This window comes from Bufo bufo, chromosome 5 (genome assembly GCF_905171765.1).
Source record: "Bufo bufo chromosome 5, aBufBuf1.1, whole genome shotgun sequence".
Classification (NCBI taxonomy): domain Eukaryota; kingdom Metazoa; phylum Chordata; class Amphibia; order Anura; family Bufonidae; genus Bufo; species Bufo bufo.
In genome coordinates this window covers 202,235,588-202,379,766 of record NC_053393.1, presented here as the reverse complement: position 1 = coordinate 202,379,766, position 144,179 = coordinate 202,235,588, and the positions used below count along the sequence as shown (strand labels likewise).

The window sequence follows — 144,179 nt, the reverse complement described above, 5'->3', positions numbered from 1 at the left end:
TCGCCGGAATCACAATCTGCATGCAACCGGACAGCATTTGTAGATGGATCCGGATGCGGATCCGTCTCACAAATGCATTGCAAGAACGGATCCGTCTGTCCATTTGTCATACGGACAAACGGATCCATTTCTATTTTTTTCCCACATTTTTACTGGTCTGCGCATTCGCACACCGGAAGGACGGATCCGGCATTCAGGAAGTGTTCAGTTTTCTGGCCGGAGATAAAACGGTAGCATGCTGCGGTATTATCTTCGTCCTGATCAGTCAAAAAGACTGAACTGAAGACATCCTGATGCATCCTGAACGGATTTCTCTCCATTCAGAATGCATGGGGATGAAACTGATCAGTTCTTTTCCGGTATAGAGCCCCTAGGACGGAACTCAGCGCCGGAAAAGAATAACGCTAGTGTGAAAGTACCCTTATGCTGCCCTCAGTGAGTTCAGCATAAAGTTGATGACAGGTTCCCTTTAAAATCTAAAGTTACACCGTCCGGTTGTACAAATAGTAGCTAAGTGATTGTTTCTCCAGCGGATTACAGTATGTGTGAGAAGCTCCATGTATCATTTACTTACAGTTTTTCTTCCTCTTTTGCCTTCTTGTCTAACACGAGATAAACTGTGCCAAAACTTCCTCTGCCGAGCTGCTGCTGTATCAAATATCTCTTTGCAATTAAGGTGTCTGTGCAGGCGGAGAAGGGTCGAGCTTCATTTCTCCCCTGAGATTCCTTGTAGTTTGGCATTACAGCAAGTTTCATCCAATCTTTTTAGAAAATTCTAAGTGTGCAGTCCATAATTTCCAAGGTTTTCAGGAGACTGGAGAAGCACAAAGAAAATATATAAAAAAAATGTACATAATGGCATGTGACCATATAGGGATCATATTAGAAATGTTTACAGAATGGCATGTGACAATAGTAGGCACCAGATAGGGCTCATCTTAAAAAAGTTTACAGAATGGCATGTGACCATAGTAGTCACCTGATAGCAGGCGTAACTACCATAGCGGCAGACCATGTGACTGCTAGGGGGCCCATGGTAAGAGAGGGCCCAGTTTTATTATCTCCTCTTATATTGGGGGTGAAAACTTGGTCAGGACTCCACCCTCTAAAGGAACAACTTTTAGCAAACGAGGCAGTGGACAAAATGGCCCAAGGGTCATTAAAAGGGGTTTAGGCGGAAACCCTTCCGTCCTGTGTGGGGGGCCTGGTTTGATCCTTGCTATGGGACCCTTACTTCTCTATGTATGCCACTGAATGATAGGGATCATATAAAAATAAAAAATAAAGTTTACAGAATGGCATGTGGAGATAGTAGACACCAGATATGGATCATATTATAAAAGTTTACAGAATGGCATGTGGAGGCAGAAGACACCAGGTAGGGATCATTTTAGGAAAGTTTACAGAATGGCATGTGGACATAGTAGGCACAAGATAGGAATCATATTAAGAAAGTTTACAGAATGGCATGTGGACATAGTAGGCACAAGATAGGGATCATATTATAAAAGTTTACAGAATGGCATGTGGAGGCAGAAGACACCAGGTAGGGATCATTTTAGGAAAGTTTACAGAATGGCATGTGGACATAGTAGGCACAAGATAGGAATCATATTAAGAAAGTTTACAGAATGGCATGTGGACATAGTAGGCACAAGATAGGGATCATATTATAAAAGTTTACAGAATGGCATGTGGAGGCAGAAGACACCAGGTAGGGATCATTTTAGGAAAGTTTACAGAATGGCATGTGGACATAGTAGGCACAAGATAGGAATCATATTAAGAAAGTTTACAGAATGGCATGTGGACATAGTAGGCACAAGATAGGGATCATATTAAGAAAGCTTACAGAATGGCATGTGGAGATAGTAGGCACAAGATAGGGATCATATTATAAAAGCTTACAGAATGGCATGTGGAGATAGTAGGCACCAGATAGGGATCATATTATAAAAGCTTACAGAATGGCATGTGGCCATAGTAGGCACCAGATAGGGATCATATTATAAAAGTTTACAGAATGGCATGTGGACATAGTAGGCACAAGATAGGGATCATATTAGGAAGTTTACAGAATGGCATGTGGACATAGTAGGCACAAGATAGGGATCATATTATAAAAGCTTACAGAATGGCATGTGGAGATAGTAGGCACAAGATAGGGATCATATTATAAAAGCTTACAGAATGGCATGTGGAGATAGAAGACACCAGGTAGGGATCATATTATAAAAGCTTACAGAATGGCATGTGGAGATAGTAGGCACAAGATAGGGATCATATTATAAAAGCTTACAGAATGGCATGTGGAGATAGTAGGCACAAGATAGGGATCATATTATAAAAGCTTACAGAATGGCATGTGGAGATAGTAGGCACAAGATAGGGATCACATTATAAAAGCTTACAGAACGGCATGTGGAGATAGTAGGCACAAGATAGGGATCATATTATAAAAGCTTACAGAATGGCATGTGGAGATAGTAGGCACAAGATAGGGATCATATTATAAAAGTTTACAGAATGGCATGTGGACATAGTAGGCACAAGATAGGGATCATATTAGGAAGTTTACAGAATGGCATGTGGACATAGTAGGCACAAGATAGGGATCATATTATAAAAGCTTACAGAATGGCATGTGGAGATAGTAGGCACAAGATAGGGATCATATTATAAAAGCTTACAGAATGGCATGTGGAGATAGAAGACACCAGGTAGGGATCATATTATAAAAGCTTACAGAATGGCATGTGGAGATAGTAGGCACAAGATAGGGATCATATTATAAAAGCTTACAGAATGGCATGTGGAGATAGTAGGCACAAGATAGGGATCATATTATAAAAGCTTACAGAATGGCATGTGGAGATAGTAGGCACAAGATAGGGATCATATTATAAAAGCTTACAGAATGGCATGTGGAGATAGTAGGCACAAGATAGGGATCATATTAAGAAAGCTTACAGAATGGCATGTGGCCATAGTAGGCACCAGATAGGGATCATATTATAAAAGCTTACAGAATGGCATGTGGAGATAGTAGGCACAAGATAGGGATCATATTATAAAAGCTTACAGAATGGCATGTGGAGATAGTAGGCACCAGATAGGGATCATATTATAAAAGCTTACAGAATGGCATGTGGCCATAGTAGGCACCAGATAGGGATCATATTATAAAAGTTTACAGAATGGCATGTGGACATAGTAGGCACAAGATAGGGATCATATTAGGAAGTTTACAGAATGGCATGTGGACATAGTAGGCACAAGATAGGGATCATATTATAAAAGCTTACAGAATGGCATGTGGACATAGTAGGCACAAGATAGGGATCATATTATAAAAGCTTACAGAATGGCATGTGGAGATAGAAGACACCAGGTAGGGATCATATTATAAAAGCTTACAGAATGGCATGTGGACATAGTAGGCACAAGATAGGGATCATATTAGGAAGTTTACAGAATGGCATGTGGACATAGTAGGCACAAGATAGGGATCATATTATAAAAGCTTACAGAATGGCATGTGGACATAGTAGGCACAAGATAGGGATCATATTATAAAAGCTTACAGAATGGCATGTGGAGATAGAAGACACCAGGTAGGGATCATATTATAAAAGCTTACAGAATGGCATGTGGCCATAGTAGGCACCAGATAGGGATCATATTATAAAAGTTTACAGAATGGCATGTGGACATAGTAGGCACAAGATAGGGATCATATTAGGAAGTTTACAGAATGGCATGTGGACATAGTAGGCACAAGATAGGGATCATATTATAAAAGCTTACAGAATGGCATGTGGACATAGTAGGCACAAGATAGGGATCATATTATAAAAGCTTACAGAATGGCATGTGGAGATAGAAGACACCAGGTAGGGATCATATTATAAAAGCTTACAGAATGGCATGTGGACATAGTAGGCACAAGATAGGGATCATATTAGGAAGTTTACAGAATGGCATGTGGACATAGTAGGCACAAGATAGGGATCATATTATAAAAGCTTACAGAATGGCATGTGGACATAGTAGGCACAAGATAGGGATCATATTATAAAAGCTTACAGAATGGCATGTGGAGATAGAAGACACCAGGTAGGGATCATATTATAAAAGCTTACAGAATGGCATGTGGACATAGTAGGCACAAGATAGGGATCATTGGACAAATTACAGCAGCGTAAGGTCCGACTCACAGCAAACAGCTCCCAGTTCCCTCCAGTGTCACTAACCACACATACAATGGGAGGAGAGAGGAGGCTTACGCTGGCTGGCTGATATGTTGCAGGCCTCACAGGTGTACCTAAATGCTGCCTTTGGATGGTAATCAAGGCGCATTTAGATTGGAGTTTATACACCTCCACATATAAATATACAATTTAAATGACAAAAATACGTGGTCTCAAAAGGCAGGAAGTGCTCAACCCCAAATGCAGTTGTGTATTTATACTCGGGGGAGCAGATGCTGCGCTTGTGGTCTGTTGCTAAGCGCGATCCCCAGCTAAAAATGCATACAGTGGAGGATGCCCACAACAGACCACAAGTGCCACAGAGTAGCGTTAGGTCCCGTGCCACTTGAGAAACCTTGGCTTGGTGCACAGGCTCAGGTATGTTCTTAATATAAGGATATACTGGCTAAAGTCTCATTTTTAACATCAGTGTGGGGGTTTAGTCCGATGTTACTGTTTGCATCCACCACAGTAGTGCACCTATTCTTGTAATTATTTATTCTATATATCATTCCACATCCACACATTTTGTATGATGTCTCTGTGGCACTTGTGGTCTGTTGTGGGCATCCTCCTCTGCATGCATTTTTTGCTGTGGATCGCCCTTAGCAACAGACCACAAGTGCAGTATCTGCTCCCCCGAGTATAAATGCACAACTGCATTTGGGGGTGAGCATGTCCTGCCTTTTGAGACCACGCATTTTTGTCATTTATTTTGTATATTTATATGAGGTGGTGTATAAACTCCAATCTAAATGTGCTTTGATTACCATCCATAGGCAACATTTAGGTGCACCAGTGAGGCCTGCAACATATCAGCCAGCCATGGGTGGGACTCTAAGCCTCCTCCCATTGTATGTGTGGTTAGTCACACTGGAGGGAACTGGGAGCTGTTTGCTGTCAGTCAGACCATACGCTGCGGTAATTTGCCCACTGGCTCCTGGTACTACCCATACGGTACAGGTAGGTTTAGCGTTAGGTCCCATGCCACTTGAGAAACCTTGGCGTGGTGCGCGGCTCAGGTGTGTCCTTAATTTAAGGATATACTGGCTAAAGTCTCATTTTTAACATCAGTGTGAGGGCTTAGTCAGATGTTACTGTTTGCATCCACCACAGTAGTGCACCTATTCTTGTAATTATTTATTGTAATTATAGCATTACCTTACACCTTGTAATAAAGAAGCATGAAGACAACTGTATACAGAGGCAACATCTGTGAGAGGGGAGAGGAATCATGGGAACTGGAGTCATTTACATTGGTAATCCGACTGACAGCAATCCCTGACAACATCAAAACCACTGTGCTAACAAAGGTAATCAAAACAAAAACTTCTTAAGAGCTATTGTGGCATCATCTGGTGAGAACTAATGAGCTGAAGAAAAAAAACATTTAATATAAACTTAAAGGGTGTGTATTAGAAGACAATTTTTCCTCAGCATCGGTATCATTCTTGCCCTTTGGCTGTGTGTGCTATTACATCTACATCCCATTCATGCTATTTTTTTTTCCAATCTCATACAACCTTCACTAGAATTGAAGCAGAATTTACCACCAGTGTTTCCTTCTGCAATATCTCCCTGAACTCAGCTCCATAGTGGGTGGAACTAAATGCTATGATGTCTCCCATACACAGCACACAGAGATAAGGAAATCATGCTCCCTATCTCTCTATAGTATGTAATAAGCAGCATAAGGGAAGTGTTATTGTGAATTCAGCGAGACGGTAAAACATTTACTAGATGCAGCAGCTTCTCTGTGTATGTCTCTACCGCTGAAGCTGCTTTCTAACCCCCTCTCCACTATTAATAGACTTCTATGGGCAGCAACGGTAACCTGAACCCTAAAAATCTGTCTTCATCTTCATCGTTTAGCAGTGAACTGATGGTGAATGCTTGTTAAGGAGTCAGGACGAGTAGATTAAGGGCTAATAAGTGGAGAAAGAGGCATTTTTCTTTAATAAGATATACTACAAAGTTTCTTATATTCACTTGTTTTGCTATCAATTTATGCAAAGTTGGTTTAAACAAGAGTGACCCTTTAAGCAACAGCAGTTCCTCTGGACATCATTAAGTTAAGTGAAGGGTGTTTACTATGAAAATGGGATTTATCCTACTGCAGCTGAACACAAATACAAGCGGAGATTATCCGGCTAATAAGCACCTCTCATTGTGTTTAGATTTATTCAGTCACAGGCTAATGGCATGCTATTACAAAGTCATTAACAGGAACTTACTCTGCGGAGGGACTGGATGCAGCAAAGAAACCAGTTATTACTCTCTGACAAAGGAACTTCAGGCTTCAACACAGTTTTACAAACTATTTTCACTATTTTTTTCTAATATGTTAATAGCGGCTATGACGCATTGGAATTTACATAGATAAATCATTGCAATGTGTAATTGAACAGAAAAAAAAGGGTAAGATTTGTAAATTCTAGATGTAATGAAGTGGCATTAATTACACTGTACATTATAAATATTCCGAGCCTACTCTCTAGCAGAGGCCCAATGTTTAATTGGCAAATTCAGACATTTTACAAGAGGTGAAGGAAAGACGCGAGGTCTGTAATTAGATCCTGTGGTTACAATGGTTGCTGTAACGTGAGTAATCAATAGATATGAGCACAATGGATTATTTAATTATACAGTAGACATTATTTTGCTGCCAAAATGTTAGCAAGTTACAGTCGGCAGGATCAGCCATATCATGTGCCAGTCGGCAATATGACAAAAAGTGCCCTTTATGTTCTGAGTGCATGAAATCTGCCCTTTAACACGGGCAATTGGCTGGGAGAATTATCGGGGACAAATGTTTGCATCAACATTCATTCGGGATGATTGTCCCATATAAGAATGCCGCCAATCACCTGACGAACGAGCAAGCGCTCGTTCGTCGGGTGATCGCATCTTTCATGTAGAACCTAAAAAGTGCCCTTTATGTTGTGAGTGCATGAGATCTTCCTTTTAACATGGGCAATAGGCTGGGAGAATTATCGAGGACAAATGTTCATATGAACATTCATTCAGGATGATTGTCCCATATAATGATGCCGCCAATCACCTGTGAAAGAGCAAGCCTTCATTCGTTAGGTGATCGCATCTTTCATGTAGAACCTTAAATCATCATTGGTCAGCAGCACATCGACCTGGACGTTCTGCCAACAAAGAATGAATCTGTAGGGGAATGAATGATCGTAGTAGAGATCGTTCATCACAATACAGAGGGAATGATTGCTGCTAGGAAATACAGCTTAACAAGAGGGAAATGATCTGGAACAAACAGATGGTTCCAGGTCACTGCCCTGTACATCAATCTATGTAACCTGGACCTAAGGCTACATACCTCCCCTCCATAGACGTCTATGATCTTCTAGATAGCAACATTGCCTGGCCAATGGTCAATCCTCCCATGACTAGAGCCATAGACCATTATAACACTCTATTAAAAACAACATAAAACAATGAATCTTTCAGTCCATACCCTAGGTATTTTGAAATATATAAAACCAGCTATAATACCCAGATAATACCAAAGTGCCAACAGAATGCCACATATAACACCTATATACTGTAATATCATATGTAGCAACCCAGTAGATCACTGCAAAAGGGTTGATGTGATATGGATTACTGCAAATGGAATAAAATCATCTAAGATTACTGCACAGTTGATCCTAAAAAAATTATGTTGAGATTTTATTGTTACATTACTTATCTCTGTATGTACTGTGTAATCCCTAATGGTTAGGTATAGGCAGTAAATAGTTACAGTCAGGTCAATAAATATTGGGACATTGACACAATTCTAACATTTTTGGCTCTATACACCACCACAATGGATTTGAAATTAAATGAACAAGATGTGCTTTAACTGCAGACTGTCAGCTTTAATTTGAGGGTATTTACATCCTAATCAGGTGAACGGTGTAGGAATTACAACAGTTTGAATCATTTCAAGGCAAAACTGGAAAGACAGTAAGGGTACTTTCACACTAGCGTTTTTCTTTTCCGGCGCTGAGTTCCGTCCTAGGGGCTCAAATCCGGAAAAGAACTGATCAGTTCTAAAATGGAGAGTCCGTCCTTCAGGATGCATCAGGATGTCTTCAGTTCAGTCTTTTTGACTGATCAGGCTTTTCAGAAAAATGTAGCATGCTGTATTTTTACCTCCGGCCAAAAATCCTGAACACTTTGACTGCACGCCGGATCAGGTCTTTTTCCCATTGACTTGCATTAACGCCGGATCCGGCGCTTTGTGTTCAGTCAAACCGGATCCGGCTTTTGCATGTTAACCACCTCAGCTCCCCTAGCTTAAACACCCTGAAAGACCAGGCCACTTTTTACACTTCTGACCTACACTACTTTCACCATTTATTGCTCGGTCATGCAACTTACCACCCAAATGAATTTTACCTCCTTTTCTTCTCACTAATAGAGCTTTCATTTGGTGGTATTTCATTGCTGCTGACATTTTTACTTTTTTTGTTATTAATCGAAATGTAACGATTTTTTTGCAAAAAAATGACATTTTTCACTTTCAGTTGTAAAATTTTGCAAAAAAAAACGACATCCATATATAAATTTTGCTCTAAATTTATTGTTCTACATGTCTTTGATAAAAAAAAAATGTTTGGGTAAAAAAAAAAAATGGTTTGGGTAAAAGTTATAGCGTTTACAAACTATGGTACAAAAATGTGAATTTCCGCTTTTTGAAGCAGCTCTGACTTTCTGAGCACCTGTCATGTTTCCTGAGGTTCTACAATGCCCAGACAGTACAAACACCCCACAAATGACCCCATTTCGGAAAGTACACACCCTAAGGTATTCGCTGATGGGCATAGTGAGTTCATAGAACTTTTTATTTTTTGTCACAAGTTAGCGGAAAATGATGATTTTTTTTATTTTTATTTTTTTCTTACAAAGTCTCATATTCCACTATGTTGTGACAAAAAATAAAAACTTCTATGAACTCACTATGCCCATCACGAAATACCTTGGGGTCTCTTCTTTCCAAAATGGGGTCACTTGTGGGGTGGTTATACTGCCCTGGCATTCTAGGGGCCCAAATGTGTGGTAAGGAGTTTGAAATCAAATTCTGTAAAAAATGACCTGTGAAATCCGAAAGGTGCTCTTTGGAATATGGGCCCCTTTGCCCACCTAGGCTGCAAAAAAGTGTCATACATCTGGTATCTCCGTACTCAGAAGAAGGTGGGAAATGTGTTTTGGGGTGTCATTTTATATATACCCATGCTGGGTGAGAGAAATATCTTGGTCAAATGCCAACTTTGTATAAAAAAATGGGAAAAGTTGTCTTTTGCCAAGATATTTCTCTCACCCAGCATGGGTATATGTAAAATGACACCCCAAAACACATTCCCCAACTTCTCCTGAGTACGGAGATACCAGATGTGTGACACTTTTTTGCAGCCTAGGTGGGCAAAGGGGCCCATATTCCAAAGAGCACCTTTCGGATTTCACAGGTCATTTTTTACAAAATTTGATTTCAAACTCCTTACCACACATTTGGGCCCCTAGAATGCCAGGGCAGTATAACTACCCCACAAGTGACCCCATTTTGGAAAGAAGACACCCCAAGGTATTCCGTGAGGGGCATGGCAAGTTCCTAGAATTTTTTATTTTTTGTCACAAGTTAGTGGAAAATGATGATTTATTTTTTTTTTTTTTTTTTCATACAAAGTCTCATATTCCACTAACTTGTGACAAAAAATAAAAACTTCCATGAACTCACTATGCCCATCAGCGAATACCTTGGGGTCTCTTCTTTCCAAAATGGGGTCACTTGTGGGGTAGTTATACTGCCCTGGCATTCTAGGGGCCCAAATGTGTGGTAAGGAGTTTGAAATCAAATTCTGTAAAAAATGACCTGTGAAATCCAAAAGGTGCTCTTTGGAATATGGGCCCCTTTGCCCACCTAGGCTGCAAAAAAGTGTCACACATCTGGTATCTCTGTATTCAGGAGAAGTTGAGGAATGTGTTTTGGGGTGTCTTTTTACATATACCCATGCTGGGTGAGAGAAATATCTTGGTCAAATGCCAACTTTGTATAAAAGAATGGGAAAAGTTGTCTTTTGCCGAGATATTTCTCTCACCCAGCATGGGTATATGTAAAATGACACCCCAAAACACATTCCCCAACTTCTCCTGAGTACGGAGATACCAGATGTGTGACACTTTTTTGCAGCCTAGGTGGGCAAAGGGGCCCATATTCCAAAGAGCACCTCTTGGATTTCACAGGTCATTTTTTACAGAATTTGATTTCAAACTCCTTACCACACATTTGGGCCCCTAGAATGCCAGGGCAGTATAACTACCCCACAAGTGACCCCATTTTGGAAAGAAGAGACCCCAAGGTATTCGCTGATGGGCATAGTGAGTTCATGGAAGTTTTTATTTTTTGTCACAAGTTAGTGGAACATGAGACTTTGTATGAAAAAAAGAAAAAAATAAATAAATCAGCATTTTCCACTAACTTGTGACAAAAAATAAAAAATTCTAGGAACTCGCCATGCCCCTCACGGAATACCTTGAGGTGTCTTCTTTCCAAAATGGGGTCACTTGTGGGGTAGTTATACTGCCCTGGCATTTTCCAGGGGCCCTAATGTGTGGTAAGTAGGTAAATGACCTGTGAAATCCTAAAGGTGCTCTTTGGAATATGGGCCCCTTTGCCCACCTAGGCTGCAAAAAAGTGTCACACATGTGGTATCGCCGTATTCAAGAGAAGTTGGGGAATGTGTTTTGGGGTGTCATTTTACATATACCCTTGCTGGGTGAGAGAAATATCTTGACAAAAGACTACTTTTCCCATTTTTTTTTACAAAGTTGGCATTTGACCAAGATATTTCTCTCACCCAGCATGGGTATATGTAAAATGACACCCCAAAACACATTCCTCAACTTCTCCTGAGTACGGAGATACCAGATGTGTGACACTTTTTTGCAGCCTAGATGCGCAAAGGTCCCCAAATTCCTTTTAGGAGGGCATTTTTAGACATTTGGATACCAGACTTCTTCTCACGCTTTGGGGCCCCTAGAATGCCAGGGCAGTATAAATACCCCACATGTGACCCCATTTTGGAAAGAAGACACCCCAAGGTATTCAATGAGGGGCATGGCGAGTTCATAGAAATTTTTTTTTTTTGGCACAAGTTAGCGGAAATTGATATTTTTAATTTTTTTCTCACAAAGTCTCCCGTTCCGCTAACTTGGGACAAAAATTTCAATCTTTCATGGACTCAATATGCCCCTCACGGAATACCTGGGGGTGTCTTCTTTCCGAAATGGGGTCACATGTGGGGTATTTATACTGCCCTGGCATTCTAGGGGCCCTAAAGTGTGAGAAGAAGTCTGGAATATAAATGTCTAAAAAATTTTACGCATTTGGATTCCGTGAGGGGTAGGGTGAGTTCATGTGAGATTTTATTTTTTGACACAAGTTAGTGGAATATGAGACTTTGTAAGAAAAAAAAAAAAAAAATTCCGCTAACTTGGGCCAAAAAAATGTCTGGAGCCTTACAGAGGGGTGATCAATGACAGGGGGGGTGATCAATGACAGGGGGGGTGATCAATGACAGGGGGGTGATCAGAGAGTCTATATGGGGTGATCACCACAGTCATTGATCACGCCCGTGTAAGGCTTCATTCAGACGTCCGGATGCGTTTTGCGGATCCGATCCATCTATCAGTGCATCCGTAAAAATCATGCGGACGTCTGAATGGAGCTTTACAGGGGGGTAATCAATGACAGGGGGTGATCAGGGAGTCTATATGGGGTGATCACCACAGTCATTGATCACGCCCCTGTAAGGCTTCATTCAGACGTCCGGATGCGTTTTGCGGATCCGATCCATCTATCAGTGCATCCGTAAAAATCATGCAGACATCTGAATGGAGCTTTACAGGGGGGTGATCAATGACAGGGGTGTAATCAATGACAGGGGGGTGATCAGGGAGTCTATATGGGGTGATCACCACAGTCATTGATCATGCCCCTGTAAGGCTTCATTCAGACGTCCGTATGCGTTTTGCGGATCCGATCCATCTATCAGTGGATCCGTAAAAATCATGCGGACGTCTGAATGGAGCTTTACAGGGGGGTAATCAATGACAGGGGGGGTAATCAATGACAGGGGGGTGATCAGGGAGTCTATATGGGGTGATCACCACAGTCATTGATCACGCCCCTGTAAGGCTTCATTCAGACGTCCGGATGCGTTTTGCGGATCCGATCCATCTATCAGTGCATCCGTAAAAATCATGCAGACATCTGAATGGAGCTTTACAGGGGGGTAATCAATGACAGGGGGGTGATCAGGGAGTCTATATGGGGTGATCACCACAGTCATTGATCATGCCCCTGTAAGGCTTCATTCAGACGTCCGTATGCGTTTTGCGGATCCGATCCATCTATCAGTGGATCCGTAAAAATCATGCGGACGTTTGAATGGAGCTTTACAGGGGGGTAATCAATGACAGGGGGGGTAATCAATGACAGGGGGGTGATCAGGGAGTCTATATGGGGTGATCACCACAGTCATTGATCACGCCCCTGTAAGGCTTCATTCAGACGTCCGGATGCGTTTTGCGGATCCGATCCATCTATCAGTGCATCCGTAAAAATCATGCGGACATCTGAATGGAGCTTTACAGGGGGGTGATCAGGGAGTCTATATGGGGTGATCACCACAGTCATTGATCATGCCCCTGTAAGGCTTCATTCAGACGTCCGGATGCGTTTTGCGGATCCGATCCATCTATCAGTGGATCCGTAAAAATCATGCGGACGTCTGAATGGAGCTTTACAGGGGGTTGATCAATGACAGGGGGGTAATCAATGACAGGGGGGTGATCAGGGAGTCTATATGGGGTGATCACCACAGTCATTGATCACGCCCCTGTAAGGCTTCATTCAGACGTCCGGATGCGTTTTGCGGATCCGATCCATCTATCAGTGGATCCGTAAAAATCATGCGGACGTCTGAATGGAGCTTTACAGGGGGGTGATCAATGACAGGGGGGTGATCAATGACAGGGGGGAAATCAATGACAGGGGGGTGATCAGGGAGTCTATATGGGGTGATCAGGGGTGATCAGGGGCTAATAAGGGGTTAATAAGTGACGGGGGGGGGGGGGTGTAGTGTAGTGTAGTGGTGCTTGGTGCTACTTTACTGACCTACCTGTGTCCTCTGGTGGTCGATCCAAACAAAGGGGACCACCAGAGGACCAGGTAGCAGGTATATTAGACGCTGTTATCAAAACAGCGTCTAATATACCTGTTAGGGGTTAAAAAAAACACATCTCCAGCCTGCCAGCGAACGATCGCCGCTGGCAGGCTGGAGATCAACTCTCTTACCTTCCGTTCCTGTGAGCGCGCGCGCCTGTGTGCACGCGTTCACAGGAAATCTCGCGTCTCGCGAGATGACGCGTATATGCGTCCAGGCGGAATGAATCAACCACCTCCAGGACGCGTCTGTGCGTACAGCGGTCCGGAGGTGGTTAAACCCAAAAAATGTAAAAAAAAAAGTTAAAGTCCATAAATGGCGGATCCGTTTTTTCCAATGCATTTTTTCATTGTGATAAAAATCCTGATCAGGATTCAAATGTAATCCGTTTTCACATGTTTTTCTGGATCCGGCGGGCAGTTCCGGTGTCGGAATTGAACGCCCGATTAAATCAACGCTAGTGTGAAAGTAGCCTAAGATATTCACTTGTTTATGGAAAAATACTTTATTGCTTTTGGAGAGGGTATATTGCTTCGGTACCCATCATACTCTGATCTAACATCTGCACCCCGCAGACTGGGGCAGTGCAGAAAGGGTTAATGAGAATGGAATTGAACATTGGTGGTTATTTGAGAAGATTGCAAAATGTACTTCGAGTGAGACTCAGGGAGGACTACTACCATAATTGCTGCTGCCTACACACAGCTATTGGGAAAAGCCTACTCTTGGAAGTGTGTCTATTGCTTCTCTATGTCCTGCAACTCCCATCATCTATTCAGCAAAGAGAGACATTATTTATTACTACCAAACAGGCCTGGTCACCGATTCCACCTTCTATCCACCTATATCTTCCCACATCTGCACATATACCAGTTACACCACCAGCCGCAGTAACATTAATATATTTACTGCTCCATAAAAACATTGTGCGCTCTAAACTCCCACACTACTGTAATACACAGCTGTGGGGACTCCATGTGCATTAGGACCTAGTATCAGCTCATTAAGATGTATAAGAATGTCTCATCTGGAGGATTCATGGTGATCCTCATAAATTACTGGAACAAAGGGTCTATGTTCTAAACCATGATGGGATGACCTAGTGTCCCTACTCATGTCTAAGCAGCTGTTGTGACGCCCAGAGGCTCAAGAGGTCTACTCAGGTGCAGGAAGGTCTCTCTTTTTTGAGGGTATCTCACACATTACATGAGTTCTATATTGTGCATGAGACCTTTTACATGACATTGCTATCATATTATGGACATTACTATCATTATGGTCTCAGGAAGACCATGTGGCTGGACAAAAACCCAAACACAATCCGAACTGCGTTCTATCTGCTAAAAAGATCTGATTTGTCTTAATACTAAAATGACACTACATCTGCCCCATCGATTACAGCACCTACCATTTCATCCTTCTAAATGTACTATCTACTTGTAGGGCAATGCAGAGGGGTTCATGGGTTATCTATACCAGGGGTGCACAATCTGCCACATCGGGGCCACATGTGACCCGTGATGCCATTCTGTGTGGCCCCCAGCCATGTGGACACAGCAGTGCTCATCTATGTGTGGTTGCTCACACGTAGTTTCCATGTCAGACAGATAAGGATCGGCACACGCTCAGGAACAGGGATGAGCAAATACTAATGGTCCACTATTTAGCTATCTCTGGTCCCCCCATATGTCAGGAGAATGGGATCACTGTTCCATGTTCCTGTTTCTAGAAAAGGAGAATATGAGTTAGAGGTGGTCATCTATGGATGTGGTTCTCTCCACTGTAGTTTATGGGAGTTGTGAAATGCAAGACTGCAGCCACAACGGCCATAATCTATAATGAAAAGGGCCACATGAATGCAAGGTTTTCTCCTCTCTGGAATGGTCATTAGGGAAGAAGAGAACCCCCATTCTGAGGACTGGTGGTAGTCCTGGAGGAGGAAGCTGTGCCTTTCAGACCTTTATAGCACATATAAATGGCTCAGAAGATGATGTCCCTTTAAGTTTATTGTGGTCGTCAGGACATGTGTGTAACACCCCAGAGTTGTGTTACTACACTCCTCTACCCCGTTACTATCTCCTAAGATCCTTTATACTGTCATCAGATATAATTTACATTATGTCCTCCACAAAAGTGCAGAAACCATGTTAAAAGCAATTGTTTATGTAATTAGCCTGGTTACCAGTAGGTGGCAGCAACCCATTGGCAAGTACCAGTTACAGTTTAGTGTATCTGAGTTGGAATGGATTATTCCAGCTTAGCTCCCCCTCTGTGGAGAGGTGGGCTGGACCCACATCCTGCAGTATGGGTGGAGAAGGAAGTTAGAGAGAGTGTAGCCCAACCCCTGCTAGGAGTTGTGAGTGTGTGTGTGTGTGTGTGTGGAGTTCCCCTGCATAGGGAAGACACCAAGGATCTAGTCTGAGCACCCTCAGCTCTGCTGGATGAAGACGCAGAAACTACAGACAAACTCAAGAGTTCCAGGAAGAAAGCATCCCCTGAGAATCCATCTGTGAGATAAGTCCAGTGCCTAGGAGAAGCCTATTCCTCCTCAGCTAGTCTGTCACCACACAGCAGAAGTCACATTTAAAGCAGAAGTACTCATTCCTGCCAATCATTGCCAAAACCTGCTGGGACCAAGAGACCAAAGCTGTACACTGCTTGGATGCAAGTTATTTCAAGTAAAGCAACGTTTGAACTTCATCTAAAGGTATGGACATCATTTATTCTGCCGAGTTCCTCTATTACTCCTACTATCACTACACTCAAATTTATTGCAAGTGAGCCAGGAGCCATGAGTCCGGCCGTACCTAGGTAGGAGACACCGTGACACAACTACCACAAAACTATAGAGACCTTATAGGCCATTACACCACTCTGGCATTCCTAATCTGGGACGTGCGTTATAACACCTTGGAAGGGCCCTGGGATAGTACACTGCGCACGCTGCAATTGGCGTCACGACAAATACAGAATATTATCCACCTGTACCTGGCCACTGCATTATAGTGGCATCACAAACAGGATCAAACTGTGTGTCTAACACTATTACAAGGCCTAAGAACTGTGTCAAGACCCTAAAATTGACTTTATTGCTTTTATTGCGGTGCAAGAAAAAGCTAAACAGAGCGCGCCAGCAAGCCAAGGGTTAATTCGCCATATTTCTGTAATGGCGCAGCTTCTTCATGACCCTCAGAAGTGGGAAAAGACAGGAACGTCCTCTCAGGAGAGCGAGAATGCTGACTACGCCCCCCTAGAAGAGGGAAACCTAAATCCTGCCCACCAAGAACTTTGCAATGATAGCCAAGGGAGTGAAGACCCCTCCTCTCAGCCTCCACCTTCACTTCCTGCATCCAGCAAGACCGAAGAGCAAAGGAAGATGGTGCTCCCCAAGACAAAGTGGGACCAGATGACTATTGCAGGCGAATCAGTGTATGAAAATTACCCACCGGAGGTCCGGGTCTCCCAACTGGTGAAAAGGAGCGGCCCCTCAGTGCTTGCCAGGATTCCGGAGGCTGTGGATTCCTCCTCGGACAGCGAGACAGCCGCCACTCCCGAGACCAAGATGGCCACCGCACTCAAGCCCGCTCCCATGGAAGCAGCCGTCAGACAAGCGGTCCAGATCCCGGAGGCGCCTACGTCACGGATGGCATAATCAACCCCCGCGACCGACGTCTCGGCCCAGAAGCAAGCCGCGACCCCCGCAGAGTCCACTGCAGCTTCAGAGACTGCCGCGATCATGTCGCCCATCTCAGAGGTCCCCGCGCACCGGCAGGAGCGCAACAACAGGTCGTAGTCCCCTCGCTCCCTGAGGCCCCGATCCAACCCATAGCTGCCCATGCACCGTGCTTGGTGGCACCCAATAACTCTGCTAGGCCCAAGGAGGCCCCGCTCCGCACGCTGGCTGGCGCGGCGGAGGTGGCTGGAGTTTCCACTCCGCTGCCAAGAAAGACCGAACCCAGGTCGAGTCACCTCATTCCTGAGGTCCCCCTCGAAATTACCTGTCATGCCCAGAGCCAATGGGCATACAAAACGGCAGTGGAAGAGTGGGTTAAGCAGGTCCTGGATGACCCCCAGCCAAGTGACCCCGAACTTATAAGACGTACGGGAACTGTACTGTGGTTCTCAGTTGAGAGGAGTTGGATTTTTGCAAGACAACTATAGCGAAGAAGAATTGTTTGTGGGCCGCCGCTCTGTTAAACGGAACTACCTGCCGGAGGCCCGCCGTAACCTATATGTTGGAGACCAGGTTGAGTACACCCCGATGTGGTCTGTGCAAGGCTTATTTGTGGCTGGAGTAACCCTTCTGGCCAAGCCGCTGTCCCCTGCCATAAGCCCTAAAGTTTGGCAGGAAGAACCAGGTGCTGCGGGTAGAGTCCCATGCCTGCAAGCATGCCCTGATGTCCAGCTCCAGCAGTGAGGAGGACCTGCAAGTCCTTCTCTATTTCCTCCTTCACTGCAATACAAAAACTTATGGGAGCCACAACATGGACTGCACTTGATGGGTGAAGATCTGTTGGACATTTGTTCTGTGTGTGTTGCCCTTGTTTGTTCTTCACCAGGATGGACATGGTTTGTTAGGACTCCTCCCACTTCAGCAACTGTCTACATCCCAGTTTGCGCCAAAAATTGTGCATCGTTTTTCCTTTATCCCCTTTTCTCAGGTTATTTGAGAGCCTCTTGGGACTATGGTTCTCACTTTTGCTGCTATTTCATATGTGTTTTTATATAACATTTCATACCAGCCCTTGGATTACAAATATACCTCCTATTGGATTACAAATCATCACATATGGATTACAATAAGGGTCCATTCACACGTCCCTAAGTGTTTTGCGGATCCGCAAATTGCGGATCCGCAAAACACGGACACTGTCAATGTGCATTCTGCAATTTGCGGACCGCACATTGCCGGCACTATAATAGAAAACGCCTAATCTTGTCCGCAATTGCGTTCAAGAATAGGACATGTTCTATTTTTTTGTGGAAACGGAAGCACTGATGCGGAAGTGCGGATCCGCAAATGCGGATGCGGACAGCACATTCCGGCCCCATTGAAAATAAATGTGTCTGCACCCGTTCCGCAAAATTGCGGAACGGATGCGGACCCATTTTGCGGACGTGTGAATGGATCCTTAACTCTATTGCTTCCCGTGGGTTACAAGTGACTTTTGTTTATTTCCAGAGAATTCCAAATTTAAAGCACTTCAAGAAAAAGGACTCAAGTCATGTTTGAGCATACAATTGCAAGAAAAAGTATGTGAACCCTTTGGAATGATATGGATTTCTGCACAAATTGGTCATAAAATGTGATCTGATCTTCATCTAAGTCACAACAATAGACAATCACAGTCTGCTTAAACTAATAACACACAAAGAATTAAATGTTACCATGTTTTTATTGAACACACAATGTAAACATTCACAGTGCAGGTGGAAAAAGTATGTGAACCCCTAGACTAATGACATCTCCAAGAGCTAATTGAAGTGAGGTGTCAGCCAACTGGAGTCCAATCAATGAGATGAGATTGGAGGTGTTGGTTACAGGTGCCCTGCCCTATAAAAAACACACACCAGTTCTGGGTTTGCTTTTCACAAGAAGCATTGCCTGATGTGAATGATGCCTCACACAAAAGAGCTCTCAGAAGACCTACGATTAAGAATTGTTGACTTGCATAAAGCTGGAAAGGGTTATAAAAGTATCTCCAAAAGCCTTGCTGTTCATCAGTCCATGGTAAGACAAATTGTCTATAAATGGAGAAAGTTCAGCACTGCTGCTACTCTCCCTAGGAGTGACCTTCCTGTAAAGATTACTTCAAGAGCACAGTGCAGACTGCTCAATGAGGTGAAGAAGAATCCTAGAGTGTCAGCTAAAGACTTACAAAAGTCTCTGACATATACTAACATCCCCTGTTAGCGAATCTACGATACGTAAAACACTAAACAAGAATGGATTTCATGGGAGGATACCACAGAGGAAGCCACTGCTGTCCAAAAAAACATTGCTGCACGTTTACAGTTTGCACAAGAGCACCTGGATGTTCCACAGCAGTACTGGCAAAATATTCTGTGGACAGATGAAACCAAAGTGGAGTTGTTTGGAAGAAACACACAACACTATGTGTGGAGAAAAAGAGGCACAGCACACCAACATCAAAACCTCATCCCAACTGTGAAGCATGGTGGTGGGGGCATCTTGGTTTGGGGCTGCTTTGCTGCGTCAGGGCCTGGACGGATTGCTATCATCGCAGGAAAAATGAATTCCCAAGTTTATCAAGACATTTTGCAGGAGAACTTAAAGCCATTTGTCCACCAGCTGAAGCTCAACAGAAGATGGGTGTTGCAACAGGACAACGACCCAAAGCATAGAAGTAAATAAACAACAGAATGGCTTAAACAGAAGAAAATACGCCTTCTGGAGTGGCCCAGTCAGAGTCCTGACCTCAACACGATTGAGATGCTGTGGCATGACCTCAAGAAAGCGATTCACACCAGACATCCCAAGAATATTGCTGAACTGAAACTGTTCTGTAAAGAGGAATGGTCAAGAATTACTCCTGACCGTTGTGCACGTCTAATCTGCAACTACAGGAAACTTTTGGTTGAAGTTATTGCTGCCAAAGGAGGTTCAACCAGTTATTAAATCCAAGGGTTCAAATACTTTTTCCACCTGCACTGTGAATGTTTAACATTAGGTGTGTTCAATAAAAACATGGTAACATTTAATTCTTTGTGTGTTATTAGTTTAAGCAGACTGTGATTGTCTATTGTTGTGACTTAGATGAAGATCAGATCATATTTTATGACCGATTTGTGCAGAAATCCATATCATTCCAAAAGGTTCACATACTTTTTCTTGCAACTGTATAATGGTGATATTGATTGCACTGATATTTGCATAATGTTTTTGCACTACTTTTACTTCCATGTTTACAGGTTAAGCAACGTTCAAGCACTTATGCCCATTGTGTGTATTCTTCTCCAGGCTCTGGAATGTAAATTTATGCACTTTTTTGTAAAATTGCACTTAACTTTTGCACTTAGCCAGATCAGTAGCACCTTTCTTTTCTGTCACTTTGCTTTACAGCTCTGTGCTCTTTATACTGACTGCCTCTGCTGACGCCAATACTAATGGCCTACACCTGACGTCATAACTTATATACCTGGGTTGGACCAAGAGGTAAGTCTCATGCAGGTCCAGCAACTACAAGGGTAACCCAGATGCTTCGGAAACGGCTAGGGGAGCCATATACCCCTACTTCCTGTTTGTTATATGTGCCAGGATTGGCAATGAGACTACTAAACCCCCATCCTGGTATGTCTTCCAGGAGTTTAATGGGATTATTATACCCTCCTCCTGTGACATTGCCAGAAGCGTTTGGAGAAGCAGATACCTCCCCCTTCTGTGCCTTTGCCTAAGGTAGGCGCCTCCACCTTAGAGCCATTTAGCTACCCATAGTCTCCATAGTGATCTTGCTATAAGCCTTAATTTTCGACTTTGGTGCAGAGAAGGGAATACAGGATAAAGCCACCCTTCCATTTGCGGGCATTTCATTACACAATGGTTGGATTACAGAGTAAAGACACCCCATGCTTTCTTTGGTGTTCATAGCTCAGAACACTTCAAAGTCAGTCAGTAATGATTGCTTAGTGCAGACCGCTGGTTCACTGGTTATACCGAGAGGGCAACCGTTAATAAGACACCCTACTCATGCGGGCAGGAACCTTAGGGCAGCCGTTATATGTTTGTCTTTGTATGTCTTTATATGTACTACATGCAGCACTTTGTATTTAATTGGGTACCCCAGAGCTTAATCCTTTTATCCTAAGCACAAGCCGAGGACGGATTGACTCAAAGTAAGGGGGAATGTAACACCCCAGAGTTGTGTTACTACACACCTCTACCCCGCTACTATCTCCTAAGAGCCTTTATACTGTCATCAGATATAATTTACATTATGTCCTCCACAAATGTGCATACAAAACCATGTTAAAAGCAATTGTTCATGTAATTAGCCTGGTTACCAGTAGGTGGCAGCAACCCATTGGCAGGTACTAGTTACAGTTTAGTGTATCTGAATTGGAATGGATTATTCTAGCTTAGCTCCCCCTATCTGGAGAGGTGGGCTGGACCCACATCCTGCAGTATGGGTGTAGAAGGAAGTTAGAGAGAGTGTAGCCCAACCCCTGCTAGGGGTAGGGTGTGTGTGTGTGTGTGTGGAGTTCCCCTGCATAGGGAAGACACCAAGGATCTAGTCTCGGCTGAGACTTGGCCATATACCCAGTCTGAGCACTCTCACCTCTGCTGGATGAAGACGCAGAAACTACAGACAAACTCCAAAGTTCCAGGAAGAAAGCATCCCCTAAGAATCCATCTGTGAGATAAGTCCAGTGCCTAGGAGAAGACAATTCCTCCTCAGCTAGTCTGTCACCACACAGCAAAAGTCACATTTAAAGCAGAAGTACTCATTCCTGCCAATCATTGCCAAAACCTGCTGGGACCAAGAGACCAAAGCTGTATACTGCTTGGATGCAAGTTATTTCAAGTAAAGCAACGTTTGAACTTCATCTAAAGGTCTGGACATCATTTATTCTGCCGAGTTCCTCAATTACTCCTACTACCACTACACTCAAATTTATTGCAAGTGAGCCAGGAGTCCGGCCGTACCCAGGTAGGAGACACCGTGACACAACTACCACAAAACTATAGAGACATTATAGGCCATTACACCACTCTGGCATTCCTAATCTGGGACGTGCGTTATAACACCTTGGAAGGGCCCTGGGATAGTACCCTGCACACGCTGCAATTGGCGTCACGACACATACAGAATATTATCCACCTGTACCTGGCCACTGCATGTGGCCCTTAGATCAGAATGGTTGTGCCCCCCTGATCTCCAGCACCCCTGTCTGCACTGTCCTGTGCTGTTTTGTATTATCTCGGTAATTTTAATATTGCATTGATAACAATTCATATGTTTGGATTTTGCTATATGACATATCACGACATAAGAAATATCACGACTGTCATAAGACATATCACTACTGCCATAAGACATATCAGGACTGTTCCTGTACAAAGCACATACTTCCCAACTTTTTGGACGGCCAAAGAGGGACACTTATGGCTCATTGTGTGAAAGATCCATTTTTCTTGCATATCTGTACATTCAATAGTTTGCTTTTACAAAATAGCACAAAAATTATCTGACTACACAAATTTCTAAAATCCCAACTGCATCAAATAATGAAATAATCTACAAGATGGGCTCAAATATACAGAGAGGAACCAGACAAACACTTTCTGGGTCAATATTGTGAATGTAATAATGCAAATCTATAACTGAGGGACTTGGGTCAAAAAGGGGGACTGTCCCCCCAAAAGTCTGATATAGGTAGATAAGAACTAGTTCTGCCCCATGTCTCCATTCATCTCACTTATCTCCAGTCCTGGAACCCCAGCTCTTTACAAATCCCACTTACTAAAATCCAAGGACATTTTCATTCGCCCACTACTAGTCTATTGCGATACTATCGCGATATAACAATTTACAAAGCTGCTTTACCTATAAATCCTCCGGGTCACGTCCGACTTGCCAATTTTCAGCACGAGAATCCAGTGTTGTCTTCGCTGTCACTGATCTTTGTTTACGCTTCAGTACCCATGGAAACCTGACGTCAGCACCAAGCTTTTACAGGCCACTATAGAGCCCTTTTGTAATGACGTCATCAGGCCGCGCGCTGGCGCCTGTTTCCTATGGAGGCTGATCTCGCTCAGTCGCTTGGGGCCCTGGGTATTTCTGGAATCTGAACGCTGACCTAAGGACTACACGATTGTCCGTCCTGATCGTGATGTCGCACGGCTTGTGACAGGTCACGTGAGGCTTCGTTCTGTTTGGTGACTGATCACACGTCCCCTGCCCGGGTTGGTGGGTGTTGGCGCTGCCTGCCTCCTATACCAGATACTGTGACCCGTCCCGTCCTGGTCTTCTTGATCTGACAGTGCATCATGTCGCCTTAAGTTCGCCGATCTCTAACACAGTACATGGTAAGCACCACTGATGCAGGGAGGTTTTTTTTTGGGCAGAATTTAACCCCTTCCACCAGCCTCTAGCTGTGTTGTTTATAGTGGAAAGGGTTAAACTCAGTGGCTGAGAAGAGTTGGTGATGTGAAGAGACATGGCTGTACCCAGAATCTTCCCTCCCTCCTGAAGACCGAATAGGCAAGGGGAGGCGAAGATCTTGTGTGCAGCTGGGACTTGTAGTCCCACACATCCAGATTACAGGCAGGGCTCAGGGAGTTCCTGCGAGGCTAGTGACCGATGCCATACAGTTCCAGAGGATCCTCTGATGGTCTGAAACGGATCTCTCATAAGCTATTATGGCCTCAGTTAAACGGATCCGTTTTTTTTGTTACAGGCTGGAATAATACAGTCTACTGCACTATTCCATACTGATTTTCGCCGTACACGGATGTATTCCTGCAAGACAGAAGCCAAAAGGATACGTTTTTAAAACCCTGATGTGAATAGACCCTTAATGAGGTTGTCCGAGGTTTCTGACGTGGTTGTTCACTTTACATGCCGCTAAGCTAAAAGCGGACAGCTGCTGTGGCTTCAAGTGCCGGTTGTCCGCACACTGCGCCAGTGGGGAACACTGTGCTTGGTATGCTGCAAATAGGTGGCGCATTTACTGGAGCACCACAGCTGATCAGTGGGGGTCCCTGTGTCTGACCCTCACTGATCAGATACCGATGGCCTACGTTCAGGGTAGGTCATCAGTATTAAACATCAGAAAACCTCTTTAAATGGTTAAATATCTGCCCCATTTTTGTGACACCAAGAGAGACTAACGTTTCCTACACAGCAGTGATTGGAAACAGAAGAATACTGTAGGGCCTAGAAACCATCCATACGGTTAAGATAACCGTAGTGGCCAAGCCTTAGGTCATCAGTGTGTGTGATCAAAGACCTCCAGAATAAAAACGGCAACACCCTTTTACTACAGACACGGCATTACTAGTGCAACAGTATATGGCAATACTGCTCATCCAATGTAAGTACTGTAATCGAGGCCGAGTAGCAGTGCCAGTCAGTAGGGGTCACAGGGAATCACACACTGGTAGTCTACCTTAAAGATCTGCCATTAAAGAAGTTTTCCAAGTGTTTTATACTGATGACCTATCCTCAGGATAGTATCTGATTGGTGGGGTCCAACGCCCGACATGCCCACCGATCAGCTGCTTGAAGAGCCCTGCAGCCCCTTCCTAGGCCAGTGATGTCACGTTCATGGCCTAGGTGCAGCTCAGTCCCAAGTCCAGCCGCTATACAATGAACAGCAGTGTGCTTGGTAAGCATGGAGAAGGCCACGGTGCTCACCGGAGTGGCGCTGCCTCCTGAAACAGCTGATCTGGTTGTCTGACTGCCACCGATCAGATACTGATCACCTATCCTGAGGATAGGTCATCAGGAAAAAACACTGAGGAAACCACCTTAATATCATATCCCATGAAGCCCTTTAAAATATGTAAAAGAAAAGGAGTTGCCCATAGCAACCAGTCAAAATTCCACACTTATTGTTCTAATCTTCTCAGTGTCCTGATGAGCCATTCCCCTAAACCCCCTCTACTTACTGAACATGCAGGAAACATGTGTGTGTGTGAGTTACATGTTAGTTATAAGCAGTATTATCTGTGACCATGGAAGTAACACATCTTCTTCTGATTTCAGACCTCCTCCTCAACATGGGAATCCAAGGATTTATGAGCTTTGTGTGTTCTCATAGTAATTTTTTCCTCGAATTGAAGCTGAAAAACACTAAATTAATTATAGACGGTAACAATTTGTACCATAAATTATACTTTGATTCCGGCTTGGATCTTGTTCACGGTGGAGACTATGACAGATTCACAGATGTTCTTACTAAATTCTTTGAAAGCTTGTCCGTATGCAACATCCAAGCCTATGTTGTGTTTGATGGCGGCTGTGACATCTCCGATAAGAAACTGGAAACACAAAAGCAGCGCTTTAAGGACAAGATTAAAATGGCGCAAAACCTTTCACAAGGTAGAGGTGGCTGTGTGCTTCCTCTGCTGAGTAGGAAAGTGTGCATTCAGGTCTTAAGAGACCTCCAAGTGCCCTTTGTCCAGTCTTTCTCCGAAGCCGATAGAGAAATAGTTGCGTTGGCCAACCTGTGGAACTGTCCTGTACTTTCTTTTGACAGTGACTTTTGTATCTTTGATTTAAAGGCTGGATATTGTACCCTGAATTCCTTCCAATGGAAGAACATTGTCTCTGTGAAGGAAACTCGTGAGTGCTACATTCCAGTCCGATGCTTCTCAGCTCAGAAATTGTGCCATCTTTATAATGACATGAATATAGTTTTGTTGCCTCTCTTTGCTGTTATTACTGGGAATGACTATATTAGCTTGTCAGCCTTAGAAACGTTCTTCAGTAAGGTCCATTTACCAGTAGGCAATTCCAGCCATAGTGGACGAAGACACGTACGAATACATGGTCTACTGAACTGGTTATCTAGATTCACGGATGTCGAAGAAGCCATGGAAAATGTGCTAAATTATCTTAGGGTGAAGGATCGTGACACAATCAGGCAGCTCTTGTTTTCTGCTATGGAAGAATATAGCCTTCAGGAGACTGTAAACCTTGAACAGTATTTTCTAAGAGGTTTGTATAGCTCGCCAACTGCCGTGAAGCTCAACTTGCCAGACTGGGTTCAGAATGCTTTAGCAAGAGGTGAACTGTCTCCATTGCTTAGTGATGCATTGGTGTTGAGAAGAGTGTTTCTTCATGCTCAGGTTGAGGACATGAGAAAGCCTTCTGCTCATTTCATTACAAAGCCTGTTCGCAAATTGATCTATGCCCTATTGCTAAAAGAATCCCATGGTTCACAACATGAGGCTCAAAGAAGTAAGGAACTCCATGTTGATGAGTTTGACAGACTGGAGGCCAACTTAAGAAGATCCACAGTTGAGATAAGTAATGCCTATGCTGATATCAGTGAAGACCTTTCACTTTCTAAACTTCCACAGGTAAGACAGTGATTATTACATCTGTGAAAAGTGATGATATCATTTGGTGCAGAACTTACCAAACATTGTAATATCTATTGTTAAAGTAACACTTTCATCAGAAAGGGACTTTTTCTATTTTTAAACTCAATATTCACGTTTAAAAAATGTTTTGCCCATTTCTTCAACTTTGTTAGTTCTCTTCCATTGATGCAAAATAATGTTCCTCTGTAGCAGTAATCTCAAAAGACAAAAGTTCACAATTGGAAAACAAAGTAATCTCCATTTATGTGGAGAGCTGGAATGACTGATAAAATGACCGTAAGGGACACTAAACCCAGAATAAAATTTTTAAAAAAATAAGTAAATCTCCTTATTTGTCGGTTTGTTCTTATTTCATCAGATATGAAAAATACAATAGAAAAGTAGTGCTTTATTCTCTCGGGCTGCAACCGTGTCTTCTCCCCCTTCCCCCTCCTCCCTCCTTTGATGCAGGTGCACATGAGCTAGGATTCTCCCCTATATGGATATAGGTGGTCATTTATGAAACTGGTGTAAAGTAGAACTGGCTTAGTTGCCCATAGCAACCAATCAGATTCCACCTTTTCATTTTAGATAGCTCCTTTGGAAAAAGAAAGGTGGAATCTTATTGGTTGCTATTAGGGATGAGCGAACTGACTTCGCATAAAACTTTGTTAGAATACTGTACAGAGCGAGCGCTCCATACAGTATTAGAATGTATTGGCTCAGATGAGCCAAAGTTATTACTTTGAGAAGTGTTGCGAGACTTAGGGTAATAACTTCAGAAATTAATTTCTACTGTTAAAAACCTTTTACTAAACTTGGTTTCGGTTCCAAGCTATAATTTTAACCACTTTTGTATGGGTACAAAGCTCTGGCTTTTTCATGTAATATATTAATGCACACTACATCTGGGTTTTTCCCTACTGAGTTTTATTCCTTAATGTCTATTTGTCTATCCGTATCCAATACATCTGTGTGGGTGGTATGATTTTTACTTTTTGTTTTTTTGGGGTTATTGATCTGAGTTTTATTGAAGACTTGTTTCCAGTAAAAGCCCCTATACCGTGATCTTCCATTAGGAACTAGTGATTTGGCACTTTATAGTGGATTAGAACAGGTTTTTACCCAGCGGGTTAATCCCAGAGCCCGCTGCGTCTAACCAATTTGTTCTTTCCTTTTTCCAGTATTTACCTTGGAAGCGAACCAGACTTCAGTAAAAGTTTTTTTACAGTAGAAATCAATTTCTGAAGTTATTACCGGAAGTTTTGTGAGACTTCGCAAAGTAATAACTTCGGCTCATCTGAGCCAATACATTCTAATGCTGTGCAGAGTGCCTATGCTTCATCCGAAGTCGATTTGCTCATCCCTAGTTGCTATGGACAACTAAGCCAGTTCTACTTTACACCAGTTTGATAAATGACCCCCATAGTGTATACAGACTGTGTGTACCAAGTGTGGCCTCCATTATCTCTCTGCAGAGGCTGTTACCAAGCTTTCCCAGACTGCTCAATTTCAAATTTGCCTAGTTATGGCGGGGTAAATCCTGTATGGTAGAGGACCTAGCTGAATTTGCTAGCTAGGTCCTGTATGGTAGAGGACCTAGCTGAATTTGCTAGCTAGGTCCTGTATGGTAGAGGACCTAGCTGAATTTGCTAGCTAGGTCCTGTATGGTAGGGGACCTAGCTGAATTTGCTAGCTAGGTCCTGTATGGTAGAGGACCTAGCTGAATTTGCTAGCTAGGTCCTGTATGGTAGGGGACCTAGCTGAATTTGCTAGCTAGGTCCTGTATGGTAGAGGACCTAGCTGAATTTGCTAGCTAGGTCCTGTATGGTAGGGGACCTAGCTGAATTTGCTAGCTAGGTCCTGTATGGTAGAGGACCTAGCTGAATTTGCTAGCTAGGTCCTGTATGGTAGGGGACCTAGCTGAATTTGCTAGCTAGGTCCTGTATGGTAGGGGACCTAGCTGAATTTGCTAGCTAGGTCCTGTATGGTAGGGGACCTAGCTGAATTTGCTAGCTAGGTCCTGTATGGTAGAGGACCTAGCTGAATTTGCTAGCTAGTAAAGTAAGAATCCCAGTGACAATTCTACATAATAATGTAGCATACACAGATTTTCATTCAGGGACCTGGGAAAGCTGGCTTACAACAATGTGGAGCTGTCATATAAGGGAAATCCTCCTTCTCACTCCTAAATAGTGTCATAGCTAGGCAGATTTGCCTTCAGGGTCCTAGGAAAACTAGGTTACCAGCATGTGGAACTGTAATAGACTGCATAATGCTACATCTCCCAAGATAAAGTCCCCTCCTCACTCCTAAATAGTGCCACAGATTTGGCTTTCAGGGTCCTGGCAAAGGTGGGTTACTTACAGAATGTAAGGGTAACATAGCATGGTGAGTGTGTACAGCTCCACAAGACTTGTAATCTAGGTCTCCAAAGTGAATGTCAAATTTGCCTAGACAGACAGGTAAGAAACCCTTCCTGGTTATATAGAAAAACTTGACATTAGAGCTGGGTAGCTCTTTCTGTAGTGTCAGTGGTGTGGTAGTGTCTTCGCACACATACATGGGGAAGATTTGTAGGAAGCTGCAGAAGTTTTGCATCTTCCACCTCATTCACAGTGCTCTGAATGTCAAAGTGAATACAGTGTTAAAGGGGTTGTCCAGGTCCAGACGGAGGCTTACTCCTAGGAGTGAGCCTGGTGACGTCAACAGCACTGATGGGCGGGCTTTAGCACTGCCCTAGCCTGTAAAATGGCTAGGGAAGCGCTAAAGCCCGCCCATCAGAGCCGGTGACATCTCCGAACACACTGCTGGGCAGAAGCTTCCGCCCGGCCGTGTGTTTTAGTAAATAAGAGTCTTTGCCCTGTGCAGGGCAACGGAGAGCATCGGAGCAGGAACTGCTCCGATGCTAGTCAGGGGGGGGGCTACCTGGATATGTCCGGGGTCAGCTCTAATCCCGGACAACCCCTTTCAGCCCCACCACTTCCTGTCTGTGCAGAGAGTCGATCTCCAGCCAAAGATGGAGAGGCAGGGAGCAAGGAGACACTTCTCTCACTGCAGAATATCTCTGCTTTCTGCAGCAGCTTGCCGATGCCCATTGAGTAAGAACTAAAAACGATTTTTACTTGGCAGGTCATGCTTCTTTTTTCTAGTTTCTCAGGCTTTAGTGTGCATTTAAGTCAGAGTCTCTGCTGTGCTAAAACTTCAGATAGAGGGGAAGTTAAATACTCTGGACGAACATACATGGACTGACTTCAAATCATTATATCCAGAAAACCACCACCCCATTTTTTTTGTATATATGTGTATATGTGTATATATATATATAATATTCATATATAGGTTATTAACGTGATAAAAAAAAAATGTAATTGTCCATTTAAACTCACATGGTCTTCCTACTCTATCACCTACTAACATGGAAGAACACTGCTACCATCTGTCCTGGTCATGTAATGGACACACAAGAGCACTGCTCATAAGGGTATGGCTGCGCACATCGCGCAACAAAAAGGGTACAACTACATTGCGACATTCATGTCGCACCAAAGTTGCACAACATTTTTTGCAATGATATTTAATGGTGTCACACTGCGACATGGGTGGAGTTTTTGAGACTGCCATGTCGCAGACACCATTGACTATCATTATAAAAAAAAAAAAGTGTGATGTTTCTGTGACACAACTCTAGTATCCTGACAGTTGATTTAGCATGGCCCCTGTGAAAGATGTAGCCATATAACACCTATGCAAACATTTTCATATGATTTAATTTAATTAAAAAGATATCTTTTAATTACACCTTTTAGCTTCCATTGGAAACACGTTTGAATCTACTGCTACGGGGCCTTGACTTGAGAGCGAAGGACCTGCAGTTTGTGCTGCCTTCCTATAAACTCCTAGTGGGTATAGTTTCTTACTGGATCAGACAAGCAGAACCAAAAGTAAAACTGTATCACTTAAAAGCCCTCATCATGGGAATTGTTTGTGGAGAAGCATTCAACATTGATAATAAACCAGGTAAATCTTAAAGTAGGAAGATATTTCTTGGGTCTATAAATAACCAGCTATCACTGAGAAAAGTCCTATTTGAAGTGTAACCATCGTTCAACTTCTGAAAACATGTGCAGGGTCAGTCACGTTAATAACTTATGTAATATAATTCATTAGGGAAATGTGTAATTTTATTAAAATCTGACTCTAAACTGTCCCAGAGGGTTGTTAAGGAGAATCCATCTACAGCATTCTGTTAAACATGGAACACTGTAAGATGCAGAAGCTTCTCAGCCTGTCTCTGCTCTCTCTGCCTCCATAGGTGTAACTAACCTATTTTAATAAAGAATTTACTATAGTTTAATTGCTAAGTTTCCCTGCCGATATCATCTACTATCAGCACTCCCTATGTTCCCAGTGCTAACCAGAAAATTCACTGGGAAGATAGAGAGAAGCGGCATCAGCTGTGACTTTATGTACTGTATGCATTTGTTTAGCACTTACTGTTCTCCATTCTCCCAGTGCAGGAGATCATCTACTACTAATTTTAGCGTGCACTAATGTGAAAAAAGTAGCAAAAAGTGGTAGTCATGCCAATGGATGTCGCCATAACTTCAGACTACTAGATTTCCCATATGAAGTGGGTACCAGAAGATGGGGGACGTCATTCTTTAGTTATAACTGCAGCATGGGGTGAAGAGCACCAGGTCATAGACACCTGATGCTTTGCTAAGTATATACTTTAACTAGGCATTTGTGTTTGAAATGTGAGTCTAATGGCGGGGACCTGGGGATATTAATGGTATTTTGTTGTTTTTTGGTCAGTTTGTGCTTCCTCAGATGAACATGAAGAATCCATCACATTAATGTGTGAGCAGATCAGGAGATTGCGGATCGAAGGTGCCCAGCATAGAAGACTGAATCTGGAAGATTTACATATATTGTGCCAATGGCAGTGCTGTCTGCAGATGTTCATGCACTTCAATCAGCTTCTCTCTACACCGCTTGCAGAGCCTGATATCACCAGGTCTGAGAGGACTGCAGTCTATTGTATTTACCAAGCTCAATTTGTGATGAACTAAGGGCATGGGCAGATGTTGTTGCCCACGGGCATATGATCTTGCGCCCTACATATTTTGTTGCAAACAGATGCTGCAAGGTGTGCTGATACACTAAGAATGTGATACAAGTTGGATTTAGTGATGATTGTGCTTATTAGCCTGATGCCTCAGATTCCACACAAGTGCATGTATAGACTCATATGGCAGCCATGAGCCAGGGAACCATATTCAATGTGATGGATTAGACCCTTGTCCATTTTGCAGACACAAAACCTGGACCATATTGCGTCTGTGGTTGATCCGTTTTTGTTGCTTATGCAAAAATAGCAACTTTTTTCTTTACAAAATTATCATTTTTCTAAGGAAAGTGAAAAACGGACCATGCATGGATGCCAAATGTGTTCTGGCTGTGGTTTTCACTGACCCACTAAATTGAATATGTGCATTCTGTCTGCAAAATCGACCAAAAGTAGTGCATGCTTCCATCTCATCTGCTGACCAACTTTCAGCAGAAAAAAAAAAAAGGCAGATGACTCAATACACAAGGAATTCAAGGACTCTGTGAACCACTGAAGTGTGAATAAGTCCTAAGCCAAATACACTAGTGTTTTCAAAAAGCATTTGCATAATGGCTGTGCTTCTTGTGCAATCATAACTGAAGGCATAGTTAGGTCTTTTTCGACCCAGTTATTCCTCTCTTCAGCTGCACAACTAGATGCATTTCTTTCACAAGTAGGGGTTGCATCCCTTCTGGGAAATCTTCAGTTTTTTAAGGAGTTAAATACTGAAGGCCTAGCCTCAGCATAGGTCATCCATCTAGTCTGACTCCTGGCACCCCCTACCAATCAGCTGTTGGAAGGGGCTGCAATGCATGGGCCATCACTGCTGTGAGAGTCAAAGGAGGAAGCCAGCACTCCCCATATTACCTCTCGTGCAAGGACCCGGTCCAGTCCGTGGTTAATCCATCACTGCTGCCTGTTCCTAGTGTTCAGTAATTCACATTCCCCAAGTGAATTGCACGGAGCTGCAGTAGAAGTCATAACTGCTATACAATGTATGGTGTTGTGCTTAGTGCTATTAGCTCTATATTGTCTCTAATATTTACTTCCCCTTCACAGACTTTACAGCGGTTCTTTTGTGTATCATATGACTCAGAAGCTAAAGACTTCATCCTCTTCAGAAGACTTGTTTAAATCATGTCCATCAATGGAGAAGCTGTATCAAGACCGCATACATGAGGTCATGTCTACCATCCCTAAGGATCACTTCAAGAGTAGGACTAAATCGTCATCAGCCAAATCGAAGAAAAAAGGCAAAAAAGGCTTAAATCTCAAAGCGGGCAGCAAGTTGGAAAATCGGCCCCAGTGTGATCTCAACAACAGATTTGCTACCCTATTAATGGAAGACTGACAACAGTTTCTTCAATGGCATGGGAAGACTTGTGGACTTACTGTGCATATGGCCAAAAGAACAGTCTTATTTTAGAAGCAGACATTTTTAAACTAAATTGACCGATTGCCTGATAACTAGATTCCAGCAGCCCCAGTGTGTACTAGGCCAAGTCCCTATCAGACAACCCTTATGTACACTAGGCACAACACAGTGTATCAGTGTAATGTCTGTGGTGTACACCTCCATAGGGTAGAAACCCCTGACTGCAAAGAGAAAGGTCCATAGTAAGGGGACAGTAAACCTTTCATCAGCAGAGAATGTGGCAGCAAATACATAATGTCTATGGCCACCTTCACCATAATTATATGTATTTATAATATCAGCTTTCATCTCTTCTCAAATGATTTTATATAACTAATTTTCATACATTTGCACTGCTTTCTCGTGTGAAAGGGGTTGTCCAATTTCACAATATTGATGCGCTATCCTCAGAAGAGGCAATCAATATCAGATCGGTGGGAGTCCGACTCCAGGCCCCCCATGACGAGCAGCTGTTTGAAGTGGTCATGGCCCTCAAATCCGCCGCCGATCTGATGACCTATCCTTAGGATAGCACATCAGTATCATGATATCGGACAACCTCTTTCACGTGAGAACTCTGCTGGTGATAATTGGCAGAGATGTAACTGATAAAACTATAGCCAAGTGTGTTCTTTAGCTGGATGCCAGGCACAGTATTCAGACCACTACAAATTCTGGAATCTTCAGAGTGAGTGGGGCCTCTTAGACCCCATCAATTCAGTGCTTATTAAAGCTTTAAAATACCTCATGAGGGAGTCATTTTAAGGGTGCCTACACACTGTAGTGTATGTATTGCAGATTTGCTACCTTTCCACACATTTGTGGCAAAATCCACATATTTTAACTGTGTAATTTGTTGCTGATTTTCCCCACTGCGGATTTTATATGCATACTTCATATTTGCCCTAAAGCCAAGTTCACATTTGCGGTGTAGGTTTCACACCACAAATCTGCTGCAAAAGTACAATACAAAGTCTGAGATTTTCCAATCCCTTCTACAAGCTCCTGTTTTTGTTTTTTTTATGTATATTACATTTTTCAGACTATTAGATACTTTTTCGCCTCGATCTTGTACTGCCATCGTGTGGTGCATCTAACGCTGGAATTTAGTCTAGAGAGAGTATCGAGCTTCGGAAGTCTAATTTGGTATAAAAAACTAAAAAAAAAACTAAAAACTTTGGATTTTAACGGTGTCTCCGTACAACGTTAAAATGAATTGGCTCCGTGGAGCCAAACTTCATTTCACCTGAAGTTGCGTGAGAATTTGGTGAATGAATTCGGTATTCATTTCCGCATCTTTAAACATTTAAAATTAGGAATCCAAAGTCAGGTTTGTTACCGCCTGGTACCTCGGTACCGAACCCAACTTCGGATTCCTAATTTTAAAGATGCAGAAATGAATATCGAATTAATTCACCAAATTCTCGTGCGACTTCAGGTGAAACTAAGTTTGGCTCCAAGGAGCCAATACATTTTAATACCAAACGGAGACAGCATTAAAAGGGAATCTGTCACCTGCTTTTACCATTTTAAGCTGTCACCATCGCTGTGTTCACTAAAGTACCTTCTTTCCAGCAGTCTTCTTTTTACTTTATTTAGTTTTGTCCTTTTGCTATAAAAGCCCTTTTCATGATATGCTAATGAGGCTCCAAGGTGCCCAGAGGGGAGTTTTTTCCCCTCTCCGGTGCCCAGTGACGCCCCCCTGCAGTGCCCAAGAACGCCTCCTGATCCTCAAATAACCTCCCACAGCCCCGGCAAACGGTTCTGCCCCCTCCCCATGTCAGTCTACCTTCTAGAAATGCCCCGTCCTTCCTGTCGGCGGCCAGAAAACTCGCGCAGGCACAGTACAGCCTGCGGCCTGCGCGATCATCAACCTCCTGAGGGCAACAGCCTCAAAAGTCTCACTGGGCATGCGCCAAGCCCAGTGATGTAACCGGAGCGCTGTTACCGTGAGGAGGTTGATGATCGCGCAGGCGGTACTGGTCCTGCAGGAGTTTTCTGGCCGCCGACAGGAAGAAGGACGGGGCATTTCTACAAGGTAGACTATGACGTGGGGAGGGGGCGGTACCGTTTGCCAGGGCTGTGGGAGGTTATTTGAGGATCAGGAGGCGTTCTTGGGCACTGCAGGGGGGCGTCACTGGGCACCGGAGAGGGGGAAAAAAAACGCCCCTCTGGGCAACTTGGAGCCTTATTAGCATATCATAAAAAGGGCTTTTATATCAAAAGGACAAAACGAAATAAAGTAAAAAGAAGACTGCTGGAAAGAAGGTACTTTAGTGAACCCATAAAGCCCGACCTGCCTGGATAAACCCCCATCTCTCCCGCCTGCACCACTGAGCGGGACGAAAGAGGGCCATTTCCTCCTCTTGGGGACCGGCAGCGAAATAAGTATCGTGGTCTTATTATCTGGTCGCAAAGCTAAGCACCACAATTCATTTTACCCCCTGATGAACCTAATAAGTATTAGGCGAAACGCGTCGGGGATTGCTGGTGACCATTTTAGTGTTGGGAACCAATAGTGACCAACAGATGTGGTTCTATAGAGAGTAACGGTGACATACATCCATATAGAGCACCTGTTATTCTTTATCTTGTCTATCCTGGAGTATTTATAATTTTTGTAGGGATTTCCAGGGACCGGTTAGCACTAGGTACGGGGACAGGGCACCTCCACCATTAGGGGGCCACCCTGGGCACAGCAGACCTCTAGGGACTCTAGGGGTAGTTGGTTTGTGTTCCTAGCCCTGTACACATCAGGCCAGAAATAATTATTTTATTATTTTTCCCGTACCTATCCATCTCAGTGGTTACCGTGTCATTATGTATGTTTTCTTGTTCAAGGGGCTACTACTCCCCTACTGAGTATTCTCAGCCAACGTAGTTCTTTCACAGTTGGTATATATATACCTATACCCACTCTAATATTTATTAAAGGTATTTTTAACAAGTCACTTTCTTTTTCCACATATGCTCTTTACTTAAAAAACTATTGTGACAATTTATCCTATTATACAGTCTCTAATACTGATAGCAACATGGACATAATCTGTATTTTTTGTGGATCTGCAAAATACATACGGTCGTGTGAATGCACCTTAACTGCAATGGAGAATAAAAACTGATAAATGTGTTGCAGATTTCATCCACAATGTGTGAACTTGTGCCAAGATATCTTGTTCACTGTGTGAAGTAGGGATGACATGTTTTCTGCTCATTTTCAACTACACAACAATATAGCTTGCCTCAGGTAAGCAATATTTCTGTTTTGCCATCTATTTCTTGCACTACCAGCATTTATAACAATGTAGAGGACCCTGTCTTAAATCAAAAACATGCAGCCATTTTTTTTTTTTAAGAAAGTTCAAAATTTATGGACATCAGCCAGGTGAGGTACATTATGATTAAAGAAATAGAGCTGAAGAACAGTAACCAAGATATAGTACAATTAGCTGTACAAACATCGGAAAATAAAATAATGACAAAACCATACAGTCTTTCAGAACAAAATTACAGTATTATATTAGTAAAACCTGAAGCGCATCACTACAGTAGTCCTGAAGAATCACTTCCTGTTGCACGAATGCCCATCAACAATAACGGTCCCCTCGATTCATTTCTCCCTCCACCTCTGAGTTGCAGTTATCCAACCGAGATAAAGTTAAGATCCAAAAATACAGAGGAACCAAGCTTGTAAGCTGTGCAAATCTCTAGTCTTGAAATGCAACATCAAATATTTCAAACTGGATCAATGGTATAATATGGAAAATAAATATGATCATGGGAAGCATGGCACGTGCTGTGCCTTTCACTTCAACAGGGTTCTAAACATTAGAAAAAACAGTTTTGTAATAAAAACCCACCATGAATAGAATTATATAACTATATACATATTTATATAAAAAAGAATATTCAACTACATAAGTAAGCAATTAAACTTTACAAAACCCTCATACCTACGTTTTGGTAGAGTGAGAAAAGGCAGAAACCAAACACAGAATGATTGTTTTTTTTTTTTTTTTTTTTGTCGTTCCTTTTATAAGTCACTTTTTGAAAACCTTTAATCTGGTCAATACTTAAATAGTTCCAAAACATAAGTTGTTGGAAGCCTCCTGTTCAGTGTGTGACACCCTGAGGGATACACCAAATCCCACCACTTTTGGTCAGTCTTAGAAATCCTTAGAGTTGAAGCCATACTTCTCCATGTGCAGTTTAAAACAATGCAATATGCATCATACATCAAGAAACAAAGAAGATGGTGGTCCTTGGAGCTTCTGAAGACCCTCTTGGCTGCGCTCCACTTTCTTAATGATTTCAGACACAAAACATACAGACGATGTAAGTCCTATCAAGAACAGGAGGTCTGAAGCATAAAAGAAAGACCAACAATGGTAAAAATTTTGTAGCATAAGACACAGTTTTTACTGTAATTTTCTTAAATACAAAAGACTGGATGAATAGAAGCCAGAGTCCCAAATACAATGTGTTTCAAGGTACAGAGCCCAGTCACTAGGTACGGTGATGAAGGGGCTCTGCCTTGAAATGCACTGTTTTGAGACAAATGCATTGACTTTTGTCTTCTGTCACTTCAAAAAAAGGTAGTGCCAGTCCTGAATTTTTTTTATCGTTCAAAGATTGAGGGCCACCCAAATCCACCAATAATGTGTAACTGTATTACATGTACGACTGGTTGTATCCAGCACATAACCAAGAGGTGAGCAGGTTTCCACCAAATGTTCTTCCTTCCCTACAAGTAACCTTGGGCTAGATTTAGGCTACTTGCACTAAAGCAATCCAGCCTTTCACCAGCAGAGCCTATTGACTATAAAGGAAAATCGGTGGGGAGTGGCTGGATTCCAGTCGGATCCCATTATAGTCTATCAGGTCCAGCTATGCTAGATCTCGAGAACTCTGCGGAGCAGAGCCTTTTGACCCCCGTAGACTATAACAGGGTCCGTTAGGTTTCCGTTCTGATGAAGATTTTTGAAGCTGGGAACAAAAGTCGTGCATGCATCCATTTTCCAGTTTGAGATGATTACTTACCTTGAATACTGAGACTTTCAGTCTGAAAAACTTTTTGTAGAGGGGGGAAATAAATAACAAGTAACTGCCCCATGATGGATCCGAGGACAGCATAGCAGAACATTTTGTTACTGCACAAACCAATCTCAAAGACAGACTTGGTCTATAATGAAAAAGAAATAACACACTCAAAATCGATCTTTAAATAAAATTACTGAGCTATTTACTGATGAGATGGGTGGGGGTACTTACTCTGGAAATCTGTCAGAATAAACATTTTACAAGTCCGGAGTATTCAAATGCTACACTCCTCTAACCTAGTGGGATTTTGGTGTAGCTTGTACTGAGCAGTGTTCAGCAGCAGGGGAGGAGGTGCACTGAAAGGAGCTCGTCAGACTAGGTGGCTAGAGACTGAGTTTGACCCTTGAATATACGGTACTTGGGCTCATGAACTTTTACAGTTTCTAGCCAGACTCATAGAACACTAATTTTAGTATCACACTTTCAAAAAGTATTAAACTACAAGAATTCTCACATGGATATTGAAAGTAAGTACATCAGCCTCATCAGGTCTCAGATCTATTTAAATACAGTTTCCAGTATCTGGTGACCGATACTCTTCATATTTAGTTTCTTTCTATAGTGTCCCACTCATTTTAGTCTGCACATTCATAGCCCACTGTGACACTAAAGTCCATGTTAAAATATTCGTATTTTATAGTCTGCATTGCAACTTATGCAATCTGCAGCAAAACAAGATAACACTTTTCCATGTCAAATATTTTATTCTACTTTTTACTCTATAGTGTTGCTAGTGATTAAAAAAGGTTACTTTTTTTGTTTCGTTTCCCTCACAGAAACCAGCCTCTTTAGTCTATGGGCCTTGTTTGGTATTGTAGCTCAGCCCATTCATTCGAATAGAGATAAGTTTGCAGCAACAGATATAGTCCAAGGACAAGACACGGGCTGTCTGAGAAGAAAAACCTTTTCTAATCCCAGACAACTCCATTAGTGATATTGTCTGGTTTATGGAGATTTTCACTAGCTATTCACCAATCCTTACATAAATTCCTCATTAAAATTCAGTAAATACAGTGAAATCTATGAGTCAACCACCCAAAATTGCATTTAAGAGTTGTCCTCTCAAAGATGGCCAGTTTGCATAATATACTGATGTAGAAATCTTGACACTTGAGGGGGGGGAACATTTATTAACGGTTATGCACCGTTTTGTGGGGTATTAAAGCTGGAGATTTTTTTGCACAGCATTTTTATGGCAACAAATTTTCCATGCCAGTTTTTGACGTGGATAAAGTCTTAAATTTATGCCAGCAAGAGAACAGGTGTAGATTTAAGTCTGTCTCACGGCCTGCTGGAGGAAGCGCCAAATTATGTAGAGGCCTGCACCTCCACATAACTTTGGCGCTTCCTCCAGCAGTCCAGAGGGACTTAAGACTGGCGTGAAAAACACTGGTCTGAAAGAGGACCTTTTTCCCAAAAAATGCAGCACCATGTTATAGAGCAGATCGATAGAGGTTTTATGGGAAAATAATCAGTAATTCAGGCTACTGTCACACTAGGGTTTTGGCTTTCCGTTTGTGAAATCCCATCAGGGCTCTCACAAGCGGTCCAAAACGGATCAGTTTTGCCCTAATGCATTCTGAATGGAAAAGGATCTGCTCAGAATGCATCAGTTTGCCTCCGTTCAGTCACCATTCCGCTCTGGAAGCGGACACCAAAACACTGCCTGCAGCGTTTTGCTGTCCGCCTGACGAACCGGAGCCAAACAAATCCGTCCGGGCACACAATGAAAGTCCATGGGGACGGATCAGTTTTCTCTGACACAATCTGGCACAATAGAAATTTCAATAGTGTTAAAGATAGAAGACCCGTTCATGACGGATGCATGCGGTTGTATTATTGTAACGGAAGCGTTTTTGCAGATCCATAACGGATCCGCAAAAAACGCTATTGTGAAACTAGCCTTATACATTTACATCTCAGTACAGGGAGGAGGAGTTGTCAATGACTGATAGCATTGTGTGTATAAGTGTACATACAGAGAGATGTCAGTCACTGATAACACCTTACTCTTAATACCCATCAGTACAGGAGGAAGTGTAAAAATTACAGGTTTTACTACTTTTCCCACAAAAAAAAATATATCAATTTGCTCAGCTTCTCCTACTCTATAACATGCTTCTTTTAGACTGCATTGCAATTTTTGGTGAAGGGTGCTCTTCAATACATGGCCCCCTTAAGCACCTGTTTTGCCCAAGTCCAGCTCGGGCTGTGGGAAAAGCACTTAGGCCTCTTTCACACTTGCGTTGTTGGGATCCGGCATGCACTTCCGTTGCCGGAGGTGCCTGCCGGATCCGTAACAACGCAAGTGTACTGAAAGCATTTGAAGACGGAACCGTCTTCCAAATGCGTTCAGTGTTACTATGGCACCCAGGACGCTATTAAAGTCCTGGTTGCCATAGTAGGAGAGGGGAGCGGGGGAGCGGTATACTTACAGTCCGTGCGGCTCCCCGGGCGCTCCAGAATGACGTCAGAGCGCCCCATGCGCATGGATGACGTGATCCATGTGATCACGTGATCCATGCGCTTGGGGCGCCCTGACGTCACTCTGGAGCGCCCGGGGAGCCGCACGGACGGTAAGTACACTGCTCCCCTGCTCCCCGCTACACTTACCATGGCTGTCAGGACTTTAGCGTCCCGGCAGCCATGGTAACTATTCAGAAAAAGCTAAACGTCGGGTCCGGCAATGCGCCGAAACGACGTTTAGCTTAAGGCCGGATCCGGATCAATGCCTTTCAATGGGCATTGATCCCGGATCCGGCCTTGCGGCAAGTCTTCAGGATTTTTGGCCGGAGCAAAAAGCGCAGCATGCTGCGGTATTTTCTCCGGCCAAAAAACGTTCCGTACCGGAACTGAAGACATCCTGATGCATCCTGAACGGATTACTCTCCATTCAGAATGCATTAGGATAATCCTGATCAGTATTCTTCCGGCATAGAGCCCCGACGACGGAACTCTATGCCGGAAGACAAGAACGCAAGTGTGAAAGAGCCCTTAACTGTTCTGCCCGAGCTGGGAGGGCTGCTTTAGATGCTGCTATCTCCTGAATGGTAGCAGCTAGAAACATGCAACTGGTCTAGTTTCAAAGCTGGCATTTCATAACAGCTTTCCAGGCTTTCATAAAAGACCAAAATGACAGCTAAAGTCCAATCAACAGAGGATAAATCACTGTTAGAAATTCGAGTCAGGAATAAATCGCAGGTAAGACCTGCTTTTACTTTCAGCTGCATTCACAGCATCCTGATTTCTATCAGTGATATCTTCCCACGTACTGAACGTATTGTTGTCATTCTGGTATTGTCTGAATGCTTGGAATGCCAGCTGGTACCAAACCAGAGATATGAGCAGTTAAAGCAGCCACCCCGCTCCCCTTTAATCAGGAGGAGAATGAGGGACAGACTGCAGGAAGAAAAAAATAAATAAATAAATAGTAAAAATATATAGTAGTGACCGACATAATAAAATTATATTATTTTTCCCACACAGTGAACGCCATAAAAAAATAAATCTACAAAATAATGTAAAAATTGCAGTTTTTTTTTATCTTTCCCCCGAAAAATAATAAATTATTTAATACTATATATCTATATCTATATCTATATATCTATATATATATATATATCTATATATCTATATATATATATATATATATATATATATATATATATATATATATTACATACACACACACACACAAATGGTTCCTAAAAAACCTAAACTAATCCGGCAAAAAAAAAAAGACAACATTTAGATGAAAAAATTAAAGTTATGACTTCTAGAGCACAAAGGGGGAAAATATTATTGGTCCTTAAGGCTAAGGGGTTAAAAATGCAATAGTGTCCCCTTGTAAAAATGTACAATAAAAAAAAAAAAAAAGTGATATTTTTGGGAGGGTTTTCCCAAATTTTAACTTAACTGTTAAGAGCTTAAAGTGTAAAATAAAACAGTTGCAAGAAACTTCTACTTGACTTTATCAATGGCTTTTGGGATGTCATATCATGCTGCAGTAAGCTGTCAGATAAAAGTAAAGGACCCGTTACATCGTCTGATAAATTGCGAGATAATCGCTAACGAGCATTCATAGGAACGCTTGTTAGCGATTATCTGGGGTGTAAGAGTTCAGCAGATTACACGATGAATGAGCCAAATGCTCATTCATCGTGTAATCGTATCGTTCATGCGGACACAAAATTTGTTGTTTGTCGGCAGCAGATCATGCTGTGTAAACATGCTCCGGTGCCGGCAAACAACGAGTCTGTATGGGGACGAGCAATGGAATTAGCGAATGCTCCTCCCTATACTGTGGGGGAGATCGCTGCATGTAAATACAGCGGTCTCCTTCCCGACAATCTCCTGCTGTATCGTCCCATGTAAAGGGACCATAGGAAACATGTGTATGGTGGAACTATAAGAAAGTTGTCTAACCTGTGATCTGGAGCTTAAAGCATTGAACATGTCAAAAAATACAAAGCATGTGAAGGTCATCGTCGTGTCTCGTGGCGTAATGACATTATCCCGAAGCTGAAAAACAAGGCGAGCAGACATCATAAAACAACCCCAAGCTACATAAGCCTTTACATACAGATTACAGATGCAAACTGAACATTTATTTTTAATTTTGTCAATACCGTGTTTGCTTTATTAATACAACACATATCATCAGTGCGAATAAGATGGAGAATTGAAGGAAAAGCAGATGGAAATCAACGCCGCTGGATGAAACCACTATATTTCTGGACCTTACACTAATTTTATTCATTGAGCAATGAGTTATTAAGGTACATCCATAAAATGTAGTATGTAAAACATCCCAAAAAAAAGGCATGATGGAGATTTTAATTACCTCTCTCCAGAAGACAAACAATGTGCCACATACTATGATGATAGAAGAAATAAGAATTTTGATAATTAGATTCTTGGTGAGAATGCTATCCTTAGGGTTTCTTGGTGGCTTTCTGATAACATCTTTGTCAACCGGCTCTACTCCAAGGCTATAAAAAACAAAAACTGAGGATCATACTCATATCATAGTAAAGGGCGTATGTATGCAACTGTCTGGCCTAAATGCTAAATAGGCACACACAGTATGAACAGAGCCCAACATCAAGAACTTTAGAAACCAATAGTGGGAAAAACCAAGCATCAAAACACTACAGGAGAAATTAGAAGAGACAGCAGCTCACAATGGCAGATACGCATATATTAGGTTAAACAACCATGAAAACTAAAAGTATATTGCCTTACTGAAGAGAACCAGAGACTGTTCACCTATTGTCATCCCGTCAGGACAGACACCGGCAGATATCTCTGGTATTACTTAAATGGAACGGTCATTTGGTTTATTTTTAATATTCTCTAGGGACAGGGATGTTAAACATTTTTGTAATGTACTTTTTTAGAAAAATTGGTTTCTTCCAACTAGAAAACAAGGTGTATTCTGCAAAGGAGAATTGGTCTTTAGTCCACAGAAGACGACTGTGTGTAACATGCAGAGGTTCCAAGTCCCTAACTATGTATATGTGTCCTATCACTGCCCACCTGACTTGTTACACACAGGCATCTTTAGTGCCCAGTAAAACACTGAAGACTGACTCTACTTAGTAACACTCACTTACAGCTCTGATAGAAGACTTTTTAACCCATTCATGTACAATCATGTCGGCGGTTGGGAGTTTAAACATGGCGCTCGCTCGCAAGCGCCATAGCCGCCAAGTGCCTTCTGTTTTAAACAGAAGGCACCCGGGACCAATGTATGCGATCGACGATAAAGTCGATCACACACATTAAACCCCTCAGATGCCGTTGTCAAATGTGACCATGGCATCTGGTAGTTTAAAAACTGGGAGCGCAAGTGCACCAGCCCCCTGGCGAGGATCAGGGGAGCTGGGTGCAGCAGCCTCTGTCCTCATGAGTGGTATGAGGCGGCCGCACACTAGTTCCTATAGAGAGCCTGCCCGTGGCAGGGCTTCATAGGAACTAGTGCATTTCTGATGCTAATGCTTTGGAGTCTACGAGAAAAGCAATCTAATGATTGCTTGTTATAAGGTAACCTATTAGTATGTTTTTTGGAGTGTGGAAGGAAATCAAAGTCCCCAAAAGTAACACACACACAATCCCCAAAAAAAATAAAAAATACAAACTCCCTAATTTTGCCCTTTTTCAGATTCCAACCCAGGACCTCAGCACTGCAAGGCAACACTTCAACAATGGAGCCACGATGCAATATATGCTCTAAGAAAAGGGGAGGTGTGAGGGAGCAGCAAAGGGGAGATGTCTGATTGACACAGAGCACATCCACTCAGAATGGAATTTTTGCCTAAAGGAAAGAAAATACTGGAAATACCAAAGTGGGCATCAGGTGGGACTCCATGCTCTGGACTCTAAGTGCTAAATGAGAGGGTCCTTTCAGGCAGATTCAAGCCACTCTTAAAAAAGTGTTTTCTGAGATTTCTATCAACTGATGACCTATCCTCTTGATAGGTCATCAGTATCTGATCAGTGGGGTTCCAACACCTGGGAACCCCGCTGATCTGCCTTATCACAGCTCACCAAGCACAACACCGTACACCGCTGTGCTTAGTTTTGCAGCTCAGGCCCATTCACCAATGGGGATAAGCTGCTCATAGGCCACGTGATCGATGAATGTGTCATCAATGGCCTAGGAAAAGCAGAGAGAAGGCTACGGCACTCACAGGAGTGTCGGACCCCCAACAATCAGATACTGATGACCTATCCTGAGGATGGGTCATCAGTAAAAAAGTAAAAATCGGAAAACCGCTTTCAATTACAAGTAATCTTAATCAAAGCGTAACATAGGTAAGATCCAATAGCGTTAGCTGACCTTGTTGGTGTGAACCATTTTAACTGACGTGAGAGCTCTGGAAATATTTTACTTGCTTTCGGAACTGGAAAGTCTTTCAATCTCGCATTTCAGATATTATCGTCTGTCCGTCTTTTCCCTGTAATTTTAGTTTTTCTTACCTCTGAGCCGGAGGGCCATCCATGATTATATTGATCCACAAAATCTGCATGGCATTTAAAGGGTTTGGAAAGTTCATTAATGTAGCAAGGGATATTAAAGTCAAGGCTGCAATGCTCCTAAAATATAAAAAAAATAATAATCAAATTTAATGAAGCACTGTAGACTAGGCTATCATACAGGAATAACTGATCTGCCTACAGGATCTAAACATGAGTGCAATCTCTTCGGACTTCCCACCTCAGACTTCAGTGCCTCCAGGACTCTCATGGGAGTCTTCAAAAATGTAAGTGTGTTTTTCAATCAGAAATCCTGCAGCAAACCTATATAATCACAGAACTCAGCTTCTCTCCCTCCATCATAACCTCTTGTCAGACAGCTCAGCAGAAGGCACCTGATAAATTATTTTCTTTGAAGGATAAAATAACTGTTTGCCCTGATATCAGCTTCCCTTTAAAGGGGTTGTCCAGCTTTTAAAAAGTGATGGCTGATTGGCAGGGATCAGACACCCCGCACCCCCACCGACCAGCTGTTTGGTCATAGCTCTGTCAACTTTGTAATGGACTAAGCACATTAATGCAGCGCTGTCATGATGAGCTCAGTCCACTACATAGTAGGTGAAGCCGTCTGCTTCCAGTGCTGGAGCTATTGCCGAACAGCTGATCGGCGGGGGTCCGACAGCAATGATCATCTTAGCAATCGCCTTTAAATAGATGAAAAACGTCAGCTCACCCATACGTCTGAAATATCAATCAGTGCAGTTCCACAAATGGATCTATCGCCTGTTCAAGCTTGAAACAGTAGAAATACAATAAAATCGGAAGCTTTAATTAGTTAATGGATTCTCCGGGATTTTCATATTGAGATTGGTGGGGGCACCCATCACCTCCACCCATCCGATTTTGATAACTATTTTCTACTTAGATTGTCCACCTTTTATTAAGTGATGGCCTATTAACTAGAGATATTACATAGAATGGTTAAAACAAAAAAATCTACATATCCATTATTTTTAACAGGGGGAGAAGGGAAGGGTGTGGAGGCTAAATCTTAAACTCTGGATCAATAGAGGCCTCCATACACAGAGAATCATCCGAAGCGGTTTTCGGAGGAGCCTGCCGACAATCTATTGTGTAACTCCCAACTCTCCCCTGACAGATGAGGGCAGGGAAGAGAAGGATCAGACAGGATTCATTTTAAAGCTGATCCTTTTGCTCTCCTGTGAGCTAAGCCACTGCTAGGGGTATCTGCCAGCAGCTGTCCCCTATTTCTACCATTGAATGGATGAGCCATGCATGTTCAGGTTTATGAAGGACCTGAGGAGAAGTTCATGAAAGGAAACCCACCAAAATAGCTGAAGCTGCTTTATAAGGAAGAATGTGCAGGACTAAATGGACCGTTAATGGAAAAGTTTAGTTGCAGTTACTGTGGAACAAGGGGGTCACACTAGATCCTAAAAGTAAGGGTTCACATCATTTTACCACTCAAAGACCACCTTTCTCAAATAAAAATGACCAAGTCTAATATTTTTGACTTTGTTTGATTTTCTTTATCTAATCTTAGGATTACACTTAGAAAGTGAGAATCGTATGTAGTTTTAGGTTTACATATGCAGACAATTTCGAAAATTCTTTACATACTTTTAAGCACCACTGTATATGCATCAAGGGGAAGGGTGTGCGAGACATAGCCGTGTTTGGTTACCGACTAATGAAGGTGTATGCGATTGTCCATATTGCCTCCTTTGCGGTCTTGATTAATTTTTCCATCACATTATACACTGCTTGTTTCCAGGGGTTCTGACTAGAGAGCAGTGAAGTTTTCAAAAATCTGATTCAGCTGCTTCACCGAATTGTATTCCATTGTAAGGAACAGGTGCAACGACTCCATTTAACTCAGATGCCGCGTTCAACGCTGATTGTGAGTGGGTTAATCAGGGGTTAAAACAAATATATACATTTGATCGCGAAGAGGCCGTCGTGGCCATCTTGATTGAAGAGGTCATCATGCCCGCCCAGTGTGATGCCCCTGGTGACATCACATGTCAGAGTGCACGAGAATTGGCGGATTGTCTGCAATCAAGATTGCCACGATGGCCTCTCCGCAATCAAATGGATGAGGTGAGCATGTTATTAGTTACCACGAAGCACGAGGAAATTCGGATTCGTGGCAAATCTAATTTTTCCTGAAATTCCGATCTAATGCCACTTCGTTAACTTCGATTTGCTCAACACTAGTTATGAACACCCTGCCCTGCAATACAGCAGTGGTGGTCATGCTTGCACACTACGGAAAAATGTGCTGGCCAGGACTGTGGGAACATACACAGGCATGCATGTGCAGCAGCTCCCCTCCCAGCCACCTTGTATCTGGGCTGCAGAGGTGGCCGTAACCCTGGCTACGAGCTGTGTATAATGTAATGGAAAAATGAATCAAGAAAGCAAAGGAAGCAATATGCACAATCACAATACATTAGGAAGTGCCTTGTGTTAATCTTCTCTACATGATAAATGCCACTTGCTTAAGTGAGACAACCCTTTTAACGGTTATTCACGTCTTCGAACATTTTATTTTGATCTTAGACCTTTACATCATATCCACAAGCATAAACGTGATAGGACTAAGATCTGTTATTGATCGAAACGCGCAAGTGATTTTTACAGGACTGGTTGTACTGGTTATGGAATACTGAGTAAAGCGGAAAGGATTCATTTGAGAGCTCAAGCAGTGGCGACATTTTGGACTCCCATAGAAGTGAATGTCTCCCCATTCAGTCCCCTCCTAGATGTGAAGGCAGCTTCAGCAGGCAGGACATGGGTCAACAGACCTCCAGCTGGCATACATCTATGGCATATCCTGTGGCCACAACATAAAATGTCTAAAAAGGGTATAACCTTTTAAATATTTTTTTTTTTTTTTTTGAGTGGGAGTGCACTTATTAACATACTATTTAACACCACAGAAATGTTATTCGGTGCCTACATTCATGTATGTATGTAACTTACGTGCTAAGCTGGAAGCGAACAAAATTTTTAATGTTGTTGTAGATACCCTTCCCCTCTTCAATGGCTGACCTGAAATTAAAATAATTTCATATCCTGTTAGTCTTTGGCAGAGGATAGTGTGAAGTGCTAATGAAACCATCTCAATGACGGCCTAAAGGACACTCATCAATACAAGCTCTACCTGAAATGAATATGTTCCAGCAACACAAGCATTATAGTAATAACATACTTATGAGTAATGAATCCTGGCAGGCGGCTCCTATCAATGCCATTTCATCCGAGTGCCTCAGATTGCTTTTATAGATCTGTTAGCTACATTACATAATGTACCAAAAGTACAAGCAACCACCGTACCAGTGGTACTAGAAAAGAAGATTAAAGTTCTAATAAACACTGCAGCAGATAAATATTTAAAGGGGTTGTCTAGTTTCACGAGATGATGACCTATCCTCAGGATATCAGACCCTCAATATCAGATCGGTGGGGGTCTGACTCCAGGCACCCCCGCTGATCAGCTGTTTGAAGGGGCTTCAGTGTAATTACGGCTTAGGCCAGTTTCACACTGGTGTTTATCTTCTCCGGCAGGCTGTTCTGGCAGTGGCACATCCTGCCGGATCCGTATTATAGTGTGCCCACATGTTCTGTCGGAAGTCCGCCCGGCCCAATTCACTATAATAGGGACCGGCCGGAGATCCAACCGCATCATGGCAAATATGCAGAGAGACGGCCGGACAAAAACCGCTGCATGCACACTGTAGTATGGATCCAGCAGGTTGTTCCCCTGCCAGAAAAGATAAACGCCAGTGTGAAACTGGCCTTAGGCCGACTTCACATCACTGTTTAGTTTTCCGTTCTTCTGATCCATCAGAAGAACAGAAAACAAAAAAACTGATCCTTTATTTTGAGCATCAGTTATGCTTATTTTGCATCTGTTTTAAACATTTCTGAGATCCTTTGTGAAGGACTTTTTCTTCCGTCTAAATTAATGGATCTCAGACGAAAATGACTAATACAGATGCAAAGTGAGCATAAAAGGATGCTTCAAAACTGGATTTTGTACTTACCGTAAAATCCATTTCTCGTTGGCTGCATTGGGGGACACATCACCATAGGTATATGCCCAGTTACTGTCTAGTGGCAGCTGGGCATATACCCATGGTTCTGTGTCCCCCAATGCCATTCATGAGAAATAAAGGATCTGTTTTTTTGTTTTCCATTTTTCTGATAGATCGGAAGAATGGAAAACGAAACTGTGATGTGAACCCGGCCTTACTCTTCCATACAGGTGAATAGGACGAACCATACCACTACAAGGAAGATGGCGAGCATGTAAACAGTGAAAAGGACACAGCGCTGACACAGTGCGATATTGATGAACGATACATCATCAATATCATGAAAAATTGGATTTTTTGTACTCATCGTAAAATCCTTTTCTCGTAGTAGGCATTGGGGGACACAGCACCATGGGTTTATGCCCAGCTGCCACTAGGAGGCCGACACTAGAAACAAAAAAAGTGTTGGCTCCACCCAGATGGGCTATACCCCTCTGCCAGAGCCAAGAGAGATCAGTCGGTACAAAATCAGTAGGAACGCCACACCGAACCAAAAACGGAGAAGCCAACAAGTCTTCAACGGGGTAAACCCGACAACCAAACTAGGCAAAAGCCGGAACTGCAAACAAGAAGAAACTCAAGAAGGGAGGGATCTGTGCCTACTACAAGAAAAGGATTTTACAGTGAGTACAAAAAATCTAATTTTCTCGTGCATGGCATTGGGGGACAGCACCATGGGACGTCCCAAAGCAGTCCCCGAGGCTGGGAAGAAAAAAGCGCCATGCAACCAATCTAAAGCACAGCCGCTTGCAGAACCTTGCGTCCCAGACTGGCATCAGCAGAAGCCAAGGAATGAATATGGTAGAACTTAGAAAAAGTGTGAACCGACGCCCAGGTGGCGGCCCGGCAGACCTGGAAAGCTGAAGCCTGATGACGCACCGCCCAAGAAGCCCCAACCGCCCTAGTCGAATGTGCGGTTAACCTGGAAGGGGGAGCACGCCCCTTTGCGACATAGGCCTCCTTGACGGCCGACCGAACCCAGTGAGAAATGGTAGCCTTGGAGGCAGGCAAATCTTTACGAAGGCCCGCCGGGACCACAATGAGAGTCCGAACAACGGAAGGGTTCCGTGAGGCGAAGATACAGGCGAAGGGCCCGTACCACATCCAGGCAATGGAGGGACTTCTCCCGTGAGTGAGAAGGATTGGGGCAGAAAGAAGAAAGGACAATCTCCTTATTAATATGAAATGAGGAAACCACGCGGATGGAGGTGACAGCCACGAGGAAGGCCACCTTAAACGAGACAAAAGACAGATCTTCTCGAAGGGCGATGACTGAAGGGCGTCCAGAACCAGATTCAGGTCCCACGGCTCCACCGGGAAGCGGAAGGGAGGGGCTCGGTGAGCAACTCCCTGGAGAAAAGTCCTAACCTGGGGCCGCAAAGCCACAGGCCGCTGGAAAAGAACAGAGGGCCGAAATCTGACCCTTGAGAGAAGCCAGGCGAAGACCCTTATCAAATCCAGCCTGAAGGAAGACCAGAATGTTAGGGACAGAAAACCGGAGAGGGCGAAATCGACCAGATTCGCACCAGGCAAAAAACGCTCTCCAGGTCCGATAGTAAATGCGGGCCGACTGGGGCTTGCGAGCGTGAAGCATCGTCCGGATGACAGAGTCCGAGAGACCAAGGGACTTCAGGACCGCAGTCTCAATAGCCACTCCGTCAAACGAAGCTGAGGTAAACTCGGGTGGAACAGGGGGCCCTGGGAAAGGAGATTGTGGCGCAGAGGAAGCCGCCACGGGACGTCGGCGAGCAGAAACACCTGATCCGCGTACCACGCCCTGCGGGGCCAATCCGGAGCCACCAGGATCGCCGGGACCCGGGCCGCCTTGAGACGCTTGAGCGTTCGGGGAAGGAGGGAAAAAGATACAGAAGGTCGAACTGAGACCAAGGCAGAACTAGGGCGTCAACCGCCAGAGCCTGAGGGTCCCTGGACCGTGCAACATAGCACGGGAGCTTGCGGTTGAGGCGCGACGCGAAGAGATCCACGTCCTGAGTTCCCCAACGGTGGCAAAGTTGAAAAAAGACCATTCGCCCGGGTCGACCAGCTGACACCTGAGAAAGTCTGCCGCCCAATTGTCGACCCCGGGAATGTGCACGGCCGAGAGGACCGGAACGTGCTTCTCCGCCCACCGCAGGATACGGGAGGCTTCCTGTAGGGCCATCACACTCCTGGTGCCCCTTGGTGGTTCAGATAGGCCACCGCGGTGGAATTGTCCGTCTGGATCCGGATCGGGAGACGGGGAGTCCAGTGAGACAGCGCCAGGAAAATCGTCCTGAGTTCCAGGACGTTGATCTGCAGGGAGGACTCCTGAACAAACCACAGACCCAAAATAGTGAGGGACCTGAAGACCGCCCCCCAACCCATGAGGCTGGCATCTGTGGTGATCACCCGCCAACACGGGGGGAGGAATGTCCGGCCCAGGGACACAGTCAAAGGGTTCAGCCACCTGGAGAGATCCTGGCAAAGCTCTGGAGGGAGGCGGATCTGGCAATCGAGGCCTGCCGGAGACTTGTCCTACCTGGACAGGATGTACAGCTGAAGGTCCCGGGAGTGAAATTGAGAATAGGGAATGGCCTCGAAGGAGGCCACCATCCTGCCCAGGATGCGCATACACATCCTAATGGTCAAGGGAGACTGGTCGCGGAGACGAGCCACCCCCGCCTGAAGAGAGGCAATCTTCTCTGGGGAAAGGAACACCCGCCCGAGGAGAGTATCGAAGATCATGCCCAGTAAAGGCATCCTCCGGCATGGGACGAGAGGACTTGGAGTGGTTGATGAGCCACCCAAACTGAGTCAGAGCAGAGAGGGTGATGTGTAGGCTGGACAGGATGTCCTCCAAGGACGGAGCCCGGATCAGAAGGTCATCCAGGTGAGGCACCAATGCGATCCCCCTGGCACGGAGAAGTGCCACGAGAGGCGCCTGCACCTTTGTGAAAACCCTCGGGGCAGAGGCCAGGCCGACGAACTGAAAATGAAGAGAACCCACCGCGAAGCGAAGGAACCGTTGATGGGAGTGGGCAATGGGGACATGGAGATAAGCGTCCTGAATGTCTATGGACGACAAAAACTCGTCCTCCTCCAAGGAGGTGATCATCGACCTGAGGGACTCCATGCGAAAATGACGGACTCGGATGAAGTGATTGAGCGCCTTCAGGTCCAGGATTGGGCGGAGCGAACCGTCCTTCTTGGGAACCGTGAACATGTTAAGAGTAGAAACTCTGAAAGCGTTCTGAGTCCGGAATCGGAACGATGACCTTGAGAGAGCGAAGGGAACGAATGGCCCGAAAAAACTCGTCTGCCCTGGACGGGGATGACGTCAGGAAGAACCGTCCCGACGGAAGACCGGAAAATTCGATCTTTTATCCGGAGGAGACTACCTCCAGAACCCAAGCGTCCTCCACGCTTGCTTGCCAGATATCCTGAAAGGCGAGCAAGCGCCCCCCTTCCCCCCCACCTTGACTGGGGCAGAGTCATGCGGAAGGTGGCTTAGTGGACTGGGGCCGAGCAGGTTTGGGCTTGGCATGCCAGGAGGGCTTGGCCTTAAAGGAAGGCCCAGTGCACTTCTTGTCTGGTCGGGCGGAGGGGGCCCGAAAGGAACGAAAATTTTGCATCCGCGAGGACGACCCAGGAAAGAGACGGCGGAGAGGCTGGTTTTGGGGAAGAAGGGAACTCTTACCGCCAGTGGCCTCAGAGATGAGCTCCTCCAAACGTTTCCCAAAAAGCTTCCCACCGAGGAAGGGAAGGGAGATGAGAGTCCGCTGCCCAAGAACGAAGTCAGATGGATGCGGCGTATGGCCACACAGAGTTAGCGGCCCAGGCCCAGGAAGCGGCAAAAGCAGGATGGATGGCGGCACCCGCTGCTACAAAAGCGGACTTGGCCAAGGAGTCGAACCGCTTGTCAGCAGGATCCCACAACGAAGCCGCATAAGCCAGGGTAGTGGCCTTCGCCAGGCATGCCACCTGAGGAGGAACCGTCCAGAGGTTGACGGATTCCTCAGAAAAGGGGTAAAGGACATCCGAGGCCTTGGTAAGGTGAAGGCGCCGATCAGGGCGACACCACTCCTTAGCCAGAAGTGCGTCAAGATCAACCACAGCGGAACGTCTGGAACGGCGGAAGGACACCTACTCCTGGGAGGAAGAAAAAGGATCGTCCTGCACATGGAGCGCGTCCCGGACGGCTTTAATGAGATCCTGTATGGCCGCAGACATCGCCGAGCACTGCTCTGATTCAGAAGCAGAGGAGTCCCCAGGAGCGGCGGAAACGGCTAAAGCGAAAACCTCGCCCGTCTCAGACTTATCCGGGGAGCGATCCGAGGAAGCTGAGGAAGAGTGGGACCCGGCCGAGACCCTACGATGTCGCTTACGGGACAGAGTGCCAGAGCGAGAACGGACGTCCCCAGCGGCAGAGTCCCTGCTAGAGGCAGCCGCAATCTGAGCAGGCAAACGGTCCAGTGACTGCGGCAGGGATTGGGAGAGGCTGGCCAGTTTCCCTATGGCTTGGGACAGGGTAGCAGCCCATTCCGGAAGAACCGACCCAGCAGGGGACAGCAGGGGTGGCCTGGGCAGGTCTGGAGTCAAGGCACTGTGCGCAGACGGAGTTAAACTGGCCGCATGGACACTTCTTATTACAAAGAGAACATGCATAATGAGTAGAGATCCCGGCAGGGGGAGTGGGATCCCGACCAGAGGAAGACATGTGAAAGATCCAAAAAGCCGGGGCCTAAAGTAAATGAGCGCGGCCGGGAACGGACGCCCGCGATCGCAGAGGTGTCCAGAAGCGGCCGCGGGATGGGAGGGACACAGCGCTGAGGGAAACAGGCGCCCTGCCCAAAGAAGCACCCAAAATGACCCCATAATGAGCAAGAATGAAAAGCTGAGTACTTACAGGGTCAAAACAACGGCCCCAGAACAAAGGCATGGGCCTCCTTGCAGGTACCCCGGCAGAGATGAAGAGAACCCACCACTGGAGGGGAGGATGGGCAGAGTGGAGGTACCACTGAAGCACCTATGTGCCTCCAGCTACTAGGGGCCCATGAGTGGAGAAAGTGGAGAGAGAGAAAGAGGGGGAGGGGGGCTACAGGGCCCCCGCAATGGATCTGAATCCCTACTCACCTTCCGATGTCTTCAGGCGCAGCAGTGACCACCCCTTCAGCGGACTCAACACGGGAACCGTGGGACTACCAGAATTCCACTGCGGAAGCAGTATTAACTGGGGACTGGGTGGCTGCCAGGTACCGGAGTACACGCCCGCAGGGGGGCAACTAAAGTGGAACATGATTGAGCCACCCCTGCAGCAGGCCGAAAAAAGTGAAGAAAAATAAAATAAAAAATTTGTAGGTTGAGCTGCGAAAAAAGATAGCAGGTCATGTCTGCCTCCTACGGACACTAGAACAAGACTGATCTCTTGGCTCTGGCAGAGGGGTATAGCCCATCTGGGTGGAGCCAACACTTTTTTGTTTCTAGTGTCAGCCTCTTAGTGGCAGCTGGGCATATACCCATGGTGCGGTGTCGCCCAATGCCATGCACGAGAAATGTACAACCCCTGTAGATAGTAAATGACATTTAGATTTAGCTGCAATTACAAGAGACAATGGTCTGAAAATCTACAAGCATATAGATAAACGTGCAAAGTGAATGAACAAAACAGGGTAAAAAAAAAAAAAAAAAAACATTTAAAGCAGACAATATTTAATTTTCTGATGATTTTTATAACTGATACATGTAGGACTCACATAATTGTATGAAAATCATCCTCCACCAGGATCATGTCGGCTGCCTCTTTACAGACGTCCGTTCCAGTTTTGCCCATGGCAATCCCAATGTCTGCAGCTTTCAAGGCCACGGCGTCATTCACACCATCTCCGGTCATGGCAACAACGGCTCCAATGTTCTGCAGGCTCTGAAGTACAGGAGCAGCATGTCATTTACACTGGATACTGTCATTCTGGCTAAAAACCTGGATCATTTAGCCCAAAAATAAAAAACTGAGGATGAGGATATAGGGAGTGTTTTAGGGGGAAAGATCCCTGTGGATAACTTCGAAGGCCAGATTCAGACATGATGGAATCACCATAGATTTGTTACACTGATAGCGTGGACAAGGCCGTCTGCACATGAGAGATTTTTGAGCAGCAAATGCAACATGGATTTTGCTATAGATTTCATCCTCCTTCAATGAAAGGGAAAACCCCCAATGAAAATCCACAGCACAAACTGACATACTGTGGCTTCAAAAACACTGATCATCTTCCATATGGAAAATCTCCCGCAGTGCGTAGAAGAGATTTGTTAAAATATGTACTCCACTGCGGATTTTCTGCTACCTGTGTAGGCAGCCTAAAACTCTAGTGATAATCAATTCACACACAAAAAAAATAAAAAAATAAATAAATCTGTGCTTTATAGGTCTCAGATTTGTAGCAAAATATTCTGCCACATCCTCCTACATATCCAACACTTTTGGTATGTGGATGCTCAGGGTGATTAAAGGGGTTGTCCAACCTCCAACATTGGTGTGGCATATAGCTAGGGTATGCCATCAATGTCAGATAGGTGCAGTTCCCACACCTGACACTGGTGGCATATCCTAGCGATATGCCCCCAATATGGAGACGAGACAACACCTTTAAAATAAGCCGTGGTAATAGAGTTCCGCACACATGCAAATTACTGGCATATGGCTTAAAGCAGGGATGCCCAACCTGTGGCCCTCCAGCTGTTTTAAAACTACAACTCCCACCATGCCCTGCTGTAGGCTGATAGCTGTAGACTGTCCGGGCATGCTGAGTTGTAGTTTTGCAACAGCTGGGGGGCCTCAGGTTGGGCATCCCTGACTTAAGGAAACCAACTTACCTTTACAATTTTTAACTTGTGCCTCGGGCTGGCCCGATAAAAGACAGAGACCTTGAATATAAAATGGATATGTAAAAAAGACAATTAAAAATATAAATAAAGAAAACAATAATATCCTTATACTACAATTTTTCTGACCTTTGGTACCATCTGGGAAAGCTGCTGAATGTCCATTGTATCCACCTCCTCTCCAGAAAGGGACTGCAGGCCATTGGAATAGAAGCCAAGACGACTAGCTGCATAGAGTATGAGGAATGTCAAAGAAGAGCGTTCATGGATTAGCATCGGAGTGTGTTGGGTTAGGACAATGGTATCATCAGACAAGATCTCACTAATGAGGTGCTTAAGCAGTCAATATGTAAAGGCCCCTTTTCGCTGATGAACATCAGGCAGATTATTGCTAACCAGCGTTTGTATGACCGCTAATTAGCGATATTCTGCTGGTGTAAAGGGACCGCTGATAACCCGAAGGACAAGCTTGTTCATTAGGTAATAGAAGTGTTCATGTGGACATCTTAATCATAGTTTGCCAGAAGCAGACGGTGCTATCTAAGCAACACTCTGCTGCCAGCAAACAATGATTCTGTATGGGGGTCAAGCAAGGGCAAAAAAGACCACCAGAAAGACGTAGGTAAGTATGAACCTTCTGTTTCAGGGGGCAATGCTGCGGGAACTTGTTAACAAATAATTATTTACTGGAAAACCCCTTTGAACCAGTTCTGTCTGCTCTGCACTGATGAGGGGCAATCACCCCTGAAACTGCTGCCTGCAGATGAGGCACAGGCTTGGCTATAATCCTAAATTATGTCTCAAGGCCTGTTTAAAAGGTCAAACATTGACTTACAGGATAGGTGCCAGAAGTACAGTTTTCTTTTTTGTAAAAGAGGGTTACTTTGAATACCATTTTCCCAGAACAGTACTGCATGTCCTGTAAGGTTCTTTACACTCACAAGGAGAATAGATTATCAGGAATAGTGTTTTACGCCTTCACACACTAGCTTTTGTCATATTGTTACTGTTAAATACAGCAGTATGTATGCCTGTATGCTCATGCTGCCCTTTCATCGATTCTCTTTAATCAAATGAAGCATTTCCATTCAGAGTACAGATAACAGTTGCGGAATTAGTCACTTGTGTATAGCCAGACATATTGATGGCCTATAGACAGATGTCCTGCTGCTATTAAAGCAAACACAGCGTGGAACAAGCCAAGCCACGAGAGGTGATCAATAATTCTATCAGCATTTTAAGAGGCATGCTGGGATGGAGAAACCATTTAACTTACAGATGTAAAATAGAGTTTTGATGAGAAAATGGCACTTGATATTCAAGTGGAGAACCAGTAAAACAGAAATCGTTGTCTGTCTGGAAACCTCTTATTAGCAGGCCACATGTTCATTTATTGTATATACTTTAACAGGCCAATCAACCTTGACAAGTAGAGCGATGTAAAAGCACTTAATGCCAAAAGGAGCTTCTAATAAATGACTCCACTTAACGTGATCTCCACAACTTGGGAGACTGCTAGCCAGCGTCTTATTATTATTACTCAGAGGAAATCTATGGAAGAAATTATACTTCCAAGCCCAAGAGTTACATCACTTCGTTCAGTTAGAGTACAACACATACATGACCCACGTAGAGAATGACTTTTCATACCAATAGCCACAGCGGTTTCTTGTGAATCTCCAGTGATCATTTTAATTGCGACGCCAGAGCGGATAAGAGTAGTGATCGCTTCTTTCACGCCAGTCCGAGGAGGGTCGATTATTCCCACCAAGCCCAAAAATGTAAGCTGCCCCAACTCTGGACCCGATGCTAGAGCAATAACTGCAAGGGAAGATAAGAACGAAGAATATTAATGAAAAGGATGGAGACCAAAGAAGTGTACAGGTTTTATTCAGACCTGTGTGTCTGAGGTTACAGACTAGTAAACTCTGAAATTCAATCCTGCAGGCAAACTTCTGGCCATCTGTCCCCCTACGTCTTACTAGTCTACTGAAAGTATAGTCAGATAGATGGAGGACAATATGAATATAGGATTAATCTACAGAGTATCTTTGTAGTCTGAAACCATGGAAACAAATAGTTATTCGCAGAAGCTGCGGATTCAGACCAGTAGGAAGATTTTCCTTCAAGACATTTACAAAATTACTTCATATTTTATTATAGATGCCTTACCCCAATAACTTAGAGACTTATTAATGCTTTAGCTTCACTAAAAGTTGCAAATCAAGGTGCACACTTGATATATTTGCACCATAATTTGTAACACTTTGAGCTTCTTGCCACTCATGAGAAAAGTGGTGGGGGCTTAGCAGGCGGGGTGGAGCCTCCATGACCCACCCGATTTACTACAACTTACGCTAGAAACTGGTATAAGTTCTAGATCAAGTCTACGCCAGCTCATAGCGGGCATTGATTTCAGCTTCTGGTGTACAGAGATGAAACAAATTTTATTGGGTGCATCTCACTGCGGCGCTCAAATGTCAGTCTTGATAAATCTCTCCCTTTCTTTTTAAAGGGCATCTGTCATCACCAATCTCACTTTTAAACTTGCAACAATGCCTGGTAAAGCTGTCTCAGGCTAATCTCATCATACCTTTTATACAGTGATCCAGTGCTGCACTGCCAAGAAATAATATGTAAATTGAGGTGTTAAGTGCACAGAGGGCAGGCCCAAATCACTGTCCACCTCCAGTATGCTGCTTTACCCTGTCATCCCCTCCCTCTCCTTGAGCGATATCTCATCCTGTATCCAGGCTAGAAGCATCCCACCAGGGTACTAGTCCCATCCTTGTACAGTTTTCCCCAATAAACATATCCATTTGCTCTATTATTGTAATGACTTACATATATCATTACATTCACACATTTAAAATTCCATTCAATTCCAACAATTCTTGGTGCGTTTTTTTTTGGTCAATGGGTGTATTAGGGAGAAAAAAAAAAACCTCTCTCAACTTATCAGGCTCCTTTCCTCCTCGTCCCCTTGTTTCCGTAAATGTTCACTTACTCTGAACTCACTCAAATTCGTCTCCAGTTAGAGCTGCCAACAGAAGTCTTAGGGGTTGAGGAAGCAGCTAGGAGAGAAACACAAAAAGATGCATTTCTAGCTCACCCCAGTGCTGGATTTACAGCTACACTGCTCATCACTGCTGTATAATGTCCCCCATGCTGTTGCAGCTTCCGTTAAGTTTTCTCTCTCATCCCAGTGCTGGATTCACAGGTAAACTGATCAGTACTGCTGTATAATATCTTCCATGCTAATGCTGCTTTAATGGTTTTCATAATCTCCTAAGGGCAGGTATTATTCAATCTCTCAGTGAAGCCAAAATGTCACCTCCTCTCTGTAAATGGATTTGATTAGCAAATATGAGTGAGTGAGGAATTCGGTAACTGGAAAGAATCCTGATACATGGAGAAAGGGGCATTTTTCTTGAATAAGATGCATCACAAAGCTTCTGATCTTCGCTTATACTATTGATTTATGGAAAGTTGTGCTTATGGTTATAAAAACGCGCCTTGTAAAGACTCCTTACCTCGGAGACCTGCTGTGCCCATGTATGCAGTCTCCTGATGATACAGCTCTTTTTGTTGCTGAGTGAGAGGTAAATTGTGGCCTTTGCTGTTGTATGTTGTGCAGTATCTAATTACTTGCTCGTAGGCACCTTTCATCAAGCAAATCTCTGGTTTATCCTTAAAGTGACAACAAAACAGTTAGTTGCTAACAAAGTAGAGATAAGACACTGTCAACATGTAAATGGCACTACATGTGTCTTTTCTTACATTCATCAGCAAATCCAGCAGGAAGGAGAAGTACAAGTCTTTTCTTTATATTTCCCCTTCCTTGAATCCACTTCTGGTTCAAGCATCAAAACCTGCAGTAGTGTTTTTCCAAAGAAGGCTGTGTGTGAAAGCACTCTTAAGACGACCAAAAACCCTTCAAAATCTTTATTGTAATTTATGAGAACAAAATAACATATTTGGGTAACATCTAGCAAAAGTTATACGAGATTACCAGATGTCCTCAAACCAAACATCGTGGTGGTCATTTATCAGCCAGAAGATGCAGGCATCACCATAAGTTAGGTGCGTTCTCTGCCAGTCCACACACCTAGATTGAAATCTACTCCAACCCTTGTCTGGGGTATATTTCAATCATTTTAGCCAGGAAATTGGCGTGAATGACAGTCCCTGATGGAGAGGGTGGCATAGAAATACCACGTGGGCCTAAATTTAGGTGCATGGCAGTTTTTTTTTTGTTTGTTTTTTTATACGGATGATCTATCCTCAGGATAGGTCATCAGTATCAAATCAGCAGTGGTCCGACACAGTCACCCCCGCTGATCAGCTATTTGAGGAGAAAGCAGCGCTCATGAGTGCTGCCTTCTCTTCATTGTTTACCTGCTTGCCATCGCAACTGCAGTGGTGAGGAGTTGTAATTACACCTAAACCATCCCATTCACTTCAGTGGAACAGCTCCTTCCTATTCTAAAGAATACTACAGAGTTGTAATTACAGCTCCTCACTGCTGTGGTTTGTGATGGCGAGCAGGTAAACAAAGAGGAAGCAGAATTCCTACGAGCGCTGCTTTTTCTTCATATAGCTGATCGGTGGGGGTTCCGGCAGTTAGACCCCTGCCAATCTGATATTTATGACCTATCCTGAGGATAGGTCATCAATATAAAAAAAAAAAAAAAAAAAAAAAAAAAAAAAGTCACAAAACAGGACTTTTTTTGTATATCAGATTCTGGTCTAAAGGGTCATAATAAATGACGCTCAATATGTTTTAACGGGTTTATTTAGAGGCATTTCTGCAGCTCTAGAAAATGGCCACGTACCTGCTGAGTCCTGTGCACACATTTCACAGCCATCCACTTTTGTTCCGAGTTGAATGGGTATTCTGACTTCCGGATAAAGTCATGCCGAAGCCCCTCGAGACCCATCTACAAGTAATACATTCGTTATTCTCATGGCTATAAGGCTTCTACATAAAGACACATTTCTATATACATTCATGTACTTCATAGTCTGAGAGGTTCGTTGTGCTTAAACTAATTAGAAGGGTCATTTTACATAAAAAAAAAAAAAAGTGTTTGTATAGCTATAAACGAAATAAAAGAACACATTGACAAAAAATAAATAAATCTAACTTTCTCATCCGTCTCATTGGGGGGGGGGGGGGGAGGCCGCTAGGAGGCGGACACTAAGCACACAATGTATAAGCTCCTCCCTCTTCAGCTATATCCTTCCTACAGGGACCAAACCAAATCAGTTTTAGCTTAGTGTCTGTAGGAGGCAGACCTGCTGGTTTGTTATTTCTCCTTTCCTTTTTTAGCGGGAGTTTCAGGCAGTCTGTAAAACTGCCTGCACTCCCACCCAGGAGACGGGAGACCAGGGGGGGTAAAAACCTCTCTGTCTCCCGCCAGCATTCGGGTCACCACAGCCGCAAGTCCCCACTGTTCCGATGCAGCGTCCCTCACCAGGGGGCCGCACACCGAAGGTTGTGACCCGGCTGGAGCCAGGGGAACAGAAGACGCCGGACAGGCGAGTATAGAAGCAAAAAGAACTTTGGCCCAGGAGTTCCCTCCCCCGGCGGAGTTTCCACGGCGGCATCCTCCTGAATGCGCCTGGGAGAGGAGGGGGCAAAGTTTCCTCCTCTGAGCGCCGCTTCCGGGTCAGCGTTTTGGCGGGCCGACGGGGCCATGATTAATTGAGGCCCCAACTTCTGTGCAGCCTACTCCTGTAGGGGCCCCCCACAACTTATTTTTCCTCGGCCGTCGTGTTGGGTCGGTCGGGGGTACGGGCAAGCATGCCGACAAGCAGGCGGGGGTGGTAGAGATGGATGGGCCAGCACTGTAGGGCAGACGTCATTTGTGGGGCGGGGCCTGTGGATCCTCGCTCCCACGCCACAGCTGAAGCAGAGGGAGAGTGGGCTCCGCCCACTTTTGGATTTAAAGCACCTGGCGGGATGCTTGGACAGACACAGGCTGGGTAAGTGTTTGTCCCTTCTTACAGGGCCTAACCATCCCCTTTGCCTCATTGGGGTGCCAGGGGTGTCACTATGTCTGAACCGAGGCCCCAGGTCCGGAAGCAGGCTGTCCCTTTGGTGCGTCATTTTGCTTGTGAATCGTGTCACGCAAAATTTCCATCCCCTCAGTCAGACTTCCTCTGCTTTGCGTGTGCTGCGCCTCCATCAAGTGGCTCAGCTCCGGACCCGTTGCTTCCCACTGCCCAACCGACGGAAGAACCGGAATGGGCGCGTTTCCTGTCTAGGGTGGTAAGGTATGTCTCTAATACCAAACAAAGCAATTGTGGATATATTGGGATGTTTGTCGGCAAGGCAGTCCTCTGACCGGTCCGACTCTGGGTATCATGGGGCGCGTGCCCATCGCGGCCGTCCCACAAAACGGGCCAGAAGAGGCATGTTCTGAGGAGAGAGGGTCAGATGAGGATGCCGTCTCGCCGGAAGGTCAGTCGTCCAAACTGTCCTCCATGGTGGACAATCGAATTACGGCAGTTATTGGGATGTTGCAGGTTGAGGATCCCGCACAGTCATCTGCCAGCTCGGGTATTTCTTTTAGAAGGTCCCGTCGCTTGCACAAGTGTTTCCCCAACCACCAGGAGTTTGATTCCTCTCCAAGGAGTGAAATTTCCCCGATAGAAGAAGTTTTACTTTGCCAAAATGCTTGAACATCCTTTATCCTTTTCCGGAGGATTTGATTAAGAAATGGTCGGCCCCACCTATAGTGGACCTGCCAGTTTGCCGATTGGCTAAACATACTACCTTGCCAATGGCGGATGGGGCTTCTTTTTTCTAATATTAAAGATAAGAAGCTGGAAGAGTTTTCAAAATCTGCATTTGAAGCAGTGGGGACAGTGCTGCAGACAGTATTTGCCTCTACATGGGTGAGCAAGGCTATGGGGGAGTGGGCAAGTAATTTACGGCAGGGTCTTGAGTTGGGAGTCCCCACGGGGGAATTTGCAGCTGTGGGCCCTGCAGCTCTCGCATGCCAGTGCATATATTTGTGAAGCAACTTTGGACGCGGCCAGGCTGATTACGCGCTCGTCAGCCCTGTTGGTGGCTATTGGCCGTACCCTATGGCTCTCTTGCTGGGCGGCAGATAATGCTTCAAAGTGGACCCAGACGGCAATCCCCTTTACCGGCAGCAGACTTTTTGGCAAGCGCCTGGATGAGATCATTTCGGACGCTACAGGTGGCAAGTGCTCACATTTACCACGGAACAGTCTAGTAGGTCAAAAAAGCAGAAGCCCTTTTTTTGTCCCTTCCGGAGTTTTTCCAGCCACAAGAGGGCGTCTGACAAGTCTGCCATGGATCAGAAGCGCAAACCTTCCTTCAAGCCGCACCCTTCCTGGCGTTCCCGTCAAAAGGGCTCCAAGTCCTTTAATCCTAAGAACTCCGCTGCATGACTGGCAGCTCCCGGAGCCCTCCGTTCGGTTGGGTGGCCAGCTTCATGTGTTTTGGCATGTTTGGCCGGCTCATGTCTCAGATGCGTGGGTGAGGGAGGTCATTGCAGAGGGCTACAAGAAGGATTTCAAGTCCTCCCCTCCGTCCCGTTTTTTTCGGTAGTTTCCTCTGGCCTCTCCCGCAGCCACAGATTTTTTTTCTGGCAATTCGCACACTGCTGCAGCAAGGTGTGATTGTTCCGATTCCTGTGCAAGACCGTTTTCAGGGGTTTTACTCCAATCTTTGTGGTTCCCCAAAAAAAAAAAAAGGGAGGGGACTGTCCACCCCGTTCTATACCTCAAGGCGCTCAACCGGTTCCTTCACGTCCGCAGATTCCAGATGGAGTCACTAAAGGTCGGTCATTGCGTCCATGGAACCGGGGGGAGTACCGGTCCTCGATAGACATCAAGGATGCATATCTTCACGTGCCCATATGAGTCAGTCAGAGGTTTCTCTGCAGACTGGCATGGATTTGGGGCTGGCTCTCAGCTCCCTCAAAGGGCAAGTGTCAGCTCTCTTCATTCTTTCTCAGCGGAATTTAGCTTCGCTTTCGGCGGTTAAGATTTTTCTGCAGGGGGGTGTGCCCCCTTTCCGTCCTCCGTTGGATCCTTGGGATCTTAATCTAGTACACAACGCTCTACAGTCTTCACCGTTTGAGCCTTTGCAGCAAGTGTTGCTGTGCTTCCGATCTTATAAAGGTGGATTTTTTGGTTGCAATTACTTCTATCCTTAGAGTGTCGGAACTTGCGGCTCTGTCATAACGGTCACCATTCCTGATCCTCCATCAGGATAAGGTGGTCCTTCGCCCTGTGCAATCCTTCCTGCCGAAGGTGGTGTCGGAATTCCATCTAAATGAGATTATTCTCCCTTCATTTTGTCCGGGCCCATCTTATCCTCGGGAGCAGTCGCTCCATACCCTGCATTTGTTAAGAGCTGTTCGAGTCTCTGTCCCAGACGGCATCTTTCCGGCGAACGGATTCCCTGTTCGTGATTCCAGAGGGGCTGAGACAAAATTGTGGAAGCATACCGCTTTAAGGACTGGGCCCCGCCCTTCCGGGTGACTGCTCATTCGGTTCGGGCAGTGGGGGGCCTCTAGGGCGGTGCATCACGGGGCTTCGGCCCTTCAGGTGTGCAAGGCGGCTACTTGGTCGTCTTTGCATACTTTTTCCAAGTTTTATAGTGTGCACACCTTTGCGTCTGCTGACACGTCTCTGGGGTGTAGAGTTTTGCAGGCGGCAGTTCTCTGATTGACGGGACTGTTGCTTGTTATGCCCACCCTTGGGGACTGCTCTGTAATGTCCCATGGTCAAAGCCTGTGTCTCCCATGAGACGGATGAGAAAACTAGATTTTTGTACTTACTGAAAAATCTGTTTCTCTTCAGTTCATTGGGGACACAGCTCCCACCCATTCTTTTGTTTATGGGCCTTTTCGGGCCTGTGTGGTTCTCGATTTGTACATAGTGTAATTTTCTTGTGTCTGGATTCTCCTACTGCTTTTGCACTAACTGATTTGGCTTAGTCCCTGTAGGAAGGGTATAGCTGAAGAGGGCGGAGCTTACACTTTGTGTGCTTAATGTCCGCCTCCTAGCGGCAACAGCTATACCCATGGTCAAAGCCTGTGTCCCCCAATGAACGCAAGAGAAACAGATTTTACGGTAAGTACAAAAATCTAGTTATTGTTTTCTACTGTAATATTGGAGAAAAATTATTTTAAATCACTGGCCACTAGATGGCAACCACTGCCTGAGCAGACACTAGAACAGCCCGTAACCAAATTACTAATCCCAATTACATTTACTACAAGACACAGAGGGAGACAGGTTTATGATGTTAATGAAAAGTTATCATATAGACATTGATGATTTGGTAGCATATTCCAGCCCATAACAAACACTTCTCTGGTCCTACATCCCACCTGGTGTTTTCAGGGTTATCGTGCAGGGCCTGACAAAGCTGTGATGATTTTAATTTTTTTCGGGTTTCCCCCCCCCCCCCCATTACCTACAATAATTCAGCTGTCCAATTAACACTGACATATGACATATCACTTACAGTAACTCCTTTATGGCAGCAGTTTGTGGGCACACTTTATAAGACGTTTTATTTCAAATGGGGTTGTCCGCGATTTTAATATTGATCGCCTTACTCTCAGGGATAGGTCATCAATATCTGAGCGGGGGGGGCCCCCGACTCCCTGAAACGGACACGCATTACACTGGCGTCAAAATCCACAAAAATGATTAGCAGCCATTCATTTGTAATTCGGGAGAATAAAAAATGGGGACCTCTTATTAATGCAACGTGCATTGAAAGATCAGAAAATACCTATGGGGGGGGGGGGGGGGGGGGTTCTTTTCTCATTTTACACACACTATATTCTCCAGGTATAACTTAGGCTGACTGTCTTCTGTCTGTCTGGCTCTAGGTCAACAAACGCAGATGAAGACATCTTAAAACGTGCCATTAAATTACAATGGTCGGTGGAAGGATCAGGACCGCCGTAAATACTGTATATAGAGACTCCCATAGGTCACGCTGACCGCTCCCAAGAAGATACTACAAATTTTACACCTCATGTTAGTCATTTTGAGCCATTACATGCTGTAATAAGCATGCCAAACTGCCCAGTGTCTGCAGCCACCCAGAAACTTTCCTGAACATCCACAAATGTTATCCCACAGAAAAGAAAACCCATAGGGAGTCACTTATTATCCAGAAGTTCGGCACATCTTTAACACCTATTGGGGTATTCTCAAATCAGACCCCGATATAGGTGTATCTGTGGGCATGGCTCCTGCAATAACATACAGTCGTGGCCAAAACTTAAAAGATTGCCCGATAGATTGAAAAAAAAAAAAAACACGTGTGTGGCCTGCAATGTCATTCTGCAGGGCAGGCATTTTACGTGTACCAACACGTGCAAGGTTTAGGATATCCGATCATTTCTTAATTGTAAAACCTCCGGCCTTGTGTACCTTATTACATGCATGTGCGGTATCCAATAGGTTGGTAAAACCACTAGAGAATTTAGGAGGCGCATAGGAGTACATCTGGGTGATGTCAGGAATAATAATGACACCCCAGTTGCCAAGCATGTGAAGGATTTCCATGATACCGACCCTAAAGCCCTAAAATTTCAGGGGATGGAAGTAGTCAAACTGTTACCACGAGGAGGTGACTTTGACAAGCTGATCCTGAAGAAAGAATCAGGGTGGATATTTAGGATGAGCAGTCCGATCTCGTTTGCCTGTTTTATAGGTTAGCTGTTTATATAGGAGAATTCAATAACATTTTTCCCCAGCATTGTCTGGTTCATTTAAACACCTATGTGCCTTTAATATGCAGTTCAGTCAGCGCCACTCCATTTATAGAGCTGCAAGTGCGGATGCGGTGCGATTTTCACACACGGTTGCTAGGAGACGATCGGGATGGAGACCCGATCATTATTATTTTCCCTTATAACATGGTTATAAGGGAAAATAATAGCATTCTGAATACAGAATGCATAGTACAATAGCGCTGGGGGGGGGGTCCATCACCATGGTAAAAGACCATGTGATGGACCATGTGGATGACCGGAGTGACGTCACCACAGGTACTTTTCCTGCACACAGCAAAAAAGAAGAGAAGCCGGGCTGCGCGAGCAAGTGGATTAAGGTGAGTTAAATTATAATTTTTTATTTTTTTTTAACCCCTCCAGCGCTATTTTACTATGCATTCTGTATTAAGAATGCTATTATTTTCCCTTAGAACCATGTTATAAGGGAAAATAATACAATCTACCCAGCACCTAACCCAAACCCGAACTTCTATGAAGAAGTTCGGGTTTGGGTACCAAACATGCAGATTTTTCTCACGCGAGTGCAAAACGCATTACAATGTTTTGCACTCGCGCGAAAAAATTTCACATTTTCCCGCAACACACCCACCTCTTATTCGGGCAAAAAACATGACGCCCATGTGAAAGAGGCCTTACTTATTTGCACTCCCTACTTGCAGCCAGATCTGCAATGAGATTGGGGTATAGTTGGTTTAAACAGCACATGTGAGCACGCGCGCTATGGCCATACCAGTGCCAGGCATGCTATCATTTGTTATCAGGAATGGTTGCTGAGGTGACCTACATGTAAAAGACGCAATTGTACAAGCGACCTCTCACCATTGGAGGGGATCGCGTTTATCGCATATGTGCTTGAGCTGACATGAAACATGATAACGCGCGGCCGTTCACTATCAAAGTGGTCCGCGCTTATCGTGCTGTCAGCTTTGCAGAGTGATCTCACATCGGGGGGGGGTCACATCTCATAAAAGAGTTAAGTGTCCATGATTAAGGTACTAACATACTAAATCGTGCCACTGGACACGATTATCTTTTAGTAGTCTCTAAGTACTTTATCGCCGAACAACACTAGCACTCCTTATGATCCGGTCGAGGCCGGAGAAACGCATTGAGTAAATGTGTGCGTACAATAGATCTAGCGATAATTGACTTGGACCATTCATGGTCTAATGGCATAGTGAATAAGCCCCACTACTACCCAGATCACTTGTTTGCTGTGGCATCCAGTCAGTGTGGATGTAATGTTTGTAGTCCTTCTGACCTACGTTAGTTTGATGCACAGCATGTGAGTGACTAGAGCCTGTGATACAAGGACAATACTGCCCATGTGTCGATTTTTAGCAGTTATACCACAAATAAATGTTTTGTTTTCGGTTTTAGTATCCATATAGGCAGAGTCATTGTTAGCGAATAATAGGATACGTATTTATACCACAGAGCTTTTCAGCAAAATCTTATTATCCAGAAATATGCCTATATTAGGCGTATTTGCAAAGCAGATTGCGGCGCAAATCTGGGACTTCTCCCCGCTCATGGCAGATCTAAAAAAAAGTGGTCAAGGCATGGGCGGGAAAAAGTGGTGGTCTCATTCATACTTTTCTACGCCTGTTTCAGGCGTAGAAAATGGTCTAAATGTAGGACAGCCAGGAAGCTGGCTGACATTTAGAGAGGCGCTGGATGCGCCAAAGTAATGTAGAGGCCGGCCCCTCTTCATAACTTTAACGGATCCACCGCCAGATGTAGGGGTTAATAAATGACCCCCATATTTTCTATTTTACATTTCTAATAGCACAGAAAGGCACATCAGATAGAAAACCAAAACTTCCAACTACCGTTAATTTTCCTTGCTGTACCTTAGGCATTTTTCTCAATGTTTGCATGAGTTTATGCCTAGCTCTTTTACAGAAATCTGCCAAGATTACTTCCCCAGACTCTGCTCCATCCATTAGCGGGCACAGTGTACATATGCCAGCCTGTCCTCTGCCATCCTAAATCAATGCTTACAGGGATGGTACCTACATCTGGCAGATAAACCACATTCCGGTTCCCAGATGGCACACAGCCACAATACAAAGGTCTCAGAGACAGAGAGTGGAATTTTCCTTTCAGAATAGATAGAATACAAAAAAATTAAAGAAGGTGTTCCAAAGTATTCTATACTTCTCTATGACCTGACTGTTGTATGCCACGGTGTTCCTTTTTATCTTGCACTTATCAACTCCCATTATTCGTGATGTAAGGAGTTTTAGGATATTTTCACAAGGTTTAAATTCAATGCGGATATCTGCTGAGGATTTGCAATTGTGAATACAGAGGATCCGCACACAACAACAACAGACTTGCTCATTCTCTTGATGTGGCGACTTCCATTGAAATCAATGGGGTGCTTACGTACAGTGTTTAGGGTGCAGATTTGGGGCTGTTAAACATACCTTGTGAACATCCCCTTACTGTAGAAGGTATACATTGTGTTGCTTAAAAAACTGAATGTATTTCTCACACTGCAGCTGTTCAGAAGGTGAAATGGGGAGCAATATCTAAAGATAGGCTGAAGCCATTGCATCTCGTTACCTTCATAGAAAGAGCAATTAGAGCTCCCTCGGTCGGCTTGCCCATTAAGGTGTTCTTTCTTATCTCGGCGTCATTACAAACACATCCGGCCTGAAATGAAATAAAAATATTAAATCTCATAAATCACAGATCGGAACACAGATCTGTCATGACTACTGGCAGTGGGTACTTTGTGTATATAGAAAACTCACATGGCAACTTCTAGACAGATCCAACAAAGGCAGAGAGAGAAGCTGTAGGGAACAAGAATTCACCCCATACTCGACCTAGGTAAACCCTGCCGAAAACGGAATGGCAGCCTTGATAAGGGGGATCCTGCATCAGGACCTTAAGGGTTCATGCTCATGTGGGTCTGACCTTACCTCCTCATAGTAATTTACAATACAGTCAGTCCCTACCTGATTGTGGGTCTATTGTACAGTACTCAAATGATGAGGTCATTACATTACAACAGACCCACAATCTGATAGGAACTCACACAAATCATTAGGCTATAGTGAGTTTGGGTCAGAGGAGCTGCTGTCGGTTCAGGAGATGCAGCCAAACAATGGGATGCGTTTCCCGGACAGAGCACGGTCGTGTGCATGAGCCCTTATGTGGTTAAACCCACCACCGCACCCAAGATCTAAATCAAGAAATCTGTACAGCTGTGATGGCAAATTCAATTACCCAATCACATTAGATAACAAAATATTGTTGCAAATGGTAGTTTTACGTCAGGTCACCCTCCCCAAAAAGGGGTGTGGTGGGGGCGTTTCAGCCGCGGCAAATTTATCTTCATTTTTGCCAGTTTTCTGGTGCAGATGAAGACAGAAATCTACGACAGCTCTGAGCCCTCGTCCAAAAAGATCCTCTGACACAGGCAACTCCTGAACATTGTAACAGCCCAGGTTTTGCAAATCTCTACGCAGATAAAAACAATGGAGAAGAACCAACACCCAGAACCATGAGCCCATGGGCCGAGGGCAGAATATTACATAGATTTCAGGTTGAAAGTTTTAAACTTAATGTAGACAAGCAGCAAAATCTGCATGAACTCTGCAGGGAATCGCTAGCGATATCACCCCATGCAAGGCGTTAATAACTTTATGCTGTAGATGAAAAATCCAAACCATAGATTTGGCAAAACGTCAGCCACTTTGCTTCTACTGTAATATGCTGAGGATTTTTCACCCGGAGGAGCTGGACTGAAAATCTGCAATATTTCTACCTAAAACGGACTGGCGCCTAAATTTCACAGTTTAGGAGCTAATGGCACCTAGGTGATTTTTGTGTGTAGAGCATGTATAAATTATCAACAGATAAAAAAATCCTACGTATACGAAGATGCTGACAGAAGGCTAACTTCGCTGGCAGCTTTTTGTCCACCTTGGATGCACTGAACCAGAAGAGACGAATGGGCCGCACGGATACAGGTATTGACTATTCTAGATGTATGTGTATGTGTATGTATAGCTATCGCCTCCTGCACTGTTCACACTCCATTAGAAACTTATCGACAGAATGGTTACTCTTCTGATCCCGGCTTTCAGCTTTAATGAATTAAAGGGCAAGACATGCTGCGAAACGCGATAACTCATATGACAACCGTGGAGTCGATAACTGAAGAACATAAATTACCATCTGTATTCATCACAATTCTCCTATTCCTTGCTAGTGATATTTTATACTAAGCAGTTCGCCTAGTCTTCAGACTTACTATAGCCATTCCCGATAAATAATAAATTAACTATACAGAAGGTCATTGTGATAAATGTCCTACAAGATGCCGTGTACTTAGATCCATTTATATAACTGATGCTCCGTCTGCAGGTCAGTCCTGTGTCCTGGTATAAATCAGTCTGACAACGTAGCAGAGGCTACAAATAACACTTACTTCCACCACTCTGCATATTGATGGGTTGCAGAAGCCATGAATAATGTCGCCATCGACAGTCACTTCCCCAAAACGATTATAACCAACGCCAGAAACCTTAAAAACATAAAATTAAGGGATAAAATTATTGACTTGTGTACATAGTGTAACTGAAGCCTTCCAGAAAGTGAGCAGCAACAGACATGGATCCACACAGAATCCCTTGGACCTCCTGATCCTCAGAGGCTACTTTTGACACCAGCACTACAAGAGCTCACATTCTTTAGGGCTCATCCACACAACCGTACTTTTTGGTCCCCGTCCGATCCACATTTTTTGCATTCATTTATATGGGGCCACAAAAAAAAAAAAAAAAAAAAAAAAAAAAAGTGAAAAAAGGACATGCATGTCATTTTGCAGACCAAAATATCGATTTCTATAATAGGGACCGAGGAAAGTACAGGATGCATGTGGCCTGTATCCGTATTTTGTGGACCGCATAATACATAGTGTCATGTAGTCTTGGACCAATTGTTTGATGAAAAATTGTCTCCCTTCAGAAAATGTCATTTATCATGTACAGACAGTTAATACAAGGCACTAATGTATTGTGATGTCCATATTGCCTCCTTTGCCAGCTTGATTCCTTGGACTTCAGGCTAGCGCTGAGATCTTGCGCCTGCGCACTCGCTTGCTAAAACGGTGTGAACACACAATTTACTCGGCTTCTCTGCTGCTCTGGAAAACGTTGTGCACACACGCCATTCTAGCGAGTGAATGCACAGGTGCGAGATCTCAGCGCTAGAACTGAAGTCTAGCACTGTCAATCGAGGGGAGGGGGGGGGGGGGGGGGGTTTGAAGGAAAGGAATTAGTATTGAGCACCAGGGGCGTCGCTGGAGCTTGAATAGAAATATAAAGTACAAATGTCTTCTGAATGCAAGCACCTACAGTGAAAATAAAGGTATTGCTTTAAATCAGCTTCAACAACCCCATCAGGCTGAGGCGGATTGGGAACCTAAAGTGGCCCTTGAAAAAAAAATAAAAAAAAAAAAAATGTGGCCCCATATTGTAGGAGGGTCTGAATTAACAGGCGGCGGGACAATAAAAGTAGGGGAGGGATGCAATACCATGGTGCAAAATACCACAGTGCAGCGCACAATATATTGCCCCATAAGCGGTCACTCCGAGCTGGCCATCAATAATGGCCATTTTCTCTTAAGATATGGAGCAGGGTGCTTAGGAGGTAAGACGTGGGACATAGTTGAATTCAGGAGGGAATGTTCGCTGGCTGGGTACACGAGTACCTGATTCTCAGGTCAATAACAACCGATAGTTTATTATGTACCCAGCCCGTGGCAGTGATGGGGGCTCCGGTGGCCCCTGGGCATCGGCCCACCAGGAAATTTCCATGTAAGGTCTATGGCCAATCTGGCCCTGCCATCAGGCTATATACCTGGTTGTATAGGGTTAAACCTGGTGACGGAGCCGCTTTAAGGGTGACTTGTGCTGCAAGTATTTGTTCTCTGCACTGCTCTAGGAGATAATCAGTCAGTGTCCAGTAAACTAAAGTTTATTCACTGGCATTTCCAATTTCCCAATACGGCAGTTCATCCCAGAAGATCTTGAGAGATAGAGATAGAGATGATAGAGATAGAGATGATAGAGATAGAGATGATAGAGATAGAGATGATAGAGATAGAGATGATAGAGATGATAGAGATAGAGATGATAGAGATGATAGAGATAGAGATGATAGAGATAGAGATGATAGAGATAGAGATAGAGATAGAGATGATAGAGATAGAGATGATAGAGATGATAGAGATAGAGATAGAGATAGAGAGAAGCAAATGCTACACAGTCTCCTCAAAGATGTAGGTTAACATCATGGTCCAAGAAAATGGTAGAACAGAGGTAAAACAAGGTAGCTGGTGCAGTTAGATGCCTACAGTCAACAGATAATATGCACCATTTTTTTTGAGTCTGCATTTGAACCAAATTTATCCCTCACAGAAATGTATTGCATCTGAGATCTGTGTGTCCAGGATGCTGCAGTCTTCCCCCAGGAAACTGCCCAGTGTGCGCTTTAATCCCTTTGGATTTTCTGCCCCCTCCCACACTCATTTTGCCATGTACAACCGCCTCTCCTTGCCTGTTACCATCTCTAATACGGAAAGTAGGGAGGGGGAAGAGCAGAAACCTAGGTCTTAGCATACCATGTGTAGAGAAATGCACTCCATGTTCGAGGAAGGATGACATTTTTTCTTGCAGATTTAGCCAAACACATAGGAAATGATTTATGTTTTGACAACTGCTGATGGATCAACCCATTTAATATATTGTGTCTTTTACATTTATGGAAGGAAAAAAAAAAAATACTATTATGTGAAATGGGTCCCAGTACACAGATCTACAGCAGCTACATACCTCTGCATGAATTCCGTCCGACGTAAAGATGTGAGTGACCGTCATCTCATTTGTGGTTAGCGTTCCAGTTTTATCAGAACAGATAACATTACAGCAACCTGCAACATAAAGTGAGTCAAGAGTGAAGACAGAGGCACAAATATTTCACCACCTTCTACGACATCCAGGTAGACCACATTGAAATTTGAGTTGTAAGGTATTCCTATACTGTAAAGTGATGGCATATTGCTAGGATTTGCCAGACAATGATGAAATGATGGGCATCACTTTAGAAGACAGGATTAACAGTACAATTGTATTACTTTAGAGGTAACTTGTCAATATTTTAAAGATCAGTGTTAACCAAAAGGTTTAATATTCCACCATTACTGTCCTATACATTGTAACACTCCACCCTAGTGAGGCATATTTGCCATTCAGTGGTTTGGAAGCTGTTATGATGGCCGCTTGGGTTGTTACCCAACTTCCTTACAAAAAGATCCAACCTAAACCAGCTGGACAGAATCACGACACAAAAAGGGTCCATTCACACATCAGTTTGTTTTGCGGATCCGCAGAACACGGACACAGACAATGTGCGTTCTGCATTTTGCGGACAGCACATTGCTGGCACTAATAGAATATGCCTATTCTTGTCCGCAATTGCGGACAAGAATAGGGCATATTCTATATATTTTTTTGGGAACGAAATGCGGACCCGGAAGTGCGGCCCCATAGAAATTAATGGGTCCGCAATTCCGTTCCACAAAATGCGGAATGGAATTGTGAATGTGTAAATGGAGCCAAAGACAACATAAAAACTTAAAGGGGTTTTCAGAGTTAATGCTTTTTCTCTTTTTAATGAAATATGAGGGAAGTTATTAGTCATCTGGAGCTCTATCCATTCTAAGTCGCTGCTCCTATCCCCCCACGGCTGCAACCATGACGTCATATTTTTGGCTGCACTCACCGATTAAAAACGCGGCACTTTTATTTCTTCATTACAATCGGGCAGTGTAGGGGATGCATAGAAGGGCATGACCCGTCCTGTATCCACCCGTGATTTTAACGAAGAAATAAAAGTGACATGTTTTTAATCTTCAAGTGCCACAAATCTATCCCTACATTAGCTGGCTGCATTCAAGTATCTATGTTTGCTGTATGACATCACGGAGCACCGGGGTGAAGTTTCTTCCCCTGAAAGAGACCGGAGATTGCCTGAGTGCTAGAGAGTTTTCTACCTTAGGACTATGAAATGTTTTTGGCACAGTGATGATGTTCCTGTATACCACACTTGACCACCGCAGCCAATCGCTGACTTTAGCAGTACACAGCAGGAGACCACAGAGGCCAGTGACATTCTACTACCTTCCATGCCTTTTTGAAAAAAAATAAAATAAATTACTTGGACAGTCCCTTTAATGACGTGTATAAACAGTCCCCATTATTAACAAGTGGCTCCCTGTGGACCTAGTTTAGTGCTTCAGCCACAGAACTGTAGTCTGTTTTATTCTACAGCTTAAAGGGGGTTATCCAGTAAATGATCTTGATGACCTATCCTCTGGATAAGTCATCAATATCAGATCAGCGGAGGTCTGACACCCTGGACCCCCACCAATCAGCTGTTAGAAGAAGCTGGCACTCTGGGTTCGCCGCGGCCTCTTCTTTAGACCATCTTAGAGGATCTGCGCTCGGAAAGCTCAGGGCAGTGGATCCTAAAACAGCTGATCGGTGGGGGTGCTGCTGATCTGATAATGATGACCTATCCTGAGGATAGGTTATTATGATCAAATACTGAATAACTCCTTTAGATAATATCTTTAAAACTGACTGGGCCACTACTGTAGGTTTCTGAAATACAAGGAATGAGCTCAGCAGCACAATGGCACAGTTACAGGGCTATCAGACATAATGGCCTGTGCTAGATTATAAAGGCCATTATACCTAGACAGGTTTACATGAAGTCTTTGGCTTCCTTACAAACGTCTGCTTTCTGACAACGTGCCGAAGTGCTCACATTTCCAGGCCCCCTGCAATCCTACAGCGCAGCAGCTGCACCGCACTGGATACAATGTGAACGGCATCTGGCAGGTGGTATTCCCTGCAGCCGTATAATGATGCGCCAATCACACAGTTTTACTTGGAATTCCTACAGCTTACATGGGAGTAAAACTCAACTGCTGTAATAACGCTCTGCAGGCTGTTAGCCATTCACAACCTTTAAAGTCTATCATGAGAACGCTAATAGGAGATTCTCGCAGAATCACAGAAAGAATGAGCACAATGTTCAGTAATTAGAGGATATAAGCAACTATATCTATTGTTTTACGATGGCAACCATGACAGGCTCTGGTGTCAGGACGTCCACTGTCGGTATTGCACACAGCCGCATTCACTTCTAAGGGGTTGAGCTGCACTTAGGCCTTGTGACCAATGAACATGGCGTCACTGGGCCTAGGAAGAGTAGATAGAAGGCTGCAGCGCTCACAGGTCACCAGATCGTCGGACCGATCAGATACTTAAAAGACCTATCCAGAGGATGGGTCATCAGTATAAAAATCTCGGAAACCCCTTTAAACATACACTGTATATCTCATTAATGGTAAAGGTGCAGATTCTTCAGTAATGCTGAGGACATAAGCCTTCAAGGTCATCATGATCATTAAAAGGTGTTGTGCAGCTTGTATGAAGTGTTGGCAACAGGAGCTGATCTGTGAGGGCTGACACCTGATCAGCTGTTTGGGTATAGCTCTGTTGCTGTAAGTTGGCACCGGAACTACATAGCTCCATCAACTGTGGGGAGATGGGGTGTCAGACCCCTGCTGATCAGCTGGTGATGGCCTAACCTTAGGAGGATAGACCATCAGTTAATAAAAGCAAGAAAACCCCTATAAAGATTTCAAACGTTGCCTAAAAAGATTCGTAATTCTACAGGAGTTTCATTTGGGATTCATACCGAGGGTTTCTACGATGGGCAATTTCTTTACAATAGCTCTTTTCTTCACCATTCGCATCACGCCAAGTGCCAGCGTTACAGTTACAACAATAGGAAGACCTTCTGGGATAGCCGCCACTGCCAGGCTGCAAATAAGAAATGTGACAGTAAGATGCGATTATTCTCAATACCCTGCTCCATCATTCAACGGCTTAAAAGCAATTTATGTATAAGAAGTCAGCACATTCTGGTGTGTACACAGTGAAACCCCACCAAGATGACCACCCAAAATTGCATCGATAAGTGTCCTTCTAAGGGAGCTGGTCTTCTCAATGCATAACATGGGGCAGAACTCACAGGAAATCTGGTGGTCCTAAAAATTTATAATGTGTAGATCATTTCACATCAATCAATCTTTCTATGGCCAAATATGTGGACTACATTCACAATAGGATTCCCATCAGGGACGCAAGACCTCAACACGCCTATGGTGCAAGGTACTCCAAACTTAGCCAGCCATAGGACAGACAGTGATGGAGGTTGTGAACCATGAGGGTCCATGTCTAGTGTCTGTAAGATTGCTTCCACGCTTAAAGAGGACCTTTCACCGATTCTTACCCTATGAACTAACTATACAGATATGTAGAGAGGCGCCCGGGGATCTCACTGCACTTACTATTATCCCCGGGCGCCGCTCCGTTCTCCTGCTATGTCCTCCAGTATCTCCGCTCACTAAGTTATAGTAGGCGGAGATACCAGTCCCTAAGTTATGGTAGGCGGAGTCTGCCCTAGCGCTGGCCAATCGCAGCGCAGAGCTCACAGCCTGGGAGGTTATTTTCTCCCAGGCTGTGAGCTCTGCAATGCGATTGGCCAGCGCTACAGAAGAACAAGGGCAGACTCCGCCTACCATAACTTAGGGAACGGAGATACCGGAGGGCATAGCAGGAGAACGGAGCGGCGCCCGGGGATAATAGTAAGTGCAGAGAGATCCCCGGGCGCCGCTCCACATGTCTGTATAGTTAGTTCATAGGGTAAGAATCGGTAAAAGGTCCTCTTTAATTTAAAAAAAAATGTTTTTATTTTTTTTTGGGGGGGGGGGGGCACGTTTTTTTTTTTTTTTTTAAATGGCATGAAATTCATGCGTTTTGTAGCAGGGTTTTAAGTCACACAATGTTTTACTTCAGATGCTTTTTTTTATCCTATACGTGTAGCGGAAACACCTGAAAGAAACGCCACACCCGGAGCATGTTGCAAACTAGGGGAGCCAGGAAATGGTTTTAAAACGTCATTACAAAAAAAAAAAAAAAAAAAAAAAAAGCGGCATCCTTGAAAAAAATACCTACGTGTACAACTAACTACCCTAATACATATAAACGTGTACAACAGACTTGCTATGAGGGACTCACCTTACACCAATAGTGAACATATCAAGTATATGCTTCCCTTGTAACCACCCGACCAGCATGATGATGCCTAGATAAAGCATAGGACACAGTACTTCATTAGCATCCTAGGAACGAGAGTATATTCAGAATCTGAACGTTCATAGGAAAACAGACAAGTGAAAATGAAGGAGGATCTTGGTGCTATAAAATATGTTCATTTAAGAGAACTCCGACATGTTAATTCTGGGTTTGATCTGACCATCCTGCAAGGGAAACTGGATAGAAGCCAAGAACATGGAGCCAAAAATACACCCCAACAAGAGATCATTTACTGCCTAACTGAATCACAGATGGATGGAAGAAAGTTCTGCTCACCTATGATACCAAAAGAGTACAGGGACAGCTGCTTTCCTAAAATATCCATGCTTTTTTGAAGTGGAGTTTTTGGTGCCTGGAAAGAAAGTAAAAAGACTTGCAAATCAGTCAACATATTGAAGCAAAAAAAACACACCATGACCTGTGGGGCTGCAGATGGCATTTGTAAAACACCATCTGCTAAAGCACGAACATGCGACTTGTGGCTCCCCAGCTATCCCGTCTGTGAGCAGCAATCTGACGGATGAACAGAATGGAACATATTGTGCTGCTCATTTTGGTTGTCGCAGCCAGAGTCTATTAGCTCGAAAGGTTTAGCAATGGGGGCCCCTGCCATTAAAGGGGATGTTTCATCACACTTCTTTCGGGCAGCCGCTGGCCTGCAGGGTTGTGCAGATTGACAGCGCTCCGATGACGTCCCTGAGCCACTTGCCTGTGCGCTCCAGCTGCAGCCTACAAAGTATTTTCATTAGCAGCATTGGCGCTAGCTCAGTAGAACTGCGCATGCCCTGGAGCTGTACCACTGATACCAGTTAGGCTGGTGTGAGGAGGCCGGAACGGAAGCTGGCACACATACATAATTACGGGCGCCCCTGCAATCCCAGCCACCACACAAGCAAGAAGTGTTCCCTGCCCTGCGCAAATGTGGCCATAACCCCTGACACCAATCCTGATAAAGGGAGGTACCAGAAAAGGACTCTCACTTCTACAATGTAATTGTGGCTTACAGTCAATACTATATTATTATTATTCTAGTCTTCTATTCAATTGGGATACAGGATGGGACCAAATCAATGAGCTGGGAATATTCCTTTAATAAGGCCATACACATCATGCAAATTAACAAAAAACGGAAATTACATTTATATTATTCTACAAGTACCATAAATAAATCACTATTTGTATGAAAGCAGATGGCCGGGTGCAGCCCAACTAAATGACTGCATCACATGTAAGTACTGAATGGAGAGTAATGCAGAAGAAAGCACCCATGCCCCAGGCCCGCCACCTCTAGACAGCTCCGCATACCCCTTTAGTCATCCAGTACCTGTAAATCATACCCATATATGATAACTCACCTCTTCAGCTTGCATCATCTTGAAAACCTCCCCAAATTCTGAGTTTTCTCCAGTTCCAACGACAATTCCCTGTAACAAATATAAGAGCTATCCATTACAGTAGCAATCTACAGACATCTATGAAGATCAGGATAAAAAAAAAATTAATAAAATTGACACATTTAAAAGGGAATCGCCACCAGTGACCTCCCTATCCATCTGTTTGCATAGACACGTAGCCGTAGTTCACCCGATTAAAACGCTGGTTTTATTTTGTTGTTCCGAAGTTCTGCACCTGAGTTATGATACTTTTTCTTAATATGCATAATTAGGCCTTTGGTGAAATGAGGGCATCACAACTGCTCTTGCTGCACCCAAGCGCCACTCATTTTTGTGGCCAGCCCCTCCTTCCATGCTTTGCTACTACATTGCCCTGTCAATCAAAACAGTGAGGGATGAGCAGGGCACAGAAAGGAGAAGAGCAACGGTGACACCCTCGTTGCACCAAAGGCCTGATTTACAGATTAAGAAAAAGTATCATAACTCGGGAACAGAGCCTCCAATCAACTAACAAAAGACAACATTTGAATCAGGTGAACCACAGCTATGTGTCTATGCAAGCAGTTTGATAGGGAGGTCGCTGGTGAGAGATTATCTAGGTCTACATGGATAATGTAAATGTTGCACTGCCAGTGGCAACTAATGATGTGTCTGATCACACAAATCCAGTTGTCCTGTCGAGGTAACCTGCAGGTTGTAACACTGAGTGGTTTGTCCACATTATTATTTTGTCATGTGGAGGTGGATAACATTATCATCCCCTTCAGGGCTCCAGATGCCAACCAAAATGGTCGCCAATGCGACTTAGAATTTACAAATGGCGACAAGACTTTAGTCTTGTCGCCATTTGCGACTAGACCCGCCGCCGCAGCTCTGCCGTTGAATACATCGGCTTGGCACAGGAGCTGAGTTCTCTGCCCCGCCGCCGATGTTCTTCTCAGCAGCGCAGTGGAGAAGGAGTCTCTCCCTCCCCCCTGTGCTGCTGCCCCCGCCTCTGCCAATAAGAAGAGAGACGGGAGGAGGAGGGGGGCGCACTGCGCCACCAATGAAGATAACTGACCTGTTAATACAAATACAGGAGGAGGGTGCCGGAATCAAATAGCCGACACCCGACCTCTATGACAGGGAGCTGCGATCTGCAGCAGTTAACCATTCAGGTGCGGTACCTGAGGGGTTAACTGCAGTTGATCGCAGCTCCCTGTCAGAGGTCGGGTGCCGGAATCCCCGCCTCCTGTATTTGTATTAACAGGTCAGTTATCTTCATTGGTGCCCCCCGCCCCCTCCCCAATAAACATTGGTGGCGCAGTGGGAAGTGCCAATGAGGGTTAAAAAAATAAAATAAAAAATTAACTCACCTCCTCCAATTGATCACGTAGCTGCCGGTCTCCTGTTCTTTCTTCAGGACCTGTGGTGATGTCACTGAGCTCATCACATGGTCCATTAACATGGTGATGGATCATGTAATGGACCATGTGATGAGCACAGTGATGTCACCACAGGTCCTTTGACAGGTCCTGAAGAAAGAACAGGAGACCGGTTGCTACGCGATCAATTGGAGGAGGTGAGTTAATATTTTTTTTTATTTTTTAACCCTCATTGGCACTGCCCACTGCACCACCAATGTTTATTATACTGGGGTGTTGGGGGGTACACTGCGCCACCAATGTATATTATACTGGGGTGTATATAATGTTTATTATATTGACCTTCTACTAAGCATTCTGTATTAAAGAATGCTATTATTTTCCCTTATAACCATGTTATAAGGGAAAATAATACAGTGAATAGACTTTCATCCTAGCAACCATGCGTGAAAATCGCACCGCATCCGCACTTGCTTGCGGATGCTTGTGATTTTCATGCACCCCAATTAACTTCTATGGGGCCTGCGTTGCATGAAAAACGCACAACATAGAGCATGCTGCGATTTTCACACAACGCACAAGTGATGCGTGAAAATCACCGCTCATGTGCACAGCCCCATAGAAGTGAATGGGTCCGGATTCAGTGCGGGTGCAATGCGTTCACCTCACGCATTGCACCCGCGCAGAAATCTCGCCCATGTGAAAGGGGCCTAAGGGTGAATAGGACAAGGGTTCCAGCCCCTAAGGGGGCTAATAGTAAGTTAAAAAAAAAACAAAAAAACACTAAAGGCTACTTTCACACTTGCGGCAGTGTGATCCGGCAAGCAGTTCGTCGGAACTGCCCGCCGGATCCGCCGATCTGGATGTGACAAAGCATTTGAGAGACGCATCCGGATGCGGATCCGTCTCACAAATGCATTGCAAGATCGAATCCATCTCTCTGCTTGTCATGCGGACAGACTGATTCTGCATTCCGGTATTTTGAATGCCGGATCTGGCACTAATACATTCTTATGGGGAAAAATGCCGGATCCGGCATTCAGGCAAGTCTTCAGTTTTTTTTCGCCGGAGATAAAACAGTAGCATGACTGAAAATGACTGAACTGAACTGAAGACATCCTGATGCATCCAGAACGGATTACTCTCCATTCAGAATGCATGGGGATATGCCTGATCAGTTCTTTTCTGGTATAGAGCCCCTAAGATGGAACTCTACGCCGGAAATGAAAAACGCTGGTGTGAAAGTACCCCAAAATATTAAGTTTAAATCCCCCCTTTCCCAATTTTACATATAAAATATATAAACAATAAATAAAACATATTACATAGCTCTGCGTCTGAAAAGTCCAAACTATTCAATTATAAAAAAAAAATATGTGGTGAGAATTCGCCATTTTTTAGTCACCTTGTCACCCCAAAAAATAGGATAGGATTGAGGTGCACGGACTGCTGGATGCTGCGCATACACCTCGTCAGAAATTAGGCGCAGCATCCATCGATACATTTCCAGCAACCCAGCCACGAAAATAGCAATGAGGGCACTGTACAGAAATGAACCCTAAAACACATGTGTGTAACATCCGGTACACAGGACACCTGCAATACAGCACTCTGGGGAACAGAAGTTCCTTGGTTTATAATGGTACATAAGGTAAGTTGTAGTGTATCTAGAGTCTAGGGCTGAAACGATGACTCGATTGAATCGAGTAATTCGACAAAAAAAATTCTCGATGTAATTATTTTGCATCGAGGATTCATTTGTGTCATGTGACCACGGAGCAGGAGTGAAGCGCTTGCTATTACTTACCGCTCCGTGGTCACCCGCCAGCCCGCACCGCTCTGCACTTTCAGCCCCGACACATTGTCAGGACATAGTGCACGGATACGTGCACTATGACCCGACGCTGTGTGAAGTCAGGACTACAGTGCAGCGCACGGAGAAGCTGTGGAGCGGCGTCCCTACAGGAAAGGTAAGTACTGGCGCTGGGGACAGCTGATGAGTTTTTATAAAGAAAAACGTTCTTTTAATTAGTTTTTTTTGTTATTAGAGTACTCCATTAATCGCTAGAATACTCAATTACAAAAATAGTCGATAGCTGCAGCCCTACTAGAGTCTCATCAGGCTGCATAGAGAAAACCACTACTGCAATCCGTCTGTAGTGGCCGTGCTTGCACACTATAGGAAAAAGCATCGCCTCTCTGGTGTCTGGGACCCTGGGAGCTCACATAGGCTGGTGCTTTTTCCTAGTCTGCAAGCACGGCCACCGCTAATGGTTTGCAGGGTGGTCGTGACCATGGAAATGAGCAGTGTATAATGTAATGGAAAAAGGAGTCCAGGTGGCAATATGGACAATCACAATACATTAGTAAATGCCTGGTATTAACTTCCTCTACATAATAAATGCTATTTACTGAAGTGACAACCCCTTTAAGAATGCAGGCACCTAGGAAGATGGGACCAAGACGTTCAACTGTAAAGTACACGTCTCAGGTGAGATGGTTTTACTGCAACATATTAGAGCTGCGGACATGCACGGATAGATCGCCGCTAGCATGTCCGCAATATACCTGTCCCATAAAACGGTGTCCTTTTATTCTGTTTAAAAAATTATTTTAGAGATATGTAAATGAGCCTTGTAAGGTGCCCAAGGGGCTGCACTAACCTTCCTGGAGCCCAGCACCGCCCCCCTGTGAAGGAGCCCAGCACCGCCCCCCTGTGAAGGAGCCCAGCACCGCCCCCCTGTGAAGGAGCCCAGCACCGCCCCCCTGTGAAGGAGCCCAGCACCGCCCCCCTGTGAAGGAGCCCAGCACCGCCCCCCTGTGAAGGAGCCCAGCACCGCCCCCCTGTGAAGGAGCCTAGCACCGCCCCCCTGTGAAGGAGCCCGGCACCGCCCCCCTGTGAAGGAGCCCGGCACCGCCCCCCTGTGAAGGAGCCCGGCACCGCCCCCCTGTGAAGGAGCCCGGCACCGCCCCCCTGTGAAGGAGCCCGGCACCGCCCCCCTGTGAAGGAGCCCGGCACCGCCCCCCTGTGAAGGAGCCCGGCACCGCCCCCCTGTGAAGGAGCCCGGCACCGCCCCCCTGTGAAGGAGCCCGGCACCGCCCCCCTGTGAAGGAGCCCGGCACCGCCTGCGTCCTCCGAATCTCCTCCTTTCTTCACAGTTAGATTGCCGTAATCTCGCGATGAGCGAGCTCGCGCATGTGCAGTGCCGGTATAGTGTTCCTTCCCTGTGCTGGCATTAGCCTCAGGGAAGGAACTGCGCATGCGCAAGCTCGCTCATCGCGAAATTACGGCAATCAAACTGTGAAGAAAGGAGGAGATTCGGAGGACGCAGGCGGTGCTGGGCTCCTTCACAGGGGGGCGTGGCTGGGCTCCAGGAAGGTTAGTACAGCCCCTTGGGCACCTTACAAGGCTCATTTACATATCTCTAAAATCATTTTTTAAACAGAATAAAAAGGACACCGTTTTATGGGACAGGTATATTGCGGACATGCTAGCGGCGATCTATCCGTGCATGTCCGCAGCTCTATAAAGCTAAAAACGAGGTGACAGAATCCCTTTAATATCCCTACAGAAATGATTCCAATAACATAAAACATACAAATATAAAAATGTAGCTGAACATTTGTGTCCTGTGCTGCTACTAACTAGTAGTTCTGAATAGTGGAAAGTCAAAGCCATCAAGATTTGTGCTAGGGACCTTCAGAGACATTGTATACTATGGCATCAGCATACAGCTTATGTCTTATCACTCATCCAGGATAGCCAACATCCTACAATGTATTATGTATTCCTGCCTGCCAGACACCGATAAAGGTCTGCCTCCCGCATAGGACACAAGGCAATACTGAAGACAATTATGCATACATTTTTTAGAGGTCTGACAATGTTTAGGCCTTTTTCACACAAGCAATTTCGGATTGTGGCATGATCTGCTCACGTAAGATCAATCAGTTTTTTTTGAGGGACAGCAACCTTCAGTTAAAAAACGCATTGCATCTGGATGCCTTCCATTTCCATGGAGGCCCGGTTCACTTCTATGGAACCAGGGATGCACGAAAAATGCACAATACAGAACAATTTGCGATTTTTCCTGATAATGCATGAAAAACAATGCTCATGTGCACAGACCCATTGAAATGAATGGGTCAGGAGTCAGTCCGGATGCTATGTATTTGCTACACACATCACATCTGGACAGAAAAGCAGCTCATGTGAAAGAGACCTTACAGATGTAGGTTGGACTAGCTCCATTGAACGAAATGTGAAATCACAATGAAACCGTTACTGGCAAATGATTGGACGCCGAGTAAAGGGAAGAAAGGGATGCAAATGAGCTCTTAACAAGCTCTGCCTCTGATGCCACCAGATGTGAGGCAGCTATCCTATTAGTCAATGTTCAACCCTTTAAATAGGCCTTCAGGTATGACGCCGATATTAAATAAGCCAGCACCTCATCTGCAGACAGCTGTTTCAGGGTGCAGAGCAGAGTACTGGCTTAACTGGGTGAGAGACCCAAGTTAGGCTTTGGGGGAGAGAGCGCCTTATGGGCAATCACCCGAAGTAGCTGTCTGCAGATGTGTTGCTGGCTTATTTAATATCCGAACCATGTCTCAAGACCTATTTTAAAGGGTTGAACATTGACTAATAGGATAGCTGCCTTACATCTGGTGGCATCAGAGGCAGAGCTCGTCAAGAGCTCATTTGCATTCCCTCTTCCCAGAATTCCAGAGGAACATGTATGGACTACAAGTCTCCTGTGCTCTCTCCCCAAGAAGAGATAGTACCCCCAAGTGAGTAACAGCACACACTACGGACTGGTCATAATTTGAAAAATTGGGGAAAACCCTTGCAATAGTGAATTTCATGCATCTAGAAACAGAAATGCACATTATGTGGGAAGATATTGAAGGTTACAAAACTTTCTACCTTTGCCTTGCCACATCTAACAAGTGTCCCCATAAAGGCGATGTTGCTTCGCGATGTGAGGTCTCCATTAGTGGCTGCTGGCTGAGGGGCTGTGGATTTGGAGCATGGCGCCGTCTCTCCCGTTAAACTGGATTCATCCACAGACAGGTCCATAGCCTGGCACAAGAGAAAGGCTTACAATGAGTAAGGGGCGCACAAGAATAACTGTACCATTCTTGTAATCCAATTACATTTTGCTGATAGTAATAATGGTACATAGCGTTACAATGGGGGGAGGACACATCTTGTGTACACAGGGACTTATCCCGTCCTATAGGCTCCACATAGACGATAACATTTTAAAATGTATTAATTTACCAGAAGCAGAAAACTGTGATTACTCAGCAGTGCACCAGTTAATAAAAGCAATCTTGCTTCTTTAGCGGACAGGAAGATTTATTTCCTTCCAGGGTCCCCTGGGCTTCTTCCACAATCTAATATATATCAAAGCAAGGGGCTAGAAGTGCTTTCACCATGTGCATTCTGATCAGCTACACAGGGTAGATGGGATATTTCAGCCCACTGCATTACAGTATTTCTGATGTTCACGATTCTCTGCCAATTCATGAACTGCCGCCAAGTTCTCGCTATCTAAAGAGAAACCCATTCAGAGATGAAAGGACATAATAATGCTTAGATCAATCTGGTTAAAGAGGTTGTCCCCCCCAAAAAAAAAAAATAATAATATTCTGAAGTTTTGAAACCAGCACCTGGATCTGAATCCTTTTGTAATTGCATGCCATTAAAAAAATGTAGTATAGCCACTGAGCTATTCAATAAAATGTATCTGTAAAGCGCCACCTGCTGTTTGTTGTTTTGCTTGTTTCTCAGTCAACCTGAGTCACTGAGGTGGACGCACATGCTCAGTTCTGTCCTTCAACTGCCTCCTGAGCTGTGATCGGGAGAAAATTGCAGCAGGAAAAAAAAAAAAAAAAAAAAACACACACACACACACACACACACACCACACCTGCCCCCTGAACTGCAGCAGAAATGACACCCCCTACGCTGCCGACGTTAGACTGAAGCGATTACAGCATAAGCATAACACACATTAATAATCGGGATTAGGAGATGGATTCATTATAGACTCCTAGAATATGGCTTCTATTTTATCATATGATATACTGTATGAATATCTACTTCTAATAAATGGTTTGCATATGCTAAAATAGTGTAGATTGCTACGTGCAGATGAATGAGAGTGACAACTGTGTACTATATAGAGCTATTCACAATATAATTGACATTGACTGCCCATTTTCTCCATTTATCAGTTATAGGTGAGCCACTGTCCACATTTGCAAGTTACAATGAATGGTTTCCCACAAAACGATACATCAGTCTGCTCAGCTCCTCCTGCTCTATAACACGCTACCTTCAGCTTACACGGCATTTTCATGGTAACAGGTTCCCTTTCACCGCTCCTGACATGTCTGTTTTAATAGCTTCATACATTCCCCGCGTACTAACTGGTCTGGAGCATCTTTTCTTATGACTATGTTGTGTCATTCCTTTATTATTTCTACTAGAAGTTAAGAATGAATTGCTAGCAGTCTGCAGTAAGGGTACAGAGGGGGGTTACCAGTTGGGGGGGGGGGGTGTACCTGCACAGACTCACTATCTAATCAGTGCTGCCATCTTCAGACTCTGCAAGTACCCCCCCCCCAACTGGTTACCACCCCTCTGTACCCTTACTGCAGACTGCTAGCAATTCATTCTTCACTTCTAGTAGAAATAATAAAGGAATGGCATAACATACAAACATACGAATAGATGCTCCGGAATTGTTATTACATGGGGAATTCATGAAGCTATTAAACAGACATGTCAGGAGTGATGATAGGTCCTCTTTAAGTCCCTTTAACAAAGTACAGCTTTAGTGGAAACATCAAGTGTTGATACAGTGAGTCATGTTTTGCAAAGGAGCATCTGAAAAGTCAAGACCTGAAAGCAAACAGTCACCACACACAATGGTTATTTGCCTGTAGTCAGAGTTAACCATTTTAAGAGCCTTGCAGACCATTTACATTAGAAGCTATTTTTTCTAGGAAATAATCAAATCAGCTGGACTGGGATAATGCACACGACACGAGCACCTCTGATCCAAGTTGTCCATCAGCTGCTCATCTCCGTCTGTTTTGCGAGTTGGAGCTTTAGATTCCTTACAAGGTATTAACCTCATTCCATGGGAAGCCGCACACACTAGACCGCTAAGGCTCTCCTCTTTCGGACTGCTGGATTCTGCAGATGAAACAGTCTTCCAAGAAGATCCTGTCCCTGCTCAAGTATTATGTGGCCACAATCAGGGCAAGAGCAAAACTACCCAGCAGCTACTGCGGCCCTGTACGAGCTGATCACTTACCGCCATAACCTGCTCAGTGGACCCATTACTGGATGCAACCGTTGAGGACATGGGCATCGGAAATAGAATCCTTTGAGCTTTGGCTATGGATATAGAATATTTTCTACCTTCTGTGTACAGGGCATGATGTTCCAGTAGTGTAACGTAAGATACAGTCTGCTGCTGCAGCTGTCAGATACCTATTCAGTACATGGTTCTCTACAATAATAGCAATTTTCATTTATATGCTCAAAAATCTAAACTCCGCTGCTCTGAACACGCTTCTTGATCTTCTTGGTGTCCTGTCTATTCCTTCTTCATCAGAGAGATACAGTTGTGTTCAAAATAATAGTGTTTAAAAAACTGAATAAAGCTCAAAATCCTTCTAATAGCTTTTATTTCCATACACCTAAATGCATTGGGAACACTAGACATTATATTCCAAATCAAAACATGAAGAAAAATATCTAAAAATTTGTGTTGTTCCTCCAAAAATTTTTTGAAGAAAAGTGAATATTAGACTGTTTTTTTTAAAAAAAACAGATCATTTTTTATTTTTCATATTCAAGAAAAAAAAATATAGCAATTAAACATACGACAGGGTTATTTCTATCTACGACCCCCCCCAAGATTGGAACTGTTGTGCCTGTGAAGCCAGAAAATATAGCCAAGGGTTGGGTACTGCAAGCCCCCCATTATCTTTATTTCTCTGTAGCGTTTCCAACCAAATTCTAGGGGATTTTTGGTTCCAAATTAGTGACCGAAACAAACCTTGGATTTTGTAAAAATACTTCATGAGTATCCATATCGGAATATTGTGTAACACAGAGGAACTGGGGCATGAGGAGCATTTTTACCAGGTTCGCTCTTCCGATGAGGGATCGAGACAGCTTGCACCAGCAAATCACTTTTTGCACACTCCTGTCCAACAACGGAAGTAAGTTCAATGAAATATACTCCGAATATTAGACTGTTCAAAAAAAATAGCTGTGTTTGTATTCTTCTTTACAATCTCAAACATTCACTATGTAAACTGAAAAATGTTTGAAGATTTTGCTTTCCTTTGAATCACTTAACTAATATTTAGTTGTATAACCACTGTTTCTGAGAACTGCTGTACATCTGTGTTGCATGGAGTCAACCAACTTCTGGCACTGTGAACAGGTATTCCAGCCCAGGATGATTGGACTACATTCCACAGTTCTTCTCTATTTCTTGGTTTTGCCTCAGAAACTGCATTTTTGATGTCACCCCACAAGTTTTCTATTGGATTAAGATCCAGGAATTGGGCTGGCCACTCCATAACGTCAACTTTGTTGGTCTGGAACCAAGATGTTGCACGTTTACTGGTGTGTTTGGGGTTGTTGTCTTGTTGGAACACCCATTTCAAGGGCATTTCCTCTTCAGCATAAGGCAGCATGACCTCTTCTAGTATTCTGATGTATTCAAACTAGGGTTGGGTGATATACCGGTATCACGATATACTGCAGTATTAAAAAAACGGTGATATGGCGATATCGCTGTTTCCTAATTACCGCTGTATTTTGTGAGGTCCTAGAAGCAGTCATGTGTGCCGCCCGCCCCACCATGATTCTATACCAATTGCTGCCCACAGCGGCTACCCCGGCTCTGCCCACTCACGTCGGAATCAGAAGACAGGCGAGGCTGCGCAGGACAGTACAGGAGCGCCACCAACACTTCTGCTTACAGCCTGCAATACACCTTCTAGTAGGATATGATACACAAGATTACTATAAACCACTCGTTCTGGTACAGAATTAACCCTGTAATGTTTTTGTTGTTACTAGAAGTCAATCGACTAGTTACAGATACCTGAAATTGTGAAAAAAATGACATATAAAAGTATAACAATTAACGTCTCCTTGTGGCTGCCCCCATACAGTGTAACGTCTCCTTGTGGCTGCCCCCATACAGTGTAACGTCTCCTTGTGGCTGCCCCCATACAGTGTAACGTCTCCTTGTGGCTGCCCCCATACAGTGTAACGTCTCCTTGTGGCTGCCCCCATACAGTGTAACGTCTCCTTGTGGCTGCCCCCATACAGTGTAACGTCTCCTTGTGGCTGCCCCCATACAGTGTAACGTCTCCTTGTGGCTGCCCCCATACAGTGTAACGTCTCCTTGTGGCTGCCCCCATACAGTGTAACGTCTCCTTGTGGCTGCCCCCATACAGTGTAACGTCTCCTTGTGGCTGCCCCCATACAGTGTAACGTCTCCTTGTGGCTGCCCCCATACAGTGTAACGTCTCCTTGTGGCCGCCCCCATACAGTGTAACGTCTCCTTGTGGCCGCCCCCATACAGTGTAACGTCTCCTTGTGGCCCCAAGTGTTTTTTTCTTCTAAATGGGCATTTATCGCAATATATATATATAGTTATCGCGATAAATTTCTTAATATAGTTATCGTGGTAATATTTTTGATATCGTCCAACCCTAATTCAAACTGATCCATGATCCCTGGTATGCGATAAATAGGCCCAACACCGTAGTATGAGAAACATCCCCATATCATTATGCGTGTGCCACCATGCTTCACTGTCTTCACAGTGTACTGTGGCTTGAATTCAGTGTGTGGAGGTCATCTGACAAAATGGCTTCCTGGAGTCCTTGCCATTTTGGCTATTCTTCTATCCATTCGAATGGTAGTTTTTCGCTTTCTTCCACGTCTTTCAGGATTTGGTTGCCATTTTAAAGCATTTGCGATCATTTTAGCGGAGCAGCCTATCATTTTCTGCACTTCATTATATGTTTTCCACTCTCCAATCAACTTTTTAATCAAGGTATGCTGTTCTTCTGAACAATGTCTGGAACGATCCATTTTCCCTCAGAATTTCAGAGAGAAATGCACTGTAACCAGCATGTACAACATTTGCTGCCTTCCTTCCTTAAATAAAGGCAATAATTGCCACCTGTTTTTCAAAGAATGAATGACCTCAATCATTGAACTCCACACTGCTATTATTTTGAACATGCCCCTTTCAATAAGCGATTGAATTACAGAGATTCAGCAGCATGCATGGCATGACTGTTGGGTTTCTATTACTCTACTACACCTGTTAGTAAATTATTTGCCATGTAGAAATATCATTTCTACCAAAAACAGTGATTGATCAGGTTAGTGATGTCTGACTGCTATTATTTTGAACACAACTGTATGCTCAGGACTTCTTCCTTCCTTTGCAGATGGGTTCAGGAAGTTATGGCAGCTCTAAAAAGGTATCTTGTTGAAAATGGCTTTTAATGTCGTCGAGAAAGATTATTTTTTTTTTTTTTCAGCCCCAAAAAAACCAACTTAGCCATTATGTAGTCAACTTTCTAGACCTAAAAATATTTTAGTTATTGGATCACCATTCTTGTTGGTGGCTCTGGGCAGCTATGGTCTACACTATACACATAAGGGTTTTTCTTTTACCCTCTCTCATTACGTGGACATAGTTTGTATAGATAATATCTTCCTTTTCTTCATAAATGCCCATTAGACATTTTTTGTAACAGTTACCGCTCCCGACTCCTGGAGCGAATTCAAGCTCCCATCCTTGGCTCCTACTGCTTCTCCAGCATCGTACCAGTGTCTTTACTTCTGTCTCCATACGGAGGCACTGGGTTGTCGAGACAACTAGCACTCAGTGACGTCGGACTCAGGCTACCCATTTAAAAGGTGTCTTTGGCTGCAGCACCCATTGTTCGAGGTCCATTCCTTTCCTGGCTCTTGATCCTATGTGCCGCTGCCATTTCCTGCACCAGCTTTGTTGTTTTGTCTGCCTAGAACTTCTTGTCCTTATGCCAGTTTTGAGTCCTGGCTCTGTTCCTGACTATGCTCCTTTTTCAACCTCTGGCCTGTCGTACATCCTGATGACAACCCTTGGCTCCAATCCTGACTACTAGTCCTCCATCAGCATTACCACAGTCAATCTGCGTCTTTTCTGGGGCCTGAAACCTTGGGATTCTCATGCAGCAAAGTAACTCTACACAGGTGAAATGCTGGATATTTGCACAGTACATTTAATGAAAATGACGCCTCTGTTATGTCTATTATAAGAAAGATTTCATCACCCTCAAACAGGAAAGCGATTTCCATTTAGGGGCCCGGTGCACCCATACCCAAAATTAAAAGTGAAATATAATCATGAAATTTACAATGGCAAGTTTTGGTTGTTTGTATCAGGAAAAAAATAAAAATAAATTTGATATACCCACCTCAAATAACCGCAAATCTGCAGGAACTCTGTCTCCAACTGACAGACAAACTGTATCACCTGGGACCAATTCCCTGGCAAGTGTATGTTCCAATCTTCCCTCCCGTATGCTAATAATAAATAATAATAAATAATATGGATTGACAGATCACAATTATTTCATTACATTCAGGGAGTGTCTTCCAATGCAGTCTTCATTTTGGCTACCTTTTACCTCTACCAATCTTTATGATGCCTCGCAAGATTTAATAATTATAGGTGTCATACTAAACCGAGCCCATCACCAACAAAATGCCCCCACAGTACCTCACAGCTGAAGCCATTTGGCTTCTAATGATGTCTTTGGCTAATGTGTACAATGGGCAAGATCACATGAAAACAACTTTTATTCCGCCGCTGGCTGTATGAAAATGAGGAGCTTGAAGTCAAGGGGGCAGCGGCGGCCTTGCCTCCTGCGCTGTACAATCTCGTTTTTTGGGCGCCTAGACAGTGAGCCCCACTGCAGTGTATTTGGCTTCAGCAGGACTCCCTACTCAGGTGCCAAAAACAAGATCGTAGGACAAAGACACAAGATCTCCTGGGGAATCGCACTTAAAGAAAAAAAAAAAAAAGCCAAAACGCGGACGGACAGGAAGGGGGAACAGCAAGCTTGATTTCAATTGCCAAGGACGCAGTTTCCTTCGCTGGAGGCTCCCCATTTGCATACAACCAAATAAAAGTTGTTATCCTGTGATCTTACCCATGACTTTTTAGCCAAAGACATCATTAGAAACCAGATCAGCTGTAAGCTAGTGTGGGCAGTTAAAGGGAGTCTCACGCAGATTCACCCTATTAACCTAATAACAGTGTTATGTCCACGGCATCCCCCCTATTAAAACTGTTCTTACCGTTTGTTCCTTGCTAGCATCGTTGTGGAGAAAAACACTTTTAATCCGCATGCAAATGAGTCTGTGAAGGTGCCCAGGGGCAGCATTACAACGGCCGGTGCCCAGGCCCCTGGGTCATTTTCAGACGAAGGCACTCCACCGCGTCTGCCCGCCCTTAGTCTCTGTTCTAACCTCCCTCCTCCAGTCCGTAATCCCGCGTATTCGCCGATGAACGCGATATCGCGCGTGCGGATTGAATGAGCACTGCTTGGCCATCGCAGGTTAGCGTGCGCATGCGCCGGCCCAGGCCTAAGTTACGCTGTAGCCCTGCGGAGTCGCATCACAGCGCTGCGCTGAAGGCGTAGAAGAGTCGGGTCTGACGCAGGCTTTATTACCTCTCCTTAAGTGTCAGAGGATTGATTCTGTTAGTATAGTATAGTAAATATAAGTGCAATGTATGTTTCCCCTACTTGTGTTTGTCAAAAACATAGGCAAAAAATAAACTGATAGAGACTCCAGCCATACTAAATAACATGCTGCTAAGTGTGTCTCCCCTACTTTTGTCTCTCAAAGACAGAGCCACATGTCCGCCACCTTTGTGTGTCAAAGACAGAGCCACATGTCCGCCACCTTTGTGTGTCAAAGACAGAGCCACATGTCCCCTACTTTTGTGTGTCAAAGACAGAGCCACATGTCCGCCATGTGGCTCTGTCTTTGACACACAAAGGTGGCGGACATGTGGCTCTGTCTTTGACACACAAAGGTGGCGGACATGTGGCTCTGTCTTTGAGAGACAAAAGTAGGGGAGACACACTTAGCAGCATGTTATTTAGTATGGCTGGAGTCTCTATCAGTTTATTTTTTGCCTATGTTTTTGACAAACACAAGTAGGGGAAACATACATTGCACTTATATTTACATTGCACTTATATTTACTATACTATACTAACAGAATCAATCCTCTGACACTTGAGGAGAGGTAATAAAGCCTGCGTCAGACCCGACTCTTCTACGCCTTCAGCGCAGCGCTGTGTTGCGACTCCGCACGGCTACAGCGTAACTTAGGCCTGGGCATGCGCACGCTAAACTGCGATGCCCCGGGCTGACAGTGCTCATTCAATGCGCACGCGCCGATATCGCATTCATCGGCGCATGCGCGGGATTACAGACGGGAGGAGGGAGGTTAGAACAGAGAGGGGGGAGTGCCTTCGTCTGAAAATGACCCAGGGGCATGGGCACCGGCCGTTGTAACGCCGCGCCCCTGGGCACCTTCACAGACTCATTTGCATGCGGATTAAAAGTGTTTTTCTCCACAACGATGCTAGCAAGGAACAAACGGTAAGAACAGTTTTAATAGGGGGGATGCCGTGGACATAACACTGTTATTAGGTTAATAGGGTGAATCTGCGTGAAAGACTCCCTTTAATGGGGCATTTTGGTGGCAACAGGTTTACATACAAAGTGAGAATGAGGGGACAAAAATAAATTCTACAGTCGTAAGGAAATGAATATAAAAAAATAGAAATAATCTAAGGTTAACCATAAACAGCTCTCACCCAAAACCCCTCCATACACATACATGCGGACAGACCTACACACATGGCATACATCCAGTATACACTAGCTGTGTGCAATGCTCTACAGAACAAATGACTGCTCATCTGCATTTACGTTTTTCCATGCACGCTTAAGCAGTGTAGAGCCAACCTAAAGTCTACGACCTATGCACAATGGAAAAACAATCCTGGAGGGTCACTTCTAGTTAGAAAGCACACAGATGAGGAGTGAAATCCTACCAGTGACATTCTGGCGGCACTAGCTTGTTCAGCTCTTCCAGCGATTTCTCAGACCGATACTCCTAACATGGAGAAGGAAAATATGGTTTACACTTTTTCAATGGACATAGGTTTGTTTCCTATATCTGACACATACCAGTGGTTGTGGATGCACACGTGGCCACTTGGAGAATAATGGAGCAGTTAGTATATCTCTGGCCACTACCCTCGAATGATGTACGTTTTCTTTTTTGGATGCAAAAATCAGAGCAAGCCCTGCACTCACCTAGGCTTCAGAGCTGAAATCTCTCCACTTTCCTAGCTTGACCTTATTGCAACATTTTATGTAGGTTACATCTTTTATATGTACTGGAAATTGTGTTTACGTGGGGGTTATCCAGCCATTAGCTACTTTCACATGGTCTTTTGTTTTTCAAATACTGATGCAAAATACCGAAGGATTTACCGGTACATAGATAAAGTATAATGGAAAATATTTGGTTTGGACCCACTCCTCGATTTGGCTTACACATACCGACCAAATACTGGATGAAAATGGCAGAAAAAATATATAATATAATTTATATAATATAATATTCCTTTCAGTCATTAGACCCACAGGATTTGTAGATGTAACAGATGCTAAAATGCGCCCATACTGTGGGACCTAAAGGTGTACTATGTGGTTTTACTGTATACAAAAACTACTTTTATCATGGCTCAACAAGTGGTTGTAAAGCGCAAAAAACATCCCTGTCATGCTACTACAACATAAAAGTAACAATACTTAGAAAAAAACACCAGACCTAATGTTTCTATACGTTCCATCTAAAGCAAGAATATATGATAAAAATCTCCCCTTACCTGAACAAAGGCGACAGTGACAACTATAAGTATTGCCTAGGGAAACAAGAGAAGAGAAGGTAAAGACAGAAACCCCTACAATTACATTTATACAGACGGTGGGAGTGATTACCACCCCCGGACCCATTTAAAATGGAATTGAATAGAAGGTTGTATTAGACAGAGCATGAAAATTATATTCAAAAACTGACAAATATCAACTATTAATGTCTATTCAGCCATATGGCTCATTCAGGATAATCTGTCCAGGGTGCTCATTCCTTTGCCTTAGTTATGCCATTAACATGAGATGTAATACACACACACACACACACACACACACACCTCAAAAAAATAAAGGGAACACTTAAACACCACAATTAACTCCAAGTCAATCACAGGCCAGTACATCAGGAGACGTGGAGGAGGCCGTAGGAGGTCAACAATCCAGCAGCAGGATGGCTACTTCCGCCTTTGTGCAAGGAGGAACAGGAGGAGCACTGCCAGAGCCCTGCAAAATGACCTCCAGCAGGCCACAAATGTGCATGTGTCTGCTCAAACGGTCAGAAACAGACTCCATGAGGGTGATATGAGGGCCTGACGTCCACAGGTGGGGGTTGTGCTTACAGCCCAACACTGTGCAGGACGTTTGGCATTTGCCAGAGAACACCAAGATTGGCAAATTCACCACTGGCGCCCTGTGCTCTTCACAGATGAAAGTAGGTTCACACTGAGCACATGTGACAGACGTGACAGAGTCTGGAGATGCCGTGGAGAACGTTCTGCTGCCTGCAACATCCTCCAGCATGACCGGTTTGGCATTGGGTCAGAAATGCTGTGGGGTGGCATTTCTTTCGAGGGCCGCACAGCCCTCCATGTGCTCGCCAGAGGTAGCCTGACTGCCATTAGGTACCGAGATGAGATCCTCAGACCCCTTGTGAGACCATATGCTGGTGCGGTTGGCCCTGGGTTCCTCCAAATGCAAGACAATGCTAGACCTCATGTGGCTGGAGTGTGTCAGCAGTTCCTGCGAGACTAAGGCATTGATGCTATGGACTGGCCCGCCCGTTCCCCAGACCTGAATCCAATTGAGCACATCTGGGACATCATGTCTCGCTCTATCCACCAACGTCACGTTGCACCACAGACTGTCCAGGAGTTGGCAGATGCTTTAGTCCAGGTCTGGGAGGAGATCCCTCAGGAGACCGTCCGCCACCTCATCAGGAGCATGCACAGGCGTTGTAGGGAGGTCATACAGGCACGTGGAGGCCACACACACTACTGGGCCTCATTTTGACTTGTTTTAAGGACATTACAGGCTGATCCAACTTTGAGGTGGTGTGTTTTTCCACTTTAATTTTGAGTGTGACTCCAAATCCAGACCTCCATGGGTTGAAAAATTTGATTTCCATTTTTTTATTTTTGTGTGATTTTGTTGTCAGCACATTCAACTATGTAAAGAACAAAGTATTTCAGAAGAATATTTAATTAACTCAGATCTAGGATGTGTTATTTTTGTGTTCCCTTTATTTTTTTGAGCAGTGTATATATATCCTATACATGTCCTATTCTTCTCCATTTTGCAGACAAGGACAGGCAATAAAAACACAGATGTAACATGGACATCACACAGATGTCATCCATTTTTATTTTATTTTTGCAGATCAGTGTTTCGCAGACCACAAAATACATACGGTTGTGCTCATGAGCCCTTAATAAGTAGTTCCCTCAGTTGCGTTAAAAATGGGTTAAAGAAATATAAAGAAAGAATGGCAAGAAAAATAAATAAAAAACACCAGTTAAAGGGAACCTGTCACCGGGATTTTGGGTATAGAGCTGAGGACATGGGTTGCTAGATGGCCGCTAGCACATCCGCAATATCCAGTCCCCATAGTTCTGTGTGCCTTTATTGTGTCAAAAAAAACAAAACGATTTGATACATATGCAAATTAACCTGAGAGGAGTCAGAGCTTGAAAATATGACTCTTGTCTGGTCACACAAGTAAGATATGACTCTTATGTTAATTTGCATATGTATCAAATGGGGTTTTTTTTACACAATAAAAGCACACAGAGCTATGGGGACTGGATATTGAGGATGTGCTAGCGGCCCTCTAGCAACCCATGTCCTCAGCTCTATACCCAAAATCCCGGTGACAGGTTCCCTTTAAATCCACCGCCAATACTCCTTGGTCTCTGATGGTCTTTGATGCGTTTTAGCAGTCACGTGAGGTACATACTGGTACCCTCCGTGATTGCAGTGTTCACATGCCGCTTCATGTCACTGCTTAAGGAAGGTAAACTATGACCAGCGAGGACCATCACATTGGCACTGGAGGTTTCAAAGGGGAGTAATCATTAAAACTTATACGGCAGCTAATTTGGCTTAAAAGGGAATAGCGCCTTTAAAAGGAAATCGGTCACCTCCATCATCTCTAATAAGTACAATAATACATGTATAGAACACCCGCCACTGACTCCAAAGCAGTAATTTGTGGGTCAATCCTCACCCCACAAACCGACCGTAAAATGCCCTCAGTGGACTTCTGTACATGGGCACATAATGGAGAGGACGCATTCCACAGACTGTTCATAAACACATAGCAGTGGAATATGGGCGAGTATCGGAGTCAGCGGCAGGTACATGTATTGTTATACTAAAAGGGAACCCATCATCACTTCTGCCATATGCAAATAATCATTGCTGTGTCTTAAAGCTCTCATGCTTGGCATTTTGGTGTAAATCCACAGCCCATCTCAGTGACTGACAGCGACACATTAGAAATCCTGTGCATGCGCTGTAAATACTCTTCCCCTTCTCCTCTCACAGTAACAGTAGGCTGAGGTGCATACCTGCGTTTTCATATGAAAGGTACATTTTCAAAATCGATTTCCATCAAAATGCCATGGATGAGCGCTTTAAATGGCTTTGCATATCATTATTGCATATAGCAGGTTCCCTGTAAGGCATACATCACAATAGAGCCAAGCAGGTGATGCCAGCCATCTATCTTTGGAGCTCCATTGTTCTACCAAAACTTGTAGAAGAACTCGAGTAATTCAAGTCAGTTCTGTATTTATTCAAGGACATAGGAGCCCAAATAAAGCCCTAAGCTGGCGGTGGTTAGTTATGACTTTGGCAGATGCTCCGCCAGTTCTAAATGTAAGACAGCTTGTGCGCCATTTTCTACGCCTGCCAGCCCGTCCCCGCCCACACGTTTAGACCTGGCATGAGCAGGGAGAAGTTAGATTGTGGCGCAATTAGCTGTTGGGCTGCAATCTGCGCCAGAAATACACCCAATATTGGCGTATTTCAGTTTAATAAATGACCCCCTTAATGCTTTAAACAAAATAGAGCAGCACTCAGATGTTAGATAGAAATTGGTCGGCTTGCCAACAACAATGGGACATTCTTACAATCAGATGTCTATAGGGCTGGCCAGGCCCAAGGACTGTCATCAATAGGGACAAGGATACAACATACTGGATATCCCCCCTCATATCCTGATGCTTTTCCTTGAGAGAAGCATTCCCACTTGTATACCGGCCAGTTTTTCCACATGCACATTTAGCTGAAAGGCGGCCTATGACCAGAACTCGTCTCAAGGACTAGGCTGGGAATTTACGTCACGCATTTAGATAAGTGAAAAGGGCTGGCAACTTACCACCGTGATACTGACGGCATCATCAAACTGATGCATTAAGATACTGATGACAGCGGAGGCGAGCAGGAGCATAAGGAGCGGGTTTTTAAACTGAAAAGGAAAAATAAAAGGGTTCATTTAAAGTCGCCATGCAAAAGATAAAAACATTAACGGAGGCCGTCACCTTGAAATTCACCGTACACCTGGATCTGAATACTTTAGTAATTGCATGTAATTACACATTTAGTATAGCCAGTGAACTATTCAATACAATGCATCTGTATAGCGCCACCTGCGGTTTGTTCTTTTCCTTATTTTTTTTGTCTGTTTCACTGAGCTGGTCGCACATGCTCAGTTTAAATCTTCAACTGCCACCAGCCATATGTGCTGTTGGAAGCTGTAGCAGTTACAGGGAGAGAGCTGCAGCAGAAAGGACGTACCCCCTTAGACACCAGGCTGAAGAGAATGTAGCAGAGCAACTGGAGCAGTGAATGTGGAGACCTCTGGACCCATGTGAGGTACAGGGCTGATTCTAGCCGTGTTGGAAAGGTATTTTTCATCAATCATAGTATAACCCCTTTAAACCAGGCAGAATGCCTTGTAGGACTCGGTCTGCCGAATGGAATGATATCTTTCACTTAGATTTGGTGCGTCATTCTGGAGATACAGAGATGTAACTTAAAAGGGGTTAACCAAACCCTATAATGCCCCCTGACACAGGTTGTACTTAGCTTGCTCCCCGGAACGCGCATCGCTTCTGATGCCCGCACGGCCACTGCTGCATCTCCCCGTCACACAGATCAAACCCCACCCCACCATTGCCTGATGTTTTGATCCGCGGGACAGGGAAATGCAGCGGCAGCCGTGCGGGCATCAGAGGCGATGCGGATGCTGGGGAGCAAGGTAAGTACAAACTGTGTGAGGGGCCCCAGCATTAGATGGGGCTTTTAAAAAGGGGTTATCCAACCCCTATAATTTAATGACTTAAAGGAGTTATCAAGAACTTTGATACTGATGGCCTATTCTCAGGATAGGTTATCAAAATCTCATCGGTGGGGATGTGACACCCTAGCTCAGGCACTGGAACTACAACAAAACTGCTGATCAGACCCCTACCAATCTGATACTGATAGCCTACCCCGAAGCAAGTGATAAATATAAAAATCCTGGACAACCACTTTGGTGGTGGTGGTGGTAACTTTGAATATCCACCTGCAACTACAAATCACTAAGTAATAGATCAGTCATGAACTTATTAGATACCGTGCCGTACTCAGAGGTGCCATTTATACCGACATCCCCATTCAGGATTAGCCGTGTGTCCACTGATGTATTTGACCACAGCATCAGCGGCGCCAGAATTTAGAAGGCAAGTTCGTCACCGTATATGCCGAGTGATTTGGAGTCTACGTGTCCCCATTTGTATAAAAGGTTGTACATGTATTATCTTTAGTTATTGTTCTCTACACATCTGAAATGAAATATGGATCTCACTGGACGTACATAATATCTATGCTCAGTGTCTCACCTGTGCAATGTATTTTTTCCATAACGGCTCATCTTCACTGATATCAAATTCGTTCCATCCATGGGAGGCCCGCCTGTGACAGACATCAGAATCTGTTAACCCACTCTGGAGATCAGCCTGGGAGAAAATGAGAACGCCAATGAAATTAATTCATAAAAAAACAAAACAAACAAACACTCTATACACAAAAAGTATATGTTATGTATAATATTAAATACTGTAATAATTTCCAACCTTATTAAAAGGGGACCCGTCGGCTGTGGTGCCATGTCTATTTCAGTAAATACTTTTACCCCTCATGAAATTATTTTGGAGCATCTTTACATACATCAGTTGTGTCCGACCAGCTACTTTAGGCTGGGAGCTGGACACAACTGATGTATGTGCATAGAGCCACTGCTAGTACTGGACAGAAAAACGGAGAATGCAGCTGTTTTCTGTCTGGTGCTATTTGACCTCCGGCATCACAACTGACGTGTCAGATGTAGGATAATGGCCAGATATGGGATCAGTTCTGGCTTCAGTTCCCTCCCAGCATCAATTACTTCACCCCGGATCGCCAGCCATAAGTGAAGGGGCCTAACTTTATGTTGTCCTGATCCTCTTATTCCTCCTAGACATGAATAAAAGGTACAATCTAAGAATGTTCAATCAGTGCAGACAGAGTCAAAGAGGGGCATTTATTAACGTCTTTACACCACTATTCTAAAGTGACAGGAAAAGGGGCAGGGCTTGGCAGGAGGGGTGGGGGGCATATAGTATGCTGCTGTATGTCCTCTAACTTACGCCAGAAACTGGCGCAAGTTATAGCCCAATAAAAAGTATATATTATGTAGTAAGAGACTGGCACTCCCTCGCATGGAAATAGAGCAATAGTAATAGTGTTGTTACACAATATTTAATTGGCAAAATATATTAAAATACAACATCACAATACAATATTAAAATAACAATCGCTGCAGCGGAGACAATCAGTCCCTAAAAATACCTAAAACTTCAATAAAAACTCAAAAAAAGTCCAAAAAGGGGACCATACGTCCTGAATGTGCAAAAATATTGCAAGCCAAAAGTGTCAGTCTATTCCTTATAATAGTATTGGCATTCCTTTCTTATATGCAATATAACATGCAAAATCCATGCAAGGCACCTTTTCAAATATTCAGAATTGTCCGATATAAATATTCGATAAAGTATCCAATCGGAAACCAAGTTGTTACTCACAGGTGAATGTCGATTATCCTGCAGTCCCAATATTCAATCCTTTTGATTTTTACTCACGGTATTTATTCACGTGGTTCTCAGTGATTGGCGTCCCACCTGGTTCGTTCGTCTCTGGTCTCGCTCGATAGTTATCCACAAATCTCAGATCCGGTTATACGATCAGGGTGTAATATCGCGAGAGGTGAACATATACTTGTACTGACCAGTTTGAATGGCTGAAATTCCGGGTCTTTATCTTTGGAGCGCTCCAATTTCTTTGTGTATCTCCGGATATTAGTAGACGAACTTCCAGTGGGGATCACTTGTTGGGGATGTCTTTGAAAAGCACCAAACGCGTTTCGGGGCTCTCCTTTCCCCTTTTTTTCAGCGGTGCTTTTCAAAGACATCCCCAACAAGTGACCACCACTGGAAGTTCATCTACTAATATCTGGAGATACAAAGAAATTGGAGCGCTCCAAAGATAAAGACCCGGAATTTCAGCCATTCAAACTGGTCAGTACAAGTTCACCTCTCGCGATATTACACCCTGATCGTATAACCGGATCTGAGATTTGTGGATAACGATCGAGAGAGACCAGAGACGAACGAACCAGGTGGGACGCCAATCACTGAGAACCACGTGAAATACTGTGAGTAAAAATCAAAAGGATTGAATATTGGGACTGCAGGATATTAGACATTCACCTGTGAGTAAAAACTTGGTATCCGATTGGATACTTTATCGAATATTTATATCGGACAATTCTGAATATTTGAAAAGGTGCCTTGCATGGATTTTGCATGTTATATTGCATATAAGAAAGGAATGCCAATACTATTATAAGGAATAGACTGACACTTTTGGCTTGCAATATTTTTGCACATTCAGGACGTATGGTCCCCTTCTTTTTGGACTTTTTATTGAAGTTTTAGATTTTAGGTATTTTTAGGGACTGATTGTCTCCGCTGCAGCGATTGTTATTTTAATATTGTATTGTAATGTTGTATTTTAATATATTTTGCCAATTAAATATTGTGTAACAACACTATTACTATTGCTCTATTTCCATGCGAGGGAGTGCCAGTCTCATACTACATAATATATACTTTTTTATTACGCCTTTGTTGATTTGAGTGAATCAATTTGAGACTAGAGCACCCAATCCAGAATTGTAAGGAGAGTGAGCGGTTTGTCTATACTACTTTTTTCAAGTTACAGCTCAAGGCTGCGCCAGCAGTCGGAGAGCTAGACATATGCCCAATTTATTAAGGTGCATCTTATTCCAGTGCTCAGAGGATCAAGCCTGGTGTATGGGAGCATATTCTGCCGATAAGGCTGCGTTCACACGGGCGAGTATTCCGCGCGGGTGCAATGCGGTAGGTGAACGCATTGCACCCGCACTGAATCCGGACCCATTCATTTCTATGGGGCTGTGCACATGAGCGGTGATTTTCACGCATCACTTGTGCGTTGCGTGAAAATCGCAGCATGCTCTATATTCTGTGTTTTTCACGCAACGCAGGCCCCATAGAAGTGAATGGGGTTGCGTGAAAATCGCAAGCATCCGCAAGCAAGTGCGGATGCGGTGCGATTTTCACGCATGGTTGCTAGGTGACAGTCTATTCACTGTATTATTTTCCCTTATAACATGGTTATAAAGAGAAAATAATAGCATTCTGAAAACAGAATGCTTAGTACAAGGTCAATTGAGGGTTAAAAATAATAAAAAAAATTAACTCACCTTCTCCTCTTGTTCGCGTAGTTCTCCCGGTCTTTAGTTCTTTAAAAGATAAACTATGGGCTAAAGGACCTTTGGTGACGTCAGATCACATGCTCCAATCACATGGTCCATCACCGCGGTGATGGACCATGTGATTGGAGCATGTGATCTGACGTCACCAAAGGTCCTTTAGCCCATAGTTTATCTTTTAAAGAACTAAAGACCGGGAGAACTACGCGAACAAGAGGAGAAGGTGAGTTAATTTTTTTAAAATTATTTTTAACCCTCAATTGACCTTGTACTAAGCATTCTGTTTTCAGAATGCTATTTTCCCTTATAACCATGTTATAAGGGAAAATAATAACATCTACACAACCCCGATCCCAAACCTAAACTTCTGTGAAGAAGTTCAGGTCTGGGTACCACAGTCGGTTTTTTATCACGCGCGTGCAAAACACATTGCACCCGCGCGATAAAAACTGAACATCGGAACGCAATCGCAGTCAAAACTGACTGCAATTGCATTCCTACTCGCGCGGGTTTGCCGCAACACACCGGGACGCATCCGGAACTAATCCGGACACGCTCGTGTGATCCCAGCCTAAGAGAAAGACTTCAGACTGATACTTTTTAACCCCTTAAGGACCCATGACATACATGTACATCATACCTGGCCGTCACTTAAGGACCAGTGACATAATCATGCTGATGGGCGGGTGCAGGAGCTGCGCCCGCGCGATCAGCGGCAGGGGTCCAACAGTGACTGATAGCCGGACCCCTGCTGTAAGCGCTGGCATCAGTGAAAACACCAATGCCGACGCATTAACCCTCGCACTGCCACGGTCAGCGCTGACAGAGGCACGTGTGGGATCCTGCCAGGTGCGGGGTGGCCATCAGGTCCCTGCACTGCTATGACAGGGACCGATGGCAGCCCGATGCCTTCTGTGACAACTGGATGGATGGATGGATATTCAGTGCAGGTGCTATGCATTCACCTCACGCATTGCACCCGTGCGGAAAACTCGCTCGTTTGAAAGGGGCCTAAAAGTGCAACACCAAGCGATCAAAAAGGCGTATGCCCCCAAAAATAGTACCAAACAGTCACCTCATCCCGCAAAAAATTAGGCCCTACCTAAGATAATTGCCGGAAAAAATAAAATGGCTCTCAGACTATGGAGACACTAAAACATGATTTATTTATTTTTCTGTTTCAAAAATGCTTTTTATTGTGTTAAATGTAAAAAAAAAAATATATATATTTTAATAGTAGACATATTAGGCATCGCCGTGTCCGTAACAAACTGCTCTATAAAAATACCACATGACCTGACCCTTCAGGTGAACACGTAAAAAAATAAAATGAAAACTGTGTAAAAAAAAAACAGTCATCTCATACCGGAAAAAAATAAATAAAAAAAGAGCACCTACATAAGACAGTAACCGAATTTTTTTTTTAGATTATATATATATATATATATATATATATATATATATATATATATATATATATATATATATATATATTATATATATAAAAAATTATAAATAAAACTAAGGCTTTCAGAATATGGAAACACTAGAAAAAAAAAATCATTTTTTTCAAAAATGCTTTATTATGTAAAACTGAAAGAGACAACCAAAAATATTGGTATTGTCGCGTCCGTAACAACTTGCTCTATAAAAATACCACATGATATAACCTGTCAGATGAACATTGTAAATAATAAATAAAAACGGTGCCAAAACAGCTATTTTTTGTTACGTTGTCTCACAAAAAGTGTAATATAGAGCAACCAAAAATAATATGTACCCTGAAATAGTAACAACAAAACTGCCACCTTATCCCGTAGTTTTTTTTTGCCGTTTCTACTCTAGGGGTGCATCAGGGGATCTTCAAATGTGACATGGCAACTTAAAATTATCCCAGTGAAATCTGCCCTCCAAAAACCATATGGCGTTACTTTCCTTCTGCGCCCTGCCGTATGCCGGTACAGCAGTTTATGACCACATATCGGGGTGTTTATGTAAACTACAGAATCAGGGCAATAAATATTGTTTTGTTTGGCTGTTAACCCTTGCTTTGTTACTGGAAAAAATTGATTAAAATGGAAAATCTGCCAAAAAAGTGAAATTCTGAAATCCCATCTACATTTTCCTTTAATTCTTGTGGAACACCTAAAGGGTTAACAAAGTTTGTAAAATCAGTTTTGCATACCTTGAGGGTTGTAGTTTCTAAAATGGGGCGATTTATGGGTGGTTTCTATTATGTAAGCCTCACAAAGTGACTTCAGACCTGAACTGGTCCTTAACCCCTTAAGGACTCAGCCCTATTTCACCTTAAGGACTTGGCCATTTTTTGCAAATCTGACCAGTGTCACTTTAAGTGCTGATAACTTTAAAACGCTTTGACTTATCCAGGCCGTTCTGAGATTGTTTTTTCGTCACATATTGTACTTCATGACACTGCTAAAATTGGGTCAAAAAAGTTAATTTTTTTGCATAAAAAAATACCATATTTACCAAAAATTTTGAAAAATTTGCAAAATTTCAAAGTTTCAGTTTCTCTACTTCTGTAATACATAGTAATACCCCCAAAAATTTTGATGACTTTACATTCCCCATATGTCTACTTCATGTTTGTAGCATTTTGGGATTGATATTTTATTTTTTGGGGATGTTATAAGGCTTAGAAGTTTAGAAGCAAATCTTGAAATTTTTCAGAAATTTACAAAAACCAAATTTTTAGGGACCACTACAGGTCTGAAGTCACTTTGCGAGGCTTACATAATAGAAACCGCCCAAAAATGACCCCATTCTATAAACTACACCCCTCAAGGTATTCAAAACTGATTTTACAAGCTTTGTTAACCCTTTAGGTATTGCACAAGAGTTATTGGCAAATGGGGATGAAATTTGAGAATTTCATTTTTTTGCCTAATTTTCCATTTTAACCCATTTTTTCCACTAACAAAGCAAGGGTTAACAGCCAAACAAGACTGTATCTTTATTGCCCTGACTCTGCCGTTTACAGAAACACCCCATATGTGTCCGTCAACTACTGTACGGCCACACAGCGGGGCGTAGAGTGAAAGGTGCGCCGTATGGTTTTTGGAAGCCAGATTTTGCTGGACTGTTTTTTTGACACCATGTCCCATTTGAAGCCCCCCTGATGCACCCCTAGAGTAGAAACTCCATAAAAGTGACCCCATCTAAGAAACTACACCCCTCAAGGTATTCAAAACAGATTTTACAAACTTTGTTAACCCTTTAGGTGTTGCACAAGATTTAATGGAAAATAGAGATACAATTTCAAAATTTCACTTTTTTGGCAGATTTTCCATTTTAATATTTTTTTTCCAGTAACAAAGCAAGGGTTAACAGCCAAACAAAACTCATTATTTATGGCCCTGATTCTGTAGTTTACAGAAACACCCCATATGTGGTCGTAAACCGCTGTACGGGCACACGGCAGGGCGCAGAAGGAAAGGAATGCCATACGGTTTTTGGAAGGCAGGTTTTGCTGGACTGGTTTTTTTGACACCATGTCCCATTTGAAGCCCCCCTGATGCACCCCTAGAGTAGAAACTCCAAAAAAGTGACCCCATTTTAGAAAGTACGGAATAAGGTGGCAGCTTTGTTGGTACTAGTTTAGGGTACATATGATTTTTGGTTGCTCTATATTACACTTTTTGTGCAGCAAGGTAACAAGAAATAGCTTTTTTGGCACGTTTTTTTTTTTTTTTTGTTATTTACAACATTCATCTGACAGGTTAGATCATGTGGTAATTTTATAGAGCAGGTTGTCACGGACGCGGTGATACCTAATATGTATACCTTTTTTTTATTTATGTAAGTTTTATACAATAACTTCATTTTTAAAACCAAAAAAAGTTTTAGTGTCTCCATAGTCTAAGAGCCATAGTTTTTTCAGTTTTTGGGCGATTATCTTGAGTAGGGTCTCATTTTTTGCGGGATGAGATGACGGTTTAATTGGCACTATTTTGGGGTGCATATGACTTTTTGATCGCTTGTTATTACACTTTTTGTGACGTAAGATGACAAAAAATGGCTTTTTTTACACCGTTTTTATTTTTTATTTTTTACGGTGGTCACCTGAGGGGTTAGATCATGTGATATTCTTATAGAGCCGGTCGATACGGACGCGGCGATACCTAATATGTATACTTTATTTTTATTTATGTAAGTTTTACACAATGATTTCATTTTTGAAACAAAAAAAATCATGTTTTAGTGTTTCTTTAGTCTGAGAGCCATAGTTTTTTCAGTTTTTGGGCGATTATCTTGGGTAAGGTATGATTTTTGCGGGATGAGATGACGGTTTGATTGGTACTATTTTGGCGTACATGTGACTTTTTTGATCACTTTTATTACCTTTTTTGGGAAGTAAGGTGGGCAAAATTTCAATTTTCTCATAGTTTTTTATTTTTTTATTTTTATGGTGTTCACCGTGCGGGGAAAGTAACATGACCGTTTTATAGATCAGGTCGTTACGGACGCGGCGATACCTAATATGTGTAGTGTATTTTATTTTTTTTTTATTTTTATTCAGTGATGAATGTTTTTTTTTTTATCTTAACTTTTTTCACTTTTTTTAACTTTTTTTTTGACCCAGACCCACTTGGTTCTGGAAGATCCAGTGGGTCTGATGTCTGTATAATACAGTACAGTACAATATATATTGTTCTATACTGTATTTTACTTACACTGAACAGATCTATGCTTTCAGCATAGATCTGTTCAGCACCATGGACAGCAGGACGCCTGAGCAGGCGTCCTGTTGCCATGGGAACCTTCCCCGTCTGCTCAGAACTTCGCAGACGGGGAAGGGTAAGCACAGGGCTGAGGGGGGCTCTCTGGGGGCTCTCTCCCTCTCCATCGGGGGGCTGCAAAGGCACAGCAGCCCCCCGATGGAGAGGGAGGGAGCTCCCTGACCGATGACAGTTAACTTTTTCCATACAGCGGTCCGTACGGACCGCGGTATGGAAAGGGTTAAACGGCTGACATCTTCACAGATGTCAGCCGTTTATACCAGGGTGCCAGCAATGTGCTGGCACCCTGGTATAACCACTAGAAGCCAACGATCATTCATGGGGAGGCGGGCGGGGGATCGCGATCCCGCCTGCCGCACCGCCCGCCTCCCGCACCGCCCCCACCGCATGCGACACCCGCCGGCATAAAATCGTGCAGGGGTGCAGTGAAAAATATTGATTATAGGCACTCAAAAGTTTCTGATCCCCGCGGTCAGGGACCGCGGGCATCAGAAACTGCAAAAAGCGCAGCAAACCGCAGGTCTGAATTGACCTGCGGTTTGCTGCGATCGCCGACACGGGGGGGTCACATGACCCCCCCTGGCGTTGTCACAGGATGCCGGCTGAAGGATTTCAGCCGAAATCCCGTTCCGTTTAACCCCTCGGGCGCCGGAATACTGAGTTCAAGCTAGGACGTACCGGTACGCCCTGAGTCCTTAAGGACTCGGGAAATAGGGCGTACCGATACGCCCTGCGTCCTTAAGGGGTTAAAAGAGGGTTTTGGATATTTTCCCAAAAAATTTCAAGATTTGCTTTTAAACTTCTAAGCCTTCTAACATCCAAAAAAAGTCATTTACAAAATTAACCAAAGATGAAGTAGACATATGGGTAAAGTAGTAACTATTTTAAGAGGTATCACTATCCGCTTTAAAAGAAGAGAATTAGAAATTTTAAAAATTGCGCATTTTTCTAAATTTGGTATTTTTTTATAAATAAAAATGGAATATTTTGACTCAAATTTACCACTGTCATAAAGTACAATATGTGACGAGTAAACAATCTCAGAATGGCTTGGATAAGTAAGGGTACTTTCACACTAGCGTTTTTCTTTTCCGGTATTGAGTTCCATTCATCTGCTGTGGCCCCCTGTTGATTTTGTCGCCTTGTATTATAATGAGGAGTATCAGAACAAAGGAGGAGGAGACTGAGTCTCTCAGTGGGCGTCTCCTTCTCCCTGGCTGTAGCGCTGTCTAATCGCAGCGCAGAGAGTCACAGCCATGGAGGTTTTTTTCTCCCTGGCTGTGACGCTCTGCGATTGGACAGCGCTACAGCCAGGGAGAATGAGACACCCATTGAGAAACCCTGGTGTCTCCTCTCCCTGTTCCGATACTAGTAATTAGCATACTGAGCGGGGAAAATACCGAAGGGCACAGCGGGCGAACGGAGCGGCGCCCATGAATAATAGTAAGCACTATAGGGCTGCTTTATGCCCTACCAGGCTACTTATCTTATAAAAAGTCTGGACCCATGAAAGGTCCTCGAAGGTAAAAAATGGCAGGGTCCTGAAGAGGTTAAAAGGGACACTCTCAAAAAGGAAGGTTTATAAATATGATTTTATTAAATATAATTAGTATATATACACACATATAGCGATATAATGTCCTTTTACACTTACCTGACTCCCGGCACCCCCACCGGGGGTTCTGCAATGGCGCCAACAACTGTGAACGGAAGCAGCAGAGGTACTGCAAAACAGCTGATTGACAGGGGTGCTGGGAGCCAGAACCCCACCCATCTGATACTGATGATCTATCTTATGAAAGTCCCCTGGAGAACCCCTTCAACTTGGCTTGGTACGCAGCTGATCTTTTACAAGCCTGAAGATAGGTCATCAATATTACAATCCCAGAAAATCCCTTGAGGATTTAATTACATAAAACGGGACAAACCCTCTATGTCAGCTTCACTGATGCCACCCTGAAGTACAATGGTTACAAGGGATGAAGATCACAAACTACCTCTTACCTTAAGAATCCAGGCCACTTCACCGACAGGCAATTCACTTGCCTTTTTCGAACTCAGCACAGGAATCATTGTAGCATCTTCAGTGGTCGAGGTATCCTGAAATGTTGATGCCTGAAAAAGAATAAGCAATGGGTTCAAATGGGCGAAATAAGATGCCACAAATCAAAGCAATTGTTTTGAACTAGAAATAGTTGTCTCGGATTATTACCAAAAAAAAAAGTAAAAATGACTCCTTTACCGATCCTACCGCAACTAGGTCAGGTACATTGCTCTTGTGATCGCTGCAGCCAATCACAGACCTCAACTGTGCTGCTGGCATGAACAGCAGCTGACTGCTGAGGTCAGAGGCTGGCTGCAATGGTCACAAAAACAATGTACATGATGTCATCACAGCAGGACCAGCAGGGACTAGCTTGAATGCCAAGTCAAAGCCGCTGTGGCCACTGAGGCCTTTGACTGGCCACAGCAGTCAAGGGACCAAGCCGATTCCTGGTCCTGCGGGGACTGGAAATGGCTGGGAACAGGATAAGGATATATAGATATATATAGATATATAGATATACATACACACACACAAAAGTTAGGACCCCAGGGGGTTGTCAGGTCCAAGGCTGGACAACCAACTTAATAGGTGAAAATGGTTATTTTACTGTTTTATCCCAACCTCTGCTCTTAGCCAATTTTTTACAAATCCGAGACAACTCCTTCAACATTACTGTGGGAAAATTACTGTAGATTTTTGGAGCCAGATAGACCACCCAGGGTGCCAATTTGATTTTGGTAGCCAGACAATAAGATTGTTTTTTTTTATTTTTTTACTAACACCAATAGAAAGCATGCTAAAAATTCAGGTACCAGCAGCAAAGAGGTTTATTGGCTACCTGGGTCTGGTTTACCTGTGCTGCCTTTTATTTTTTTGATCAGTTTTGGATTTTTTTTGCCGAATCCAATTTATAACCCAGGTTGATCCCTTAAACTATGCAAGTATGGTCACCAAACACCACACTGAACTATGCCTTGATTCACCGATTTACCACAAGGCCCAGCTTTTATTTTCTGTGTAGGAACCAATAAGTCAATTTATACACAACACATTTCCTGCAACTGAAAATCAGTTCAAAGGGGTTGTCCACTTTTTTTATATTGAGGACCTATCCTTGGGATAGGTCATCAATATCAGATTGGTGGGGGTGCTGGCCCCAAACAATCAACTGTTTGAAGAGAACATAGTGCTCATACGAGATGAAGTTTCTGCCCTGACATCTCGGCTGTCCACACACAGTGCTAGAATTGCAGTAACCCAGATGAGATAATTTTCCAATTGCTTCCTCTGGATTTTTTCCGGCATGTTTCGCTATATTTGTAGATTGTGATCGTCGATGTCTGTACAATGTACACAGGCAGTGATTGTTTTGATAGGATGCGAATTTAACACTTCCATTCTAGATTCATTTCAATTACGATGGCAACGATTAATTCTGATCATGTCTACCAGTATCGCCTCATATACCACTAATGTGTAAACCTACCCTCAGGGAGATCAGATTAGGAGCTCCGCTGGCGACAGGAACGGATGCAAGTGCTAAGCAGTACGTTGCCGCTATACGAAAACAACGGGAAATATATGATAAAGTAAAAAGACGCATGTGTCACCTGTATCGTATAGTATAATAATCAGGGAATCCGGCGAGATCAATAAAGCATAAGATTTGCCTTTCTTTAGCTCTTATTGTGGATCCACAAAAGAAAATGGTTAGGCCTCTTTCACACGGCCGTTTTTTTTTCCCGTTTACTGGCCGTTTTTTGCGGTCCGTATACGGTCCGTATACGGAACCATTGATTTCAATGGGTCCGCAAAAAAAACGGAATGTGTTCCGTATGCATTCCGTTTCCGTTTTTCCGTTCTAACATAGAACATGTCCTATATTTGGCCGCAAATCACGTTCCGTGGCTCCATTAAAGTCTATGGGTCCGCAAAAAAACGGAATGCATACAGAAGTGCATCCGTATGTCTTCCGTATCCGTTCCGTTTTTTGCGGATCCATCTATTGAAAATGTTATGCCCAGCCCAATTTTTGCTATGAAATTACTGTATACTGTATTTGCCATACGGAAAAACGGAACGGAAACGGAAACACAACGGAAACAAAAAACTGAACAACGGATCCGTTTAAAACGGACCGCAAAACATTGAAAAAGCCATACGGTCGTGTGCAATAGGCCTTATCAAGAGATACAGATGGTGCGGCCAAGAACCATCGCTCAATAGAACGATGAAGAGAAACAGTAAAAGCAAACTATTGCTGGAATATTATAATATATACAAAAAATATGTTTGGACACATCTTTTCATTTCATGTTTTTTCTACATTGCAGATTCATGTTGAATGCATAAAAACCATGAAGGAACACATACGGAATTAAATAGTAAAATGAACAGTATTAAAGGAGTATTTGCATCTCAGACATTGGGGGCATAGCGCTAGAAGGTGAAGGAGGCTGAACATGACACCAAGCACAGCCACTATATACGTACGGCGCTGGGCTTGGCGCACACAAGAGCGCCGCTGCCTTCTCAAACTGCTGATCAGCGGGAGTCCTGGGTGTCGGACCCCCACCGATCAGACACTGATAGGTCATCGGTATCAAAAGCCAGGAAAAACTCTTGGTCTTCCTTTCCTGGGGCAGCCCTTATGACAACCAGTTGCAGCATAGTGTCTGATGGTTTTCATGGCTGCACTGGAGAATACCTTCTTTGTTCTGGAAACTTTCCGAGTTGAATGACCTCCATGTCTTATGATGGACTTAGTCGAGTGGTTGTTGCTATAATGCGGATTAGAAGAGCAGTAATATAAGGCTAAACACTATGAAACAGAGTACAACTGAGGACCTCAAACACAAAATTCCACAAATAACTCCAGACAGGCATGCCTGCTCATTGGAAACCACCCCAGGTGACCATCCCATGAGGCTTACTGAGAGAGAGAGGAGACAAAGGGGGCCAACGTTAAAGAGTCTAAAAATATACACCAGATTCTGGCATGCTTAACACTTCAGTGTCCCTTGGTCTTCAATATGAATAAACTGCAGAAAATAGAAGACAAAGAATAATAAAATGAAAAGGTGTGCCCAAACATATGTATCTCAATACACCATCTTGGATATCTACATTGGCACGCCTCCCACAGGGCTACACTGTGACTTTGGTAGCGCAACATCACTTTCTAGACAACTGGCAAACGATCCAACCCACGACCCCAAAAATATATATAATAATTAAAAATCTGCGCAATTTGTCTGTGACCTGCTGTTGCACGATTAGTTGCACTTGACTTACATTGTGGTCTATGACGACAAAGTAGTAACTTCCAACCAATAATCCAGCAGGTTTGGATTTCTAGCAACAGTGGCACAGTGGTCACATGCCACAGAATAGGGGGTAACTATTAGATCGGTGGGGGTCCTTCTGCTGGGTGGCAGGTCAGGCATGCATTGGCCGCTTCATTCATAAGATTGACGAGCGCTGTACTCAGAAATGAATGGAGCAGGAACGCGAATGCCTGAACTGCCACTGCGCTCCATCCAGGGGGTCTGCATGGGATACGGGGCCCTCGTTCTCCTGATCGGTGGAGGTCCTACCGCTGTGGATAGGGGATAAATTCTAACAACTGGAATACCCCTTTAACCGCTTACATTCCCCATCCAAACACAGTTCTGGAGCATCTTTTCTTATGACTATGTAGTTCCATTGCCGTATTATTCCCTCTAGAAATGTATGAATGAGTTTCTAGCAGTCTGTAATGAAGGTCCATCTGGATGTTACCAGCTTGGGGTGGGGGGTAGGGGGGTCCCTGCACAGTGAACGGCTGGGCAGGGACAGAGTCCCAACTGGTAACACCCGGATGGACAGTTCTGGCAGACTGCTGGTAATTCAGGAGTTCTACAAGGAATAATAGAAGAACGGCACAACTAACTGTAGAGTTACATGAAAAGACGTTCTAGAATTCATATTATATGGGCAGGGAAAACAGACATAACAGGAGAGGAGACAGGCCTAGCTCAGGAAGACAATCCCTCTCCATATCAACTGGTATGGACACCACCAAGAGCCACCACAGTGAGGCGCTCCGAGAGCCCATTCATTGAGGTTATGGCTCGTCCCGAAAATCAACTGTTTGCCAGGGAGCTGGAAGCTGGCTCCCCACCTCTGCATTTTAAAAGGGGTTGTTTCTGAGGGTGCAACCCTTTAAAGGCTCACAAAGAATGCAAGAAGGGATACCTGAGAACCCCTGGACGCTATGCTGCGCTAGTCACAACCCTGTTTCATCCCGAGTTCAATGTTACTACACAGCTAAAAGATGGCGGTAAACGATCCTGAAAGGTATGGATGTAGCAGAGTTATAGTCCCTTTACTTCAGCTCTGCATGGACACATTTCTGTCCATTCTTTAGTGCTGGCCTGCTACACGCAGGCGTTTTGGCTTTTCCGTTTGGGAGATCCTCTCAGAAGCGGTCCAAAACTGATTAGTTTTACCCTAATGCATTCTGAATGCAAAAGGATCCGCTTGCCTCCGTTCAGTCACCATTCCGGTCTGGAGGCGGACAGCAAAGCGCTGCCTGCAGCGTTTTGCTCTCCGCCTGACGAAGCGGAGCCAAACTGATTCGTCCTGGCATACAATGTAAGCGCTCATACACAGGAACGTATTTTCTGTCCATGTCCGTTCAGTTTTTTTGCGGACCGTATACGGAACCTCTCATTTCAAACGCAAAAAAAAAAATAGAACATGTCCTATTATTGTCCGCATTACGGACATGGATAGTACTGTTCTATTAGGGGCCAGCTGTTACGTTCCGCAAAATACGGAATGCACACGGACGTCATCCGTATTTTTTTGCGGACCGCAAAATACATACGGTCGTGTGCATGAGGCCTAAGTCAGTGGGGACGGATCCGTTTTCTCTGACAATAGAAAATGGATCCGTCCCCCATTGACTTTCAATGGTGTTCATGACAGATCCGTCATGGCTATATAGGACATAATGCAACCGGATCCCTTCATGACAGATGCATGCGGTTGTATTATTGTACCGCAAGTGTTTTTGCAGATCCATGACGGATCCACAAAAAAAGTTAATGTGAAAGTAGCCTTAGAAGTTCAGCCCGGTCAGGACACGGCCGCATTGCATGGGATTGTGGGAGGACACCGATAGAAGGCTGATGCCATCTTTGATTTCTGTCTTGTTTTAACTTATTTTTCAGCATCTGAAAGCCTGAAGGACTCTCCAATCTAAAGTTACATGCACTGAAAGTACAGTACACCGGGAAAATCAAGGGCAAACATGCAAAGCAAACACAGCGTGTGCCAGAGGAAGGCATGCAAACACACCGACAAAAGATATTGTATTAAAATATAAATATGTCACTGTAGATAAAGTAATCCCAACATTATAGTATAGAATAAAAAAAAAATAAAAAAAAAAATAATTAGCAATAAAAATGCACAAAGATCAGTTGTGTATTCCCGTCTAGCTCAGCGTGGAGCAGCAGGCTGCTGGTGGCATATGGACCTATAACGGAGGGATGTAGTAAAGGAAATTCTGCTCCGGCGGAAAACCACTGGTCGAGATGGTCTTGATGATCAGATAAAAAAAAATGTATTAGAAGATAGCGTACATGCATAAAAACCTGATGAAGGGGAATTGTTTATCCCCGAAACGCATTGTTTTTATGTATGTACGCTATCTTCCATCTCGACCAGTGGTTTTGCGCCTGAGCAGAATTTCCTTTACTACAAGAATCCTTCGGGAGGACTGATATCCTATCCGAAAGAAACCTCTTTCCTGCGGCTGCAACCCTGGTGAATAGGTCAAAATTCACACAAGTCTTCAATAGGGTTGTGCCCATCACTAGCACAACCTTAAAAGGGGAGCCTCCTGATTCTTTATTTCCCTATATCTTGATCGAGCCTACTACCCTATTGTGCGCCCCCACCCCCTCCCCTCTTTCTTTCTCTATTCCCCCTCGACACAAGCAGGAATTTAGATACGTCCAACACAAAAAAAAAAAATTTTTTATATATATATATATATATATATATATATATATATATATATATATATATATATATATATATATATATATATATATATATATGAGGAAGACAGGGACACATCCTGATCAATATATAGTGTAATAGACTCCAAAGGGAAGGAAGCTCAATATAATCCGGATAAATCTATTTTAGCCAAAAACATAAGTATCCCACTAGAAAGACTAGAATACATAGATAGATCAGGATTATATTGAGCTTCCTTCCCTTTCATTCATTGCCAGGTATAGGCAAGGCTTTTACTCTGAATTTCAATAGATTATGGTCCATGCAAGATTATTTTTTGCCCCAAAGACCAGGAATGGGTTGTGGTGAGCAGACGCTTACAGCTTCTTTCAGTTCCTCCATGGTATCTTTCCGCAGCCAGAGAAGTACCAGCGTCGTCATCATCCAAAGACACAAATGTAAGAGCGAGGACAGCAAAGTCACACCAATGGCACATTACCAACTATACCACATGTGCATAAGCCCTACTTGGAAATACGGACATCAGAGGGAGTCCGGAGCCTAAATGCCTACCACCTTGGGCCTCTGCAGCATAGGCGGTAACCTTAGAAATGAATGCTAAAAGCAAGCAAGTAATATAGCAGGAGATCTATTATCCCCCTACGTCGTGGATTTGACATTGAAAAGTTGCAAAACCTGGTTTTACAAGTTTACAAATGCCGTTGCCGTTTTTACATCACCCTTTCCAGTTTCTTGAGGGCTGTGCCTTGGCCATTACTGGCGTAAATAATGACCGAAAACCTATGCCAGCTACAAGCTGCAGCAGACGTCAGTCTGGCACATGGGCTGCCTCGTAAATTAAATTTCTGTTCCATCAAGACTGAGGGACGCGCACTTGTCTTGATAAATCAGAGCCATAGTTCTTCTCAGTGTTTGTGTCGGGATCATGCTGCAATCATGTAGAAATCCTGCAGAGGAAGACGGGGTTAAATCTCCTGCTGATCTGAGCCACCTAACAGCTGGTCAGGAGCTTAATATCTGTCAAATAATATTGCTTAGAGTTAAACGCATCCCAAAACTGAACAATTTCTGTATTTTCACTTATTAAAAAAATAATAAAATTACATCCCCAGATACTTCAGGAATACTTGCCAAGCATCGCCTCTGCTTCTCAGAGAAGATGAGGAGCGAGCGATAGCAAGTGCGACAGCTTTCCTGTAATTGCACTTGCTCGGTATCTTCTCGGAGAATCAGAGAAGATGCTGCGGCTTTAGAAGCAGCCGGCTCACCGCCAGGGAGAAAAGTAAGACTGAGAGCGTGTGTTCACCTAGGCAAATATGCCGAGGTGGACACAGAATGGCTGTGAAATGTAAACAGCAGGTGGCACTATACTAACATGATTCCCAGAATATTTGAGGATAAGAATTTTTGTTGGATTTAATTATAATCTAAATTCTTCATGCAGTAACCCCTAAATTGCCAGAAATGTGAACAGTGCCTTGGTGTGACCCACAGGGTTAGCACTGCTCAGAAAGGGATACAGAGAGAAGCAAAAGGTCTCCGTCAACACAGAAGCACCACATACCAGTCGTCCCCTGGCAGAGGAGCGCAGTAACTAGCGTGAAGGAGTTGTCCAATATACAGCCATTCAAAGTCTCGGACACACCCTACAATTGCTTAAAATAAAAGAAACCATGATACATGCTCCCCTTCTACAGCACAGTCCTCTGCGGTACTGGTCTGGTACTCCTGGTGCTACACTGGTATAGGACCAGCACCACAGAGAATGGTGCGGGAGAACAGCGTATCTAAACTTTTATTGTTCATAATTCAATTGTATAGGTGATAATGGTGAAACTTGTAATAGATTTTATTAACCAAGTGCCTGTTCATAGTTACACTTATCCCCTCCCAAGTCCCTGACCTAATCATGGTCTCTAAACTGACTGATCAAATCTGTGCACATATTTTGGAGACGCCCCCATACACATTAGAGTATCGTTGGTCAATCCTAGGATTTTTGTCCCGACCAGCAGAGTTCCTAATGTGTAAGGGGTTCTCCCCGATAGATGATGCTGGGGGAGAAAAGGACCGGGAGCTCAGGCCAAAAAGGACTTGGGGGTGATGGGGCAGAGTATTCTCTATCAAATTTTCTGCTCACTCTTGTAACAAACAGTATTGTAGAAGTCTTGCAAACAGACAAAAAAAAATAAACCACACACCTTAATGGGCACCTAGACTATTCTGAAACCGTTAATTAAGACGTTGCTCCAGCACGCTGAATGCCACCCACCGGCGCCCTTTGCTCATTGTTGCTGGGGAAACACGGCTCGGTCTGAGCTGCTATGGTCACTGTTGTTGTAAAGCAATAATCTATCATTGTCCTCCTGCAGACATACCAGCAATAAGGCCGGACAAGACTGCATGCGACTCAACCCGTTGGCTCACTTCTCAAATGCTAGAAAACTGCAAAAATGTAATAACTCAATAAATATTAGTCTCTTCTACTAGACGCCCGTCTGTCAAGAGACCCCCCACCTAAAACATAAGTCCTCATGCAATCGCTATTATGCAGCGGCAGTGAAGCTGTTATCCCATAATACATGACAAAGCTAGAACCAGCCTTGTACCCCACTTGGATCCAAAGATCTAGAGATCTCCCCTTTTTATTGAATAACTCAGTGACTATACTAAATGTTGAATTACCATATTTTTTGCTTTATAAGAAGCACTTTTTTCTCCCCAAAAACGGTAGAAAAATGGCAGTGCGTCTTACATCCTATAAAGCGGAGAGCTCATTAGTATGCAGTAGGCGCAAGGAGTGGTGACTGTAGCGCTGCTAGTGTCTGCTGTACTCACCGCTCCCTGGTCTTCCTCCAGACACTGCGCATGTCCTGTCCTACAAAATAATGGGTGAACAGCACTCCTATGATGTGGCAGAGTTGGGTGCACGTCTCACCGGGGATTGGCAAGTTCCCCTGACTAGTATAACAACCAAAGCAAACAAAAAATAAAAATAAAAATGGAGACAGCACGTCCAAGGTGGAGGTTTAATCCAGATGCAACATTTCAGCCAGTGAAGCCTTGACAAAGGATTGGATTAAACCCCCACCTTGGACGTGCTGTCTCCATTTTTTATTTTATTTTCTTTGCTTTGACTGCGCATGTCCTGTCCTATCTGCCTACAGCGTCAGGATGTAGTGTGTGCACTATGACCCGACACTGTGCGCAGTCAGGTCACAGTGGCGGACAGGCCTGGAGAAGACCAGGCCGCAGTGACTGCAGGGGAGATTGCTGGACCTGATTGGGGGGGGGGGGGGGGGGGGGGTGGCGGGCGTCTGATCTGAGGTCTGATGAAAACATATTTATTTTTTAATCTTCATCAGGTGCGTCTTATAAAGTGAAAAATGCAAATACAAAATGTATTCAGTCCCATGTACTGCTTTGAAAAATGTTGGATTTTTTTGTGGGATATACCCCATTAACAGCTTTCGAGGAAAGACATAAGGCCGACTGTTAAGGGGTTTTCAGCACAAGGAACTGAGAATATCTAGTGTTTTTTTAAATTTGAGAAAATAAAAGGGTTGGCTCGTGGGGGAGGGGCGGTTGGATAGTACTTGCAACATATGAATGTTGAACAGGAAATGAATGAGAATAATCACCGCAGGGCGATACAACAATGCCGTCACACTAGGGGGTTTAACCATTGAGTATGAGCAATTAATAAACAGCCAGGGAGTGGAGAATGTTTAATGACGCTGCGGGATGACTGTGCACCAGAAGAGGTCTGACCAGTAATGACAGCATTGTCTTTTACTCCTGCCCACTTACACCGACATTGTGGCTGAAAGCAGTGCTGTGACATTTTAAAGCTGGGGAAGACAGAAAAGCTCGGCACAAGCTTAAAAGCATAAAAGCTCGAGTTCATATCTCTTCTTCCAGAGAGTGTTTTTTTCTAAATGGCTAGTGTGAACACTGGAGTAGTTCAAGATTTGTTTTCTTATAAAATTCCCACTGTCTTAAAGGAAATGTGTCGTTTTTTTATTTATTTATTGTTTTTACTGATTAAAGCATGATATACATTTCTACAACCCCTCACCCCCCACCGATCAGCTGGAACTGGCACTTTGGATCAAAGTGTAGAGGTTGTGCAAGTTACTGCAGCTCCCATTGACTTCAATGTGAGACAAGCTGCAGTAACCCAGAACGGTCAGACCGATCCGATATCAATATCAGGAGCCTGGAAAACCCCTTTAAAAAGGAAGTTCGTCAGCAGTTTTGACCATGCTAAACTGTTCACAGTACTAGTTATGTCTGTACTGGGGAGAGCAGTACAGACATCCATTTAGTTGAAGCTTTTATCATCATAACCCTCCCACCAAATGACCTCTCAGATGCTGTGGTCTCAACAGGCCACGGTATCTGAGGGGTTAAAGGGAGTGTCACCAGGAAGTTTAGTGTTCTACTACGCACAATGCCTTGTAGGACTTACTTGCCCATCAAATGCTTCATTCTGGAGAAACAGTCATTTTATTCCATAAGCAAATGAGCAGCAAGTGCACAAAGGGCGGCCCAAGAAATCTGTGCACCCCTGCTCCCTCTGCCTCCACCCCCTCAACTTACCTGACAGGGTCAGGTTCTTGCATAGTCATCTTAACTGGCCCTATCAATTCAGGACAAGAGAGAGGGGCTGGCAGAAGAAGCAGGAGGAGCAAGGGTGCACAGAGTGTCTCGTGCCCGCCCTCGGTGCACTTGACTGGTCATTTGCATATGGATTAAAAGCACCTTTTCCTCCAAGTTAAAAAAGTATTGTTACATTCAGCTGAGCTAGCCCTACAAGGCGTTGTAAATGGTTTTACAGTGAGTTTTTTGGTGACTCCTTTTATACGTTCGTGATCAGAACAAAGCCAATAAAAACGGATTCAGACCATTTGCAGCAGACTGTAATTGGGGGTCATTTACTAAAAAGAAGATTACATTTCTCATGCCAGCCTTAGTAAAAAAGTAGGTTGGAGGAAGGTCCGACCAATTTACTAAGAGAAGCATCTTCTGTGGTCCATGTGCCAGGAGCTGAAGCAGATCTCTGGTTCTTGTGCTCCAGTTTCCTGCCGCTAATGTTATTAAGTCAGTTGGGGAGTGGAGATAACGCCCCCAGCCCGGCTCCTCCCACACACTTTTTTAAAAAGTGGCGAGGTTGTCAGAGAAGGCCAAAAATTTTGTCGCAGAAAGGTCCTATTGATACAGTATCATAGTGGCAGCTTTATGTCAGTATGATTCTGCAGCAATAAAAGGTCAAGTAGAGGCGCACAGCATTATAAATCAGTGAATGCCATGCACTCCTGCAAGTCCAGAACAGAGTATCACACTCACTCATGTGAAACAGTCCAAAGGGGTTATATCACGGAGCATAGTCTACATTTCTCAAACCAGCACCTGGATCTGAATACATGTATCTGTACAGCGCCACCTGCTGTTTGTTCTTTTCCTTTTTTTTTTTGTCCGTCTCGGCGAGCTGGTCGCACATGCTCAGTTTAAATCTACAACTGCCACCAGCCATATGTTCTGTTAGAAGCTGTAGCAGTTACAGGGAGAGAGCTGCAGCAGAAAGGAGATGCCCCTTAGATGCCAGGCTGAAGTTAAGAGCAATTGGAGATCTCTGGATCCATGTGAGGTACAGGGCTGGTTCTAGCTTTGTTAGAAAGAGCTCGTCATGTCGTCTAAAGTGATAAGCTTCACAGGCCAACCATGAAGGACAAGCTGATCTAACGCATTTGGTATACGGCCAGCTAGAGCAAATGTCATTGAATGGCTATATACAGCAGGTACCTAATAAGAGCACTCCGCAGTAAAAAGGCGATATATGTGCAGCCTGCGGTTGCTGCTAATTCCAAGTCTGCACATATTTGTCAAGTAGCACATCCAGATGAGACCTGGGAATCCATGGTAACTGCAGCGTGGGATCAGTGGTTCAAGATGCACGTTTTAATGGCATCCTGGGGGTATGACCACCCTGCACGGTTGTGTCACAGCTGCGATGTGGTCCAGTACCGCGTGGCTGTATGAGCCACAGTGGAGTTAAATTAAACTAATAAGGACCACTCTTCAGCTGGTCTGTATAGTGAATGGCCACACAGCAGTCATAATACGACCATTAAAGAGGTATCCTGGTTGTTAAAGGGGTTCTACAGTTTGTTTTAACTGATGATCTATCCTCTGGACACCCGGGACCACCCGCCGATCAGCTGTTTGAGAAGGCAGCTGGGCCTGCGGTAAACAGTGAGAAGGCCGCGACCGCTGCTGCCTTCTCAAACAGCTGATCAGCGGGGGTCCCGGGTCTCGGACACCAGCCGGTCAGATGCTGATGATTTATCCAGAGGATAGATCATCAGTTAAAACAAACTGCAGAACCCCTTTAAGGTTATCCCCTATCCACAGGATAGCCCTGCAGCCCTCTGGGAGTTTCAGAGATAGAGTACAGGTTGTTGATGTGCTTTTTGAAGCCAAAAATCAGGTTTGGATCATAAAATGAGTATTAAAAGGGGCTATGCAAGAATGTGGGGGATTTCTGCCCCCCACCCCCACTTGGCTGGGTCTGTAAAGGAAAGAGGACTTTCCTGCTTCTTCTCCTCCAGGTCTGCAATACTCCATTGGGCTTCCTCGAGGTAAACATCCTTTTTACACCACCACGGCGAGTCACTGGCCACAGCAGTGATCGGCTACCCCTTCATGACAAATTGTCACATGACGCAAGAGAATCTGGCCCCAGTGATTGGCTGTTACGATGTCAAACGGATGTTGACAGAGGGAGCCCAATGGAGCATCACAGGCCTGGGGAAAAAGGAGAGCTGGGAAGCTAGTAATCCCCCGCCCCTTTCTTTCACAACCCCTTTAAAAAGGACAGACACAACGTCTCCACTTTTTAAATCCACTTCAGGTTTTGGCTTCAAAAACCTATCTAAAACCTGCACATGTGAATATACACCAAAGCCAAATTCACAGGTGTTAGTCATATTTCCGACTGCTGCTTGTCTAACCCGAACTCACTGCATCACATTGATCAAGGGTGCTGCGAGTTCCTACTCAACCGTGGGTCTACACCAGGGACGCTCAACCTGCGGCCTTCCAGCTGTTGCAAAACTACAACTTCCAGCATGCCCTAATAGCTGTAGGCTGTCCAGGCATACTGGGAGTTGTAGTTTTGCAACAGCTGGAGGGCCGCAGGTTGAGCATCCCTGGTGTAGACCATCATCCGAGTAGAATATGGTATACCACAGCATCATAAACCACTAGGATACACTGAGTTTGGGTCAAAGAAGCAGCGGTCGGCCCAGGAAATGTGACGGTCACACAGAGCTCCCTGACCGAAGGCGCTCATGTGATGGCCTGAGGGCTTTCTGTGCGGTCTTTCCCGGGAGGTTACTGCTGCGACAGATTACTTGCTGCAGCCTGGGCCTTCGTTATTGCTGATTTTTATTGATTTTTGTGTAAGTATTTTTTCTACTATTACACTTTGAGGATAATACAATCAGTTATGTGCCTCGCTAACAACATAATCAACTCTTGTTCCAGCGGATCTTGTTGTTCCATGACTGGCAGACAATAGGAGAGGACAGCAGTGGCAGGACCAGGACTTGGCAGCAGTACCAGCCAGAGACTGGCGCTGCATAGTAAAATATCTGTTACAAGGCAGCCAGCTCCTTCTCCTTGTAGTCTTTAAATCAACTCATTGATATTCTCCACATAAACTCCTTAAGGCTTACCTGTCCCCAGTCTGTTCTCCATCCTATGCAGAATTACCTGCTCATGTTCTGTATTCCAGACACAAACGGTATAATAGTCTATTCAGACATTATATAAAAGCCATCAGGGTTTGATCAATATATGAAAAACGGAAGGCAACTGCATGCTTCACCCCTCCCCCAACCGTCCACATTCACTGGGAGCAAATGAAGTGCTTGGCATTTTCCCTGTGCCAGGCTGGTGGTTTTGGGGTACCATATGGAAAACTTGCTGTCCACCACTCCATTCACTGCTATGGGACTGATGTAGACAGAAGTCAGTGACATAAAAGTAAAAACGGACAGACGGACTGGCATGCACAGTACCACTCCATTCTTGGGACTGCTAGAGATCAGTGGTCTGACCCCCAGCGATGCGGATCACGCTTGGAAAAACACAGCGTTGTACACTACCAGCAAAGTGAATGAGAGCTGACAATTCTCAAGTACACGTAGCTTTTTTAGGTCTGTACGGAAATTGACCTGCCGTGTGAATTTAGAAATTTGCAGCATGTCATAGTGACATAGGTTGAAAGTAGACACGTCCATCAATTTCAACCTTTTCCAGACCAATTATATAACATTGTTTGCTTAAAAGAGGTTATCCAATTCTAAAAATGCCCCCCTCCCCCCCCCCCCCCCCCCCACAATGCCTGGGTCCCTCCTTTAGATCGTACTTACCCCCGCTCCCCAGGACCCACATCATTCCAAATCTCTGCACGGTCGCCACTGCATCTACCCGTTGTGCAGATCAAAATACCTGGTAACGGGGGGAGGGGGGGGGGGGGGCAGACAGCAGCAGGCTGTGATGGTGACCAGCCCTTTTGCATCATGAGTGATATCACCCGTGATGCTGAGGACACTGGTCACTGTCTGCTATTGGCTGCACCGCCCGTTGCTGGATGTTTTGATCCGCGCGACAGGTAGATACAGCAGCGGCCGTGCAGGGATGCCGGGGAGCGAGGCAAGTATGATCTATAGGAGGGGCATTTTTAGAATTTGATAACCCCTTTAATTATAACGCTCAATGCTGTTTTCCATTAGATATGCATCTAGCCTTTCTTTAAAGACTATGTACACCTGTATTCTTTATATTATTGTACTGTACTCATTTTGAGCTAAAAAAAATCATTTTTTAAATTGGTCTTTATCAAAAATGTGGAGCCTTTTTACTGTACAGGGCAGAGATGCTCGAGTAGCAGGATCTGAATTTTCTGTTCCTTCAGGCAGCTCAGCTGATGGCTCCTTATCTGACCTTACTCATCATAGCCCAGTTCTTATCTTACTGATGTGGTTTAAATAATTGTTTATGACCTCTTAGTAGTTTAGACATAAGAGTTATTAGATGACTGGCACAAAGTGAAAGTACCAGTCACAGTTAGAAAAACAGTTAACACTTTGTGACAGAATGCCTCAATATTTTTTAAAAAGGCCCCAAAAAAATAAATAGATTTTTAGCCCAAATTGAGCAAAATGCATTCATAAACAAAATTGTCCCCAAAAATGCACATAGCCCTTGCTAACATAGTATCTGCCATTACTTCCTCTTGGGATAGGACATTCCAGAGTTTGACTACTCTTACTGTAAAGAACCCTTTCCTGTACTGATGTCTGAATCGTCTTCCCTCCACATATATTGAATGTCCACTGGTCTTTTGTAACGTCCTTGGATTAAATAAATAATGTCCCAGTTCTTTGTACTGATCACACATTTATCTATACATGTAAAGGAGATAACATCTAGGGCGTCTTTCCCCAAGCTGAACAAACCCAAGTTTTAAGCCTTTTATTAAGACAGACCTTCCATTATATAATGTGGTTGCCCTTTTCTGAACCCACTTTTTTTATACACCCTAAAATTGTATTTGCTTTGGAAGCTGCTTTGTAGCACAGGGAGCTTGCCTGTTTCCATAAACCTGAAGTTGGCATCCAGTAGGATGGGGTAGAATATCTGCAAATGGGCCCTTTTAGTGTGACAGCCTGCCATACATGTCACCCGGGGCCACATGCAAAGATTCTGATAAGAACTCTGCATTTGGAAGGGATCACTATTTAAGCAATTCCATAATCTATGTAGAAGGCATTTGGGGCTGAAGAGAACAAACATCTATTATTAGGTTCTGGTGAAACAGAATTTAATGGGAATGCTAGAAATTAGCGAGTATCCCTATAGCAACTGACTACACTTCTGATCCATATGCCTTCATTTATTTCCGTAGAAAACATTCACTAACATGTACAACAATGGTTATCAGAAATTATTTTAAAAAAATATTATAGGACTGAGATGCAATGCCAGATAAAGCCCATGGACCAGAGTGGCATTGTTTCTGGAAGAAAAGTAGATCCTTCTATTGTTCTCCCAGACAAACCCTTTAATAAGCCCCAGTTACGGAAAAATGGAACTATATATAGGTCATAATCTATAGGATTTGTCATCTTTCTAAAGACACCAGGAAGCATATACAGTGAAGCCTTTCCAGAAGAATGCCCTCCCTTCCCCCTAGAAGACCATTATAAGCAAATTTGGGTGGTCTAATAAGTACATTATGGTTTCAAATCTATCTAGAGTGACAACTTATTTTAAGTACATCCTCTATAATTCACAAAGCCAGAGCTTGATACTGTATGTAGACATTATATTGGTTAATCTCAATTGGTTAACATCAAGAATGGTCAAGACCATCAAGAGATCATTCTGGTAGCAGAAAATGATGTATGAGAAATGTTCCAGGACCTTCTTTTTTTTTTTTATCTCTTCTTTATCCAGTCTCACATAAAAGCTTATGTCTGACATGATGGTCCCAATTTTCAAAAAGTAAAAATATAGTGGAGACTTCTTACGTAAGAATATCAGAGAAGAGTATAAATCATGGGGTTGAAAAATATATATTTTTTAAACAAAATAGTAAAGTACCTCATCCAGAGCAGAGAGTCTTACTCTGGAGGACCCGACAGCAGAACACTCATTACAACTGGAATTGTGCAATACTTCAGTTTCACTGTGGTGGCGCTCTAGGGAAATTGAACACTTTCCGTCAGGTTTCCGCATAGATGAGAGCTGATTGGTAGAGGACTTTACACTGCGACACCTTAAGATTAATACATCATTATGGAAATGTAGTGTTGGGCCAAAGAAGGTTCCCTGTGCCCTTCACCTGACTCCCCTGAATCAAAGGTCTCAAATAGCCTATCCTCAGGATAAGGCTACATGCACACGACCGTTCCGCTTTTTTGTGGTCCGCAAAACATGGAAGCCGCCCATGTGCTTTCTGCAATTTGCGGAACGGAACTGGCAGCCCATTGTAGAAATGCCTAATCTTGTCCGCAAAACGGACAATAGGACAGGTTATATTTTTTTGCGGGGCTATGGAACGGAGCAACGGATGCGGACAGCACATGAATATAGCATATACTGTTTTTTTTTTTGGAGGCCTTGAAATATAACCAGATCAGGTTTCCTTAGTGTCACAGAAGGCCTTAGAATGTTCAAAATGGGGACTGTGGTCTTAGGACAAACCAGGTTAAGTCAATAACACTTTACAGAGAAGACAATCCAACACAACTGAACCTCCGTTTGTCACATTTGCATAAATGGATGCCGTAAATAGGACAGAAAATGACTATTTCTGTGAGTAAAAGAAACCTTGGCCGCTGCTTCATCTCCTGCTTTACTAGTGTTTGGTCATTTGGATGGTTGGGGTAGAAAAGCTGTTTCTCACAATATACTTCTCAGAAGAAAGGGAGCCTTCAGAAAAACTACAAGGGTTTCTCTGTAATGGGACATAATGGAGACCTAAATATAAGTCACCTTTGTGTCTAACACATGACAGGTTCTGTAACAGGACTTGTCACTGGCACCCCACCACCCATGCCAAGAACCAGGAATGTCAGCAATGTTCTCTCACTCCTGTTTACTGTAGACCAGGAGAGGAATGTGACCGCGGTACCAGCCCGTACGCTCACACTCCAAAGGGAAATATTCTGTAGAGAGAATACTAAACCTCTCCATTCTTAAAAGGGGTTATCCAGGAAATGATAACGATTACCTATCTTCAGGATAAGTCATAATTACATTGGCGGGGGTCCGAGTCCCGAGTTGTTCCAGGAAGCCACCTCGCTCACCAATCACAGTGCTGGACATCGTATAGCGGCTGTGCATGGTACGGCATCTCAGCCCCATTCACTTTAATGAGGCTGAGCTGCAACTAGGCCATGTGACCGATGAACGCGACGTCACAAGGCCTAGGAGGAGGCCACAGCGCTCACAGTGCCCGGCCTCTCTTAACAGCTGATCGGCGGGGGCCCATTGATCTGATATTGATCACCTATCCCGAGGATAGGCCATCAATATTAATTACCGGATAACCTACCCTGCACAGAGCAGACAAATCCTGTCGCAGTTTGTGCCGCGGATTAGCCCCATTCAGTGGGATCAGTCTACATGGGGCCATCTGTCACTGTAACCACAGCATGAACTGACACGTGGAAAAACACTGCTGTAAGCTGTAGGGCTCATGCACACAAACTTATTTTTTGCCCATGTCCATTTCCTTTTCTTTTTTTTTTTTTTTGCAGCCCATATGTGAATCCATGCACTTCAATGGGGCCACAAAATTTTTTTTTAAAAAAAGCCTGAAGGTTTACAAACAAAATCTCTTAGCAACCACCAGTGAAAAACGCATCGCATCCGCACTTGCTTCCAGATGCAATGCGTTTTTCACGCAGCCCCATTCACTTCTATGGGGTCAGCATTGCGTGAAAAACGCAGAGTATACAACATGCTGCGATTTTCACGCAATGCACAAGTGATGCGTGAAAAACAAGGTGAAAGGGGACTTGCGGTTTTTGTTACATATTTGATGCAGGTTTCCACAGATTTCACCCTTTTCATTGCAAAGGCTAAAATACAGACAAAAAAATAAATAATAAATAAAAATTTGCACAAACAATTGACAAGCTACAGACTTCTATATCCGCACAGCAGGTCAAACGTGAGCACGAGAGAGGTCCAACCTCATTCACTTTGCTGGTACTGTATTACGCACGTGTACAGGTAGTCTTAGGCGCGGATTTGTAAGGAGAAAATCCACATGAAAACAGCAGCAGTAACTCGAGGAACAAAATGCACATAAATCCAAGCCATTTATCAAGGATTTTGTGCAGTTTTATGTGTTTTTTTTTTTTATTGCAGCTTTTAATAAACCCTATTGAAGTCCATGGGGAAAGCCACTGTACACAAGGTGAGGAATTGGCATGCTGGGGATTGTAAAATCTGCGCATTAACTCAGTTTCCACATGTACAAAATACGGAATGTGTACAAGAGATTAGCCAAATCGCATTAACTTTGCTGGAGCTGTATGCTGAGGATTTTCTGAGCGAAAATCTGCATCGTGTGCAGTTACCCTCACTTCAGTAAATAGTATTTATCATGTAGAGAAAGTTAATACAAGGCACTTACTAATGTATTGTGATTATCCATATTGCTTCCTTTGCTGGCTGGATTCATTTTTTCCATCACATTATACACTGCTCATTTCCATGGTTACGACCACCCTGCAATCCATCAGTGGTGGTCGTGCTTGCACACTATAGGAAAAAGCACCGGCCTCTCTGGTGACCGGGACCATGGGAGCGCACATAGACTGGTGCTTTTTCCTATGCTGAAGGGAGACCGCCCCTTTAAGGAATCGCAGGTTACTCACTCCCTAATATAAAGCGAAAACCATGTTCTGCTGACAAACTATTACATCTTAATAAAACAAGCGATCAACAAACCAATTATTGCTGAATCACTTGACGGGTTTACAATGGGCAATTATCAGGAACCATACTCGCCGTGTGTAAAAGGCCCCTGTGCAGCTGGCCACGTGATTCTGCAGTAAAATCACGTGGCCTTCGGCCATAGCTTGGCCACATGTGGTCAGCCGCACCGTCGGCAAGTTACCAGAAGAACTATAAATACGGCCCACGATACTGAAGCATGCAGCACTTTCAGGACTTCACAGCAGGGCAGCAGATCAATATGTTTACTTAGTCACCAGTCGTACCACCCAATGACATATACTTGCTTTCAGCCAAGGTCAGGTTCGCCCATCCTGGCAGCAGCGTGTCTGCCGCCCACATTAACACGGAATCTAGGTTCTGTAGACAGGAAACGTTTAGGCTACTCTTTCCTGTTGGATGTGACCTTAGGGGGGTCATTTACTAACCTGAAATATGCCTAAATTGGTCGTATTTCCGGCGCCGACGGCAGCACAACAGTTAGTTGCGCCACTCTCTGCGACTTCTCCCCGCTCACGCCAGGTCAAGATTTTTGTGGGCATGGAAGGGCACAGGCAGGACCCTATCATTTACCATTTTCTACGCCTGGTTTAGGCATAGAAAAGGGTCTAAATGTAAGAGAGCAAGGAAGCTGGCTTACATTTAGACTGGGGCTGGATGCGCCAAAATTATGGAGAGGCCTGCGCCGCCAACACAGGGCCTTTATTAAGACCAGCGTCTAAAACGCTGATCTTAATAAATGTGACCCTTAGTTTCTTTGGGGAAAATACACACACACTATAATGTGTCCCTAACACCCAAACAGATGTGCCGCCATTCTGTACTCACAGCAGCTTCCCTTCCCCTCACTACATAACAGGAACGTCCCAACTTCCTACCACCGACAGTAAATCAGGGCAGATTTTGTGATGGGACATTAGTCTGACCCCTGATGTATCATCAGCACTTACATAAATGGCAGACGCCTTGTTCTTCTCCTCTCGCCTGCTGACAATGGGGGGGCGCCTTTATCCAAGAACAATATATTCCAAAAAGCACACAAAAAGCAGCTGCCTAATATTTGTGCCTGGGTACCACAAATAATGTAAAAGGGACAATTATGGCTTTTTGATATAAATGGAGCTTAAAAGGGGTTGTCTCACCATCTAGATGTCCTAATCTGGGTGTATAGAGGAGGGATGATTTTACCACGGCCCCTGTACTCATATACTGAAAACATGCCACGTGGCATCTAAAGGATGAGACGTGGTGGTAAGAAGCAGCCTCTAGGAAAGAGCTGTGTTTTGAGGGCCTTGAGGTCACGTGTGTTATGGTGGTGTCACACTACTACAAAAAAAAAAAAAAAAACTCAAGTAAAATATAAAACGCCCTACAAATATAACATTTTCGGTGTGGATGAGCCAAGTCTATGAGCTCATTCTATGGTGTCCATACACCTTCAAAAGGGTTATCTGACAATAAATATTGATGACCTATCCCCAGGATAAGGTCATCAATATCAGATGTGTTGGGGTACGACACCTGGGACCCCCACTATTAGAAGAGGCTGGGTGCTCCGTGAGCGTTGTGGCCTTTTCCTAGGCCATTGACGTCACCGTACATGGCCTAGTTGCAGCTCAGCGCCATTGAAGTGAATGGGGCTGGGCTGTAATACCAAGCATAGCCACTATACAATGTACGGCGCTGTGCTTGGAAAGCTGCTGGGATCCTGCCGCACTCACCAGAGCTCCGGTGATAGGTCATCATTATATATTACTGGATAACTCCCTTCAAAAGGGGGGTTTGCCAGAACCCAGCAGGCCCCATAAGCCCACCTTTATTACCCATGTCTTGCCCATGGAAGAAGGATTCTAACATCCTTAGAACCTTGAAATTGCATGGATCGGATAAGTTCCTCTCCTGAAGCAGGATTTTCAGAAGAGGTGCGCTACATGACCGGGTTCCTGAGCAGCGATCCACATAACTTCAAGACTGTAGGGCTTTGTTCACATCTCTGGTAGCAGATCCAGGGGTGAGCAGCTTGCTGGATTCTATAGTTCACCGCCGGACCCCCATTGATTGACTGTAATGAGGTCCGGCAGTGATCCGGCCGCTTTCCAGCATAAATCCCGGGTTTTTGCAGGACAAATAAAACGGCATGCAACGGCCGACAACCGGCATTTGTCCCGGATCAGCTTACCGCAGATGTGAACGCGGCCCAAGTATAGCAGAAACATTCTCCCACAGGCAAGATAAGGACTCATGCACACTACAGTATTTCCATCCGTGTGCGGTCCACACTGACCCATTCACACATCCGTACTTTCTGCAGATCTGTGTGGTCGGACCGCAAATTCTAGAACATGTCCTATTCTGGGGCGTACTGCGGATGAGAATAGTCATTTCTATCGATGGGAGTGGGAATAACGCGGAGGGGACATGAACGCCGGCAGTATTTTGCGCACCGAATTACTGAGAGCGTCCAGTTCGTGAGGTGAATCCCAGAAAACCTGTGGCCATCTTTATGGGCTTCTTTGACCATTTTAGGTCAGTGGATACAGAAACACTTCATACACCGACACAAGCACATCATCGCTGTACAAATACCTGGACCGCCAGACATGTCTAGTCTGTATAGTAAAGGGGTGTCCGCCCACAGGTCAATGAAAGAGCCTTAAAGGGGTTCTCCAGGAATTTGATACGGATAACCTATCCTCAGGATCAGATGGGTGGGGGTCCGACTCCTGGCACCAACGCTGTTGGAAGAGGCCTCAGCACTTAGTATGTGTATCAGTCACAGGTCTGAGTTGCGATACCAAGCACTGCCACTATACAATGGAGGGCGCTGTGCTTGGCGAGCTGTGAGAAGACCACGGCACTCACCAGAACTCTGGCGAGCACAGCGGCCTCTTCTAACAGCCGATGGGCAGGGGTGTCGGACCCCCGCTGAGCTGATACTAATGACCAATCCTGAGGATAGGACATCAATATCAAATACCCACGTATTCAGAATAGGGCCCCCATCACACGTCAGCGAATGACGGGTGTGAGCTGCCCCTGGTCTCCAGACAGCACACGTACCCATAATGGTAACTTATCCTCAGGATAGGTGAGCGCCATCTTCTCTTCACCGTTGACAGTGTGATTACAGCTCCGCCGTCCCATTCACTGCTTGCTATGCCAACGACGGGCAGGTAACCAGTGAAGAGAAGGCAGCGCTGGCAGGATGTGCTGTGTTATACCAGGGGCATGGGCACACCTCCAGCGGTTTAATCACATAGGGACAAGTTCCCTTTAAAGGGGCTGTCCAGGAATACTCACCTGCCCGATAAGCGGAGGGGGCACTCTACACTGGGCAGTACCCTCACCAGGGCAATCACCTGATGCCAGGCAAGTATTGTGAACCGGTCCCATTAATTATACTGGCTGAGCATCATCTGGTTGCCTTGGCAACTATAAAGTCCACTTCGGGTATCAGCGGATGCCTGGACAACCCCTTGAAATCTCACCCTGGTGCCTCCAGCACTGCCCTGAGGCGGTGACACCCGGGACACAGCGCTCACCGTCTTCCAGCTGTCCACCGCTCCAGCCTCTGCAGCCGACGACATAGCCCTCCAGCTAGCAGTGCGCAGGGGTCTCCCCCACTCCGGACCGAGCTCCGCACCACATTCAGGACCCCAGAGCTTCACTACTACGGTTAGCCCATGAGCAGGTCAAACAGCAGCGCCGTAAAGTGCCCCGGCTTACCGGCTGACTACCAACCGCACCGGAAGCTGTTAGGCAATACACGACAGATCTGTAATACACTTCCCTGCCCATAACAGCCCGCCCACATCACCACTAACAGCCAATCGGCAAGCTCTGGGAGACTAACCAATCCTGGCGCGTGTATGAAAAGGCTGAGACCTGCTGTGTGATTGGCTGTACCGATTCCCGCTCTTCTGGCAGGTAGCAGTGCTCATGTACAGGCCTTATTCATGAAGGGAAATATTATTTTTATAATTTAACCCTTAGAGGACCAGGCAGCTTTTTTTGTTTGTTTCTTTTTTTTACTCCTTCCCTTCCTGGAAGTATACTTATTTATTTTCACTTTTTTTTTATTGTTCTTATGGAGCCCTGCCACCTTCAGGACTATATGGGAATTACAGCTGCCTGGGTTTCTTCAGAGAGAACCAAGCTATTGAGGACAATGAACGGCTACCCCAATCGCTGTGCTCACAGTTCGCTCCTCCATAAACAGTTCCGTGAGGTGCGGCATGTTGCCTCATTTTGTTGGAAAAAGCAGGACATGTTTTCCTCTGGTATTAGTTGGGTTTAACCACCTCAGCCCCTATGGCTTAAACACCCTGAAAGACCAGACCACTTTTTACACTTCTGACCTACACTACTTTCACCATTTATTGCTCGGTCATGCAACTTACCACCCAAATGAATTTTACCTCCTTTTCTTCTCACTAATAGAGCTTTCATTTGGTGGTATTTCATTGCTGCTGACATTTTTACTTTTTTTGTTATTAATTGAAATTGACCGAAATTTTTGCAAAAAAATGACATTTTTCACTTTCTGTTGTAAAATTTTTCAAACAAAACTACATTTCTATATAAATTTTTCTCTAAATTTATTGTTCTACATGTCTTTGATTAAAAAAATGCAGTAAGTGTATATTTATTGGTTTGCGCAAAAGTTATAGCGTTTACAAACTATGGTGAAAAAATGTGAATTTCCGCTTTTTGAAGCAGCTCTGACTTTCTGAGCACCTGTCATGTTTCCTGAGGTTCTACAATGCCCAGACAGTAGAAACACCCCACAAATGACCCTATTTCGGAAAGTAGACACCCTAAGGCAGTGATGGCGAACCTTTTACAGACCGAGTGCCCAAACTGCAACCCAAAACCCACTTATTTATCGCAAAGTGCCAACACGGCAATTTACGCTGAATACCACAATCCAATATAATATATCTTTTATGTACTTTATCATTTATCTATGATAGCCTGCCTACATTCTGTGTGCTGCCTGTGCTGTTCATAGCGCGCCTGCGCTGATGAATGGCAGAAAAAGTGTTAGGCATACCATAGACTTTTTTCAGGGTGTGGGTGCCCACAGAGAGGGCTCTGAGTGCCGCCTCTGGCACCCGTGCCATAGGTTCGCCACCATTGCCCTAAGGTATTCGCTGATGGGTATAGTGAGTTCATGGAAGTTTTTATTTTTTGTCACAAGTTAGCGAAAAATGTTTTTGTTTTTTTTTCTTACAAAGTCTCATATTCCACTAACTTGTGACAAAAAATGAAATTTTACATGAACTCACCATACCCCTCACAGAATACCTTGGGGTGTCTTCTTTCCAAAATGGGGTCACTTGTGGGGTAGTTATACTGCCCTGGTATTTTAGGGGACCTAAAGCGTGAGAAGTAGTTTGGAATCCAAATGCGTAAAAAATGCCCTGTGAAATCGTAAAGATTCTCATTGGAATTTGGGCCCCTTTGCGCACCTAGGCTGCAAAAAAGTGTCACATATGTGGTATCGCCGTACTCAGGAGAAGTTGGGGAATGTGTTTTGGGGTGTCTTTTTACATATACCCATGCTGGGTGAGATAAATATCTCTGTAAAAGACAACTTTTCCCATTTTTTTATACAAAGTTGTCATTTACAGAGATATTTCTCTCACCCAGCATGGGTATATTTAAAAATACACCCCAAAGCACATTGCCCTACTTCTCCTGAGTACGGCGATACCACATGTGTGACAAACTACTTCTGTCACTGCGGTGGGGCGGACTGAACGCAAGTGTGCGCACAAGATCAGGCCTGATCGGGCGAACACTGCGTTTTTTGTAGAGCCTATAGAACATGTCCTATTCTTGTCCGCAATTGCGGACAAGAAAAGGCATTTTCTATATAGTTCTGGCAATGTGCGGATCCGCAAAATGCGGAAAGCACATTGCCAGTGTCAGTGTTTTGCGGATCCGCGGTGTCCGTGTTTTGCGGATCCGCGGTGTCCGTGTTTTGCGGATCCGCAAAACACATACGGACGTCTGAATGGAGCCTTACAGGGGGGTGATCAGGGAGTCTAATATGGGGTGATCAGGGGTTAATAAGTGACCGGGGGGGTGTAGTGTGGTGCTTGGTGCTACTTACAGAGCTGCCTGTGTCCTCTGGTCGTCGATCCAAGCAAAAGGGACCACCAGAGGACCAGGTATATTAGACGCTGTTAACAAAACAGCGTCTAATATACCTTTTTGGGGTTAAAGAAAAATCGCATCTACAGCCTGCCAGCAAATGATCGCCACTGGCAGGCTGTAGATCCACTCGTTTACCTCCCGATCCTGTGAACGCGCGCTCCTGTGTGCGCGCATTCACAGGAAGTCTCGCGAGATGACGCGCCGAAGAGGAACAAATCGACCGCCTCCGGAACGCAATCCTGCGTTAGGCGGTCCGGAGGCGGTTAAAACTCTAAACTGTGGTATTCACAGATGATTTGAAGAAAATTGGGCCCACTATTCGTGTTCCTGACACTGCACGCCAAACGCCAATTTTGTGGTCGTGAAGTGGTGTTTCGTGAGTCAAATGGGGATTTTCAACAGACCATTACCTTGTATTCTGGGAATTTACATGACTTGATAAATTAAACCAAGCTTTGTCCGTCATGAAGTACAGCAATGGGTCCAAATGTCTGTCGCAGTCATAGTCAGGAAGCAAGTCCAGTAATTTACGAGTTTATCTTTGTCAGACTGTTTCCGTTCCTGCACACACGTTATTCGGTGCGGTTTCAGGTTCAGACATTTCAGAACTCGCCGCCAGTCATTCTTGATACACCAATTTATGGAGACAGTCTCAGAGTTGATTTTTATTGACTACTTGCAAGCAGTTGCTGAATTTAATGCACAACTTCGGCCGTCCTGATCGATGGAGGCCTCGGTTTCTTCATATTGGCTACAGAGCCAGTTTGATGCCACTTCAGAACCAGACTCTGAAAACAACATTTAGCTGGTGGTTTTGTTCCTGGGTACTTGTCCCTTGCGTTTCCTTAATCGATCTGCTTCGCCCATAGCCTTCCACAGGGGCGTAGCTATGGGCTCATGGGCCCTGGTGCTAGAGTTCAGCTTGGGGCCCCCCATTCCCTCAGTGCTTTGTGGCCAGGGGCAGGGAAGCACATAGCCTTCGTGCTGCCTGAGGCAAAAACCTTACCCTCACCCCTGACATGCCAAATTCTTGGCCTAACCCCTTCCCTCCAGCCAGAGGGGTAACTTGACCAGCATTTCTATAATACCAGTGTCTTTTTATGTGGCATAAGGGTCTTTGGGCCCATTCAGGCTCCTGGGCCCGGTAGCGACTGCTACCTCTGCACCCCCTATAGCTACGCCCCTGGCCTTCCACAATCACTACTCACTGTTCCAGGGAGAAAACCAGCTTTTTGACACAACAGGCCACTTTTATCAAACTGAATAATAAATCAGTCTTAGTTGCCCATAGCAACCAATCAGAGCTCAGCTTTCAGTTCCTACAGGGCTCTGAAAAATGAAAGCTGAACTCTGAATGGTCGCTGTGGACAACTTAGACAGTTTAGGCAGTTTGATTTGGAGATATTGGAGGGGGGGCTACTTTTTCTCGGCCCTGTATTTTTTGTCTGACGAAAGCCAGTGTTCTGCCAGATTCCTATACCTTGCCAGAACGCTATACCGGAAGGGACGCGGCCGCACAGGAATCAGCTGGAGGAGGGTGTGTGCGGCTCTGCACAAGCGCACATCCACTGGATTAACAAAAAATCATTGCTGCGCCGCGGGAGAAGGCCTTCATGCGCGAAACCGTACACCACGTGCGCACTTAGGGGTAGGTAGATTTTCCAGCGCAAAATGTTCCATCAGATCTTCCTACCCCTGAGTGAGCACGCGCGCACAAATCATCAGGAGCAGTTCATCCTTACCGCACAGCTGAGTGCAGAATATCGAGGTCACCACATAGCAGAGCTGAGTGCGGGATATTACCCCAATATCCAGCACTCAGCTCTGCGGTGTCCCCCAATATCCCGCACTCAGCTCTGCTATGTGGTGACCTCGATATTCTGCACTCAGCTCTGCAGTAAGGATGAACTGCTCCTGATGATTTGTGCGCGCGTGCGCACTCAGGGGTAGGGAGATCTGATGGAATATTTAGCGCTGGAAAATCTACCTACCCCTAAGTGCGCACGGGTGGTGTACGGTTTCGCACATGCGCATAAAGTCCTCCCGCGGAGCTGCAATAATTTTTTGCTAATCCAGTGAATGTGCGTTTGCGCAGCGCCGCACACACCCTCCTCCAGCTGACTCCTGTGCGGCCGTGTCACTTCCGGTATAGCGTTCTGGCAAGTTGTAGGAATCTGGCAGAACACCGGCATATATGTTGGATACAGTGACCTGATCAGGCTACTTTCACATATGCTTTGTGCTGTCTGGATTTGAGATCTGGCACAGGCTGGAGGAAAACACTACAGTTTTGCCCCCATTCATAGTCAATGGGGACAAAACAAAAAAACGGAACGGAGTGCACGAGAATGCATTCCATTCTGTTTTTTTTGTGTTCCCATGCCAGACACAAAACTGCTGCAAACCGTGTAAGTCAATAGTGCCGGATCCGGTTTCTTCATTTTCCATATAATACAACTGGATCCGTTCTGAACGGATGCAGCCAGTTGTATTAACACGGTAGCGTTTTGCTGTGGTTTTGAGATCCCATGCCGGATCTCAAAACCAGACAGCAAAAACACAGATGTGAAAGTAGCCTCAGAGTGCCAGAGTTCACAACGCCGATGTGAACCCGGCCTAAGTACAGACCTATTACACGTAGATTTTAGCGATTTCTAATATGATTATTGTACGTAGTGATTGATGCACATTTACACATAATGTTACATTATAAAATGTCACGACAAGGTGTGGGAGGGAACACCACACCAAACACAAGGGGGGGGAGGTATCTGGCCTAGAAGCTAGGGGGAGGAAAAGGTCACCACCAAATGAATCCTAACCCTAGCCCTGACTGCTGACCGAATGAACAGACCTCAGTGGTAGGACCGTTCATTCACTGGAACCTAAAGCCTGACTTACCCTGTAATGCCCCAAGGTAGTGATAGGGCCCAAAGACGACCCGTTGATTAAGCTGAAGGAACAGGGGTCTTGACTCAGACCAGATACCAGAAGGCAGGGGAAACAACACAAAACAAATACAAAGGAAAGAGACATTTAACTCCTGAAGTAGAAGAAAGAGCAGGAACATCAGAGGAGACAACACACACCAGCTCTTCCACTTCTAAATTAAGCTATACACCGCAAGGAGTGAAGGGAGTAGCCAGACTTAAATAGTAATGATAACTATGCTGCACCTGACTAGAGGTGTGGTCATTACCATCAACAACATAGTGAAATTAAAAGAGGCTGTCAGATGACATCACGTGCAGACAGCCTCTCCGACCTTCTAACACCTAGCCTGGGAGTGACCGTGACAATAAATAATTGTTATAATTACATTTATAACTATAAATTAATTGTTATAAATATATTTAATATTAACGTGCAGAGGTTCTATGGAGTCCACTCCATAAATCGTGGGTGCTGGCTATATAATACAGCTGACACCTGCCGTCACTACCAGGATCGGCAATTATGCTGATCCCTGTCATTTAACCTCTCAGACCCTGCTGTCAACAGCGTCCACTGTATCTGTGGGGTTACACAGAGGAAGGGGCTCCTTCTGTTCTCCTATAAGAGCCCCCACAGTGCTCCGATCAGTTGCTGTGACAGCCTGAGGCCTGGTGAATGCTCCCAGCACTGTCATAGCAAACTGCCTGCAACGCTGTGTCTGAGGCACAGCTTGGCAGGTAGCCTGTGAGAATCCTGTATACTACAATAATATTCCATAGTAATTTAGGGTACAGGCGATCAGAAGATGGCACATTCACATTTAGTCCCATTAGGGGATGTGTCAGTTAAAAAAAATAGAAAAGAAACACAATATTAAAAATATAAATCAGTTTTACATATAAAAATTAATAAACAATAAAAAATAAACATAACAGGCATCGCCATAAATGAAAATGTCCAACCCTATTAAAATATCAAAATACTGTATTTTTCCTGTGTGGTGAACGCTGTATCGAAATTTTTTTTAAAAAAGCGCGATTCTCCCTTTTTTTGTCACCTTGTCCCTTCCAAAGAAATTGAATAAAAAGTGATCAAAAAGTTCCACCTTTACCAAATTGTAGATGGAAATATAAAAAAGCTGTCAGAAAAAGCTGATGCAAAGTGAATTTTTTCTTTCAAATGTTTTAGTTTCTTTTAAAATAGTAAAACAGAATAAAAAACTATACAAATCTGGTATCGCTATAATCTTACTGACCTGCAGAATAAGCATGTCATGTCATTTTTAGCACTATAAATGAACACTGTAATAACAAAACCCCCAAAATCGTGGCAGAATTGTGTGTTTTTTCCTGTTTTCCAGTACAAGATATGGTAATTTACTGTAAATTGTGCCATTATAAAATACAACTTGGGACACACTGCCTCAGCGGCACATTAAAAAGTCTGCATGGAATTTGGCCACGGCCTAATGGCAGCTGTTGTGTCCTTACCTTTATGACAGGAGCATTTATTCCTGAAGTCTATTCCCATACTATACAAGTCATGATACAAAGGGCACATTGGGCTGCAATAAACCTTTGCACCAATGTAAACTGTCAGGTTTATAGACTGAATTGGTGGCATATATGATAAAAAAAAATGACATTTTATTCCAGTTTTACATTTCAGTGCTTTCTGTAATAAGAAATGAAGGTTTATTGGTAATGGCAAACTTTAGAGTACTTTCACACTAGAAAATGCTAATAAAATATATATAAAATATATAAAAAGCCTTAGTTACGTTGCCTCTCTTTTAGTGCGTTGCGAGTCCAGTAGTGAAGTGGGCAAAGTTCACATCTATAGACACGTTTTCTTTAATTTGTATACACCGCATGTGATTTTATCCATCTTGTAAGTATAATAAAAACCTTGCAGTTGGAACCTCGTGTGACTGTACTTCACTATTGGTGGCACCTTGATTTCTCACAAGGTTACCTGGAGGAAAGGTGAACACAAGTGAGCTGAACGCTTATCCATATCCAGAAAATTCCTGTGAGGTCTGGAAGGGAGGATTTGTCAGCTCTGTCCGGGTGCAGCGCGGTCCATTCAAAGAATACTTTCACACTAGGGTTAAAGTTTTCCGGAAAAAACGCATCAGTTTTATCCTAATGCATTCTGAATGGAAAGCGATCCATTCAGTATGCATCAGGATGTCTTCAGTTCTGTCCCTTTTATGATATTTGACAGGAGAAAATACCACAGCATGCTGCGGTATTTTTCCGGCCAAAATCCCAGAACACTTGCCGGATCCGGCATTAATTTCCATTGAAATTTATTAATGCTAGATCCGGTACCAAGTGTTCATGAAATTGCCGCATTGACGGATGCGCAGACCTTTAAAAATGTGAAAAATAAATAAATACCGGATCCGTTTTTCCGGATGACACCGGAGAGACGGATCCGGTATTTCAATGCATTTGTCAGATAAATCCGGATCTGAAACGCACTGAAAAAAGTGGCCTAAACGGGTGAAAATGCTCCAAACCCAGACACTGTGGCGTGTCTATAACCGGGGGAGCAATTCCTCCGCATGCGGTCCACAGACAACGGCAATCTCCAGCAAAAAATGTGTACAATGGAGGATTCCCGTGCGGACCGCATGCACCACAAGGACATCTTACACAAAATGATACATTGTGCAGATGAAAAAATATACATACACAATTCACTGCAAAAAATGCACCAAAATGATGCGCAACTGACCATACTAGCTAATTCCTCAGACCGATGTTAAAAGCTGAGAACTTTGCCAATATTTTCCAGTCAGGAACCTATCAGAGCCCCTCATGCACCACGTCACGGTGTCTCAGCATGGGGTCCTACCACTAAACTGCCCGTGGTGTGTGAACAGGGTCTGAACAGTGCAATTAACTCACAGCCAGACTCTCACATGCCTCCATAGTGGTATCACAAATGCATTGTGAGGTCAAATAAAGCTGTGAGCCGCACCCACAACAGACCATGTGACACAGAAGCCACACCCACAACAGACCATGTGACACAGAAGCTACCAGGTGCAAAAGAACGTTACCAACAAAATAAAGTGGCACATTCCATACACATAAATGCAGCGTACTCAAGTTGTGTGTAATAGAGTTTCTGGGTGTAGTAGTGCAATGACACTAACCTGAGACGGCTGACTCTCTGCATATGGCAGGTGATGGTATAGATAGTTCGTGACGCCAGTGCCAAGTAAACGGTGGCACGCCGTTTGCGGATAGCAGGAATAAATTGAGGAACACGTGGGATTAAAACAGAACTCCAACTTTAGTAGGTTTCATAGAGACAATAATGGAATCGCAGTTCCTTGGCATACAGTCGATTTTGCAATACGGTTGATGCAGGCAATTACAGATTTAGCAAGGTGATTACAGAGTGTTGAACACAGGACTTGCAGTACAGGAGCTTGCACTCTATTTCTGTCTGATCCTGGAATATAGCAATTCTTCACCAAGGCCCAATAACCTAGTTCTGGCTTTATATCCTTGGCTATAGCTTTAGAAAGTACCTCCTCTGTTATTTTTAGTACCTCTTGCTTCTCTGCACTTTGCCTCGGTCCCTCTCAGCTTTCTCAGACTCTTTAGCTAAGATATTCCTGTTTCTGCATATGGGAATTCAGGAGGGAATCTTCTCCTGGACAGCAGGCTTCAGGCCTGGACTTGTCTCAGACATTGTCTAATCTCCAACTGTAGATTACAGACACTAGACTCCGTCTGCCTTTCCCTTCCCTGACTGGGCCTTATATAGACTAGGGCTCCCTAGCTCCCTCTAGTGACTAGAAGCTGGAATGACACCCCTAGCAGGCCTGTACATGCAAGTGTCACAGCAACAGGGAAATACATAGCATTGCATTACATGACATTTTATAAAACTGACATATACCAACTTCTCCATAACTAAGGAGGGACGACAGCACACCAAGTGACACTTTGGTAGTGACGGACATTACAGTCCCCGTACACTACATACCCCACTGCTTTAAGCTGAGTACGACCTCGTACTCCATCATGGGTCGCCCAACTGGAATCTCTACCTGAAATAGAAAATAGAGACATGCAGGCATACATACATGTAATTCTTCTGCATTTGCATTTACATCAGGTCCAATTGGCAAAGGTGAAGGGTAGTGACAAGGGGCGTCGTTCTCTTCTCTCAGGATAATGAACGGAACTGGGGCGCTGACCCGGCACAGCGTAACATTATAACCAGGATAGTCCATGACAATGAATAAGTCCATAATAGAACAGTAGAATAGATAAAACAGTATAAAAGTTCTTGGAGGCTCAAAGAACAAACATGAGTCCGTACCCAGGTTATTTTCCTATTAAATCACAGAGGCTCTCGTGCGGTGGAGTCCATCTCTGGGCACATTTCCTTTAAAAGAGCAAAAATCTCAGAGGCTCAGGTTCTTTTGAGTCTGTCTCCGGGCACGGTTCCTTAGTATGAAGTTGCACAATAAAAGGACAGCAAAGACAAGTGCTGTAAGACCCCTGATCAACCTGAAAAGGGGGTGAAGGGTAAAAGGTGCAACTAAAGGAACAGGCACAACTTGGCGTGGGGTAGCAAAAGCAGGCAGGAGGTCCTGGAAACAAACGTG

The 144,179-nt window shown here is 44.2% G+C and overlaps 3 protein-coding genes across 3 annotated transcripts in view; 1 reads left to right on the top strand and 2 right to left on the bottom strand.

Moving 5' to 3' along the window:
* Nucleotides 1–756, bottom strand: part of NEK11 (NIMA related kinase 11) — a 284,450-nt gene extending 283,694 nt beyond the window's left edge. The window contains exon 1 of the mRNA XM_040433921.1: nt 575–756. Coding sequence (XP_040289855.1) covers nt 575–756 — 182 coding nt within the window. The remainder of the gene's footprint in view (nt 1–574) is intronic.
* A 22,676-nt stretch (nt 757–23,432) lies between these two features.
* Nucleotides 23,433–34,207, top strand: ASTE1 (asteroid homolog 1). The gene is made up of 5 exons (XM_040431285.1): nt 23,433–23,534; nt 25,216–26,534; nt 30,347–30,557; nt 31,356–31,557; nt 32,710–34,207. The coding sequence occupies exons 2-5, from the start codon at nt 25,230–25,232 to the stop codon at nt 32,999–33,001; spliced, it is 2,010 nt and encodes a 669-aa protein (XP_040287219.1). The 5' UTR covers nt 23,433–23,534; nt 25,216–25,229; the 3' UTR covers nt 33,002–34,207.
* Nucleotides 34,208–36,405: 2,198 nt separating this feature from the next.
* On the bottom strand, nt 36,406–134,237 carry ATP2C1 (ATPase secretory pathway Ca2+ transporting 1). Its single transcript, XM_040431284.1, has 27 exons — nt 133,990–134,237; nt 110,830–110,940; nt 101,115–101,231; nt 99,608–99,697; nt 95,964–95,999; nt 95,121–95,182; nt 92,460–92,568; nt 85,864–86,019; nt 79,534–79,602; nt 78,455–78,530; nt 78,101–78,167; nt 76,716–76,840; nt 73,781–73,878; nt 71,374–71,469; nt 69,498–69,587; nt 60,960–61,064; nt 59,658–59,814; nt 57,775–57,945; nt 56,254–56,351; nt 56,116–56,166; nt 54,996–55,162; nt 48,149–48,217; nt 45,146–45,262; nt 43,008–43,155; nt 42,590–42,685; nt 38,105–38,246; nt 36,406–37,424 (listed from the first exon to the last, which is right to left on the bottom strand). The coding sequence occupies exons 1-27, from the start codon at nt 134,032–134,034 to the stop codon at nt 37,294–37,296; spliced, it is 2,799 nt and encodes a 932-aa protein (XP_040287218.1). The 5' UTR covers nt 134,035–134,237; the 3' UTR covers nt 36,406–37,293.
* Nucleotides 134,238–144,179: the final 9,942 nt, after the last annotated feature.

Excerpts from the sequence above, each read along its gene's own strand:
- ATP2C1 (XM_040431284.1), bottom strand. The coding sequence starts at position 134,034 with ATGTCGTCGGCTGCAGAGGCTGGAGCGGTGGACAGCTGGAAGACG. Across the intron at positions 92,569-95,120 it reads GTGCCGCCAGAATGTCACTG|CATACGGGAGGGAAGATTGG; the intron begins GTAGGATTTCAC and ends ATTTATTATTAG. Across the intron at positions 79,603-85,863 it reads TTAGATGTGGCAAGGCAAAG|GGAATTGTCGTTGGAACTGG; the intron begins GTAGAAAGTTTT and ends TATTTGTTACAG.
- ASTE1 (XM_040431285.1), top strand. The coding sequence starts at position 25,230 with ATGGGAATCCAAGGATTTATGAGCTTTGTGTGTTCTCATAGTAATTTT. Across the intron at positions 30,558-31,355 it reads CAACATTGATAATAAACCAG|TTTGTGCTTCCTCAGATGAA; the intron begins GTAAATCTTAAA and ends TTTTTTGGTCAG. Across the intron at positions 31,558-32,709 it reads GCAGAGCCTGATATCACCAG|ACTTTACAGCGGTTCTTTTG; the intron begins GTCTGAGAGGAC and ends TCCCCTTCACAG.